General features: G+C 41.4%; 4 protein-coding genes across 25 annotated transcripts; 3 read left to right on the top strand and 1 right to left on the bottom strand.

The window, feature by feature from the left end:
* The first annotated feature begins 1,539 nt into the window (after positions 1-1,539).
* nhsa (Nance-Horan syndrome a (congenital cataracts and dental anomalies)) lies at positions 1,540-65,328 on the top strand. 9 transcript variants are annotated; one of them, XM_039811121.1, is made up of 9 exons: positions 1,540-2,010; positions 50,885-51,037; positions 52,913-53,028; positions 53,417-53,467; positions 55,743-55,935; positions 57,591-57,722; positions 58,351-61,209; positions 62,002-62,125; positions 62,204-65,328. In XM_039811121.1, the coding sequence occupies exons 1-9, from the start codon at positions 1,731-1,733 to the stop codon at positions 62,835-62,837; spliced, it is 4,542 nt and encodes a 1,513-aa protein (XP_039667055.1). In that variant the 5' UTR covers positions 1,540-1,730; the 3' UTR covers positions 62,838-65,328. The 9 variants fall into 9 exon arrangements, with proteins under 9 accessions (XP_039667055.1, XP_039667056.1, XP_039667054.1 ...); XM_039811122.1 differs by having other exon boundaries at positions 53,420-53,467; XM_039811120.1 differs by lacking the exon at positions 53,417-53,467 and adding an exon at positions 53,762-53,824.
* Positions 65,329-69,056: 3,728 nt separating this feature from the next.
* On the top strand, positions 69,057-79,396 carry LOC120566071 (retinoic acid-induced protein 2-like). Of its 3 annotated transcripts, none has more exons than XM_039812312.1 (2): positions 69,057-69,286; positions 75,899-79,396. In XM_039812312.1, exon 2 carries the CDS (start codon positions 75,965-75,967, stop codon positions 77,630-77,632), a length of 1,668 nt encoding a protein of 555 aa, XP_039668246.1. In that variant the 5' UTR covers positions 69,057-69,286; positions 75,899-75,964; the 3' UTR covers positions 77,633-79,396. The 3 variants fall into 3 exon arrangements, with proteins under 3 accessions (XP_039668246.1, XP_039668244.1, XP_039668245.1); XM_039812310.1 differs by having other exon boundaries at positions 69,057-69,208; XM_039812311.1 differs by having other exon boundaries at positions 69,057-69,204.
* A 1,033-nt stretch (positions 79,397-80,429) lies between these two features.
* On the bottom strand, positions 80,430-92,622 carry LOC120565839 (sex comb on midleg-like protein 2). Of its 3 annotated transcripts, none has more exons than XM_039811891.1 (15): positions 92,483-92,620; positions 90,791-90,881; positions 90,115-90,189; positions 89,511-89,581; positions 88,991-89,225; positions 88,294-88,382; positions 87,129-87,372; positions 84,106-84,371; positions 83,912-84,005; positions 83,606-83,809; positions 83,262-83,423; positions 82,995-83,144; positions 82,445-82,660; positions 82,191-82,354; positions 80,430-82,103 (listed from the first exon to the last, which is right to left on the bottom strand). In XM_039811891.1, the coding sequence occupies exons 2-15, from the start codon at positions 90,810-90,812 to the stop codon at positions 81,978-81,980; spliced, it is 2,118 nt and encodes a 705-aa protein (XP_039667825.1). In that variant the 5' UTR covers positions 90,813-90,881; positions 92,483-92,620; the 3' UTR covers positions 80,430-81,977. The 3 variants fall into 3 exon arrangements, with proteins under 3 accessions (XP_039667825.1, XP_039667826.1, XP_039667827.1); XM_039811892.1 differs by having other exon boundaries at positions 82,995-83,123; positions 92,483-92,618; XM_039811893.1 differs by lacking the exons at positions 82,995-83,144; positions 83,262-83,423 and having other exon boundaries at positions 92,483-92,622.
* A 5,125-nt stretch (positions 92,623-97,747) lies between these two features.
* Positions 97,748-144,113, top strand: LOC120565298 (cyclin-dependent kinase-like 5). Of its 10 annotated transcripts, none has more exons than XM_039810964.1 (19): positions 97,748-97,975; positions 101,058-101,272; positions 103,986-104,020; positions 124,373-124,418; positions 124,574-124,710; positions 124,816-124,936; positions 126,672-126,731; positions 128,868-128,958; positions 129,079-129,268; positions 130,912-130,992; positions 132,042-132,208; positions 135,205-136,288; positions 136,693-136,794; positions 137,240-137,345; positions 137,748-137,871; positions 138,100-138,235; positions 138,439-138,561; positions 140,435-140,596; positions 140,701-144,113. In XM_039810964.1, the coding sequence occupies exons 2-19, from the start codon at positions 101,209-101,211 to the stop codon at positions 141,058-141,060; spliced, it is 3,189 nt and encodes a 1,062-aa protein (XP_039666898.1). In that variant the 5' UTR covers positions 97,748-97,975; positions 101,058-101,208; the 3' UTR covers positions 141,061-144,113. The 10 variants fall into 10 exon arrangements, with proteins under 10 accessions (XP_039666898.1, XP_039666896.1, XP_039666900.1 ...); XM_039810962.1 differs by having other exon boundaries at positions 97,748-97,869; XM_039810966.1 differs by having other exon boundaries at positions 97,748-97,869; positions 138,100-138,205.
* The last annotated feature ends 66 nt before the right edge of the window (positions 144,114-144,179 follow it).

The raw sequence follows: 144,179 nt of genomic DNA on the forward strand, positions 1-144,179 counted from the left end.
TTTTGAGGAGAATTCCTAGCCAGATACCCTGCCTGCTTTTGTCTGAGCCACTTGACCTCCCCCTGCTTGGTGTTGAGGGAATGTTGTACACAAAATAATCCTTGTGTGTTTTTTCATGTGAGGCAAAAAGAGGCTGACCTGAGAAGGTGTCCACCCCCTCAATTTTTCAACTGCAATGCCCCCATAGTACAGCCGAACCATGTAAATAACAGAAGCCTGTCCAGGATGCATTACATAAGCTCTGTGTCATTATTTTACAATTTCTATAAATCTGCCCTTTTTGTTTAAAAAAAATCAATGAATTGTGTGGTCTGTAAAATGTCAGAAAATAGTTGAAATGTCCATCACACTTACCCAGAGCCTATGATTATGTTTTGAAATGTCTCGTTTTGTCTGACCAACAGTCCAAAACCCAAATACATTCAGTTCATATTAGAGAAGACTAGGAAAATCAGCAAATATTTACATTTGTCTGGCTTAATAAACTGGCTTACCAGACTGGAGGCAGTGATTTTGTGTGTTTTGCTTCAAAAATGACAAACAATTAATCAGTCTGATTGATTTACGACATGTCCAATAAGCAGTCACTACTAGGAGGGTCAGTAATGGATATCCATTATGTAAGATTAACTATTTTTGATGAATTATACTTCATACACAGACCAAGGAGTGCGTTCATAGTTAAAACGTATTTAAAAAGCAATCAAGTTTTTACACTGTGATTCTGTCGTGTTCTCCATTATGGAAAAAACAGTATAATATTTTAAGGGACCGGAACTGAACTCACTTTGTATTTTCCATTCTCCCATTATATGACTTATCCCTCGTGTTGTCTTTCCGTCGACCATGAACTTGTTGAAAATTGAACCGGAACTTTTTTTTGCTGTTTTTCTCAACATTTTTGCTGCTTTTTTTTTTGCTGCTTTTTTAAATTCATGGTCAATACACTTCATTTATATGACATCATAACACTCATTTTTGAGTTAAAAAAAGCAAAAAGTATGAATCATTCTGACTAATAGTTGAGATCAGAGGATGTTGAGCGAATCACAGACGGTATATATGTCAAAGTTTAGGCAGGATACTGTATTAAAACTGTATTCATTTTTCTCAAATGCTATCAAATTAAATAAAACACCCACAATTCAATGGAAGTAATCATTAATTTTACCTGGGAAGAATGATGCATGGGTTCCATACAACGTACATGCATGCATCCAACTTTGGATCAATTTGGTTGTAAGAAACCCATATTTCTGATATAAAAAAAAACTTTTAAAACGGGCCACATTTGACCCGAGGACAACACAAGGGTTATAACATGCCCAGAAGACATTTGTTGTGATGTGTATGCAACGTCCCTCCTGTCCTGGAGATTTTTCAGGACCATTAGCTTATCTTTGTTTTTCCTGGGGGCCGTGAAGCCAACACGGCAACTTCAACGGCGACAGCGAGGGAGTCCGGATCCAGTCCAGCCTGGCACTCCGCTCCATGTTTCACTCCCGCCATTTTTAAAAACCACCTCTACTTCGGAGCAGTGAAAAACACTCTAGCATTTAGGGGCAGCAGATGACCCGGCGCAGCAGCCAGGAGCACAACAGTCCAGGATGGGGGGCATCAGCAGCAGCTGAATTCAGAGAAACTGGACCAGGGGCCGAGGGGAGAGAACTGCTTTCTGCTCACTCTTGGGTCACTTTTGTTGGATTTATTCCTCGGTCCACCACACCAACATGCCATTTGCCAAACGAGTCGTGGAACCTCAGTTTCTGTGCAGGCATCAAACCCCAAACGATGACCCTCTGCTTTTCGAGGACCTGGTCTCCATCAGTAATGTGGCTCTATCTCGGACCTTGCGGCAGCTGTCGGACCTGGCCAAACATGCCTGCTCCATATTCCAGGAGCTGGAGAACGAGCTCTCATCCACCAGCCTGCGGGTCAGGGGGCTGCAGAGTAAGATTAACAGACTCCAGCAGACCTGCTCCGAGCTGGACCCCAAACAGGAGCCAGTGCGTGAGTACTCTCTCTTATTATCTGTTTTATATAGAAGCTACACGCGCATGTCCCGCGCGCGGTTCTGAAGGAAAACGGCACGGGGCAAACACGCACGAGGAGCGGGCATCTTTTCCACTTCTCACCGTTGACTTCGGACTACATTTCTACAAGCAAATAATGACGTAGATAAAACATGAAGTTAGCTTAGTTTACCACAAGTTGCATAATATTAATTCGCTGCAGAAATGATACCGTAGTAGCTTAAAAACTCCTTGAAAGTACGAGAAAGTCGCAGTTAAATCATTGTTGACCGGCCACCGTCACCAGCGCACGGTAAGCCAGGCACATCTGATTTCTTTACCATTTTTAGTTAGCTTCGTTGTTTTTGTAGACATTCAGTTAGCTTATTAGTTCATATTGGGAGACACGCGCTGCTGTTTTCATCTCTTCCCACGGAGAGGGGCGTGTGTCAGCCTGTCTGTACCTACCGAGCGAATGCTACCGTAGTAACGTTAGCCACTTAGCTATTACATTGCTATAGACAGGATTTCTCTCGTGGAGTATGGCTTCATATAACTAGACTTACAGTTACAGGTAACTTTGTTAATGACGCACATTGGTCCAGGTGGGAAGCAGTTAACCTGTGTGATTGCGTCACAACGTCGATATTTTTAAATTTAAAATCACCACTGAGTGTCAGTGGCAGTTGATACAGATATAAGCATGAGTTCTGCTGGCCACTGATATATGTTGAGCCAAAGTGTTTCAAGTTAATGATGCTCTGCTCCTCACAGTTGTCCTGCTTGTGTGTTGAACTTTGCTTGACCACCAGTGAGAATTCATTACCCTGATAACACAGCATGTGTCCATTGCCTGCCTCTTTTTTCTGTCTCCCCCCTGAGTGACTGGGGTATTTATGTATAAACCCACTCTCCAGGAAGCACATAGGAAACCTGTGCGCCCCTCTCTCTCCCCGTAATTGTCCAGCCTGGAACAGGTCCTCCAGCTTGGACATATCCCAGTGCATTTACACTGCTTTAGTTTAGAGTTCAGCAAGTCCTTGCATGTTCCCCAGACCCTGCTTCCTGTGGTCTGTGAATGGATTAGTTTGCCTGTGGGTATTTATCTGCTGCCTGCTAAACTCAAAACACATACATGACCCCTCTTAAACCTGATTTAAAATTGGGAGACGTCTGCAGAGATTATTTTTGCCAGCGCTTGTAGCTCCTGTTTGAGGCAACATTTGCAGGCTAGTTTTCCTGGCCCTTTGCTGTTTGGTCTTGAAGAGAGTTTGAGCCTGATCTAAAGAGGCTCCATCAGTTCATATTTGCAAGTACGCTCCTTTCTGAGCTGGGTGGAAGCACATTGTTTTAATGGAGGATTATAAGTGACACAGAATCTAGTTTATTGCGAGTTTATCATAGTTTTCTTTTGACAGCTCTCTGTATCTAACCAGACTCCATGTAAATTAATCTGGGAAGCTACTTTGATAAAGGCAACTCTGAAAATCAGTGATAAAAGAAAGTTATTACAGCAGTGTTGTAATGAGAGCAATATTTTATAAGTATCCACAGCTCAGGATGTGATTAAGATGCAGTTTAAAGATGACACCTAATGGCAACATTTAAGTCAAATGATTTACTGTGTGATTCATCCCACGTCTACAGGGTGGAGTGAACATGTTGGGATGAAATGATCAAATCCCTCCATGCTGCATGTTGTAGGGTACACAGGATCTTGCGTGCTAGGTTACCACATAACCCTCTTTTGCCTGCAAAAGCCTAATTACTCTTAATTGTGCTTTTCATATTAATGTGTGTCAGGGGCAGCCTTAAACAACAGAACCCTCCCTCATCTGAATGACAATTAATGTAAATGGAGCAGTTCAAGGCACTGGGAGCTTGGAAGAGGTGTGGGGGGGAGGGTGGTGCTTTTATGATGCGGCTTTGACTTGTCTCTGAAGGACACAGCTGCAGATTCATTGGCCATATTGGATTATGCACAATCAGATATTGACCCATTGGTAAAGGATCACAAGGGCTGTCCCTTGTGAGCAAACATGCTGTTTAGAAGAAGTTGTTTTTCTGGTGGTGCATCAGACACAAATCATTTGTGTGTAGTATTGTAGCTGTTTTCCAGTTCCCTCTGTGGTGATGTCTGAATGCAGGTATATTTTTTGCAGTGTTTTTTTTTCTTTACTTTTGTGCCATCTCATAGCCAGCTTTCAACACCAGCTGTACAAAAGCTGTACTAAGTAGCCAGCAGGTCCATATATAGTAGCTTAGGTGATGCTTCTACTGTCTGTGATTGATCACCATGGCTATTTATACAATGGAATCCAACAATATAACACCAGATATGCTTTTAGACAAACAGTACACACTTTAAATGTTTCTGTAAAAATGAAAAATAAGAAGTTGTCTCTGTTTGGTAATCTATTTATCCAAATCCATGTGAAACACTCTTTTTTTGCTTTCTCTTTCTCTGACTCTTGTCCACTGCCTCGCACACACTTCAGCAGACGTTTACGTACCAGGAGCCTGGCATGTGTCCCTCAGCCCTGTGTTTGGACAGCTCTCCTGTGACACCCCATCAATGTCTGTGTTTGACTACCATCACAGCTCCTCTGCCAGACTGGGCTCTGTAGCACTACAGAGTCCCATGTTAGAGCACTCTGCTGGGTTTTAAGTTACACTAGGCTCAATGTGGAGGGGGAGCTGTAATTCTTGTGGCGGCAAGTGGCCCTCTGTTTTTTTTGGTCCAGGAGCACATGGCTGGCAGTTTACCACATTCCTTGTACGGGCCGCCCCAGAGACTGTCTCACAACACCAAATAGAGAAAAGCATTAGTCTCACTGATCCACTCAGTAAAACTGAGAAAAAACTTTAAGCACAGCAGAACACAAGATGCCTCACATTTCTGTGTCATCGTGCTCTTTCTGCCCATTATGGATAGAAGAAGTCCATCATGCATTAGTGTTGCAAAACGGTGTAGTCTTACATGACAATCTTGTGACTTTAAAGTATTACGTTTAAAGCGATAATGTTATTGGTTGTAGAATTAGAACATAACCCTTCAGTACAACTGTAGTTCACTGGCGAAATTGCTTTGAACAAAAACAAAAGGTTTTATTTCACACATGTATAATTAGGATAGTTATGTGAATACAAATTGAATTCCAAGAAATGTTGAAAAATGTTTGGAAATGTTCCCACATAAAAAACAGCCAGGATCAATATCTTATCTTTTAGATAAGTGTTTACTGCTAGTACAAATACATTTGACCAAATGTGCAGAATTTGGAGATTTTACTCTGAAGTTATACATAATTTACTAACCAGCTGACTAATTCAGTTTGTTTTAAAACTCTAGTAGAACATTTGTAACTGTCAAGTTCATTGAGCTTAAATGTCTGAACTCAAAGAAATCAGCTTGACACATACTAGCCTACATGTTATTTATTTAACATTTAAGAAAAGACAAGGGCCTGCAGCAGGGAACATTTCTCACAACTTTGCTTTAGGTGCTTTAGGCTTTCCACTGTGCTACTTTTCCGCTTGCTAAAACCACCCCTTGAGTAAGATTGAGCACCATGTATTTATTCTCTGCAGTTGCCATCCTCTCTGTTTCTTGATTTCACTCCAGAGCTGGCCTTCCACTTCAGCACTGTGACGTTCATGCAGCTCTGTTAGAGCCTCGTTGCCTGGAATGAAAGCTTCTGTGGACGGCAGTAGCACATCATCTATGCGACTATAAACTGCACGAGAGCGGCTTAGACCCAGAAACCACATTAGCCTGCTGACAGTCCTTCTCTTCTACATGTCATTGACCCAGTCCCGCTATTACTGGGACTTTGATTTCCTAAGTGAGGCCGCAACAGCGAGTCAGTGCACACTCCATCCGAGGTCAATAGCAGTCGATGTTAGCATACTCGATAGAGCTTCAGATAACGCAGGAATGAAAATATTTCACGGTGAGTGAAATCAACATTTTTTCAGTAGTGTCCTCTTTAGTGATTCTGTTTTTTAGTTTTTTAGTAGCTAGAGTTCAATATATGTGGTGATATGGGGTGGGAACAGATGAAGAAGAATGAACTTTATGCCACCAGCCTCAATCTCTTTCCATAAAGCGAACAAAGACTTTAAATCATTCACACAAAGAGAAGAATTACATCAGCGAAACTTGGATCACACTTTAGAACGGGATCCAGAGCCTCTCCTCCGCTTTTCTCTTTCATTGTCAAAACCGTAAGCATATTTCTGCAGGTCCAGACAACCTGCCGTTGATATTGTACCCTTGCTAATTATAGAGCACATTTCAAAGACTTGCTCATTTATTCCTGCACCTTCCCCCTCTTCCCAGACAGAAACTGAGAGGGCCGAGACAGCCCTGATGCTATGCCCTGTTGTTTTAATTTAACTGTCATGTCATCCATTCTATATGCACTCTTTGTGTCTTATATTCAGCACTCTAACTTTGAATTTTTGGGACCAGAGTATGAAAAAAAAGTACCAAACTATGAACAAACCAATGGCTTTGTTCAGTATTCTACATTGTAACGTGATAATATGGTATAAGCACGTTATTGTCAGCAAATTATTTTTTACACCAGAGTGTTTGACATTGAAATGAGAAATGCGGTCTTTGTACCAAGTTGAACTGAAGGTTTCCCCTTCACTCCATTAACTGTGTGTGCGTCTCAGCACCTCGGCCCCCGGTGGATTGCTCGGCCTGTGATTGAAGTGGTTTCTGCTGAGCCATTCTGTCAAGTCAAGCATTCCAAGAAGCCAGTGACCAGGAAACCACAACGCTCGCTTGCACTTCTGGGACCTTGCACCCGACACATGCTCCCTAAATTGGCCTGGATGGCTGGTGTGATTAGGGGAGATGGGAAGAAACTGGAGTTAGGGGTTGAAGCTGTTTGCTTATGAAAGGAGACGTTTTGTTAAAATTAAGGTTTTTCATTGCTTTTCTTGAGGGAAATGTGTGAGTGATTACACTTTACATTCCTGCGGTGGGACCCTCCACGAGAGCAAGTGCTTCTTAGTGTGGCCATCTATACACTTACCTAAAATCCCTCTGCTGGTCTTCTTTATATTTTCAGGCATATAGGCATTTGTATTAAGTGTGTTTAGGGCCTCTCTGCTGGAATGTATACATTCCTGTTTTTGGAACGTCAGGTTCCTCCAGAGGAAGTTAAGCTCTAGTTTGTTGTTGGTTAGAGTGCATTGTTTTTTCTACTCAATAGGGGGCCATGATAAGTTATCTCCTTGCCCTGAGGTGCGTATGTGTCTCTCTCACACACACACACACGCACGCACGCACGCACACACACACACACACACACACACACACACACACACACACACACACACACACACACACACACACACACACACACACACACACACACTCTTATTAAATAACACTCCCCAGCAGTCATTACTCTTTATAGAGTTCTGAGTGTGGGGCTTAGGCATCAGCAGTACAATTCAAGCCTGTCCTGAAGAAGAGATGGGGGGCAAAGTCATTTACCCCCTGACCTCAAAAGCCTGCTGACCTCGAACCCTCCCCCCCCTACACACCCCTTCAAATCACAAAAGAGCAAACACAGCCGCCTCCATCTTGTTTACCACTCGGCCTCTAAAGACTTGAGCAGCCAATTAGAGGGGATTTTACGTTTGACATGATACTGAATGGCCACAGGTCAGCGGGCTGACAAAAAACAGTCCAGAGCTAGGCATGATTAACCTGTCAAAGTCAACGCAATAACTTAAACTAAGTCTTCATCCCAGGCTGTCACTCATGGCTGGAGAAGAACTGAGCCATGACCAGCTCCATGAAAAGTTTTGGATGCTCTTTATCCTTTACTTCCTCCAATGGTTTTGAACTACACATTAAGCTGCAGCAACATTTGACTTTTCAGCATTGAACAACACATAAAGTACTTTGAGTCAGGTCAGTAATAATGACCTGTGGTACCAAAAGCAATTACAAGCACTGCCTGTAATTTCAGAATAAAGATATGTCTGACCTCAGCTCTATTTATTCAGGATAGATATTTCCTCTTCTTGACTCTACGACATCTGCGTAGCCTTCTGTTTGAGCCCACATGTAGCTGTTATTCTAAATACTGTAGCTGAGACTTCAAGATTTTGCCCAAAGATCAAATAAATACACATCAGACTTCAAGTTAAACTAAGTTTACTGTAGCATGCCGTTAACAACACCTCCCCACATTCTTTTCCATGGCAACCTAGAGAAATATTGACAGCTCACAGGGCTATAAAACGTTTGTCGTCTACTCTTTGTCTTGCCGCCACTATAGCTGGAAGCATTTCAGGCCACCTGTGTGGATTTCTTCTCCCAACTCAGAATGTCTTTAAATGATATGATCTTCCGCTCCTCTACAGTCCCTCCCCCCAGGCCACCACCGTCACAAAGACAGACTTAAATATTACGCAATGGAATTATTCTTACAGAAATGTTAAGACACATCTCGGGATCTTTGCAGGAGGAGAAGATAAAAGTAAAAGTAAAATTCGTATGAGTCTCCACTCCTTACTCACTTATCTGGTGAGAGAGATTAGTAGGAAGTGAGAGATAAAGGATCAGAGATGTTGAGAGTGAATCACAGCTGTATAAAAATAACCTTATATTAACTAAATCCTCCCATGCTCTTCTGCCAATAGGACGTTTTATGTCGCAGTTAATTGTTAACCTGATGCATGTATGCTAATCTACATTTTACAATGGACACTTTCAAAAGCTATTCTCATCTAACACAAACCCAACGTGTAAAAGCGGTGGGTGGTGGGGAAAATGTGCGTTAAAACTGACTTGGTATTTTAACAGGAAGGAAACATGAAGTTGTAGTCTTTGCCATGCAGGTGTTTAGACTGGGATTTGACTGGAATGTGAACTCCCCTTCCCTCGCCGCTGTATACGAGCCAGTGGATCAGCCAGGTTGAGTCTTTAATGTTGAAAGAGCCTTTTCATCAATCATCCTACCATCAACAAGTGATGCAAAAAGGAAAGCACCTGTGGATATGAGGGTGTGTGTAAACGGTTTAGGCTAAGACTATTCTCTTCACAAGTAAAATTTCTGGTGTCAGGTTTTATTTTCAGTTCGGTGGGACAGTCGGAGTAATCTCATCCAAGCACAGAGAGATAACAGAATATTTAAAGCAAACAGTTAATTTAGTTTAGCATAAAGACTGGAAACAAGGGGAAACAGCTAGCCTGGCTCTATCCAAAGGAAGTCACTGCACCCGGCCAAGAAATAGTCCGGCACATATCCCCCCATAAATCACAACTTATCATTTTTACACATCAGTTTTTATACTAATTAAACAAAAATATACTATATAATGTGGTAATTAGTGAGATTAATAGGTCCTGGTCGGTGGATTTTCTTTTTTTAAGTTCGGACAGAATCAGGCTAGCTGCTTCCCCTATTTCCAGTCTTTATGCTAAGCTAGGCCGCTAGCTTCCCGTAGCTTCATATCTAATCTCACTCTTTGCAAGACAACATATATTTCCCAAAACTATTATTTTAAAGATTTGATTTGGATGTCATCTCTCTTCTTGCCTTTTGATTGGAATAGTAATTACATTCAACAAGAACCAGAAACTAAACTTCCCCTCGAACAGACTCTACTATCGATGAAGCTTCAGTCAGAAAGTATCTTCTGCCATTTCATATTTTCTGTCTTGTTTGTGGCTGTCTGATGTAATGAGCAATCCTCAGGCCAGACTCCCTCGTCATGGTCTTATCTGCTTCCTGCTGTCTTTGTACCGTCCTGTGGGCCCTCACTTGTCACACTGACTTACAAATTTAGTGCAAGTGGTGGAGGGCGCCCTGTAGCACGCTGATAGAGTGTTTGTGAACGAGCGTCACTGACCTGGACACAGAGGTTTTCGGTGCGCTGCTTCCCATTACTTCAACACCTTTCCACTAATGAACAGTTTTGATGCAGTTTTGTTTCTTTTTCTAACTTTTAAAGGGAAAATGCCCAATCCCACCTGATATAAATAATGTATTAGCAGATAGGGAATTCTACTTGGTCCACTCCTTCATTTTTTTCATATCAAACATATTATGTGCATCAGTTTAATGCTCTAGTCTGGATAACACTAATCGTGGGACTGAGAATGAGCAGAGGTATCCTGGACCGGTCAACGTGAGAGGACGACTCTCCTCCAATCGGCTCATTGTGCTATGAAGCACGCGCAAGTTCACCCTCCTGCACCGGCTTTTGTTCCTCCCTCCTTTATACCCTCCTCCTCCGGGATATTTCCTCGCCACCCGGATTCATCTTTTATTCTTGCCAGTGATTTCTGTGCCTGCCTGCTCCCTCAGGCATTTTGTATACTTTGTTCTTCTCTTCTGACGGCTTTCTCTGAGCTTCTGGGTCTCTCCCGCTCTCACTCGTCTCTGTATCCCACTTTCTCATTTTGAGATTCAGCCAGTCCCGCTCCCAGCAGCCCCACTGGGGAGAGACCATCCTGCTATAGCAGCAAAAAAAAAGGGCTTATGCCATGAAAATGGATGACCTGCTCTCCATTATGTTCTGCTTATTAGTTAGCGATTCTCCAAATTAAACATTTACTGACCACTAATCAATGTAGAATTGATGCCTGGTACTCTGGGTAAATTTGCATGGGTTAATATTTGAGTTTCTGAGTGCTTATATATATTATATTCACTGCACAGTAGGTTTTTGTAAATGAGAGGACTGAGCTCACTGTACTCTGGGAACTTCACTGCAGTCAAATGAGTAATCAAATGTCCCTTGGCTCAATCTGAAAGAGAAACCGGGGTCATTTGATTTCCAAGTAAATCCTTTTGGTTTTTATTATGCCCAGTGTTACTGATCTCATGACACATCCAACTTCCACACAGCTCTTACCATTAGACATTTAATTATGAGAAAACAGGAAATCCTAGCGTAGCATCAGTCTATCCCACACGTTGCCAAGGAATGGATTCTCACCCTGAATAAAGATCCAGTTACCAATCTAAAAGTTGCACTCTCAGAGCTCACTGGGGAGTTCTGACTTGGGAGGGAACTTCCACTGACATCTGAGTACTGAAAACATGTATTGAATGAGACATTGTATTGTTGCTTTGCCACAGTGAAGGTACAGAATTAAATCGTCTGACTCCACCTGTCTCTCCAAAACTGTCTGGAGCTTTCTTGCTGTGAAACAGTTGTGTCATTCTACCTTAACAACCACGTTTACTGTCCACTTGAGAAGCAGAGATAAAGTACAGTTCATCATGTGGAGAGATAACATCTGTGTCGCTTAGTGATGCTGAGTAGTCTATAGCTTTAGTGTGACCAGTATGTTTGTACTCAACACTGAACTGGTTGGGAGTTGGAGACTGGGAGAAAGAAATAAAAAATACTATTTGGGACAAACCTAGTTTTATATCCTCCATCATAGCTGCTGTTGGGCTTTTGTGATGATTTGCCCAGTCTGTCTTGGCAACCTCTTTACATCAGGGAGCGAGCCACCACAGAGCAATTTACTGTTAGAGTTTGTGTATCATTTTTAGTCACACGTTAGATGAATCAAACTAGCTTTTACTTCTGGTTTTCCGCTCTTGCTAAAAGAGCAGCAGTAATATCAAGCAAATTACTGGCATGCTTTTCAAAATGTTTTGTACTGAAGGGACTGCACTTCAGTGCAAAGTGATAAATAGAATCTGAAAACAATATGCGACAGGAAGAAAAATTGCCCAGAAAGCTTTTCCTCCTCAGTTATTTCGTTAAAGTTATGAATGCTGTGGGCGACAGGAATCAACAGCTCTGTAATTCAAAGTCTAAAAAAGCAGCTAAAAAAGAACTAAGGTGACTTCAAACAGGAAACAGTATTGAAATAATCCTTTGATGCCACCGTGCAAGGTGTGCAATAATGATGCCAAAGGTCATTACAGCTGGCAAAGCTTTGAGTTGGTTTTCATATGAAACATGACCTTGTGGAAAGCCGGTTTGCTAAATTTTCTTTAGCAGTCTAGCTTACCAACGTATGTGTCATTAGTTGGACACACATTAATACCATTTTAATTTGGTTTAAACAAGGCATACAGTTTTAGTGACTACACTTGTGGTTTTGACTTGTTTTCACTGACAGTCCCTGGAGAAATAGTTCCTGGAAATAGCTTTTGTGACGAGTCATTTATGGGAAATGCGAGGGCTGTTGGCCACTGTTGCATCACAGAACTAATGGACGGTCAGCCTGCTGTGGATTGTTCACATCAGTTTATCTGAAGAGAGTATTCCCTCCCTCAGGCTCAGACTGAAATGGTAGCTGGACATGATCATGGGGGGAAAGTACCTGAAGGTGCTGCTGTGTTGTTGCCAGCTGATAAGCCCCATCTGTTGGCCACCAGCCCGGAGCCCATAGCCCTATGGAAAGTGTCTTTCATTAGAAGCACGGACTTTCATTTAGACTCTCTCCCGGGAATACTGCTAAACTGTAACCAGACATCAGGATTTGTTTGTGTTTAACTTTTTCCTTGTGTGGGAGGCTGAGATATTTTGTGAAATGCGTTTTCTTTCCAACTCTAGGTCAAACATTCCCAAATAATTCCATACAGTGTGAGGCTTATATTTTTCAAGACTCATTTCATACACTTATCTTATAATAAAAATAATGTGGCAAATCCTGCGTACTGACTAAAAATACTGACGGGGTTTAATGAAACCCGACGTGATTCTGAGGAGCTCAGCAGTTAAAAAGTGAGCCTGATTGTCACTGGTGCTTGTAGTTTGTATATATTTTTTTGATTATAGTCCAACAACCAATTAGTCCCCGGACATGATGTATATCAGTCTCTCCGTCTGCTTAATAAAGATATGCACATTATCTAACTGGAGGGGTGGATTGGGAATATTCAATATTTTGGCTCAGGTACGAGCTTCAAAACCTTTTCTGAACTTTGGAACAGGCAAATCATGCACATCCATCTGTGTTTGACAGGTTTGTTCTGCTATTTATACACTACAGATTTGACTATATAGTCTGTCAACCGAGGCAAGGATGCATTTGCATTCAAAGTTTGTGACATAGGGTATGTGGTCAAATGCATCTCTGACTACCTCATGTGACTTGACCAGTAGCATCCCAGTGTGTCCACAGTACACTCACACTTGTGTTTAGAGCTGTCCACTTGTGATTCAAACACCCAAGGTTGGATTTAGGTCTAAGCATGAACAGGACCGGCTAAATCAAAAGCCCATCCCACTCCCAGAGTCTCCACCAGCCAGTAAATGGGAGCAAAGTGGAGGTGAGTCAGACGATTCATCTAGAAACTAACTGAGATCCAGACATAAAGGCACTCGTGTAAATAAAATGGAAAGCTGGGCTTGAATGGCTGCCATGCTGAAACAGACCGCCGTTGGAGCGAAGGCCTACCCTAGCAGATCTCTTTGTGCAGGCGAGCTGCATGCCAGCTGGCTGGCTGCTGGGAAGGTTTGTGTGACTCATTACCTCTCCATTGAGGGACACAAAGCCAGACCACGCTCGCCCGTCAGAGCTCAGAGTCTCCCAGCCTCCCGTCTTCACCTTAATGTTAGGTCAAGTTCACAGCCTCCATGCTGGGGTAGCACTCGGCAGCTTCATCCAGCAGCCAATCAGTGACAGAGATCTCAGTCACGGGACGTGTTTGAATGAGGCTCTCAGTAGGAAGTCTCTCCATTCACTTAAAGTTTGGACAGTTACCTTGGCAGCACTTTGTCTAAAGGAAGAAATGTCCTGGTTGAACCCATTTGGCAGGACACATTGATGCCCATTGATTTGAATTCTTTCACTGCATGTGTCCTTAAAGTCTCATTCCCTGTTTTATTGCCCCTCTGTTTGTTCACTCTGACACTAAATGCCACGGTGGCACCAGCTTGTGACAAAAACGCCTCATTTATCACCTTGATGATGTTTGTTCATTCCTGTCATAATGGCGTCATTTTTTTTGGTTAACCCAATGAACCTTCTTGTTAGTTTGGACGAGGTGTACTCTGAGGCGGGGAGAGCTGTGCTAAGCAGTGTTTTATTTTGAATGTGTGTTTTTAGAGGTGCAGGGTTGCAGGGAGTGCATAGAGGTGGATCAAAGACTGCTTCATTCTGACAGATGACAATAACACAATGTAATCTAAAGCATATGCAGAATGTTTTAGGAGATCCAGGTTGTAGAGCTGTGATGTAGGTGTAGATACGGTGTGAAAAATACCTGCTGTGTTATCCTGGACTTGAAAACATAATAAACTGCATACCAAGGGAGATTATAAAGACTTATCAAAAGCAGCAACAGTTTCTCCACTTTTCTTTGCTCAGTGTGTGTGTGTGTGTGTGTGTGTGTGTGTGTGTGTGTGTGTGTGTGTGTGTGTGTGTGTGTATTTTTCATCTTTGTAAACCAGCTCATATCAGGTTAACCCTCTATCTAAATGTGGGAACCTGTGTGATACATTGCCGGGGCCATCTGTGACTCTGCAGATGGCCCTGCTTGTTAAAGTGGGCCATGGAAGGACCCTGTCGTCTACCCAGGACGGGACAATGGAGATTACGAGTGTCTGATCTCTTGGTTTAAACACAGTCTGCAGGACTGCAGGACACGGGGAGGGGCACACTGCCCTGATCTTTGCATCGCACCACTGTTGTTTCATCCACATCAAGGAATGCTAAGATGCACAGGCTTTGCCAGGCCTGGGCCAAGTCATTTAGCCCGTCACTGAGAGTGACTGAGATGTATTTACAGAACACAAGTTATTAGGTTATTAGATGACGTCCTCAAATGTCTTGTTTTGTCCACAACTCAAAGATATTCAATTTATTGTCACAGAGGAGTGGAAAACTAGAAAATATTCACATTTAAGAAGCTGGAATTTGATAATTTATACTTTTTAATATACAAATGACTCAAACCGAATAATTGATTCTCAAAATAGTTGGCGATAAGTTAAATAGTTGACAATTAATCGATTCATCTTCACAGCTCTACAAGTTATCTCATGTTTATGAGGCTGGAGAGTCTCAGTTTTAGCTCTGTAGGCCTTTCTTGTATGCAGGCCATTTGTCCTTCAGTGGCACTCGTGCTGCCTTTTGTTGTGCCTTTTTATGGTGGCTTTTTGTTGTAAGTCAGGCTTAAGAAGAGGGTATTCAAAAAAGTGGAAATCATTTACAGAGGTCCAGAAATTTTGGTTCTTTTAATTTTTTCCATTTGATCAAGCACTCCATTTGTCCATATGAAGCACACGTTCCCACGCCCTATTTGGTGTTCCTTGTTTCTTGATTGTTGTTGACGTTGGCGCTCTGCCAAAAAAGATCTGTATGCTCAAACTGTAGGGCTGAAACGTAGTATTCAGGCAGCTGGGAGAGTGCGCAGAAGATACTCTATCGGCAGGGGAAGGAAGGAATTAACTTCTTGTTAACATTAATTATGTGGTTTTAGCGGCACATTCACACCTAGAACAACATATTCTGCCTTGCTCTGTGGGCTGTGCAATGAACAAGTGCATCATGAAAGAAGATATTGGGGGTGTCTTACTTTGTAAGTGGTTCAGGGATTTAAACCAAATATTTGTTTATGACATATGTGCATGTGTAGGCTGTGTTCTTACTCCCCGGGGGGTCTACAAGTTAAAGGAGCACTGATCCTGATCTTATTAAGGAAGTGTCGGCCAGCTAGTGAGAGTATAAAGTCACAGGAAGAGTGCACAGCTGATGTGCTGGGCGTCGTCTTTGGTTATTTATCAGAACGAGAAGGAAACATAAGACTGTGAGATGAATGTCTTCATCAATGTGATCATGGAGTACAGATACTGTTTTGTAAGTGTGTGTTTTAGCATTAGGTTGAATACTGAGATGTTGCACAATAATCACTTGACTGGTTCCTCTTCCCACAGCTTTTGTTTGCATGACCTCTGCCACGAGAATACTTAAGAAATCGGAGATGTTGGGAATGATCCAAGGCTAAGGTATCCAGGAGTGATTTACCTCTTTCTTTCTCATCCGTGAAACACCTTTTAATTTATGACCTTGTGTAAGGGAGTTGAACAGTCTCAGAAAATGTCTCAAGGTGACTTTTGAAGCTAAATGATAGAGGCTGCATCATAATTACAAAGCTCAAATGTAAGCCATATATTCAGTCATATATCTTATTATAGCAATTCCACTGTAATATTGTATGGACATGAATCACTGATTCATTCCATTGTCATTCCGGATTTATGTTTTTGTCTGTAGAACAAGATATTCATAATAACAGCCAATGAACTTAAGGTTTAACCGTAATATATGGTCGGATAAAATGTCTTCAAGATGTTTCGAGCTAGCCTAAACTCTCAACTTAAGCTTTCAATGCCTTTTGATAATCATATTGCACCATACGCAAAGCCAAATCCGATTTCATGCTGAACAGTTGTGACAATCAAAGACTGCTCTAACATAATTCAGAGCCATTAACATTTCAGAGTTTCATCCATTCATTCCACTTAGACCATCTCAGTGCTTCTATTATATTAAACGCTTAAGGCATCACACTCCTCTCCACAGACAACAATGTATGTCTAATAGCAGTACACAGGGATACATGGCTGTCCGATGAAGTCATGTGCCGAGCTTCTTCTTTGAAAGGCACTGGGCAGCTGCTTCCCCGTTCTCCATCTGTGAAATGTATACGTTCAACACGGGCCTTTGTTGCTCAGCGGCGATGGCACTGACCCAAGGTCAGCGGTTTGAATCCCACTGTGGCTACCCATTGTGAAAATATACACACTCATTTGATTTTGTCCCAGTTTAATTTGGACCAGGTGTCATCCCAACAGCTTTATAAAAGAAGCTGTGATGTCAAAAGTCATACAAGGGGAAATGGAGGTTGCTATGCAAAAGAAGATAAGAAAAGCATCTGCAAAATAACTGCAAAATTAAATACAGTAAATACAGGGCCAGTATCGCCAATACCGAGACGATACCGATACTTTTTTAATAATTAAAGTGGATTCATCATCAAATTGCTAAATTGAATGAATTTTCATGACTTTAAACATTTTTGTGATTTTTCCAGGACATTTTTCCAGTTAAAACCCAGGACAGAATTTTCATATGCTTACAAATTTGTTGTGTGAACACTGTATCTTACAGCCTTTTTACAAATTATACAGCTTTCCGTCGTTTCATTTTTGGCCTGAAAATCTAGCCACACGGCGCTTCTCTTCCTCTCTGCCGTTTTTCTGCTCCGTCTCTGTCCTGCTTGTGTGTGTAGTGCTGGCCGCCGCCGCGCCTGGCTGCTTGCTTGCTTGTTTGCCTGGCGCCGCTGAGTCACGTGACGGTACAACATCAAATCACAAGAGGGGGGAAGAGGAGCAAAGTGTGCCTGCTCTGTGACAGGAGCGGCACTCTAAAGCAGCGCCACTTACACAGACACAGGTCGCCTCTTTGATGAAACCGCAGCGGTGCATACTGGGGAGAAACTAAAACTAAAGTATCGATCTCATTACACTGGGATTGATCAATATCAATACCAACGTTGGTATCGATATTATCGATATTTGGATCGATCCGCCCACCACTACCATCTGTCTGTTTTGAGTGTGGGCAGAGGGAATGCAAGGCGATCTGTGTTGTCATACTGCCTAGAGGCTGATCAGCCTCTCAGTTGTGTGTGCAGCGTGTGAAGCACAGTGTTGGGAAAGTTCACTTTCTACATGAACTAGTTCAAAGTTCAGTTCACAAATTAAAATGAACTAGTTCAGTTTATAGTGGTTTATAGTTTATGGTTCAAAATTTTGAACCAAGTTCACAGTTCCAAAAATGAACTAGTTCATAGTTCTTTTTTTCCATATGTTGCTGCGAGCTATTATTTTTCAAAATTATTGCCACAGCCCATATAGAACCACAGACAGCAATTATTTTATCAGTTTTAACACTGAAACTATGCGTCAGATTTCATCTTCATCTTCATATCCAATCAGTTCAACGTGCCGTTTCAGGTTAGCTGTGGATGGGACTGAAGTGCAGATTTTCTTTTTGAAAGCCGGCGGGCAAAGTTTGCACAGAAATGTAAGATCTTTCCATCCTCACCGACCTTGTCATAAAACTCGTTTAAATAATCATACGACGCCTCCGGGCTGCTTTGTCGCCTCCACGCTGCTTTTTGTTTTGATGACCAATGCGGCGGTGCGACACTGGTGGCTGGTGTTGCCAGATTGGGTGTTTTTTCCGCTACATATGAAGGCCTGTTTACGGTGTGTTTTAGCCGTGGTTTGGGCCTGGAAGGCTCTATAGAAATCTGGCACCCTATTGGACGAAGTTAAACTGAGAGAGCGTGGCGTTCACAGACACCAGAATGAACGAGTTCACATGTTCATCAGGCAGTAATACAGTACGTTCGGTTCACGTTCGAAAATTCTAAATATGAACGAGTTCACGAAGTATCGTTCAATGAATGCGTTCAGGCACAACACTGGTGAAGCAGATTATAGGTATTTGCTTTGTAAAAGTTACTTTTGGCTCCTGCAGAAACTTTTTGCACACACCAAAGCCGGTTGAGCATGTTTCGAAAACCATTTGTAACATTCTAGTTTACAGTTGAAACAACACTTAGGTTACGAGTCATGACTGCAAAATAAAAATAAATATGCTCTACCAGTTTGTTGGTTACGAAGAAGACCACAAAAAACCACCAGGTCAAATGATTTGTAAAGATTGTAAAGGCAAAGAAAGTTGATCTCTACTCATCAGGTTGTCTTCGCAAATGTTTATGAGGTGCTTTCAAGTGCATTATTTCCTTCTACTTTCACACATGGGTTTGAAAGCAGAGGTCAGTATGACCAGAGGAGTCTTGGCTTGGTATGACTGTTACCATGGCAGCAGTAAACTCAAACTTGGATGCTTTGATTACATGGTTCCATTGATTATCCTGGCTCACACAAAATCGCCCAAGCCTTGTTTTATGGGGGGCACTGAATATATATTGCTTTCTGGCTGACTGTGTGATGGTAATGGGTTTACAGCAGGTTTTATAGCCTCATTTGCTGCATCACAATGTGGAGAAATACACCCTGTTTTTAAGATCGCATAAAAATTGGTCTGTTTGGCAGCTGCAGCATGATTCATGCAGTCAAAGTTAACTTTTGTTTTCGTTTATTGACTCACATTTGCCAATGTCTGTTGATGGCTGCGTACGTGTAGAAAACTGAACAAGACTTACAGTAATTATTAATGTTGCATTAGCTGTTGTGATTTAGTGGATTTAATTGGCAAGTGGTGACAGTCAGTGTGGATGGTTGGTGGCTGGTGTTGTAATCGTGTTGCTTATGTTGACACGGAAGGATGTCTGTGGGAGGGGCGCTGATCACTGACACAAAGAACCTTTTCATCAGACCTTCAGAAGAGACTGAATCTTTTATGATAAGATGTCAAAGAGGAGGTCAGTGCTCAGTCATTGGAATTTCACATAGAACTTAGGAAAATGTGCGGATGCTCCAATGTCTATACAGTGTGAATCCTCGTTATTTTTAACAATTTATTTTAGGTAGAGGTAGAGCTACTGGGTAACAAATGAGTCACCTCAATTAATTTGCATATTCTCCTGATCCCCTGGATTATGATGTTGTATTTAATCTGTCTTTTGTGACGCCATGGGATTCATCCAAATAAGTAGCTTGAGGTCTGTTTTATGGGTTTGTGTCAGCCTCGTCAGTGTTTTTCTTCTTCTAATCTCAATCAAAGTTGTTGTTTTTGTCGCTCAAAGGCCTACGTTGCTCCTGTCGCACCACATGGCTTGTGTTGGTCACGCTCATCACTGCAAGACTAGAAAATCTGAATGGCGAGCTGAGGGAAAGAGGAGAATAACCTTACAGTCCTGACATTCCCAAAGCCCTCAGGGTGAAGGAATATAGGGGTGGATATGTTCCTCTGAGTGACCAGATGTGACCTGTCCATCTGGACTTTTACTCTCTGCCATGCCACAGAGCTGACAGAGGAAACTGGAGGTGTGATTTTTGTCATTTTGCTCATGTTTCTTGTCAGATATCACACCACAAATACAGTGTTTTCACACCAAAGAGAGCGAAAAGCCCAAACCACAATCCACTGAGACCTCATTTCCCTCCATAAACAAACTGTAGAGGGCCTCCAGAGGGACCTGTCTAGATCGCGATTACTCATTGTGCATTACTGCACTTGAAGTTCAGCACGCAAACATACACACACACACACACACACACACACATTGAGCAACATACACACACGTACATCAGATGAGGGCTAGTTGAAGTCCTTCTGTCAGGAGTTACGCAAGGTAAACCAGTGTAGCAAACCTTACTATGACCATAGTTGTTTGGTGTACAAAATGTCAGAAATCTGAAAAATGTGGATCAGTGTTTCCCAAAGCCCAAGATGACGTCCTCAAATGTCTTTTTGTTTTGTCCACAACTCAAAGATATTCAGCTTACTGTCATAGAAGAGTGAATAAACTATTTCTTTGTATTTATTTATAAACTTCATAAAAACTTACATTAACCGATTAGGCTAATCAATTATTGAAATGTTTGACAATTTATTTAATAATTGATTAATGTCAGCAGCTCTAGAACCAATGCTACAGTAACCAAATACTGTATCTTTTCTGTGCTCTCAGACATTATCTCCACATTGTTGTCGTTTCTGATCAGGTTGGATCCTGTTATTTGGCAGTTCAGTCACACCATTGTGATTGCCTGCACCTAATGTGTTATGTAATGCTTTTTTATCAAAAGTATACCATTAGGAAAAGAAAGGTTAATGCACTATTTCACCTTTCACCACCCTTTTTTGGTTTGGAATAAACATTGAATGTGACCATTGGTGAAACAGATGAGAGCAGTAGCATACTGCATATTGGCTTGAGGCAGTGTCTTGCCAGCAACATCTGCAGCCCTACATTTAACCTCCGCCTCACAGCTGCCTGATGCTCTGTACATCACTTTCATCCATCCTGTTGCTCATTAGGATTTTGGGCTCAGGGCCAGAGGCATTTCGGCTTACAGGAGGTGTTGACCTGTGATTCAGTTGCAGTGTCTCATCACTAGTGCTCACCACTTTTTACTCTGGGATTTGTTGTCTTTAAAACGCTAGATTGTTTCAAACCTGTGCTTATAGCTCAAAACCAGTTTGGATCCTTATTGTAGCAGCTTGCAGAATAAGATTTTTGGATAGTGTGATAATAACAATTCTTTATAGATTCATGTATATGATATTCTTTTTCAATTTTATTATAGATATATATATGAAATAGTATGCAGGATACATTTTCCTGTGTATAAATTTAGAGGCACATGAAAGACAAAAAGGTTTTGAACTCTCTCCTAATTTGTGTCTTCCTTTTTTACCCTCCTGGAGTGAGACACAGTTTGTCCATCACTAAACGGCTGCAACATTTTCACATACAATAGGCTGTTTCTATGAATTTTAATAAAACAGAAACATAAGGGTATTTACCTGACCTCAGACAGATCTCTTTAATCTGGGACACTGGTTGTCCCTAATCTCTTGGTTAAAGGGGATCCCGTGTTAGGTGACACACTTCTGTGCCTGTGAAGTTTGCTGTCACTGCTGATGACCTTTATTGGGGCAAAGACAAAGCATGTGGAAAAGCCTTCTTTCTTCTCATTAATATTCAATCACAAGCTCCTCCCAAACAGGCGCGGGTGACATCTGGTGTGCTGCGGGCCCATGTAGCTGACCCAAGCCACCTTTTAATCACATGTTTTATTCAGATATCTGCCAACTTGTACTAAGACCCGGCCTGTTTGTACCTTGATTCATTTCAAATACTTATGGCTCATTTGAATACTTTATCCACCTTAAAAGTTGTGAATTCTAGTTTAATGAAAGCATGATCATCATACAGTTGAGTAGCTTTTAGCAGACTTTCAAATGAGCAGACAAGCTTAAAGGAAGTTAGATGAGAAGATTGTTACCACTCTCACGTCCGTACAGTTAATATGAAGTTACATCCCGGAGCCGGAAAGCTTAGCTTAGCAGAAAAAACTGGAAACAGAGGGAAATGTCTAGCCTGGCTCTGTCCAAATGTAACTAAATACGCCTAACAACCCTTATTGAGCTCAATTGTTAATACGTTATATCTCAGAACTTCCTGGAGTCTCTGCTGGTTGCTTGGCAACCTCACAGTGTGACTACCAAACTTCAGAAAGTTACTTTGTCCGGCCAGGACATAGTCCCACACATAAGGTAATCCCCAATAAAACCACAATGTGTTGTTTTAACACTTGGGGTTTTTGTACGAATTAAATTAATTAGATATAATGTGTTGATCAGTGATCTTAAGAGATGCTGATGGAGGACTTTTGCATTTAAACAAAGCCAGGCCAGCTGTTTCCCTCTGTTTCCAGTCTTTGTGCTAAGCTAAACTAAATGGTCTCTCGCACTATTTTTAGCATTCAGACATGACAGTGGTATCTTCTCAACTCTGAGCAAGAAAGTGAATAAGTGTATTTGCCAACTATTTAACTATTCCTTTAATATAAAAGGAGATTATTCATCAAGTGTTTGAACATACTATTTGATTTTAAACCTGACTTACTATAGGGATAACTTTAATTCTTAATAACAGGGATGCAGTCTGCAGTGATGTTATGATCTGTTAGCAGTAAGTGGGCTGCTGTTTAACGCCTTCAGCATATTTCTTCATATCTCCCAATCCTCTTGTTCATGATTAGAGGGTCTGTAGAGCTGCAGTGAAGCTTTAAACCCACAGACTGGATCGTTGGAATGAGTTTTCCATTGGGGCCCGCCAGGACGGGATAAACTTGTAGCTCGCGGTGATGTCACTCTGCGTCAGATACAAAGGTGATGTGATTACCAGCCTAGAAATCACTGTCAGACTGTGGAGACCAAATTACCATGCGTGTTCCCTCGGCTTCGCTCTCTCTCTCTCTCTCTCTCTCTCTCTTTCTCTCTCTCTCTCTCTGCGTCTTCCTCGTCTCTCTGTGAGTGTTCCTGTTGAGCCTGGTTCACCCTGCTGTGATATCATGCCCAGTGGAGCCAGACTAATCACAGTCACTTCCCAGGATCATTCCCACACTGTGTAAGCCATTCATTCTCTAGACATGGGATTGTCCCTACTGCTTAGTCAGAAAAGTAGAAAAAATACGGCATTTCTTGCTGAACGTCAAAGTTAAGTTAGGTTATTTTCCTTCAGTGCAGTCCATCTTTTCTTTTTCTGTTTTTCCTCTCACGAGGGCCGGCCTTGTGAAGTGACTGCGCCAGTTAAAGTTCCTTATCATATTGTTCCTCTTCTTCAAAGGGAGCTTTTTCTGCACACAGGGAACCACAGGAACTATACAAGTGCCTTGTGTACAAGGTTTCGGTGGCTCTAAAAGCATTGTTGGCTTTCCTCTCCACTCGCATTCTTGCAGCTCTCTTGAGCAGCCTCCTGACCACACAAGAAGGATAACGCAGAACAGTCAAGGAGAGACGGAGGAGGTTGCCAGTTATCAAATATTTACTGTTTGCACTGTAATTCTTGTGTTTGCGTGTTGGCAGTGTGTGAAGATCCGGGACATCAGGAAGCAGATTAATGAACGTCTGACAATGTTTTGGTTGTCGGAACCCGAGGAATTAGAGTTTAATTTACAGTTACTGATTAGTGAAGTTAAGAGCTCATAGATATTGTTGAAGACGAAACCAACCACACAAACAAACAAACCAATGACTCCTTTCACAAGATAAAAGCTGGTTTAATGGGAGGGGTTGGTGGTCACGCATTACTGAGTGGTGGCTGCTGAGTCTGGTGTCTTTCACATGTGTAGAAAGGACATCTTCCCCCCCAATTCCCCATCCCCACCCCCGCACACACACACTCACACTATATACACATTTCTCCCTTTACTACTTCTGAAAGAAGCCTAATGCTTGGGTTTGGTAGATCCTTTCTTAAATCTCCCTTTCCCCAGAGTCTGCAGTGTGCACTGTAGCTGCCACTGCTTTAAACCAAGACTGAAGTTACACATTGAATGGAAACGTTTAAGTCACTTGGCCTCATTCTGCACACACAAAACCATGTTGAGGCACAAAGAAAGGTGTTTTACGATACCATGATGCCCAATTTTCTTAATGAAGCACACAGTTTGAATATAAATCCTAAATTACCTAGAGAGTGTATCAACATTCACAGGAGTTTGAAGTATTAACACTATTTTACATCTCTGCAGAATAAATGGAGGAGTTGGCTCAACGATTCTTTTCTGGAATAATTCAGAATTGTCTGGACTATAAAATGACAGAAAATGGTAAAAATGTCTGTCACAGTTTACAAATCAATCATATTTCCTGGATGGATTGAGATGTCCCTGTTGCAGCTGTATCAATATGTCTTGCATTTGACAAAAACTGGTGACAAAATATGTTTCAGAGAGTACAGTTCGAATTGAAGGGCGTGGAACACTTTGCAGAGAAACGCGACAAAAGTGTAACGTGATACACCCAGATGAGTTTAAACACTAAATATTTACAGGGGATAAACGCACAATAGTAACTTAGCAGAAGTTTACAATCATATCGAGCTGGAAGGTCAGTCAAAATTACAGCTGTCCGTTAAAAACGCTCATTTTGAAAAGAAGGTGGGTGTAATTGTTCCCAGGTTGCCTTAGCTGCTACTTTACAGAACCTGCCTTTAGTCTGTAAGGTTGCTCTCTCACACAAGTTGCAGGAGGATGCAATGAGAGAGGGGAGAGAGGGGAGAGAAGGAAACTCCGGTCAGGTTCCATGTGATATGTGGACCGGAGCAAGCAAATCCTCTGAGCTGTGTTGCCAGGCAAGTTGAGCTAAAGCTGCCTGCTTGTATTTCTACTGGCCTAGTATTTGTGCTGAGAGAGGCAGATAATGATTCTGTAACTACAGATAGACTGAAACATGAACACTGATACTAGTCTTTGCAGAATGGATTGCTTTGGAATGAGAGGAAAAGGTTTACTGAGAGATATGAGCAAAATGTGCTGATTTAAGATAGCTGTGTATGTTGCTCAATGTGTGTGTGTGTGTGTGTGTGTGTGTGTGTGTGTGTGTGTGTGTGTGTGTGTGTGTGTGTGTGTGTGTGTGTGCGTGTGTGTGCATGTGTGTGTGTGTGTGTGTGTGTCCTTCAGTTTGTGCAGAAAGATGGACACAATTCAATGCAAAAAAGCAACATTTTACCAAGTATGTTCATCTAATTTCTAGTTAAAATGTCCAATAACATTTATCACCTAACAAGTGATATTTCAGTGAGATATAGGGACATGTTTTTAGACGATGCTTAAATATCTTAATTGAGAGTTTTGAAAAGATCTTTTGAGTCATATCTCAGATAACAAGATATTTTTTTGACATTGCGTAAGGTTTTTAAGATGCTGTGATATTTGTAATAGATAGATTGTCTCGTTTAAAGAGCATATCTTGTTCCATTGGCAGATTTGTTTTTAAAACTTATTTTTGAAGTGGCCTTTTTCCAGTGAAGGATTCACTTTAGTAGTGAAAGTGCTCGTGTGACGTACTACTGTAAAAGCTGTTTACTTAAGAAATTATGCCCCTAAATGGGGAAGGTGAATGAAAAGAGAAGACAATGAAATCATCGTGCTTGGTTGGCTTCAGTATTGAGGTCGGCGCTGTTCACACACACACACACACACACACACACACACACACACACACACACACACACACACACACACACACACACACACACACCCCACAGCAGAGGGACGAGGAGAACTAACACACGCACAGTAACAATGCAAAGCAACGCCATTGGCTAACAGACCACGCACTTCTGGCCAATAGCATGCGGAGATGATACTGTATTTGTACCCCACGGAGCGTGATTACCTATTCAGAGTGTTTTTATCGGAACTTGTGTAAAGCAGGAGACATTGCAGCCTTTTTTTTTTTTTTAAAGTCTATAACTTGGAACTTGTGGAGCTGCAGTTTCGGTTTTGCTGGTTTAAATATAATCAATGTGGTCCTGTAAAACAACCAATCTAGTCTTTTTGGGTTTCCCTCTCAGTAAAATGGGCTTTTAAGTGCAGGAAACCTAATCTTAGTCCAATAATCTGTTGTAGGCGATCAATCAGATGATAATGAACTGTCAGCTTGTTGTTGATAACCTGCTGACATTTCACAGTGAGATCAGAACAAGAGCTGAGTGTTGTTTGGATGTTTAAACTCCGTTGCGCATCCAGAGCTGATGTCATGTGAGTTTTACTCCGGCTTTTGGTTACATAATGTGAGCATGTCAGGCAGGGCAGGGCCTGCGATGACTTCATAGTCTCTTGGCAGAGCGTGTCCACTTCTGAGGTATTTTCTGGGAAGTTATATATGTGTATTTGAAACATGAGAGCTGCTGAGAATGGCCAGCATGAGCTTGATAAGAAAATATGTCCTAATTGATGGACATAACCCTAATCTGTTTCTTTAGTAACCTCCTGGTGTTGAATATTTCACATAATCGTTTACAACCTAGAAATAGAGCAAGGAGGTGCAGTCCATAAAAGCAGAGCAGAATTAACTTTAGCCTCAGGGGAATTCAAATGTGGGGACTTTTCAGTGTGAAGCTCCAAAGTTCAAATTTAAGTGATCAAATGCTGGCCATGGTAATGTTCTGCCCTTTTCAGAGGCAGCCAAATCAGATTTTTATCAGGCACTCAATACATTACCATTGTTTTTTGGCTGGTGAGTGAAGGAAATCTACCAGCCACTTGCTTATTTTACCAGCATTTGGCTGGTGGATGGTGCTAATTTTGAACCCTGGTTATATCAGATGGCATCAGTGTATAGTCTGGTTCACCAACAACTGTAATGTTTTCCATGTACTATATTGGGCGATCATCTGGCCTCGATGTCGGCTTAAATGCCACTCTGTAATCTGATTTGGAGATGGAGCCTCTATCTTGCATGTTTAATTAACCCACTTGCTAAACTGCCTGCATGTTTTTTGTTAAATCTTTATAGTAATAATATTCAGCACAAAACTAGACAATATTTTACCACACTGACGGACTTTAAACTGCCATTTTAGAAACCTGGAGATGAAAAGATGATCCATGATAACAGCCTATTCAGTACTGACAGCACTAATGAGGTTTGGAGAGAACATCTTCCATATGATATTCTTCAGTATGTGAACACACATTCGCACCCAGACACATAAACACACACATGCTAAAAATCCTGCAGGTATTATTCTGCGAAACCGGAGCACACTTTGGCAATAATTCCTGGATTTCAATTCCCATCATCCTACTGCACAAACCATATACATACCATTTCTATAATATGAAAATATAGTGGATTGCATCATAACGTTCTGTGTGCATAAACAGCTGGCCACAGCTTTCCTTCCCTTCCATCAATCCATAAGGACCTATTTTCATGGATCTTGTTCACTGCTTTGTGTAGCTCTTTCACCCAAATACAACTCTATTATTTTGCTCAACAAATGATTAGTACACCATGAAGGAGCTTGTACTTTAGTGAAGGAAATATTAAAGGAAGCAAGCCCTTTGGATGTTTTCAGACCATTAACAACTGTTTTCCCATGTGGTTGTCGCCAGACCTTAAACAGCTCTAATCTGTGATTCTTCAGTATTGGATATGGACGCATTGCTTATGTAATGGTGCTAGTTCAGACGATAAGAAATTCACTGTTTGAATCTTTGAATGCTGCTATGTAAGGCCGCACAGATAAAAAAAAAAATCATTAAGAAGAAGTCACTGTAAAATCATGGGGGCAGGGGGTTGTTGACATGTGGATTTGTTTTAAAAGGACATAGTGCAACAGTACACACTGATTGTGTAATTGTGTTCCTGGCCGCAGCACTGTCCCAATGTTTTCTTTGTTCCGGTAACAACTGGAATAGTCTGTGATCAAAGGGATCAATGGGCAGAGGTCAGATCTTTGTTTCCCTCGCCGGACATGGACCAGCGTGGATAAAACAAAAACCATCTGGGGAAAATCAACACAGACCCACTTGGAGGGTAAACGTTGCTCATCCCTGCCCCAGAGAGAGAGACCATTTGCGGCTTTGCGGTCTCTGGTGTTGTTTATAAAACTGCCCGTCTCTGAAGGCTTTCAGAGCTGAACATCTTGAACGATGTCGAAAGTAGAAATGGCTCAATATTGTGACATGGCTTCTAGCAGCCTTGTGGCCTCCTTTTCAGTCATATTTGCCCTTTGGCTGGGCTCGTACTGCAGAAAACTGCGGTCAGACTGCCGCTGAGCAGTGCGGGCTCTGCCCAGTCGGAAAGGAATTCATTATAACGAAAGTTTTTTCTTTTTACGAGAACTCAGCTGTTTGTCAACTAAATGCGGTATGGTCGAGAGATGTAAATTTATAGTGGCCTAAATGATAGTTTACACGCCTGGGTTGATGTGCGAACGGTACACAAAGCCACCTCGCATTCAGTCACCAAAAGTCAGAGGTCAGTCTTTCGTTGAGCACAAAGATAATTCGGAGCAGAGCTTAAGAAGTTGAAGAAAGTAATGAAGAAATTCCACTCTCCCTGCTGATCCCTCCAGTTCTCTGCCTTTTGTAGATGCCCTCCTCCTTTCAGTGGCCCCCTGTGCCTAGTTTATCCTAATGCCCGTGTTATGGGAAGGGACAGGCAGGTCTCCTGGGAGCGTCCTCCAAGCCTTGGCTCATGTGAAGGCGTGCTCTGAGTGGACCGGAGGGTTTTCTTTATAAGGTTAAAAAAAGAAAAAACCTCAGATCATAGCGTAAGAGAGGGAGCAACTGATCGGCAGATAAAAGAAAAATGAAACATAAAGACGAGTCCTGATGCCCACCTTTGATGTGCACATCCAAAGATCCTCTCTTTTCTGCGCGTGAAGGATCCTCCTCTGCTGACCTCAGGAGAGGAATCATTGTAAAACCCTTTCTCACTAAAGGCAGCTTCCATTTTTTTATGAAACCCCTTCTTATACACAGCTACGGACACCCGAGCACTCAAACATACACACATATACTTCACACACACAAAGAAACCCACACCATCTCTCTTCTTTATTGGTCCCTTTGAAATGTGGCTGTCCAATGAGATGTGGCTGAATGAGTCCACTCTAGGCATCGTCTCCATGGTGATGTGTTCACTTGTTAAGGCAAACTGACTTCAGATTAGTCACACTACAATGCTGTACAATGCTGTAGTGTGTAGTCATTAATTAACAAACTTGCTTATTTCCAGGTTTCTCTCTCTGGCTGGATAGTTAGCTTCAAATGACTGTCTGGTCTAAAGTTGCTATAATCAATATTTTTATATTAACAATGGATCACATGACCATGTGTATGTAAAATTTTACGAACCCACAAAAAAAAGTCTACGCAACTTCTCTCAGCTTTACGGAGCGTTTTAGCATCCGTCATCGGCTGCAACATTTTGGTTCACTCTCACCGCTCTCATCCGCGTAATGGCCAGACGCAGCCTGCAGCTGCCCAGCACCAAACGGCACACAGACAACGCTAGTGACTAGCTGGTGAACAGGAAGGAGCATTTAGTCATTTAGTCAAAATATTTCCCCAGGAGTTTCTGGAGATCAAAACAGAGCTAAAAGGAGAACCAGTATTGGACTTAGATTAGTGTGGCCACAAACACAACTTCAAATGCTAATGTTGCTCAGTGTCTGCTAAATGTGTAAATAGGCAACAGTTTGCTAACATGTTAGCCATGATGATAATATGTCAGCGTTTTGTTTACAGGTTGTTCTGCTGCTGTTAAGTGGCCAAAAAAGTCATTCTGTCCTTTAAATCATCTAATGGCTTTACTTGAACAGCACCTAAACACCAATCATGGTGTTAATTTGAGGGTAATGGGACGTAACGAGGACGGATAGAGTCTGTAAGTGGATGAAAGGACTTTCCACTGCAACTGAAGGATTTAGAAATTGATGCTGCCTGTCATTGAGCTTGTTTGGCCTACACTGTGATCAGTACATGGTGAAAGAAATGTCCTTCCTAATAAGTGAGGAAGGCGTGTCCATCAGACATACATTTGATTAGATGGAGCTCTGCTTGTCAGAACCGCAGAGAAAGGAACATAAACATCTAACTCCAAAGGAAACCCGACCTCTATGGGAATAAACACCTCTGGAAACGCGATATATGCTCTCGCTATAAAGTACAATGCAGCTGCTCAGATAAGGTTCACTGCTTCGGGAGGACTTGAATCTCAGGCTTCCGGGTGACCTGTGATATTTAGGTGGGTAAGGCAGAAATGCCAGGGGCCATGTTGAAAAGAAACCCAGTTGTTTGTGTGGATATTCAGTTTCTCTGTATGACAGAGGAGACTAACTGTGTCACTCTCACACACCGTAGGCCTTAACAGATCCAAAGTCGCTGCCTCAGCAGCTTGGTGGAAATGCCTATGGCTGAAACATGTAATTGCAGTATGGGTGCATAGTAACGGGAGATCCCATCTGATATGATTTGCAGATTTGATGACAGTCGAATGTGTAGCATGTATGGCTTCTGATACATATGAGAAGTATTTTCCACAGCATTGAGCTGGCAGGTGGCCCATCACATGTTCCTCAAGGGTGGACATGTATATGTCATTCACCTTTTGATTTGAGTGTAACCTTCCCATCAGCCATTAATCAATGTGACCCAAGTGGTATCCATGTTACTGAAAAACATACAATAGTTTCAGTCTTCTTTCTGATTATAACTCTCTTAATATTTGGCAGAGTGTGCATCATTAAGCTTGGCCAAAACTGTCGGTGTATTCAAAGTCTGATATATTATCTTATTCCTCTGTACCGTATTATTAAAATTAATAACTTAAAAACTATTAAAATCACACCAATGAGCCACACTGCTGCACCAGGTGACATGCTCCTCCATTAACAGCCTGAGCTCTGTAGTTTATTTTGAGTCAATCCCACATACACTATCCTGCTGCCGTAAATACTAACTACACTAAATGTGTATTAATCCACCACTCAAAATAATGCCAATGCATTGTTGCCCTTTCATGGGATATGTTGACATAAAATGTTTCTGCCAGGTTTATCGTTTAACACTAGAGTTTTCATGACTTCATAATTCAGTTTAATTCAATTTTATTTATAGTGTCAAATCACAACAGAAGTTATCTCAGGACACTTTACAGATAATGTAGGTCTAGACCACACTATAATTTCCAAAGACCCAACAATTTCCTCCAAGAGCAAGAAAATCAGTCTTCAAAATACCCAACTAGAAGGCTTACAGTTGATCATTTTCAGATAGGTTTCTTAAAAACACAATGCATGGACGCAAAAAAAGCAGGCCCCTAAAACAAAAGTTGAAAGTGAAGTATTTGAGGCCATATACAGCAAAGTATCTTAACATTATTGAGCTGATTATTGGCAACAGTTGATGTGCGCATTTTATTCTCTATCTCTAATGTGTGTGTTTGCTTGTCTGTCTCTGTGTCATATTTGTGTTATGTGTTATCAGTGGTGCTGGTGTGCTCAAGTGCAGAAGGTCAGGTTGAGGCTCCACACACACACACAAACACACACACACACACACTCATCCCTCTCTGTCAGAATACACCCTCCCAAACCACACCACTATATGCTGCAAGAGCTGTTTGTTCAGCTGGAGAGGAGATCCTCCTTTTCTTTCAGTGGAGGAGTAGAGAAGTTAAATTCCAAAGTTTTAACAGAAATCTCTCCGGGGTCTGGGGCACCAAAGGCAACAACACACAGCAAACAGATGTTGTATTTTTTCAGTCCTGATTTGCTACATAGAGTTGGGACCTCAGGAGCGATGCAGAGCAGATTTAAGGGCTTGTGTGTTTTTATTACTTGGCTGAAGCTCCCACAGGTGCTTTGGGGGAATGAGCCCAACTTGCTTGTTATTATTATGGCCCTACTCTTCCTGAAAAGGAGCCTGTTTTTTTTTTTGGGTCAAACTATGACCCTGTGTAAAATTACAGGAAATATACCGAAGGGTTTCCACTGTGAGCCCTGAGAGACTCCAGAAACAGCTCGTCCTCACTCAGGGTCATTTAGTATCTTTACTAAGCACTCCTCTTCACAGCTTGCTTTAAGTTTGAATTTCTGTGTCCTTGCTGGAAAATGTAATTGTGTAGCTCAGCATTCATGCTGACCTTGCAGAGCTGTGAGTAGATCTGAAGTAGATATGAGCTGTGTTTGTTCTCAGTCTGATTTTAGGATTTGTAAAGGCGGTTTTAGCCTCGGTCTGACTTGTCCTGTGGTCTGCTTCTGACTGCAATCTGCTGAGAAAAGCCATCTGGTGGAATTTGGACACCATTAGAAACAGCTTGACTGGATGAAGATAACTGTTCCCTTTACCACCTCTGCTGTGCGCCGGTGGTCTCATGCAGGCAGCCACCACAACTGACTGAAGAGCACACGCCCAAAACTCTGAACAGGGAAGGAAACAGTCATCAATCCACATCTTACATCGTGAATTAAGACACAACCGTTTACTCTTTGTCGAGTTAATTTATGATTATATCAGGTTTTTAAAGATTGGTTAAAACACGGTGGTAGTTCTAGCAGCAAAAAAAAATCTTTGTAAAGTGTTCAGTAGTGTAGTAAATTACAACTTCAGAGTCATTTGTCGTTGGCATGAGGGCCGGATGATTGATGTGTGCCTACATAGGATGTATTTAATTTTCTCTGGTGATGTTGTCAGGTTTTATAAAGTGCTTTTAAATTATGTTTGCCTGTTTCTTCATGTTTGCTTTGGTAAGCAGTCTGTTTTCTTATGTCACTCAAATTGACTTTTACACTGATCTGTAGGTATTTTCATTTACATCAATCATTCAGACCCAGTTAAAACACTGCTGTATATTTCCCCTGTTTGTCCACTGCCCAGTGTATGTTAAATCCTCTGATATGTGTATTTGTGGGACGGGGGGGGGCTGGGTGAGAAACATGGCTAATAAGTGCCCCAAACAGCAATTGTCCAATCATAGTTTAGCAACTGGAACTAGGCACAGCAGATTTCTCCACTTGTTGAAGTGTTGTGCATGGGGTCGTTTTAAAGAGCTCTCATTTTAAAGCAAGCCAGTGTGAAACATTAAAAAGTCAGCTGGAGACAGTGTTTTCAACCAACTCATGAAGCCAATGCTAGCTACAACTGATCAAATCTGCCAGCGACAGTTTGAGGCAGCAAAATCGACAGTCGTCAGCAGGAATGATACGCCTGTATTTTTCTACCGCTGTCTGAAATGAAGGAGCCACCGTCTCAAAAATTACCAAGAATTGGAGCCATACATCTGCCACGGTTATCATTGTAATTGGCATATGTGCCGTTTGACAATACACGACAGCTGTAGCTTTCTTCTTCTTCGTCTCCTCAAATTAAGAAGTACTTTATTCAGCACTTGTATTGACTTTCTGATTAGTAAAATACTTGTCTATAAGCATTCAGTGCACTTTGAGATATTTGGTGGGACTGTATAGTTGTTTTTTTACTCTGTCTTGTATTTGCTGGAGATGTCCTGTGTCAGACAAAGAGAGAGGAGATTGGTCTACATTCCCGTGGGCTTAGACTTGCGTAAAACTGTCACCACATACCCAACCGAGTGTGTCGTGGATGCCATGTCGTTGGCTGCACCCACTAATTTTACATCATGACATAACAACAGGACCCATCATTACCAAAATGCTGCTACTGCAATTTAGTGGTGGGTACAGTTGGGCATAAGTGGGTAAAGAGACATCAGGAAAAGACAGGAAACAGCGTAAGGGTTGATTTTAGAGGAAAAAAAAAAAGCCATAATAGCAAATCTAGAGGTCATAGCTGCTCTTTAGCTACAGCTTCATACCCACAAAGAATATTTGCTCTTTCAGCGGGACGGCGCCTGTCCCTCGTAGCGTAATAACCAGCGGCCGCCATGATTTCAGTGTTTATTGGCATCCAGTCCTCAGGCCAGCCATTCATGAAGCACTTACACTAGAGAGCCCTCCAGGGGCAGAGGGCTATTCAGGAGTCAAGCCTACTTTCTTTCCCTAGCCTTTACCCAGGACCATTTCTTTATTTTTCCCAGCGAATCTCCCTCGGCATAGAGCCGCATTCAGAGCAAGGTGCCGACACGTGAGCTGTGTCCCGTCAGAGGCCTGAGTCTCTCGTCTGTAATGTCGTGTCAATGAGAAACACTCCGGAGAACACGCATGCAGAGATTAGACTGAGGTGAAGATGTTTGGTTCCTGTTGGAGACAGTCTCACAACAACATATGGTGGATGATAACATTTTCTCTGAGGAGCAATAAAGCAAAATTGTTCCTAATGTAATGAAAAACAACCCTTCTACTTTCTAGCTAGTGTACTCTCTAGAAATTCATGTGAGCTATAAAAAAAACACAGTAATAAATTATAACAAGATGTTTTTCTGATATCCTGCCGCAATCAACTAATAATGTGTTTGCTTTCTTTCTTTTTCATGTCCCCCCTGACTCCCTGCTGATTTCTGCTGATGGTCAATAGGTAAGTACCAATTAGATTAATATTTGCAGTACATCTGGGAACAATCCATGACTGTAAAAGTGAAAAAAAACTGCTTTCTTTTATTTTTGTACATTTGGTTAGTTTTCTCAGTGTTGTTAAGACACACACCTGCAGGGGACTCATGGGTCACTGTGGGGCTGCACTTGAGTTTTCTTTCCACAGCTGAGGTATGATTAACTGTGAAAGTGCATGTCTCCATGCATATGTGCCCATTTCCATGGTTCAAAATGATACAGACAATGGCGTCCTTTTTGTCATTAGCTGGCGTGAGTTGCTATGAGGCGTCCGCATGGCGCCAACAGCCCAGCTGTGATGCGCTCGACTTATACGCTCCAGCTTATTGATGCTTTCTACACTGTTGTGCTAACGAGTAAACACACACACCTCCCTGTTTCGGACTCATTCAGTGGACTGACTCGTTCACATGCACACACTGGCAGTGACACAGCAGGTCACCACTTTAGCAGAATCATCTCCAACAGTGTATGATTGAATATTTGTATTACAGCTTTGTGCTGACTCAGAGAGGCTAACAATAGAAATGTACGTGTGGTACACTCCTGGTGTGTCCTGGAAGAAAGAGCAGCTGTTTCCTGGTTTGTTCCTGTCCCCATGGTGACATGTATGTATAGTCTTCCCACACCAATTGAATGTCATTTTCATTTGGTGATATTTTCTCGTCTCATTTGGCTGCGGTGGTGGAAACTACCAGGAACTGGTTTGGTTTGATCCTTTCCATTGTTTCCACTCAAAAGGGCTGCTGGGTTCGCTCCCTGCATATCCATCCCTCCTGCCAGCTATTGGTTTGTGTTGAAGCAGCCAGGCCTTCAGTTTATTCTCTCTCTGAGCTGAATCCCATCAGGCGGAGATGTGTGAGGGAAGGCCAAAGCTCAGCTCAGCTCAGCCCTGCCAGCTCAGCCTAATGCCACTCCCTCCTAACGACTTTCCCACAGACACACACAGGTCACCGGCCGGTGTTTGTCAGTTAAAGAGAGGTTTCCATTGCAATTGTCCGGGCACAAATTCTGCCCTCGTTGTCTCTTTCCAAAACCACACCTTCCCCCGTGTCTGCTTTCTTGGTTTCCTTTTTCCCCTCGTTGAGTTTCTCTCCCTTCACAGTCTCTGTTCTGCTTATTGTGCTCCATGTGAGCGCTGAGTGATGCCAGTAAACTGTTGAAACCAGAGTCTGAGGCTCTCACAGCCCAGTGTTTACACAGGAAACTGTGGGGAGAAAACCTTGTGCGATTAAGCTGCTCAGACACTTATATAACAGTCTGCATATTCTTGTGTACCTTGAGCCAGGTTACGGAGCCATTGTCCAAATGTGTGAGGTTCCTCCTCACTGTGTACGTACACCTGCATACCCACATTTACACACATGTATGTGCACGGGTAGTTGTGCATTGGTTCTGTTTCCACAACCTCTGTGGCTCCGTTTGTGACCCGAGACTAGAGTGCCATACAGACTTCTGCCCTCTGACCCCTCAGTCTGTCACACACTGAATTACAAGTTGATGAATGAGCAGCTGCACAAAACACTGGACGTGCTTCTATGGTGGAGTTGTTTGTGTCTAAAATCAAGGCTGTCGTCCCCAAACTAAAGCACGTTTACTGCATACATCAGGGCCCTCAGGCAGTCAGCAATGCTTTCACTGACTTTTATTGATGTCTTTTTGATTTTAGGATTTGACCCTCAGTCTGACTAGTCCTGTGGTCTGCTTCTGACCTTCTTCTGTTTAATGGTAAATTGCAGCCAGGCCGAGCTTTACCGCCACCTATTGTTGCCTGACAAAATATATACCGGCTTGTTTTTTTTACTATCTGACTACGGCATAGTGGTCCTTATCAGAAAAAAGACATGTATAAATTACATTTCTATAGTTCTGTTTTTGCCATTTCAATCGCAACCGCTGCAGCTTGCTCACCCGCCAAATTCACAAGTTTGAAAATGATGGTCCCTTAGCTTCCATTCCATAGAAAAGATGACGACCGTTGAGGGCGAGCAGTGTCCGGCGTCCCACACTTACACTCCCAACGCTTTGGCCGCATTGAGTGCAGCATCTGGGTACTCACAATAGCAAGTGTAAGTAAGGAAGTGTTCGATTTGAGACACAGAATTTGTCTTCTTGTGTGTGAATCACGTCTATTTTTATTGGATCTTTTGTAACAAGGTGCTGTAAAAACAAACTTACATTGACATACTACTTTTTATTACAAGTGATTTACCTTTCCCATTGTATTCTTAAATTTGGGGTGGCACAGTGGTGTAGGCTTTCACAGCTAGAAGGTGGTGGTTTTCTCTCACAGTCCATTTGGCGTCTATTTAGACACTATGGTTGCCTAACATTTGTCAACCCTGTGGTAGACACTTGTAGGTTGAACCTTGCTTCTTGCCCAGTGTAAGCTGGAATGGGCTCCAGCTTTAAACGCATAAATGAAAACATCTCCATGTCTTATGTTGCAGTGTCATGCACATGGTATTGTTTTGAAATGACAGAATGTCTACAGTATAGAGGCAGCAAGATGAACACTTTATTTATTATTACAAGTGGCATGTAGGAACAAAACACTGAGTGAAGTGGGTTGTTTGGCAGAGAAACAGGCTGATGAAAGATTTATCTCCATTGCTATTCTTTTCTTGTTTTTCTTGGCTTTGTACGCATGGAAAGGTAAATTCACTCCTGGGCCGCTCATCCTGTCTGGCCACAGAGAAAACACTTTTGTTTCACCTTTTTAAATGCAGCCATATTCCCGTAAGCACTCGGATTCATGTTGACAGAGCTGACCGTGCAGAGGCTACTCACATTACTCTTTCCCTTGTTCTGACTTCAATTTTTTTCATTATCCTCCACCTTGTGGTTAACACTCCCCTTTCTTCCAGTAAAGACAGGAACTCTTCTCTTCTATTTTTGTACTCCTACCAAGAGTTTCTTTCTTCTTTCTTGAGGTGCCTGTGAGACGGGAGCGCGGACTGAACAAAAGCAGGAGGTCAAAGGGCGCACATTTTCATTTGTGAGACTAATAGGCCAGGTGTACCTGGAGGGTACGGAAACCCAGAGAGTTTTTTGAGCAGGGACCAGCCCAGACACACCCCTTCCTCCTCTGCTGAGGCTGGGCGTGATGTGTGTCAGTACTTCAAAGGTCTAGCGAAAGCAGGGACCCTGGCCAAGCTCAGCAGGAGAGCCATTACAGCCCAATAGGAGTCAGCTGTGACCTCAAAGACCGTTAAATGATGTGATATGAGAGGGTGTGCTGCAGCCAGAGGCCTCCACAGCGAATCAGGAGGACAAAGCTGTAAAATGAACTGCGTGCTGATTTAAGGGGTAAAGGAATTTTAAGTGTACTTCGGAGGATAGGCCATTTCTTTTTCTTTTTTTCTTTTTACAGTTATTTGTTTTGTTTTTGCTATATATTCTGCATTAACAGCCCTAAAGAACTGCCCTCGTTAATGTCAGGAAGGACTTTCAAGGCCATAGTAGGGCTGCACGGTATGAGGAAAATATGCGATAACATAGTTGAATATAGAGATAACAATATTACTTAATAAATACAGATATTAAAATGTACTCAGTTCTGCCTCTCTGCTGCTTTCAGTATTCTTCTAAAATACAACACATTCCTTGTTGAATTTAAAACAAATAAAAGGGAATTTCTTTATGGAACAAATTGAACATTAAATTGAACACAAAAGGCACCACTAAAAAAAGAATGACAGATACATTTTAATGTGCAGTTTTCTACTGATATTTCCTCTATCGCGATATGTCGCAGCCTTTCGCAATGTGTATATTGGGCCAGTTGGTATTGCGATGACGATAAAAAAATGATTTATTGTGCAGCCCTAGTCCATAGTACATTTTCTCAAAGCAGCATTCGTTAAAAAAGCATTGTTTTTGTTTTAACTCATTATCAACAGACAGCTAGTATTGCTAAAAATCAATGTTAGAAACAAGAGGATGGGTTGATTTTATGCTTAGCATTCACCATAATAGAGAGGAAGCCAAGTGGTGTGAATGAGTGGCTAATAAGCTGGTGATTTACTCAAGTGTTTGCTGATGTAGGCTGACCTCCCAGTCTGTGTGCGGACCTAATAATGAGGTGTCTAGGGGGCAATAGGTAAAAGGTTGCTGAATGCGGGCCCTGACCCTACGCTGACCCTGCTGAGTGTGCACGTAAAGGACGGAAAAATTAATCTCTCTTAGCTTGGAGTTGCTCTCATTCACAGTTTTTGTCATGCTGTGGCTTTCCTTTTCACTACTCAGTGCTGGTAAACAAGAGGTCAGGTTGCATTGACTGGACAGGCAAAAAATATTTGCAGCATAAGCAGAGTTTATTCAGAAGTAAAGTAGGTATGAATGCCATTTTTATCTTTCCAAGATTTAAATTAGGGCCAATCTGCTTACAGTGAATTCCAGATGATTTAGTCAATGTTTTCACTTGTTTAAAGTTTAAATCAAGATTTCATTTTTAATTTTCTGTTTGAGCTGTCCAGCGTGACTTGATTAATGATTAATTACATAACTTCAAGTAAGAACCCAATTCTCCCTGACTGCGGAGAGGCGGATCCTGCCTGCTGCAGGTCTTTAACAACAGCCTGCTGTGAGAGCTCAAACCATTAATCAATTAGTTGATCGACAGATATGCCGAATGACAGAATGCCAAACAATTTATGTTTTACAGAAACCCTTTTTCATATTTCTTTGACATTTTGCACATTAAATGATTGAATGATCGATCGATCGTTTAAGAATATAATCAGCACATTTATCGATTATATGAGGGTAATGATATGATAGGTAATAATTAGTTGCAGCTCTAATTGGTGGTGTAACCTCAAACAGCTCTTTGTATAAAAGTATTATTACTGTAAAGGTTTAGCCTGGATGCCAGCCGAACTTAGCCCCGCCCACAAAATTCGAGGTCGTGAAGTTCTGACTAGAATCTGAGTAGGACCACGTCAGGCTAGTAAAAGTTAGCTTTCAGAACTGTAGTTAGCTTTGCTAACTCTAGCTCAGGGTTTTTTATTACCCACACCCAGCCGACCCGTTATGAGAGCCAATCCACACCTCCGGGCCCGCAGTCGACCTGCGCATTACTAGTCTATACACATAATATTGCAAACATTTTCTTGTAAAAACTGTCTTTGTGCAAGTGCTAAAGGTAAAAAAGTAAACACATAACATATATTATACTATTATAAAGTTGTTTTGTTAACCAAAACATTAAAGATGATTGCGAGCCATAAAAAAGCTGGAAGATGTGGGTTCATCACTACAAATGACCCCTTTTACATGATACGTAGTTATTTGATTTATCATTTTTTATAAAAATGATGATTAGTACATCAGCTTTAAATATGCTTTGGATCCGGTGCCAGTAGATTTATGTTCTTAAGCCGTTACTATCAAAATCTGCTTTCAGTTTTTGTTCCTCCAGATCAGCCTTTTTGCCCAGTCCTTTTATATTATTATGACATGTATAAACTCTTGTTCTTTGCTCAGAAACACGGCCAACTTTAATGCTTATGTCACATAAATATGTTATGACGCTCTAACAAAATTCCCTCCTCATTACTGTGCTGTAAAACACACCGCACACTCTTATGAACATTCCATGTGTTGTTAGATCTTTACAAAGGACATGTTTCCGAGCATGTCGGACATTCTAACCATCACTTAGCACATCCTTCGTCTTCCCTTAACCTCTAGCATCTGCACGCTCTCTTGTCAGAGCGAGGGATCGTCTCATTGGCATCGTGCCTACCCGGCAGTGTGTACCACTCTGGAGGTTTCAAAATGGAAAGTATTTCAAAGTCACCGCAGCCTGCTGTTGGACTTTGTAGTGGTAATTTGAAGCAGCTGAGAAAACAGGACTCGGTCGTACACCGCTCCTCTTCTACTGCTTTGGGTGATCTTCGGGAGGATTTCAGTGTCAGGAAATGTCCCGTGTGCAGCAGCATGGTTTCAGATATTAACGAACAATAATTGTTAGAGTTGTTTAGGAAATGGATAAACATTAGAAATGTTATAGCTATGTTTGGGAGTGGGTCACAAGAGGGAAGCTTTGAGGTTCAAGTCGTAAGTGATGTGGGTTTGAGTTGTTGAAATGTTTTTTTTTGTCTAGCCAAGCTATTTGTATGGAGGCCCATAACCATGTTAGGGTTCAGATACAAGTAGCCCATCTATCACATTATTTGCCATCATTTGGTAATAATCATAATAATGGAAACTGTGATATCAGATGGGGTTCCCCCACTCCTTCCTCAGTTCCACCCTTACTGTACTTCCCTGCACACAAGCAGACAGACAGATTGGCGGTCCAGGCGCTGATCCAAAATTTGAGTCTCCCAAAGCACAAGTATGATTTAATTCCACCACCAGACGGCTTCTCGTGTGTGGGCTTGCGGCACTGCCAGCGCGTGCTGGCGTTGTGACCTCAAGTCAGGAAACACGAGTAGACTTTAGAGTGCTGCAATTAAACGAGAACAATTTCACACACCTGCATTACCGCTCCTGCTGCAGTGATGTCATCTTCTCACATACATTTTACTGTATTGCCTTAAAGAATAGATTTAGATTAAGAACAGACGGAAAATGTCACACAAGACTATAAATACAATTGACTGTCATAATGGGGGGGAGGCTATTTTTCATTTCTCAACCAGGTAATTAATGAATGGTGTTGAGGAACAGTAAAGCACTTCAGGAAGCCAACCAGTGGTTTGATTACAGCTTAGCAGCCCCTTGCTTTGGTACCTGCAGGCAGCTGAGAGCATCAGGCTGCAACAATGGCTCATTTAGGCCCACCCCCCCGAGAGATCCTGGTTCCCAGCATCACATTCCAAGCAGAGGTCACAGGGCCCACCTGCTATTCCACATCAAAGCTCCAGGTGAGGTAAGGGAGAGCCCATTTCAAAAGGTGTGGTGGCATAGACAAGCAGTTTACAGGAAGAGAAAGAAGGAAAGAGTTTGAGTCTCCTGCATTAATATGAGCCTTGTCTATAATTAGCCTTTGCATGCTAAATAGTGCAGTTGTGCTAAAGGTGTCCAGTTTTAAAGTGCTCATATTATGCTTTTGGCTTTTCCCCTTTCCTTTATTGTGTTATATATATTTTTTGTGCATGTTATAGGTTTACAAAGTTAAAAAGCCCAAAGTCCCCCCCAAAGGGACTTACCAGCTCCAACAGAAAACACTGTTCACCAACTGCTCCAAACAGCTCTATTGTAGTCAAGCCTTTACTTCAGAGACAAGACACGTTATAATGCTCGCCTAGCTGCTAGCGTGGCACGCCCTCATACTCTGCTTCTGACTGGCTAGTAGTCCTTACCTAGGTACTGTCAGGGCACGCCCTCATACTCTGCTTCTGACTGGCTAGTAGTCCTTATTATATTTTTTAAAAAAAAAAAAAAAAAAATAAATTTCCTTTTTTTTTAACTAAAAAAAAGCATAGCTCAACACACAGGGTTAAAAGAGGAGCTGCAGCATGTCTGTACAACAATTAGCCTGATGCTTTACCCACTTAAGTAAACATTATACCCACATCGTGTTTAATTTGAAAAAAAAGGCCAACAGACCTGACCGCTTCCCACACACTTCATCGTGAGATCCTGGAGGGAGCCTGGGAGTATGCCCAACCGGTTGTGTTTCGTGGATCTGGAAAGGCGTATGACCGGGTCCCCCGGGAGATACTGTGGGAGGTGCTGCGGGAGTATGGGGTGGGGGGGTCTCTTCTCAGGGCCATCCAATCTCTGTATGACCAAAGTGAGAGCTGTGTCCGGGTTCTCGGCAGTAAGTCGGACTCGTTTCAGGTGAGGGTTGGCCTCCGCCAGGGCTGCGCTTTGTCACCAATCCTGTTTGTAATATTTATGGACAGGATATCAAGGCGTAGTCGGGGTGGGGAGGGGTTGCAGTTCGGTGGGCTGGGGATCTCATCGATGCTTTTTGCAGATGACGTGGTCCTGATTGCATCATCGGCCTGCGACCTTCAGCACTCACTGGATCGGTTCGCAGCCGAGTGTGAAGCAGCTGGGATGAGGATCAGCACCTCTAAATCTGAGGCCATGGTTCTCAGCAGGAAACCAATGGAATGCCTTCTCCAGGTAGGGAATGAGTCCTTACCCCAAGTGAAGGAGTTCAAGTACCTTGGGGTTTTGTTCGCGAGTGAGGGGACAATGGAGCGGGAGATTGGTCGGAGAATCGGCGCAGCGGGTGCGGTATTACATTCAATCTATCACACCGTTGTGACAAAAAGAGAGCTGAGCCAGAAGGCAATGCTCTCGATCTACCGGTCAGTTTTCATTCCTACCCTCATCTATGGTCATGGAGGCTGGGTCATGACCGAAAGAACGAGATCCAGGGTACAAGCGGCCGAAATGGGTTTCCTCAGGAGGGTGGCTGGCGTCTCCCTTAGAGATAAGGTGAGAAGCTCAGTCATCCGTGAGGAGCTCGGAGTAGAGCCGCTGCTCCTTTGCGTCGAAAGGAGCCAGTTGAGGTGGTTCGGGCATCTGGTAAGGACGGCCCCTGGGCGCCTCCCTAGGGAGGTGTTCCAGGCACGTCCAGCTGGGAGGAGGCCTCGGGGAAGACCCAGGACTAGGTGGAGGGATTATATCTCCAACCTGGCCTGGGAACGCCTCGGGATCCCCCAGTCGGAGCTGGTTAATGTGGCTCGGGAAAGGGAAGTTTGGGGTCCCCTGCTGGAGCTGCTCCCCCCGCGACCCGACACCGGATAAGCGGACGAAGATGGATGGATGGATGGACCAATAGTCAACCTTTCAATGTAGTTAGTCAAAACTATCATGATTTTCTCCTCATCGCCCAGCTCTACAATGGCGTGTCGTTCTCTACCGCGCCTGTTTGTAACATTAACCGGTAGGCTACTGACAACGTTTCAACTGATGTAGCAGTTCAGATAACACACTCGACTGTCCTGCTGTCACAGACGTGAACTAACCACAGACAGTTGCCTCGTTCATGGACTCACAGCGATGTGTCGCTGCAGAATGAAAATAGGAGAAACCTAATGGATATTTGGCAGTATTTTTGGCATTAAGAAAAATATTTCTTACTTCTTACTCGTGTTCCCGCTCATCACTGCTATAGTTATCATTTCAACAACTTACATTACAAACAAAGTTGTTGCAGTTGTTCCACTCAGAGTCTCCTTCAGTGGAGCTTTTCAGCAGGTCTGCGTGCTTTAGCCATGTCTCTTTCCTGAATGAAAACAATCTAGTGCCCCCACCTGCTGCAGCAGGTCAGCAGCAGCGACATCACCCTCATCAGCTGGGAGGATGTGGGCTCAGGGCGGATTACCGGGGAGACGGGTATTATTCTGTGCCTCCTGGCATGGGGACTCTACTCTTTCTGTTTTACTGATCAGAAGGGACTTTCACCAGCAGCTGACTGCCGACGCGCAGCAGAACAGCAGCATTGGTTTTGTGACAGCCAGCAGATTTAAATTTTTAGATTTTTGGCAACAGGGAAGACGTGGATAATTCTCTCAGCTATTTGATGATTATCTGTTTACATGTTGTTTCTTGGCCGATTCAGGTTAGTAGCATTCATTCTGTCATTTTCTTCCGTTGCACTGTAGTGTCTACAGAAATCCATCTAGATGTTAATGTGAAATGATGCTTTTACATTTATTGTGAATGTGAATGATTGAATGAGTATTTTGTTTACTAGCTCTTAGATCTTCTTCATCATACAGCACAATACTGGATTGGAGATTGATAGGTTTGGTATGTGTGCATGCAAATGTTTGAATGTATCTTATCTATTCTAAGGGGTCTCATAGTGAAGCCTAGCTTAGAATGTGTGAATCTATTATGAGTTTGGGTACAACTTTCACACAGAGGAATCGGAGCCAGGAATGTGAGAATCTATTAGGAGCATCGGCCATAAAAGGTGTAGTTTAAGAGTAAAACTTGTGCACTGAAATAGATGTCTCATGCTGTGTTAGCACAAAAAGAGTTTAAAAGGTATTCACTATGATGTACATGTGGTTCATCCTGTATGCTCATGGTTGTCCCAGTGTCATGAAAGTTTGTTCACTGTTTGAATAAAGCTGCACTTGATTTGTACTCTTCGGACTGGTCGTCATCTCTGAGGTCTCCCTACATCATTTCTGAATCATCACCCGATATCAGAGTATTTCAGGGATTTATCCAAAAATTGAATGACAATAACACACTGGTACTTGATATTTGAATACTTGAGTTATGGATTCAAGTATCGACCGTCCTTGCGCATCCTTTGGCATTCCTCTGCACCCCCCCTCCCCATGATCCTCCATTGTGGGTTAAGCAGTCAGTGTTGTTTCAGCGGTTTGGATTAACACTCCTACTCTCCTGTAGCAGACCATAAACAGATTAGTGGTAGCCCAAGTCCGGGCCTGGCCGGACCATCTGTACCCAGCACTGGGTGGGGAAGGGATATGGGGGAGGAGTGTGAGCAGACACTCCAGTGGAGCTGTAGGTCAGTGTGGTAGCAGAGCCCAGGGACTTTGCTGCAAAGACATGAGGGACACAGGGTTTCTGTTGAGGTGACTGAGGGAGATCCACTGACTGAGTTAATGTCTCACTGATGCTCAGAGATTAACACACAGCTCTGTCATGGCTCTAGGATGCTGCCTTGCTCTCGCATCCCAAGGTACTGTATAATTTGCTGGGGCTTTGATAAGGCTGCTTTTAGCCTACCTCCCATTGCTTTTTTTCTCTGCATGCACAACTTGCAACTTGGAACCACAGTGGTTAGACAAACATGTCTGCATTTTGAGCGTTGTCACAAGATGTAAGAGACGACAAGATGAAAGTGCTCGTCTCCTCAGCTAGTGTTGGTGGCATTTGCTCGGTTGTTTTGCTTGGTTAGTATAACCTGTGTGACAGAGTGTGAACGCAACCCAACTGCAAGGAAGCCCTACAGGCTGTGACACCAAATTGTTGCTGCATTGTTTGTTCAGAAGGAAAGTTCTGCGCTCACTGAAAAAGCCTTTCATGGCCAAAACCTCTGATTTTTGTGCCTTCTATCTAAAAAGAATCATATATATTTTTTTGCATTAGTGTGCGAGAAATCCCACAAGTCTTCAATTTAACATACTAACTCACATCAAGTAACAGAGCTGACTGAGCGCAGTCCACGCTCACCTTTTTCTTATCTAAGTGTGATCTCATGACTGACATCTGCGGCTGTGTTTTCCCAGGCCGCTGGCAAATTGTAGGTGTGTGAGTGTGGGTGTGAGGGGTTTGGTTTGGATCCTGTCTGGGCCAGTGCTGGGTAAATTACAAGGCAGAGGGAGTCTGAGGGTGCAGGCTTTCATCCCCCCTTCTCCTGGCCTGCAGGCCTGCTGGCAGGGCTGATAGCGCTGATGTTATTGGGGGAATGTTCCTGCTGCAGATGAAGAAGAGAGGAGAAGAGATTGATAGGCTGTGTCAGGGTGCGGATAATATAGTTCTTGATCTCATTTTCCCGGGAAGGTTCACTGGATGATTCTCAGTGAAAAAAAGTAAGGAAGATGGAGAATAAAGACTCAAAAGGGAAGTTTTATAGCATAGAGACGCAATCAAGTAAAGTGTCAAACTCGCTTTTTATCGTTAAAAGTTTTGTTTTTCTTCTCACCTGAGGCCATGTGGCTCAGTTGGCTCAGTGTGGCCATGTTGAAGATCTCTCACACTAGATGTGAAATACAGAGAAAGGTGGTGAGAGAGAGGTGAATAAAATGACTGAAGGCTGATGTGTTTTCTTTGGCCGTATTTGGGGTAACAGCTGACCACAGCTCTCCCATATTAAAGGGTTTCACCATATGGACTTGTGACTCAATGAAAACCTTTAAAGGCCATTTGTGCACTCATGCATTGCTGTATATGTACAGCCTCACTGAACTGAAAGTGGCAATTTCATTGAGCTGTGTGAAAGGAAGTATTGATGTGTTTTTAAGCCGAGGGAAGACAAAAACAGGGAAAGTGAAATGGAGTAGAGCACAGTCGGTGTCCTAGTTGTTGTTATTGTTGTCAGATGGGTTTTTAGTTGGGGGTGACACAGCAGGGCCAACAGTTCATGTCTCAGCAGGGAGGCAAGGAGGGGACAGGCTGACAAACGGTGTCCCAACACATCACTGCTAACTCACTTATCTCACCACAGGTCACAGCAGAAACGCACCGTAGTTTCAAGTTTGAAATATTCAATTGCATAGTTTATTGCCACACACATATTGTAGTCACATACAGATGGGTGACAAATCAAAGGAAACAACCAAAAGCATGAAATTAAAGACAGATGGTTGTGAACACTTTGATGTCTGGGAGCTAATTATCGTATGTAGCTAGGAGCCAGGAGATGGTTAGCTAATTTTAGCTTAGCTTATCTTATTTTAAGGAATAACAGCCATATTTCTAAACTTTGGACAGAGCCAGGCTAGCTTTATGCTAAGCTAAGTTTAGCTAACATAGCTTGGCTCTAGCTACATAATTAGCTAAGAGTGATCTCAATCTTTTCATCTAAATCTCGACAAAAAAAATCAAATAAGCATTCTTTCCAATATGTTGAACTATTCTCCCAATAAGAATGCTTTTCCTAACTCAACTCGTTTATTTAGCTGTTAATTACAATTAGCTTGTAAACAGTTAGCTTAGCTTAGCATAAATACTGGAAACCACATGAGAGTGGTATCAATCTACTTATCTAACTCTTGGCAAGAAAGCAAATAAGTGTGTTTCCCAAAATATGTAGTCCTTTATCGTTTTCCTAACTAAACAAATTTTATTAGCTTTAATTACAATTTACCTGAAATCATTTATAGCATTAACATATAACATGATAACATGATATATCACAAAATGATTTCACTGAACGTTAACAAGCATTAACATTGAATTGTTGCCCAGCGTTATTCAAGGCCCACAAGCAAAGTATAACATGGCATGTAGTAAAACTTTTTGATTATGAAGCAGCAAGTAAATCTACTTTCTGATGAGTTCACCTCCAGCATCTACAGCTGAGCAGGAGACACAGCACAGAGCCTGTTCTCAGGTCAGCCGGTCACCACAGAGGGCTTTCAAATCACTCTGGGGTGTTTCATGGAAAACGTCAAGTTGTCTCTGGGTGACAGATAAACATACTGGCTCTCCTGGGGACTGCATGCATGGCACCAGGTTTCTTTAAAACTACTTGTCATAGAACTCACAACAGTAGTAGTTTACATATGCAGCAGGCTGAGCTTCACTTAGGTCTTCCTAGGGCTGGGTATCATTCGAAAATATTTGATACCGGTAACGATACCAATGCTGTGACTTCGTTACCGGTTCCTGAATTATACTTTTTTCAATACCAAATTTATAATACAAAAATAAATTATGACATTACACATTACGGCACAAATCTTTTTATTTATTTCTCAGCTCCTACTAAGTGAGCTGTGTAACGTAGATTTTTTCCTGCCTGTCCACGTCGTACGACGTGTAGGTTAGACTGCCAATCACAAGCATTGTTAGATCTCGGTAGAAGCATGCTGCATGCTTATTGGCTCACTGACGCCGATGAGATTTACTCCTTAGGTATTGAAATTTAGTATTGAATGACAAGGCATTTTTCAATACTTGTACTTTAGAGGCAATTCGCTCGGTGCCTAAAAAGTATTTAATACGGTACCCAGCCCTAGGTTTTTCTAACCTTTAGTAGCTGCGCTCAGCAGTTGAACTGTCTTTTTTGAGTGAAACAGACTAAAGTTAGCTTCTGGCTGCACTACAAAGCAAACTTGGAGTCTGCTTTCTAGCAGACATGTGGGTCAGACAGAGTTTGTTTCAGTAAAGCTACCAGGTCAAGGACAAGCCCAGAAAAAGACTGACAGATTGTCTGCCAAAGCAAAGACATAGCCGTGTTAATCCCCTAAATTTTCCTTGGATTCTCCTACAGATGATGTGTAAGATGTTATCTCATGTCAATGCCTGACTGAGTCTTACTTTATGTGGTTATTATCTGACTATACTGTTATTTATATGCCGTCATTTCTTATTCTAAAAGCTGGTGTGTGTGTGTGTGTGTGTGTGTGTATGACAGAAAGAGAGAGTGAGAGAGAGAGAGAGAGAGAGAGAGAGAGAGAGAGAGAGACTAAAGGAAGAGAGATTTTCTTTGTTTTATGGAAGGGGGAGGTGTATAATTTCTCGACTATTGTTCATTCTTTACTCCTGCGTTTATCTTATTTGTTGCACATACATAGCAGTTACTGTATAAATCTGAAATAAAACGTATTACACGTATAAACCCTTTTAAACTGAAACGTTTCCCCGTTGTCCATGTAAGATGTGTAATTTGAGAGCAGAGCGTCTCCCTCTGTGTAAGCTGAGGAGGTGTGAAGAGGAGCAGTGAGATTAGTCCAGATACTGGTCAATGTTTGGAGGATGAAAGTCACAGTATCAGGTAGCATTAATACCTATTGTTTGGCTGCAGGTAATAGCAGTGAATTAGTAAACAGGCTATTGTGCTGCTAACATTGGGTCCGGTTATCTTGCCATCTGGTTATCTTCTCAGGCTTCGGCTCTATTATGAAACTGGTGCTTCAGATCTGCCTTATATCCAAAAACATTGTTTAACCTAGGGCTGGGCGATATGGAGAAAATCAAATATCATGATATTTTTGACCAAATACATCAATATCAATACCGCAACGATATTGTAGTGTTGACTATTGGTGCTTTCACAAAATATTTACACAATGAGATTTTAGATAAATAATCATCAGTAATGTGGATATAATGACTAAGTGGGTAAAGGCAAATAATAGAACAGTTACAACAATCTGGTAAATTCAGAAAATGACTTTAATGCAGCCTTTAAAACCAGGAAAAGACACCACTTATGCCATATTACGATATTACGATATCCAATCTAAGACGATAGCTAGTCTCATATCACGATATCGATATAATATCGATATATTGCCCAGCTCTAGTTTAACCCTCAGCTGCTCTCATGGCACCACATTATTGCTGTAATGGAAAGCTCATTGGTCATTTGTCTGAACGTTAATGATGGTAACCAGTGTATCACCACAAACATATCCGAGTGGAATGTAATAGTCTCCTCAGCAGTCCCCGTGGAGCTCAGCAGGCTGTCCCTTGTGATGGAAGCAAGTCGCTTTTCCATTCCATCTGTTGGCCTACACAGTAGTCGTACAGAGGATCCAGTAACACGTGCTGTACCTCATTTATCAAGAAAGACGTTAAAGAGTTTGTGACTATTTCCCCTTCTGAACACAAGCTGGGTGATTGCATTATGTTGGCAACAAGCTTCAAATCATCAAACATCTATCTGAGGAGGACTGTGGGTTAAATATGAAGATTTTAGTAGTTAACAGTTGTCACTGAGAACCTAGAAAATAATTAAAGCCTCCTTGTTGGTCAGGTTTTCTTATTGACCAGAAACTTGTCCATTTCAGTGTCAGTGACTTCGTTTAAATCGGTTCTTAAAACCCATTTTTATAGACTTGCTTTTATGTGATGTCGTTTTTTAACCCCATTATGTGTTTACTTCATTTTATTTATTTGTTTGTCATTTTAACTGTCCTTTAAATATGTCCCATCTTTTATTTTCAGTATTACAAAGATGTGTGTTCAAGACAATATAATAAGAAGACTAGATGTTAAATGGGAATGGCCTCAATAATTATGTCAAGAGAAAAAAAATCCTTAGATATATGAAGAAAGAAAAGGGAGACATATGCAGTGGTGTAGTCTAGGTGATACGCAGGTATACGCAGTATACCCACTAGGAAAGGTCAAGGATTCCGGTATACCAACTTACAAAAGCACTAGGATAACGTAACGGCGATTGTTTTTGTGACAGAACTTTCACACTTTTGTTCATAAATTCTCCCCGTCTGTGTTGTGAGTTGCATAGGAATGGCACAGTTGCTTGGTGGTCGTTCTCTGCACAAATTTGAAATGAACTAATGAGAATCACTAAAGGAGATACAGTATGAAACAAAAGTGAATTTAAATTACACTCTCTCAGTGTTTTGCTAAGCCCGCCCCTGAAGCTACTGCCACTTTAAAGTGACACTGCAGCAGACGTTAACGTTACAGAAACTACAGGAAATAAGCCAGATGAGGCTGATGCTTTACGTGGTAACGTAAAAAAAACCACATGGGGTTGTCGCTCTAGGACGCGTTGCTCTGGGACGGGCGAATATGAAGCTGGGATGGAAAAACCACAGTATACTCACTACAAAAAACTGAATTACACCACTGTATATATGTGTATGTATATTGATTTGAATGTGCTTTTGTTTTATAGCACTTTGTACTATAACTATTGTTTTTAAAGGTGCTATACAAATCAAAGTTTATTGATATTATATTTGCACATGCTTTAGTTGTTGTCTGACCTGGTCTGTCTCTCTTTGACAGCGGTGTCTAACCTGGATGTGGAGAGTAAGCTGACAGCACATTACCAAGCTCCCTGGCACCAGCAGAGGAACATTTTCCACCCCTCCACACGGCCAGCATGTGTTGTAGACCTCCACAGGCAAGCCAACGTCAGCCTGTGGGCCCTACACCGAGGTGAGGCCCCCCCCGACACTCCGTCTGACTACAACACACGAGCAAAGCCCAACTGCTGCTCCAAACTGCTCTCACTCTGTCCTTCCCAATTAATCCACTCTCCATTTATTATTTGACATGTCATTTAAAAACATTCTTTTTTTTCTTCTTTTTTTGTTACTTTATTTAAAAAGGGTCACCCCTGGGAAACATGCTTCCCACCATAAAGGTCTGCTTCTTGTTGTTAGTACCGTGTTATTCTGGTGTTGTTCTGCGCTCCAGTGGACATATTTTGCAACTGCATCCTGGTTGTAGGAACTGTATCAGTATGACATAATCTGAAAATGTTTTTTATCCAATACAACTGCAATCATTCATTGTTGTGAAGCTTAGAATGTTTTTATTTAAGATTCTGCATCACACAGGAGTTACTTTCTAGCCTGGATGCCAGCCGAACTTAGGCCCGCCCACAACTTTTGAGGTCGGGAAGTTCACATTCTGACTAGAGTCTGAGTATGACCATGTCAGGCTAGTTACTTTCTGTAATCTCTGGTAATTTTTTAGGTAATAGTTTGTGTGGTTGCTATTCATTGCTTTGAATTGAAATGTGGACTTTTAAAAGTTATTTTGTCAGACGAACTAAAAGGAACACTCCACTGTCACACTGCTAATCACCCACCTTTCTGACCCAATCATTATTAGCTTCACAAAGGCAGTATTTATTCAGGCCTATTGTGTGTATTGTACTGTGTCCACCCTCTTCATTTCTGCACTGGGTTGCCTTGTTTCTTCAATCCATGTTTAAAGCATAAATTCACAAATTTGTTTATGTCAATCTATAAATCCAACGATTCTCACACGCCAATATTCAAGATTCAAGGTTCAAGATTATCTTTATTGTCCCACATCGTGGGAAATTTGTCTTGGGCACTTAACTCATGCTGCAGGCATAGTAAAAACACAGACAGCATGTACAAACAACAGATACTGTACAACACCATTAGTCTGGCTATCACCAGACCTAGCTCAATCTTTTAAGATTCAACATTAGTCTGGGGAGTCTGCTTTGTATTTTCTACTGCACAAGAGACGTGATCAACGGGCATAGTTCAAATGACTGTACGCAATTGGATAGTCCTTCAACCAATCAGACCAACGATCTGGGTGACGTAGCAGCGGCATGAACGGGTTGCTGCGCTTCAGTGGCCGTCATGTTGAATGTAATCAAGAAGCTGCTTGGTCGCTTCTCTATCGCCATCGTGTTAAACCTGCCAATAGCGCGTAAGGTAGATAAGCCAGTTTGTGATTGGTCCCCGCAAAATTGTAACAGAAGCAGGATAGATAAATGTACAGGTTTCCAGCCTGAGCTGCAGGGCAAAATCAAATCGCCAGCAGATGGGGCTGGGTTTACCCAATCTACAATACCATACAACAGACCGTACTATGGTCCTGATGCTGTATAAAACCCAACATGGTGTCATGCAATGCATTAGTTAATGGGTGCATTCAAAGAGTTATTGGTCACTGTAATTGTTTCTCCTGTCCATGTGGATATTGTTTTGTGTAGACCCATTCTTTAAGTAGAGCCGGGTTCTGTATTCAATACTTTTTAGGCACAGACCAAATTGCCTGTCTAACGTTAAACGTCGTAGAGGCAGGCAGGTACATAGTAGGAGCTGAGAAATAAATAAAAAGATTTGTGCCGTAATGTGTAATGTAATGTAATTTCTTTTTGTTTTATAAAATTTTTACCGAAATCAAATATCCTTCAGGAACCGGCATCGAAGTCACAGTATTGGTATCGGTACCGGTATCGAATTCATTTGAATGATACCCAGCCCTACCTTTAAGTAGATGTTGGAAACGTTTCAAAGTTTCACACAATTGTTGTTGCAGATTACCAGAGGAGACGATCAGGCAGCAGGGAGCGGAGAGTAACCATCTCGATGCCCATGTACCCCTCCCCACACCTCGTCCAGAGGCAAGAACACAGGGGCACAAATGTGACAACGGTGAGACAACTAACAATATACTCTCTTTGGATCAGCTTTTCTTCAAAATGTTGTATGTTTTATTGTGACATTTAGGAAGTCAGGGCACCAGTCAGTACACTGAAAAGGTCGACAGCCATTTTGGTTCATCACTTACCAAATTGAATCAACAGACAGTTCATTAGTAATCTAAATGAAACCAATTTGTGACCATATTAAATTGTCCTAACATTTTACACAGTTTTCCTCCTTAGAGTATTTTTTGTTGTTGGTATGAATGCATATTTGTTTTTCAAGTGTTGATTTCCTTTCTTTGTTTGTTTTAATTTGATGAAGATGACTTGCGTAGTTGCTCTGCCCAGATTTTTGATGTTGTTTTAAAGTGAAATGCAAATTTTTTCCTTTCAAGCAGCCAGACAAACTTGTTAGAGATGCAGCAACACAGTTAGCACAAACACAGGTAATAAAGAGGGAAGTGGAATGTGTTTGTGATGTGTTTCGATGTGGTCTGTGCAGAGCATGATTGTGTACATTTCATTTGACAGCCCTGAATTTATATTTATTTTATCACCTCCAGAATAAATCATCTCATCAACCTGCCTCGATTCAAATATATTTCACAGTCCACATGTTCCTCCTCTCCAAGTTTACCCCAGTATTGTTGTATTTTTTTGCCCATGTTTATGTTGAATATCTCCATGTTCATTCTTGTCATATGGTTTTGTTGTCCTTTTGTTTTTGCCCTGTACTTCAGTTTGAGTCCACCCGCTCCTCCTCCCCTACCGAATGTTGCCGCTTCTCTCCCTGGAGCAGAAAGGTAGAGGTCCCTCCCTCCCTCCCTCCCTCCTGGCTCCTGTGTGCTCCTTTTAACACTTATATTTCACAACTCCTTGCCTGTTTGACTCCTAATTTACATAATGAGTCTTTTTTTAAATGCATGCCCACTTACTGTAATGCTGCATTCTCTCAGCAGTGGTTGGCATCCGGCACCAACCAGTTAGGAACATGAGGTTAAGGTGAAACTGAATGAGAGCCCAACTTTTTCCAAGTTTCAGCCACTCTGACACGTCACACATGTACGTACTCACACAGTTGTTGGAGTTCATGTGAAGGGCCGGGCTCTGAGCATGCAGTATGTGAGGAATGTGTGTGTGTGTGTGTGTGTGTGTGTGTGTGTGTGTGTGTGTGTGTGTGTGTGTGTGTGTGTGTGTGTGTGTGTGTGTGTGTGTGTGTGTGTGTGTGTGTGTGTGTGTGTGTGTGTGTCACAGTCATGGCCGCCCAGAAGCCACAGTTTCTCTAATGATGGGGTCGACTTCGCGAACTTGCGCCTGTGATTACCCATGATCCCTCTGTGCTGCGGTTTCCTCACTGCAGCCATCCCTGAGAGAGCTGACATCCTCATGTTTCTGTGCCGTTTTTTTCACCAAATATATCCTGCTTGATGCCCACTGTGAGAGAGAAATGAGCCAAACACTGCCACTCCTTTTTTTTCCCTGTCATCCTGTGAGTCGTGTCCACTCTCCTTCTCTTCTTTCCTTCACCGTCTCTTTCTTTTACTCTTTCATCTCACTCATCCTCTCTTAAAACCGCATTTCTGTTCTTGAAACAAATCAGCTATAAATGCTTTTTTTTCTACTAGTTGGGAGAAGTTTCCAAGGTAACGGGTTTCTTTTGTGGCTAGGGTTTTTTGTCAGGGTCTCATTGGTCTGCTGGGAACAGAGAGCACAAAGGCGTGAGAGCTGGCTTTAAATGGGGGTGGGAGGTTGTCGGGTTATGGAGGTGGGAACCAGTTCAGCCTGAGAATCACTCCCAGTTTCACATGTGCCTCTCTGTAGGAATCTCAAGGTAAGAACTTCAGAGCCTAAATTGATTTATCATGGAGGTATAGGGGACCTACAGTATTTTCGTTTGAAAGTCTGAGGAGGTCCGTGGAAAAAGGATCTGGAGTCAGAGGGGAGAACTGTGCAGTGATAGATGCTGAAGCTTCTGTTCAGAAGGAATGCTGCCGTGAAGTATTTCCTCAATATTTCCGGAGACTTGTTATTGTGCACGAGAGTCACTTCAGATGCCACAGATTGTCAAAGCATGAGCTAAGAGTTCCCAAAACCAGCATGTTGTGACTGGATCTGACTGTGTCACATTTCTGTCCTGTGCAGTAGCTGTTGAGTGAAGGAGACGCCTCTGTTTCTCAAAGCAGAATTAGTATTTATCGCGACATGTGCCCTACAGTGTGTGCCAAACTTTTTATTATTGGTCTGACATTTTTGCATACAGTCATTAACTTTTCTGCAGGTATAACAATGTTTCATGATTTTAACACGTTTGAAATTCAAACTTTTACCTTTTGTGCGCTTTATTTTTTTGCAGTAGATTCTTTGAATCTTCCTTGTGCTTTTCCATTGTCTGTCTCTCTCTAAAGCATGCTTTTTATTTCCATGACGTAACGAATCCAACATGAAACTCAGCTCCTGGAAGGGCATGTGTATTGATTTGCTCTGACAGTAAGCAGTCTTTGCAGCAGATTAATAAGACACTAATCTCTACATCTAGCCTTCAGCTCTTTCCCAGATAAACACTTTGACAATACCAGTCTAATCCCTGACTTTAATCACTGTACTCCACACATTCCCCCTTTCTGAAGCTGAGTATGTTCATTTTTCACTCTGCTGTACAATTTCTCACTTAACGCCACCTAACCTTAACAACCTAACCATGCAAATATCCATCTGTTGCAGGCTGCGCCCTTTGACCCCGACACTGACGGGGTGGCTCTAGGTCACCGGCCCAAGTTTCCCATCCCTAACACCCCCTCCACCCTGGACAAGCAGACTAACTGGTCTAAAGCCCTGCCGCTGCCCACCCCAGAGGAAAGAATGAAAAACAATTCCCAAGTCATCACCTCATTTGTCATCCCCATTAATGTGACTGGTAAATTTAAAGCATTATGTTTTATATCTGAGTGTGTTTATTGTGACAGGATTGAGTGGAGTGACGGGGGTGTAGATTTCTCAAACGTCTTTGTTAGGTAGATTGTTGTGTTGCTAGTTTCTTTTGATTTTCTTAATACTTAATACTTAATTTGCCGTCTTGCTTAGAGTTACAGTAAATGAGAAGATTAATAGCACTCTCATGTCCATCTGTTAAATGTAAGACTACAGCCAGGAGACGGTTAGCTTAGCTTAGCATTTAAAAATAAATGACATATAAGTAGTATAATTAGTGAGCTTTAGAGGTGCTGTTAGTTGCATTCGTGAAAATTTGATAGAGCCATGCTATCTTTTCCCCTGCTATCAATCTTTATGCTAAGCTAAGTCAAGCTAATCGTCTCCTTGCTATAGCTAGATATTTAACACACGCATGAGAGTGGTATAAATCTTGTCATCTAACACTTGGCAAGATATACATATACAAGATATACAAGATATGCACATATACTGTACCTATAAAATTGTGATACTGATCTCAACCATATTGCCCAGCCCTGTGACTACCACAACAGTTATAACGTGTTATTAATGAGCTTTAGAGGAGCGAGTTTTTTTTCTGAACATTTGACAGAACCAGGCTATCTGTGTCCCTCTGTTTCTCTGTTGTTGTCTTTATGCTAAGCTAAGCCAACCATCATCTGGCCATAGCTTCATACTTAGTGCACATACATGCAGGTGATATTGATCTTCTCAGCTAAGTCTGGGCAAGAAAGCGAAGAAGCATATTTCCCAAAATGTCAAACTGATCTCCTCGTTGGCTCTCCTCTTTAACATTGTACAAGTGTTGTGTCAAGTCTACTTTCTCCGACAAAAGAAATGAAATATCTGCAAGAAATTTAAATAATGATTCAACTAAGTATAAAACCTCACCATCATTATCAAAGGCATCAGTGTTGCCACAGAGAACCACTCTCGATGTGCAAGTCATGCTTTGTGCCCCTTTAACTTTCTTTCTTATGCTTTGGCGCTTTGTGCCTGTGATTGCGAGGCGAGATGCTGTGACATGAATGCCAATTAGTTCTGTCCAAATTGTTGAAAAGGCCTGGTAATTTACTCTCGCTCACATTGACTCAAAAGAAGAGTTGTACGCCAACACTGGCTGAGTCAGACACAGTTGAGGGGAAAAATGCACATTGTAAGCAAAGTCCAGCGACTGCTATGGTGCTGAAAGGCCTGACCTGCTATCACATGAGAGTCACAGCGTATGGTGAGGGAGGAAAACAAGGAGGAAACGCAACTAAACTGAAGCAGAAAGCAGGATTTGTCCTTTGGTCAGTAACCCCATCAACATGCTGACTTTGTTTTTGCATGTTTTGGCTACAGGCCCAAATACTCGTTACAATTTGTTTTTATTCCTTTACTTACATTTCAGTCTGTTTAGACATAACATCAAGAAGTAAATAACTCCACATTTGTCTTACTGTGGCTGTTCCTTTAGAACGCTGTCCTTCTCTTCTTACTGCTATTTTTGAACATCTCATTTAGCTCAGCCAAGTGTTACAGATGTATTTTTTTACGAGACAGTGAGAGTTAAAGCAGTAATCGCTGCCGTTTCCGCTAATCAAAGATTCCTCAGATGTCCCGTCTCTGTTGCAGGCGTTGGCTTTGACAGAGATGCCAGTGTGCGCTGCTCGCTCGTTCACTCGCAGTCTGTGCTTCAGAGGAGGAGGAAGCTGAGGAGACGGAGGACTGTCGCTGGCGTTCCCCGACAGGTGCAGCAAGATTTAGGTATGTACCTCCATCATCAGACTCTCCCTGTCAGGCACAAAGATTTGAAAATGAAATTGAAACTGCTGCTGTAAAGTAAAATAATAGTAATCTTTATGTTGTTTGCTGTAATGTTTTACACATAATGTCACTTAAACAAAAAAGGTTGTTCAGGGTCTAAATCACATATTTGTATTTTGTCATTGTAGAGACATGGTGCCCATAGTAATACAAAGCAGTGCATTATGTGTTATATTGTGTTCAAATCCTATCAACATCAGTACACTATAGAAGAAAAGCTTTAGAGTATGTCATCATAAATATGAAAGACATCAACTAGTCAGGCGTATTTTCACTTTGTTGTTTTTTTTTATAGATATTTTTGGCGCATTTCATGCTTTTATTAGCGAGACGACAGTAGAAAGATGACAGGAAATAAGGGGAGAGAGATGGGGAATGACATGCAACAAACGTTCCCAGCTGGACTTGAGATGGGAATGTCGTAGACACTGAAATACAGAAATATAAGTTTAAAGAACATGGTTTAAAGAGCAATAAAGTAAAACTCAGTTTTAATCTATAGCTGTATCTGAGTTTGTTAATTGCATTTTCTAATACTTATGGCCCTTGTGTTCCTTTCTTCTCCCAGACTCTGATGACTCTCCTGGTTCCAGAGAGCGGACAGTGATAGTTCATGCCAGTCCCAATATCACTCCCTCCAACGAGGAGCTGGCTAGCCATCACAGCACCAGGGACTCCGGTTGCCAGACAGAAGAGTTTTTGATCTCAGGAGCGCCGTCTCGGCGGAGGATCAGGGCCCAGAGAGGCCAGGGAGTCTCCCTCTCCCACTCAGCAGGCAACATCTTGTGCCTGTCGGACAGCGCCGACGCCATGTTCTCTGCCTCCGTGGGCGCGCGCCTGCGCTCCCGGAGTCTGCCCAGAGACTCGAGCCGGATGATAGACAACGGGCACAATGACAGCGACGATGAGGAGGAGCTTTCCCCCTTCGACACCGAGGACTTCCTGCCTGGACCGGGGGAGTTGATTCTGAAGGATGAAGAAGAGAGCATGGATGAGCAAGCCATGTCTGAACACCAGCTGGGCCTGAAGTACAAGCAGCTCTCCGAGAGACCGGAGCGCAGCTGGATGGAGAGGACCAGATCCCAACTGCCCAGGAAGGCCGACATGGGCAGCTGTGAGATCTCATCCAGTTCAGACACCTTCAGCAGCCCGGTGCATTCGGTCTCCGCTGCAGGGGTGCTGGGAGGCCAGATGGACCATAAGGACGACCACCAGTCCTCAAGTGGTAACTGGAGCGGGAGCAGCTCCACCTGCCCCTCACAGACCTCCGAAACCATCCTCCCAGCAGCCTCTCCGCCGCTGACGGGCTCCTCGCACTGTGACTCCGAGCTCTCCCTAAACACCGCCACTCACTGCAACGAAGACCACACCAGCTTCATGCTGGACCACTACCAGGGTCTCAGGACCCAGCGGGCCGGCTCCTTCTCCTCCACAGCTATGGACATATTAGAGGAAGCAGGGTCCAGCACTCCCATTGAGGGGGAGTGGAGTTACCCCAACACAGAGCCTCCGCGCTCGCAGGACTTCAGCCCCGAGCCCAGCAGAGAGGCTGAGAGCAGCCTGGGCTGCCCCAGCTTCACCAGCATGGCCACCTGCGAGAGCAGCTTCTCTGACAAACCACTGTCGGAGAAAGCCGACACCGTGTCCCACTACTCCGTAGACACTGAAGGCTACTACACCTCAATGCACTTTGACTGCGGTATCAAAGGTAGCCAAAGCTTCACTTATAACTATGCAGCCCCCGGCTCTGATTGCGGCCTGTCTGACTTCAGTGGTCACATGACTCTGGGGAGGCGCTGCCTCTCTTTAAGAAAACCAAAGGCGAAGCCTTGTCCGCCTAAGAGGAGTTCATCCTTAAGAAAAATATGCAGTGAGGGACACATCCCTGACGATAAAGAACCAAAGATTACTTGCGGGCCGCAGCTTCCGCTGTCCTCCAAGGAGAGGAAGCTGCAGCTGGCTTTGTCTGGCTCTGCTGGTCGTATAGACAACTCTTCACTTGTCAGAGAGCCCCTTGGGATCTGGGGGGTTGAGGGCTCAGCTGATCTACCTGACTTAGGTGTGTTTAGCTCCACAGATGCACATTCATTTAAGGACGAGGGGGTTGTACAGTCTGACTATGCAGATCTGTGGCTCCTGAACGATTTAAAATCCAGCGATCCTTACCGGTCTTTGTCAAACTCTAGCACAGCGACAGGTACAACTGTTATCGAATGCATCAAATCACAGGAGAGCTCTGAGTCTCACACATCCCAGTCTGGCTCCAGAGCCACCACCCCCTCACTTCCATCAGTGGAGGGAGACTTCAAGCTAACGTCTCCAGAGAAGCTGGCAGGCCTGGCCAGCCCATCCAGCGGTTACTCCAGTCAGTCAGAAACCCCCACCTCCTCTTTCCCCTCCGCCTTCTTTCCCGGACCGCTGTCACCATCCAGCGGCAAGAGGAAGCCCAAAGTCCCAGAGAGGAAGTCGTCTCTTTCGTCGCTGTCACTGCAGTCGCTCTCCTGCAGGGATGGAGCTACCTCGAAGAGAGACCTGGAGCTGCCAATAATCCCTCCATCCCACCTCGACTTAAGTGCCCTTCATAGTGTCGCCAACAAGGCTCCAGCTTACAGGACCCAGATTCAAATCCTTCAGCATAGCAAACAAAAAGCTCCAGTGTCAGCCAAACCTGTAGCGCCACCTAACACCCATCCCATGTCCATTACACCCACAGTGCTGCACTCAGTACAGCTCCGGTCCATCAGTAAGGAACATGAAGGAAGCCATGAGGACAAAACGACTTCCAGACTCAAATGTCCCACTGTGAACTTAACTGGCACACTTTCCTGTAGCAAATCTGTGGAGCTCAAGAGTCCCCTGTTATATAACCCACATCAACATCACCCACCCTCGAAGGGCTTGTGTGAATCCGTGTTTACCTCAAACGAAGAGCTTGCCGACGGAGAGGCAGCATGTCAGAGTGAGGCGAGGATCGAGCAGGACAGAGAGGCTCCATTAGAGAGTAGGACAGCATTCAGACTGCAGGCCAAGTCATCATTAGACGTCCCCGAGAGGACCACTAGTCATGAAGGAGAGACGTGCGGAGAGTCAGTAGAAACAGCCGTCTGCTCTGGAGACAGCAGCTCGCTGTCCGAGCCTTTACACCAGCAAAGAGCTGAGCCGTCTGAAGAAGAAGAACCGTGTCAGATTAAACCAGGTCCTCCTCTCCCTGTTCAGCCCAGTTCACCCGAGAGATCCAACCTTTTATCAAACGGCCTTGATAAAGGGCCCGCTACTGACGGCAAATCAAGGACATCGCAGGGGAGTTCAAACAGCGATGAAGGTAGCAAAGAAGTGGAAAATGAGTTATCGGGTGCTTTGGCAGAAAATGGCTCCCAGGACGACAGCCAGGAGTCCACAGCAGAGACCAACGATTGCTTCAGTAAAGGTAGATTGTAACTGTCTGCATGTTATGTTTGTTATGAATCTTGACATTTGTGCTCATGTTCAGCAGAGGCTATGGACCATTCAGATCACTCAGTCTCAGAGCATTTCCTAGTTTTCTTTGTTTGTTCAGTTTGTTTCATTGCCCTCTTTTTCTCTCTCTTTCTCTCTCTCACTCTCTCTCTCTTTCTCTCTCTTTGACTTATGTCTATTTATAACTCAGTATCAAGGCTTATTTGTGAGCCAACCAGCCAACCAGTCTGCAATTCAATCATCAATATAAAAATTGTTAAAGCCCCTGAAAACTTGTTCTGCGTCAATCTAAAGTATTTCTCTATAACGGTAAATGTTCATGACTAAATAAGCAGCAATCAAAATAAAAAATCTTTTGGTATTATTTATTGAGAGTTTAACACTATAAAACAGCTGATCTGCTTCGTCAGGACTACTGTATGTAGGTATGGTTTAACCAGATTTGATTGACAGTAAACAAACAACCCACCAACTGTCATGTTTCTAAATCCTGATTTATAGTGTCAAATCATAACAGAAGTTATCTCAGGACACTTTAGAGTCTCTTTAATTCACAGAGACCCAACAATTCCCCCGCAGAGCAAGCATTTATTGTGACAGTGGTGAGGAAAAACTTCCTTTTAACAGGCAGAAACCACAGACAAACCCATGATGCATGGAAGTATGTGACATCACATTTTTCCACTTCAAACTACAGAGCAACAACTGTTGTAGAATACAGTGTATGGAGTTTGTTCAAATGTTGACTGATTTCTGTTAACAGACTCTACACCCAGTGATAACCCAGTGTCCCCCCTGAGTGATGAGTCAAGGCCAGAGGACGACAGTGTGTTTCTGTCACCCACCAAGGCTCGGACCACTGAGGATCTGTTTGCTATGATACACAGGTAAGCAGTTTGGATAGCAGAGTCTTTGTCATCGCTCAAATTTTACAGAGATTCTCAATTGGATTTCTTTATTTTCAGGTCCAAAAGGAAAGTGTTGGGCAGGAAGGATTCCGCTGAGTTGAATGTGAGGAACCGCCTCGGTGCTGCATCGGGGAGCACCCCGACCGGCAGCACTGCGAGCTCCCCAGTCCCGCTGGTGTCACCCGCCCCCGCCGTGACGCCGCCGGGCCTGCACAGAGTCTCCGGGCCCATCTATAGGAACGCAAAGAGGTCCAGCACCTCCAACGAGGAGTTCAAACTGCTACTGCTCAAAAAGGGCAGTCGCTCAGAATCCAGTTACCGCATGTCAGCAGCAGAGATCCTCAAGAGCCCCGTCACTCCTAAATCTCACGGAGATTTCCTGATGGAGTCCCCCAGACAGCGCGAAGAGCCCGCCTCTCCCCTGCAGCAACAACAGCAGCATCAGTCAGGACCAGATCAGCCCTCCAGCCCTTATCCCAAAGCCAACGCAGAGGGCTTCTCCCTGAAATCCTTCCCCTCATCTGCTGCTTCCAGGCAGGGCCGCTCCAGAATCCCCCCGCCTGCCAACAGCAGCCGCTACGGCATGCGCAGCAGACTGTACCCCGTGCCCATGCAGGCCATCTCTGAGGGCGAGACGGAGAACTCAGACGGAAGTCCTCATGACGACCGCTCATCACAGGGCTCCACATAGAAAACAGAGTAACAGTGTCAGAAGGTATGAAATTATTTTGTTAGTTTACAGTAAAAACAAATGGACCAGAATGAGTTCTAATATATAAGAGGTGTAGTGAGGGCAGGAGCATTGAGGAGGTTATTGTTAATGTATACAGAACATTAGAGATAATCCACTTTTTTAAAGAAATAATCATACATTTACTGTTTGTGGCTGAGTTTTATAGATGTTTCCTTTTGGTTATTCTGTGGATACTTTAAACAAATGTACCTGTCTTCAGAAATATTATATACACACGTGATATGAACACTTAGCATTAGAAACAGGGAACCAGATCATTTAGCATCTGCAGCAAAATATGAATGATGATTGAGTAGAAATGATGAGCAAAACATTATTCTACAGAAAACAAAAAAAGGCATACATGGTTCTAAAAAACTATTATTTGGTTAGTTTATGGCCAAAGCCATGTACAACACCAATCCTTCCCTCAGCCCTACTACAGTATATTCATGTTCAATCTGTTCTGCTGTCATATTTCTCCAGAATTTAAAATGATTCTCACAGATGGAAATTTTTATCTAGTAAAAATGGGAAAATATATTGGATGAACTGTATGTATTCTGTGAATACCTATGCAAGTAGACACCATTTTTACATTTCTTCAAGCCAGTTATATAACTAATTGTGATGCTCTCCAACTGATCATCAGGACTAACCCTGTGTGAGAAACAGCAGTGTGTACAAAAATGTGAATCCTCAATGCATCTATTCCTATTGATGTGTTTGTATATTTTACTCAGTCCTTTTCAAAGCCTATTGTAAATTATGTCAAAGATAGCTCACTTTAACAATATTTTCAAATTCTCATGCAATAAGACGAGTAATTAGAGGTGACACAGGACATGTCAGAGCCAAGCACTAACTTGACAATCTTAGGAGACAAGAAGGGAGCAGGTGTTAACATGGGAGAAGAAAAAGTGATCAAAAAGTCCGAGGTGGTGAACTAGGAGAGCTGTAAAAGAATAAGGAGGTTGTGTGTTGTTGTTTTTTTAAAACATGAAAAGGGTCATTTCTGGTTTGCTGACTCAGTGTGTTTACGAATTGTTGGAAGAGGCAAATGGAAAGTGTTCAGGAGGATCAAATATGCCTTATTTTACGCTCAACAAGAGACAGTAAGTGACAGAGCAGCTTGGCCCTCAGCAAGTGGAGTGTTTTTATGAGATTTTTCGGTTTTGATGGAGGAGGTAGGGTTAAATATGGAGCCAGGTTATCATCTATCTATGATGAAAAGACGTCCTTCTGGATTTAGCGGTCTAGCATTTGCTGCTATTTTGTACCAAATGCTCGTCTATTTAATTTTCTATCAAAATATAACCTCCCGTAGTTTCATATTTTTTGTGTCACAACAATCTAAATATATTTATTTTTATAACTGGCACAGAAATTCTCCGTACGATTCCCTGATTTGATTGACACCTCTAGATAACCTAAAACTGAAATCTTTACATGTAATGAATTGCTGGTATAATTAATAACGTATTTTATTCAGATAGTTATTTTGTGTATAAGAGACAAATTTTAAATCTTATTTCAGACACTGGTTGCAGAGACAAATAGGAAAGCCACTCATTAATTAACAGTCATAAGCTACAAGTTAGGTTTTAGTTGTAACCCTGGCACTCTGAGGCTTTTTATTTGTCCCACATATTCACAATCATTTTATAAGTATATGGTGTTTAATGCAGTGATGGTCTATGTTGCCATATTGCCCTATGGAAGACTGTTCTTCCCTATAGGTACACTGTAAATATCAACTTAATTTTGGCCTTAATGATACTCCATACTAATGCAATGTCATATAACAGGGTACACAATGGGTTGTGTCTATGTACCTTCATTCCAACTTTTTTTCCTTTTTTTTTTTGCACTGATAAAGTGATGTTTGTGAAGTTTCATCTGTCTCTTGCTGTACCTGGAGATATTTATAGACCTTTACATGCAGCTGTTTGACTTTCCTTGAATAATATCCACACTCTGAGTACACTTTCAGAGTGGAGTAGATGCTTCTGCCAAAGGCTAGAACGTGCACGTTAGTGGCATCAAAAAACGTTTTTCTCTTCTCGTTTACTTGACTGAAACAAAACCGAAACTAAAGAAGAATTACAGCGTAACTTATGGTACTAGATGCATTTTGGACTTCAGATCGACCTCTGTAGGTATCAGCTTTGTATTTTTTTTGTACAAACTTGTAAATACAATAACTTTTGGAATTGTCACAAAGGTTGTTGAATTGTTTCTTATGTAAAAACAAAAATGTTTTCAAAGTTTACATTGATTTCCAACCTTTGTATATTTTTGAGCTGTGGAACACTTTGTCTTGTATTTATTTTTTAGTAAGCATTGTGGAAATCCCATAGTAAATCCTATCAAAGCCAAGTGCTAGCACCACAGGCTGCTTAGCAAATGTGTATAAGAAGACAAATAAATGTGACTGCCTTGAAAATGACTCTTTGGCTCAGGTGTGATGTTAATTGTTCTTATTTTAAAGGTGTTATACTATAATTTACATAACAGGTAAATGAGGACAATATGTCCTGATTTACTGTAACAGAAGATACTACGTTCAAGTGGTGTAATGTTACTAAGTAGATTTACTTGAGTATTTCATTTCATGCCACAAAACATATCAATACTTTATAGAATGTGATGCATTGTCATTCATTAAACTTGACCAGTTACAACAGTAAAATGCTACCTACACCCTGCTAGGGGCCATTTCTTTACATTGAGTACTATTACTTTTGGTACATTTGCAGATAATACTTGCATACTTAAGGAGAAAAAAATATTTTGTTGCTTAAATTAAATACAGCCTTCCTATGGCTTTTTGTCTTGTTACGATGTCACGTCTAGTCCTCACATCTGGTTTCAATTCTGTCACAAAAACAAACTGATGTTCTCTACTGGACTGCATTGTCAGCATTGTCTTCACAAGATGGCGCCATATCTTACAACAAAAAGAGACTATAGAAGGCTTTGGTTTCACGTGATGGTAGAATTAGAAAAAGACAATATACATTAAATCAAGTATATAAAACATTCTGTGAATGAAGAATTGGAGAATTGGTCAAATAACACTATCCCATACTGTAGATTCATATCCAGACCATATTTTTCTTTTGCATCAATCGAATGCAGAGTATTTTCACAATACATGACTTTCTTAACCAGACTGTGGCAAGATTTAAACACCTAGAGTTTTTTTTTTATTTTTTAGCAATATTCTAAATCACAAAAAAATGCCACAGTAGCCACTCATTTAGGATAAGCACTAGAGGGTGTTCGTTAGACGAATCCACAGGAGAATGCTGGGTAATTTGATGCAAATTGAGTGTAAATTAAAATGATGCCTCTTTGTGTCCCGGCCAGAGAAATAACACAGCTGAGATTTTTTTTTGTAAACATCTTAACAAGCCTGAACTGGTTCCTCTCCACATAACAGACTCAAGGCTTAGCCGTAGTTATTAACATGTCATTTGTGCATGTGTTGTGTCACTTTCATGGTCATGCTCCAGCGCCGAAGTCCGTGTGAATTCTCTTTGTTGCTCTGGCTAATGTCAAATGGACAAAAACGCCTTGTTCTAAGTTAGTGCGTGTCAACTGAGCTGAGATTGTAAGTGAAGAAAAGAAAAGGTAAACAAAGCCCTGGACTGTTTGGCATCCCAAGTTGGTACCCATCAAGGGGCAAGTCGACCGTGTACCCTGACCTCGATTAACATTGGAGACAGGATGGCTTGGCATGAGTGTAGGTGGTGCAAAAATGATTTTCGCTCTCAAGAGAAAGATATTGCATGTTTCACAATAGTAACGTGTAATGTGCCTAATGTGTAATTTTATAAAGAATAAAATGGAAATATGCCGATTTCAGGTGACATGGACGGCCCCTAACCATGAGGAATTGTCCTACAGTACGTGCTTTGATGGTGGTCGACTACAGAGATGTCTTTCTTTCAGTGTTTGTCTCTGTGTTGTACAGCAGGCTTTGTGTCATTATTTTCCCTCTGGCTCTAAAGACTACAGCAGATATCGTATAGGCCTGAAAAGCAAATGGGAGCCCAACATGACATTTATCATCGTCTGATTATGATGAACATGAACAAAGGCGAGTAAAGATCTTTAAAAGAACACACAGCTTCTCAGCGCTTACTCACTGCAGATGTTAGGGACCGTATGAAAATTCTTAGATGGGTAGGAGAGTGGGAGTCAGAAAAGAGTAGGGAGGGAGGGAAGTGTAATCTTTATTTTGCTGACGGGAGGGTCTAATGTTTTGGAGAAGAGCAGGAGAGAGTTGTTGTTTTAACTCACATAATATCCCCATGTCATAAATGTGTTTTACCATTTGCATAAGAAGCAAATCTTTATGTCAATTCTGAGCAATCTGTGTCAAATTGTGTCTTTCCATTGACTTGGTATGCAATCGCTCCACCTCTAGAATTTGCCTCTCATTTTGTGTGAACACACATTAACAGGGCTTTACCACAGCCAAGCAAGTATCTAATGTCCGTATCGAGAAACACAACACACGTGGAGCTAATTAGTGCTAACTGATCAAACCCTATCTCAAAAAGTAATTTTTCACTTGCCAAAAAATCATTCCATTATGCAGCATCATAACAGGAAGCATAACTGCTCTGAAGCTAAATGTTTTCATATAAACTTAGTTTAGGATATAATCCATGTTCAGCATCAAATTCATGTTTGTATTATTTGGAATATGGGGTGTGGTGACTTTTTATAAGTCAAGTGGAGGGTCCAAAAAATAGTGATGATGCTGGGGAGGGTCTTGCTTTTTTTATAAAATGAAATAGGAGATTCAGCCCCCGTCCCCCACCCCAGTAATTTTCATGCTGTCCCTAAATGCAAAAGCCCTGCAGAGGAATCCATTATGGATGTAGGTGCCTGCTGTGTCCAATCCATGTCAAGGAACTAGCGGGTAACATTTAGGATCATTCAGCCTCCGTTTTTGGATTTGTTATGTCTAGTTACACATTGGAACAGCACGTGTAGCATAAATGTGCCAGAAACAGTCTGGAGCTGTAAACAACATCCCAGCATACCAATATATTATCTAGATGAGAGCAACTGGAGGTGGAAAACTGTCTGATATTCATGGTTCTACCTCTGGTTAAGAAGTGGTGGTACAGCACAGTCAGCCCTGATCTGCTGTATTTCCACATGTGAGTAATACTGACTGTAGACAGGGTGGGGGGAGGAACACTGAGGAGGTAACCACACCAAAGTCCCCACCAGGCCACCAGGGTATACTGTGAGGCTCATTATAGTGCATTAAACAGCCTCCCCGCGGAACAATGAGAGGCCCCGGGGCCCAGAGGCAGAGCCCGAGGCTGGCAGGGACCGATATGGAGACCCAGGGGATTCTGCTCACCCGGGCCTGTCACTACCACACTTTCATCCACAGCTGCCAAACTCCATTCTCCTTTGCCTATGTCATCAGCCACTCACCAGGCTAACACTGCCTAACGTACTGTTTAAAATGAAAGAATGAAATACTGTGTGAAAGCCTCTCTGGCACTCAGATAAATATATACCATTCCTGTATTGCTTCTAAATTGTACCTTCAGGAACTCAGACACTGGAGATTTTTCATGACCCTACTTTTTTTTTTTTTTATCTCTGTAGATGTATACAACCTTGCCTTTAGACAAATCAATTTTCACTTTCCTAAGTTTGAAATGCCCCAAATAATCCAATAATTCACAAGGAAAAATAGAAAGATTTAAGAAAGTCTGAAAAAAATACTTTATTTCCTGCTTTCCTTTCCTGTTAATAATCTCACAATTTACACTAGACTTAACTGGCGACCCCTTGTGGATTTAATTACCGGGAAGTGTACCAATTCAATATTGTCTCTGTCACCTATAAGTACCACACTTTCTTTCAGGAAACTGCCTGGAATTGTCTGTGGAAAAAGCAGACCTGTAAAATAAAGCGACAGCTGGCCTATTTTTAGACTGACGCGACATGAGCACTATTTCTTCTCGGCAACTATATGGATATGCATTTTCTACGTTCGAGTTTGTGTATATATTTTAACCCTTTGTAACCTACATAGCCTACTGTTATTGTTAATATTCTGTATCTACTTTTTTCTTTTTGTGTGTCCCTGTCATCTGTGTGGAGAGGAGGAGGAGGGAGGACCCGCTGACGGTGCTGCGTGCGCAGCTTCAGTCTGGAGTCGAGACCGCAATGAAGAGATAAATAGAAGCCTTATCGTTTTATTTCAGAGTATTAGGGCTCCCATTCATTGCTAATTGAGAGAGGGCAGCTGACTTGGAAAGCTGCTAATGCGTCCGTCTGCTCGGTAGGTGAGTGAACGTTGGTGTTCGGTAGCGAAACTGGAATATTGTGGAAGAATGACATTAAAGGACGGGAGATGAAAGAGGGTGAGCCAAGGCTTTTCTCGGTGCTGCGTCGCGTACACACGCTCAAACGTGAATTGGTTTTAACATTAGCATGTGGGGACGGTTCAGCTAGCGGCACGGTCTCGGCTTAAAAACGTAACCTTTTAAAACCTTTTTTTTTATTATTATTATTTCAAATTTAGAGGTAATTTGCGCAGCTAGTTTGTCAACATTAACTCGTTTTTTAAATACACGCCAGTTGAACGGGAACTTTAGAAATAACGTTATGATTTAGCACGAGGACCCACCTCTATGTATATGCATATATATATATGTGTGTGTGTGTGTGTGTGTGTGTGTGTGTGTGTGTGTGTGTGTGTTGTGTGTGTGTGTGTGTGTTCTAATGGCAGCGGAGCGTCACGCGCCCCCAGCCCTTCACGTTCTAGCCGTGTGATGTGCGGAGACGTGCGCATACATGGCGCACAGCCTCCCTGCTTTTCATGGCGAACCGTCGGCTTGCTGAGGGACCACACACGTCAGTAACCAGGCTCCTAGTCCGGAGATGTGTCCGGGAGCACGGTACCGCGGTCCGTAGGGATAGAACAGATATAAGGACCATCTCCTCAGATGAACTCCGGGCCTGTTCCACCAGCCTTGGCTTCTGTAGCCTGTGTGTCTGCTTATATTGGTGTCCCAATGTGCAATGACTGAACTAGTGTAGAAATTGCGAATTTAAGCAATGGTATGAATACCCCTAAGCTTCTGCAGAAGCTATCAGATGTAACTCCGATGGGCTCATTTACATAGCAGGAAGACATAACACGCATTTTAATTTCTAATGTTTCTAATCTAATTTATAATTTGTAATGTTCAGGAGAGGGAAATTATGGACTTTTCTCTGAACATTTACTCTCAGTGTGTCTTGTCCAGCCACCTATTTGCTAATGAGTGCATTCTAGTTCATATACATAACAATACTTGACACCCAGCGGTGTAAGCCCTTACTATGAATGTTTTTTAATATGGTTTTATGGTTGAATATTCTCACCTTTACCCCATTTGAACAGGATTTCATGATGACTATTCCAATTGTATTCATTAGAAGTGTTGAATTATTCATCAGATGTGAGTATTATTGTGGCGTTTAGGAGATCAGCTGGAGGACAACTGGCTGAGTAAAAGGGTATGTGCCTGCGTGTGGGAGCAGCCTGCATCAGTCTGAGGATGTGAAGCTCACCACGAGGCTCCATGTGTCTCTCTAATGAGATGTAATTGGCTATCGGAGCGGAGGGGTGTTGAGGGCGATGACCTTTAGATCATCAGCCATGCTCCATCCATCCCATGGTGCTTTGTTCCCTCTGCTCTGAACTCCAAATCAAACCCAGAACGAGGACTCTTGCACGAGCAGAGAAACCGAGTAGTTCTTGTAATGTATTGTGGACTGCAGTGCAGTTTAATGCAATTGAAGAGTTCAGGCGTTGCTGTTTTCTCCCTGCTATTGACTTACTATGGCGTACATTCCATCAATGAGGCAAGGAAGGAGAAAAAAAGCAAATGTGGAAATCATTATGGGACAGGGGAGGGGTTTCATTTGGCTCTCTGTTAGGTCTCTTCTTGCCTATTTACTCAATTAGCTGTTAGTGGCTATAGTGAACACAAAGCTCTTACAGATGACGTGGGAGTTGTAAACAGCATCAGATGTGTTGCTGGTCCCATCAGTCTTTAAAAACAACATTGCAGGTTTGTCTGTGTTGCATGTTTCTTACAGTGGCTCATATCTACAAACTGCATCATATGGAAATGGGAAACTCTATCTCTGTTAAGATGGATTTAGGAAGATGAATACATCTAACCTTTAGGCTATGGATGGAAACAAGGTTGTGTTTAATTCTCTGACAAATCTCCGACTCTATATTCTCTATATTCTGATTTGTGCCTGAGTGCAGCTTAACAGTGGCCTCACAGGCCCGTTTAAAAGGTGTTCGATTTAGCTTGAGGTGATGGCAGCAGTTTATATTTGACCACAAGGATGTGGGTGATTGAAGTGGACTTTAACTGAGGAGGTACAGTGCAGAGGGACAGAAGTACACATGTCGATTTAGCTGACTTGTGGCACATGAGCAAGAACCAAAGAGTTGTTTGCGTATGCAACATCTTCCTCTGACCTCCCCTGTCTGTGATAACACAGAGACAAAGCAAAGTCACAGAGTCAGATAATGTAACCGGGTGGGGGGGGGGTAGCAAAGATGAACGTGGTCTCTGTGTACTTTGGCTCGCTGTAGACTTTGCTGGTTAAACTTCCTTCTTGTGCTGCTGCTCGTCTGCAGAGTTTGACATTGTGCTCACATGACTCCAGAGAGGAGAGGTTGGAGCAGTGAGCTGTGTGAACTGCTGCGGGGTGTGGGGGGGGCTACAACATGTCACCCTGGTGGTGATTACTGATTAGCATCAGGTCACCTGATCTGCAGGCTCAAAGTGACACTCACCAACACTATTTTTATTTTTTCCCATAAAACAGAAAGCTGCTGAAGCATAAAGCATTATTATTATTATATTTCACCCTGACTGCTGAGTTTAGAGCGATAAAGCGGCGTTTTAAATAAGAAAGACTTCTTTCAGGCGCCTGGGTAGCTCACCTGGTAGAGCGTGCGCCCATATACAGAGGCTCAGTCCTCGATGCAGTGGCCGCGCGTTCGGTTCTGACCTGCGGCCCTTCGCTGCATGTCATCCCCCTCTCTCTCTCCTTTCATGTCTAAGCTGTCCTATCCAATAAAGGCCTAAAATGCCACATTTTTTTTAAAAGAAAGACTTCTTTCATATTGGTCAGCGCGGCTTCATCGTGTCACAGACCACATGATTCATGATATCAGGCAGGAAATGTCTCAAACTTCCTGGAAGGCAAGCATAAAAACTGCTGGGAAAATAGAAACGATCCTAATTTCCTATTCACGTTCTTAACTAAGAGCATCAGATGTAACCTAATATTCCATATGTGTTCTTGTAGAAAGAGGAAGGAGTGAGATACTGAGGAAACTGAGAGGAGAATCTACTGGAAACGTCTTGCTCGTGCACGCAGGCAGTAAGCCTGTTTTCACTGGGTTTGTGGGAGACTTTGGTGCACGTATGTGGCGTGGGGTTTAGGGGTTCTCCCTCAAGAAAATGTTAGGCTTTTCAATAAATGTATACAAATAAATGCAATTTCACATCATTTTGGACCATTATTATTGCCATATGTGTCTAAAACGATGGGGGCGGGGGGAACTAGAGCAGATAATAAATTAATATAAAACAAAAAAAAGCTTAAAGACAAAACTTGCTAAAGAAGTCCACTGGAGACCAACTACAACCATTAGATCTGAGAAAGGCATGTGGTTAGTTGTAAGTAAGTTTATCTGATTAGGACAATGCACATTAATCAACATTCTTATAAATGCACCAATGTTAGCCAGTCAGCTAATTTTCAACAGTAGTCCTAGTATGCATGTCCTTATGGTGGGAAGAAACCCACGCAAACACGTGGAGAAGATGTAAACTCCACACAGAAAGGCCCAGAACGACCTGGACTCGAACCCAGAACCTTCTTGCTGTGAGGTGAAGAAGTGAAGTGCTAACCACTAACCAGCCACCGTGCTGCCTGCTGCATGTAGTTAGTTTTGATGCTCACACTGATTTTACGTTGATTTTGGGCTGCAACTGACGATTTCTTTCGTTGTCGATTAATCTGTTGACGATTTTCTCGATTAATCGATTAGTTGTTTGGTCTATAAAATCTAAAAAGCCCAAGATGACGTCCTCAAATGTTTCAAAGATATTCAGTTTACACAGAGGAGAGAAGAAACGATTTTTTTTTATATATAAAAAATGACTCAAACCAATTAATTGACTATCAAAATAGTTGTCAATTAATTTAATAGTTGACAACTAATCGATTAATCTCTGCAGCTCTACATTCATTCAGCTTAGGTGGTGCCCAGAACGGCTCAGGTGCTGTACCTAAGCCTTCTAAAGGTGGAGGAAAGCCTGCATGTGTGTGAGATAGATGTTGTTTGCTTGGATTTTTGTGTCAACAGTTTGTCCAAATCCTTTTTGTCTGGCCTGTGATCCCATGACTTGCAGAATGAGTCTTCCCTATGAGGACAAAGCAGCATGTGTGCTACACAAGTCTATCTATACATGCATATAGACAGCCATGCCCCGCTGACCCTTCAAGAGACCTGATGCCTTCCTCTTTGAACCCTTACGTGCTCACCATCACCAACTCTAGACTGTGTTGGGAACAAACACAGGAGCCTGAAGCTATACATGCACAAAAGCTTTTATTGGGTTCTTAAAGGGGGTGTTTAAGCGTGTGTCTGTATTCCCGAGGTGCACACACTTCCCAGACTTTTCCCATGTGTGAAACAGCAACAAGGTTATCGGCCGACCGTCTGGCTGCAGAATCCTCCGTGTAATCCATCAGAGCCATATTACAAAGTCTCATCTATGCTTCAGAACAATATACAGTACAACCAGCCCGGGGAAGGTTAGCTTTTGCTAGAAAATTGGAAGTGCATGTGTGCATTTAATTGAGTTTTTCATTTAAAAGGCACGGGATACTTTGTTGTTGCATTTTTTAGGTTGTTTAAAGGGTTCCCCTCCCCAAGACCTGAACATGTTGGTGCTCCCATCACCGTCAGTATGAATAATTGACCTGGCTGACATCGGATGCATCGTATCTCCAGGCACCCAGGGGGTGTTTGATCGCTACAGATGGATGAGGGTTGACAGCCAGTGCAGGCGGGACATGTGTTGTGTGTGGAAGTGTCATGTAGTAGAGGAAAGGCAACACACAGTGGGCTTATAAAAGCATGAGAACAACTGGGACGCTGTCCAGGGGTGATAGATAGATAGATACAGTAGATAGATACATAGATACATAGATAGATAGATAGATACATAGATACATAGATACATAGATGGATGGATCAATTATTAACTGGGTACCTTTCCCCCAGTAAAACCTTTTCTGTGTAGATATAGTATCTCGGGTGAGGGGGGTAAACACAAGCAGCATAATGGAGTAAGGAATGTGTGTGCTTGTCCACATATTATATAGTTCAAAATGTCCGTCATGTATTCCCAGAGCCCAAGGTGACGTCTTGAAATGACTCGGAGACAGAAAGCTATTCAGTGGGACAAAGAAAAGCAGCGAGTGTCTCGTCTGAGAAGCTTGAAACCCGAAAATGTGTGGCATTTTTGCCTGACAGCTTGCTTAGATAAAGGCTAAGGGGAAATTCAAGGTCCCGGTAGCTTAAAGACATCACACACAACATACATCATAAACAGGATGATAAAATAACAAATCCACATGAATAATATGGACAATAAAAGAAAAAAATACTAAATAAAAAATCCAAATGAATGTACCAAGGGATGTATAAGCATGAGAGGCGTGCAGTGACAGGGCAGGTAAGGTGCTCTATGAGAGGGGGTGTCATGGTGGTAGTGCAAATAAGTCAACGATAAAATCAACAATATTAGACGTACGCAATTCTGAGGCAATGCAAGTTTATTTCTGTAGCGCCTGAACGAGACAATTCAAAGTGCTTCACATGAGCCTAGCAAACTGTCATTATCTCCTGTTAGACTAGTCTCTGTTTACATTTGAACGTGTGATTACAGTTACAGCGAGGGGGGGGGGGAGAATCGGGCTCTGACTGGAACATACAACACACAGTCATCAGTCATGTTCCCAATCTTAATTTCCTGTGTTTTATTCCAATGGCCCTGCTCCTACTCACTTCCATGGGATGATTCATGATGATAATTGTTTATGGGATGGGTTGCCCAATTATCTTCTCAGCCTGTACACACTGGGGTATAATCTCCTCTGTGGCTCTGGTGGAGCTTTTTCAAGCCTGAGAAGATGACCTCGATGATGTCATAGTCATATCATCAGGGTTGTCTCAGATTAGGTTTGGAGAGTACACATTTTATTTAGCAGAAAGCCTGTGTTACAAACAGGAGGTGTGGAATTTGTGCAGGTGTTTTTGAGGCAGAGAGGGTTGCATTATGGGAAATGTAGGAAGCAGTGTTTTTTTTTTTTACATTTTTATTGGAATCTCAAAGCACGTCCATCCATCATTTTCCAATTTTGGATGAAAAAAATAAATAAATAAATAAACCAAAAGATAAGTAATTGAAAAAACAGGAATAAAATATGAAAATAAAAAATAAATTAGCGAATGAATAAGTAAACAGCAACTACTACTAAGAAAATAAAAACTAGATGAATTAATAAATGAAGCAGTGTTTTTTGGAGCTAAACAAAAAGACTAAAATTCAGGATAGCCTGTCTTTGCTGCTTCGAAGTGCAATACTGAACCACCGGAGAGCCCTTTTTGTATTTTATCTCAATCTAAATGTTATGGAATATGTTGCTGTGATAATTAAAAGTCATAAAAGCCATTTATAATGCTAAAAATAAAAGGGCATACCTAACAGTAGTCCTTTGTGAGCTCTAATAGACACAACATAGAGCTAGTGTCCTTCAAATAGCATTGCTCGAAGGACAAATTCCAGAGAATTCTACGGCACTGTGTACACTTCTGGGTTATTATAACAAATGTCTGAAACTACTTTGCATCATTAAACATTGCGTTTCTTGTGTTTCAGGGCATAATGGATGAGACCTGTCACTAGCACTTGATGAAGATTCCGATTGACTCCTGAAACTGAACCATGGAGGGTAGCGATGATGTGTCTGTAACCAGGACGCTGTCCCAGACGGACGTGTGCAGCGCTGACGTGGGAGGAGGAGGAGAAATCCCCAGTAAAGTGGAGGATGGAGGAAACCCGCTCAGTCCTGCTGAGTCCTGCGGTGGCGGTGGTGGTGGCAGCGGCGGCGGCGGCGGCAGTGCAACAGGACTGAGCAAAGGCGGGCTCTCTAACCGGATGGAGCCTCCTGCACCGCCAGTTGTGAGCCCCACTGCTGAATCTCCGGGAGGCGTGGCGCTTAAAGTCGCCACAACCGTGCTGCACCCGGTGTGCCTGGGAGACAGCCCGCTGATGCTGCCCATTCACCTCCAGATGGCCGGGGCAGCCGGAGCGCAGCTCGGCCAAATGGGGGCAGCACCGTACTTGATAACAAGCCAGAGCCCTGTTTCACTTCCCCTGGTCCTGGATCAGCAGGTCCTCCAGCACATGGGCCCCTCTGTGATTCCTCAGAGCACTAACTGCCCTCAGCTGCCGCTCCAGAACAACGTCCTGTGTCCCAATCTGTTTGGTTTGCCTCCAGCGGTGGAGCAGAAGTCAGCAGGACAGACGCAGGACGCTAACCTTCTCTCTCTCCTGCAGAATCCAGCTTTTGCGGCCATCCTGCAGGATCTCTTCCCGTCCCAGGCCGGTTCATCAACCTGTCAGTCACCGGGCTCCACCTTCTTCCCGCTTCCTCCACTCACAGCTCCCTACAGCTCCCCTCTGGCCCCGTTGGTCCCTCCTGCCACACTGCTAGTCCCCTACCCTGTCATCATCCCCCTGCCGGTGCCTCTGCCCGTCCCTCTTCCCATCCCCATTCCTGTCCCTCAGGCTGAGGACTCAAAGGGGAACATGCCAAAACCGGTTTGCACTGTGAGTAAAAGCACTCAAACGTCTCCAAAAGATACTACCTCTCCTTCGTTGTCTTCACGCAGATGCATGCCGTCGTTCCAGCCGCAAAATGTGTCTCCGTCCTCGCTCCCTGTAGATGAGGGACAGGCTCTGGACCTTTCTGTCAGAGCACGTCCAGTTGAACTAAAACAGGAGTACCCCAGCCCTCAGCAGGACAGCGTGCTCGACTTGTCAGTGCCCGCTGTGAGGAAAAAGTGCGTTCAGTCCGACAGGGAAGCAGCGTTGCGTTCTGGCCAAGACGCTAGTGGCACGTCTCTGTCTCTGGGTGTTGAATGCACTCCGAGTTTAGATTCCAAACTCCTGGGCAGTCTGGCTTCGCTGGAGTTCAGCCGGCAGCACAAGTGGGTGGTTGACAGCAGCGCCGGTGGGTCGAGTTCTCTGAGTCAGCAGGCGTCTCTGAGTGCAGCCGGCAACCTGGAGATAGTCAGCACCTCGCAGACGGCCAAAGTCATCGTCTCGGTGAAGGACGCCATCCCCGCCATCCTCTGCGGAAAGATCAAAGGCCTGTCGGGAGTCTCCACCAAGAACTTCTCCATCAAACGGGACGGCAGCCAGGGGCCGTCTCTGCAGCAGCTCTACGGCGTGCCGTCTGCGTCCCACGGCGAGCAGCACGACCCCAACAACCCGCATAAGAAGCTCCCTAAGAACAGAGCAATCAAACTGAAGAAGGTCAGCTCGCAAGAGATCCATTTCCTGCCCATGAAGAAGCAGAGACTTGCAGCGCTGCTCCCCAGGAAGTGAGAGCGCTCGGCCCAGGAGGATTAATACTTGGACCGCTCTCTGGTAATCCCTCCACAGCGTGTAACATAAAACACTTGTGGGGACATTTCTGTGATCAAACTCATACACTCCAAATGTTGCATAAGCTGAGACTCATGAGTGTCTGACAGCGTGACACCACACCGTAGTTACAGAAATGTGTTCCGTTCGGAGTTTTCAGACTTGTATTTTACATAATGCACTTCTCTACAGCGTTATACTCCAGCAGGAACGTTTTTGCATATGGCAGCGTAATGGGCTCTCCGTGTGGCTTTGGAGATGGTCTTTATAAATCAGAGATGTTGAGGGAACATTTTTTGACTTTATAATTACAGCAAAGACACATGGGCTCCATTTTTCCATTTGGCATCATGGTTTGTTTCCATATGTAACTTTTATTGAAGTGCACTGAAGACCTAAAACCAATCCTGATAGTTGAGGTTCTCACTGATCAGAGCAGAGCAGTATGTACTGGCAGGACGTGGCCGAGACTGTTTAAACGTGTCCCATGGTCGGAAATTCCCATAGTCATCAGTCGCTCACTGAAGCGATTCATTCTCCGATAGGGGTTTAGCATGACAGGCTAATAATGACTTGGCAAGGCCAGAGCCACGATTTCATAAAAAAAAATAGCCTACATGTTGGCAACAGCCATCAGTCGTGACTAAATACATTCTTATTTTGTTTAAGGGCAGGGAAAAAAAGGGACGTCTTAACTGTCTTCACATTTAAACAGAACTTTGTACAGGCCTGTCCAAATATAAGGAAAGTATTTCTGGAAAAGAGCTATTTTAGTTGCTGGCTGAATTAGCCGTTTTTGATTAGCTGGCAGTGCTTCAAAATACAAGCCAATGCAGAGAAAACCCCTCACAGCAAGTGCATGAAACACTAGAGCCCCCCCCCCCCCTGCTGTTTCCATTAACAGACTAATGAAGAGAATCTAGGTGGAAGTTTTAATATTATTCTCACCAGTGAAACCAACTTAGAATGTGGAGAGGAGATGAAGTTGAACAGCCAGATTAAAGAAGAAATAATGAGATTTTTGGGATCAGTGAGAGAAAATACTGTATAATTGTGAAGTGTGATATTAGTCTGTTGTTAGAATCAGTACTAGTGAGACCCCCCCCCCCCGTCCCATTGTTATGATCAGAGTTGTGAAAGTGAGAGTATTGTTGTGTGTCAGTTTATTTATCCTCTCGAGTGCACTTTGTCATAGTTTAGTTGAAGACGTTACTGGGTTTCCCACCTATTCTACTGTGCTGCCCTTTTGTGATTATAGCATTTATGGAATCTGTGAATTATAGCAGCCATATGCAGACTGTCTGGATGAACAAAGGAGGGATGGAAAATACCTAGAAGCTCTACTTTTGACCTGTTCTTTATTTATATTGATGTACTCTAGCAATCCCTGATCATCTTACTTTAACTCATGTCTGCAGTCCTTTCAACAGAGGGCTCTTTGGTTTAGTAGTTTGAACTGATCACTCTGGTTGTACAGGATTTCACCCTAATTTATTCTTTGTACAACTTTTATTTATAGTCTGTATATATGCTGGATGGTCAGTTAGGAGACAGTGTGACTGGATATAAAAAATAAACCTGCTTCCTTTGTACCTGTCAGTCTCTTGAAGCACTTGTTGCTTCTTATTTGCATTAAGATCAGTGAAGAAACACAGTTAAATGTTTGCTTACTGTACAGTATGTGTGCTTTTTATATGGAAGTGAACTAAAATCTCTGAGGTCTGACTTTGTGTCTCTGCCTTTTTTTCTTGATGACCATTTTATTTATCTCAAATATGTCCGTTTTTGTTGATGAAACTGGTTTGAAATCAGAGAATATGTTCTCATGTCAGAGTTTAGTCATTAGGAAGGGCCTTCTGATTAAAAAAAAAATCCTACATAAAAAGACAAAAATGTTTCATAACAAAACCAATCAGCCAGTTAGGCATTCTTTCCATGTGTACACCTTGTGGAATAAATTAGGGTGGTTTATCTTCTGCTTCCCTTAAACCTTGATTCCTATCAAATCACCCAACATTAACTGACCTGTCTTTAGTTTCTGAACTAAAGACAGGTCAGGGAATGAAAAGCCTCCACAGGCTGCTGAAAGGTAAACGGCTTCACTCCCTCATGTAAGCAAATGCTCTGCAGTTTAGGAGACTAAAATAGTCTTGAGTGCCATGTTAAAGTGATTTATAATAAATTCAGTGTGCACGCGCACACACACAAACTGCATGGACTGTGAATGACGTAACCATGGTAACAAGACAGGTTTTAGTGTACTGATGTGGAAATGACTTGCATGCAGTTGAGATTTTAAGATTTAAAAGCCTTTACTGTAGATACAGTCTGAGAACAAAAGTCCTTGGTACAATGTACTGTATGTTTTGAGCAGTTGTCCAACAGTTGTTGTTGAGAATCATTTTTTAGTCCCCAACATGTTTTCAAATTGTTTTGTCATACATATACATTATATATATATATACATATACATTATATATATATATATATATATATATATATATATATATATCTCATGTCCACACACACACGCTTATTTCTGACATTTGAGAGGTAACATTTCAAAACAAATGTCACAGAGACTGATGTGGGGTTTAGGATTCTGAGGATCCAGTTCTACGTCCTCTACATTGTAGTTCTTACTTTTATACAATTGAATACATTTTCTAAATCAGCCAATCCATTACATGTTTTTGTAGATTATACTGGAGAATTTAAATAATTCAGTCTTCCCCTTCATTAACAAGACACACACCTGTTGTTTTTGGTAGATTTATAAAAAGGAAATACACAACATCATAAACACATATTGTTTATCTGGTGTGACATAATGGACAAGTAACTTTTTTGCAACACATTTTTCAAGTAGTTTGAAGAAGATAAGAGAAGGAACTCAACAGCACTTCGATCCTGTGTTGAGTATCATATGGCACAAGTCTTTTTAAAATCGAGGAAGGAAATAACAGCAGAATTCTGTTAAGGATATTATAAACAGTATGCTACAAAAGCTTGTACTAACAAAGACCACATAAACCTGAGAAATGTCATAGGTAAAGCAAGGCAGAGTCTATTACAGGGAGTATTTGAACTAAAAGCGTTGTGTTAAGTATTAAAAAGCAGAATGGAATCCACTGTGAAATATTCACCACATCCCCATCCCCTTCACATTTCTAACCTATGTTTATGATTTCCTTAAAATATTACGTTTCTACAAAATGTACATTCTGTCGCTGATATTCATGGTTAAACCCATAAAACTGTACACATCTGTTTTCATTGCTAACAGTGATTGTAACGGTCAAAAGTGACAACACTGAAGCCGTAGGCGGACCGACAGGCTTACATGATTTATGACTGATAAAAAATATTACATCAAACTAAACAAAAAAAAAAAAAAGCCCTTCGAAATGTCTTAACAATCTGTCAATTGACATTAATAAACCCATAACTTCTAAGTTAGCTCAGAGCTTGGGACACAAACGGTTGGACTTTGATAAGAACTGCATGGAGACCAGTGAGAGGCGACGTAGGGCTCGCTAAGACACAATAATACATCATGCCACACAGCAGGTGATCCTGCACGACACTAGTGGAAAAGGTGAGGTTCAATCAAAACTGTCAGAATATGACACGATCCCTACACGATACCGACAATGCTCAAGCAAATGAAAACGGCCGTCTAGCATTGTGTGAACAAAATGGAATGCATTGATATTAGCATCCTCTGGGCAGGCGGATATATGTGTGAAGAGTGAGAACGGCTATACAACAGCACAGACCAGAGTGCTTTCAAATTCAAATTCAAGAGCATGGGGAAGAACATCTGATGGATTTATTTTCTGTATTTTTCCCATATACCAACCCTTCCTTATTAAGTGGAAATTCATCAAGAATAAAAACATTATATAAGAAGAAACATTCTCCATCTTTGGGGATCCAAAACCAGGATCAAAAGATTTCATCTCCGTAAAAAAGTGTCCTCGTGTGCTCATGTGCTATGCAAATGTAAACACTACAGGGATTCTTTTCCTTTGGGATTTCATTAAAAGTCAAATAGCCGTCTGTTAGACTTGAACAGCTTTTCGTTCACTGATGAGGGGATGAGGTAACGTATCAGCAATGCACGGCACACTTTCTCCACTCTGGAAGTTGGGATGAAGTTGTGTAACATCTATTCAGTCCCCTGAGGTGGAGTCGAGAGTAACATGTCGCCCCCTGCGTGCCCCATGAGTCAGTGTCCGAACGCTGGCTCCTTCAGGGCTTATTGCTCATGGGCCTGGCAGGGACAGGGCTGCCCCGGCTCCTCTTACAGTTTGCCTTGTTTCAGCCTTTCTATGTGATGGCATAACTTCAGCGCAGGCCCCAGTTTCAGACCCATGTACTTCATGATCATGTCGCTCCGTAGCAGCATCAGAGCTTTCCCATCAATCTCCTGAGGAAACAAAGGAATGGGACTCAATTTATTGTATATCCTTTTTAGCTTAACAAGAAGAGCAGCATCATGGAACTGTTAACTTACATGTTTTCTGAATAGTTCAGCATGTGGGGCTAACGCTGTGGGGTCAGCACCCCTCACAAACTGCATCACCTCTTCAATGGACCAGGAGGAGGGGTTTTTGCTGGGCAGTGGCACACTCTCCCGCTCAGACACCAGCGCCTCAGGGCCTGTGGTGGAGCTGGCTGCTACCAAAGCAGAACATACACACTGAGCGAGGGAGGCAGAAGAAAGCACGTGTACACATGCAGTGTTACTTCCACAGATTCTTACGGTACCTTCGACCCGTCTGAGAGGCTGTGCGGAGCTGAGCTCTGCGGGGTTGGAGGAGTGGCGGCGCATGGCTGTGCCCAGGTGGTACAGGCTGCTGGCCTGAGCGTGGTACTCTGAGGAGCTGCGCACCGTTTGGGGCCGAGGGGTCATGGAGTTGGAGGCTGAGTCCATGTAGCGCTGCTCCTTTATTAGGTTGTTCTCTTCATGGGGCAGGGTCTCTGCTGGAGAGAGAAAAACACAACGGACATTCAAATGTCATTCTGTCAAAGCGTCTAGAATACACTTTCATCCGCCTTTGAGACAACGGTCAAATATATACACAGTACATGTGATGTGACAGTGCTCATGAACAGAACTTTGATTTATAAACAGCATTCAAGTCAAGCAATAAAAAAAACTTCTGTTATAATGGGATTTAGTGGTGCTTTGTGCTGCTTTGCTTTCATGTGTAGGAAACATACATATAGTGTAATCGATATGGTCATGAAGGTCTGCTAGTCAACAATTTCAGTCAGTATAAAGAGTATTGCAAGTATAAAACATCTGCAGCTGTACCTTCTGAAGGGTGAGCTTCGGTACGTAAATGTTTAGGTGACAGAGGGGCTGCATATGTTGGGGAGACTCCAGAGAGACTCCGTTTAGTCCCCCGAGCCAGAGATGGAGCGTCCAACGCCTCTTCTTTCACTGAAACACAGCAACGATGGGCTGTATAACCAATGACAGTGTTACCTTCTAGTTTTTGTCTCAGGGTTAGTTTACTAGAACATGCAACAGAGGCTTTTCCCTGATGGAGCACTGGAGTTTCCTGAATGCAGGGTTTACCTGACTTGGTCCTGTCATAAGCAGCGTAGTGGCTGAACGGCTGGCTGCTGAACAGGTTGTCACATTGCAGGTGACGACACATAGTCTCCAAGAACCGCAGCACAAAGGAAGCACTGGAGGCTGATGGGAGTTTGACCATGCTAACGCCACCATCTGTTCTCACTGTGAAGGACAACATGTTTTATTGGTCTATCTGTCGCACAAAAAAAGGTCCAGCCATCTAATAAGCTCATTCTTCTTCTTCTTCTTCTTCCAATAACACAACTTATATGATAACTGGTATCGTCTGTGTGTGTGTGTGTGTGTGTGTGTGTGTGTGTGTGTGTGTGTGTGTGTGTGTCTACCTCGGACAATCTCTCCTCCTCCTGAATGAGTCTGCAGAGCATTGCGCAGGACTTTAGGCTGGTATGCGCAGTCTATACACGACTGGACCACCTGCTGGAGCACAGCGTTCACTGGCCCCGGGCCAAAGTGGTCTGGCAGATGCTGCATCTGCTTCCTGTCCAGGTGGGGACCACAGTTTCCGTGCTTATTCACATACACACACACTGGAACCACACAAGAAACACAGGGACCAAATGAGATATTCTAATGATAGCTTTAATTGAGTAATATCTAATTATAGGAAGCAGACGATCATTAATCCTTACCTGTCGAAACCACAGAGTTGAGGCTGGGGGGGCTTTCTTGTGGAACCTGGATGCTGGGCAGCTGTGCTGGGCTTTGGAGAAGCTTGGGCTTCCGCTGAAAAAGACACATTCATTTGCAGATGCAATTTAACATGAGAAATGTTCTTAAAATGTTTAAATATCTCAGAGTTTGGCTTTGTTCAGCAGGGGTTCACCTTGCTTCCAGGCTTGGGGCCTCTCTTCTTATGGGGCCGGGGTACGAGCTGTGTGTTCTCAGGTACAGTTCCGTTTTGGGCAGCGGCTGCTTCGGCCACAGCTTTGAGTAGGGCGATGGTCTCGCTCTTGGGCCGACGGCCTCTTACCCCCTTCCGGACAGGCAAAGGGGGCAGAGGGTTAGGGAGTCTGTAGGGGGACTGCATGGAACGCCTGCTGGGCTTGGAGGGTGACGCCGGGAGGATCTGCAGATTCTTTGGCAGGGTAACTGCAATAACAGCATAAAACAACACAGGGATGGAGGGAGTTGATATAAAAAATACTGAGCTACCACACTAGAAGCTCCTAAGAAAATCCAAGAAACTAAATCTCTTCATGGAACCAATGTATTCTGCTGTAGCTATAGACGGCTAATTGAGAGGCCACATGAGTAGAAACTCTAGTTCTACAGTGCTCAAGGAAACTTGGTAGAAAGAAATACAAGTAAATGAACATGATTCCTTAAATATGCAAAACCTGAATATGACAGGTTTGAGTATACTTCCAAGGATCTTTAATGGCCCCTATACAAAAACACATACATGGCTCTGTTTAGACTATGAAGGCATGCCCAAAAGAAGAATGATTTGCAACTTGCCCCCCACTGTCTCTCCTGGCTAATTAGAGAGACAAACTGCGTGTCATTATCTCTGTGCTGCTGTTGGTGGCTGGGATTAAAGTCAAAGTAAAGAGACGGTCTGGTGCCAATCTTGGTTTGGACAGGGGCATCTACTACTATTACTGGAAATAGCAGGGGAAGTGCTCCAATTTATGGCATACAGTTCCAATTACTTGTTTCCTAACTTATTCTGGCATGGCTGTGAATTCAGCTGATTATAAATAACTTCATCAGTAGTATCAAAGCCATATTACAACACTATCTTATTAACAGCAAGGCCTATTGCACAGGCTATTACACAGACAAGTTGGAAGCCTCTAAATAATAATGTCCCTAATTTGAAGAAAATGACGACAACAACAGCAGCAACACAATGCATTTTTCTGCTAGCTAATTAACGTATTCTGGAAACCTATTCTGAAACCTATTCTGAATGTTTTAGAAACTGGTGGGCCAGTGAAAAATTTATGAGCATTATAATGTTACCCATTCATGCATATAATATAATACATACATATAATTCCAAAGATAAAGGTCATAGACATCTGCAGCAAAGAAATATTAAAACTAAATATAATCATACACAATAATACCTAACTCTTGGATGCAGAGAATCCAAGCACATAGTCTATGACGTCTCTAACCTTCAAAAGGAGGAATCACCATCTTTATTATTGTAAATGTGTGTATTGTGAATGCTGGTTCTCTCTACAAATAACAAAAATGCCTATCGCCAAGACCAGAGACAGAGTAAATGTGTAACTCACATCGTGCTGAAAGGGAAAACCGATTGGTAAACATTTGCATCAACACCTACCCACATAAAGCAACCCCTATTTACTCAGCAAGTAAATATTTTTTCGCTTTCTGTATGTACTGAAGATTCCCTAACCATACCCACGCACAGAAAGACGAATAATTCATCTTCCTCCAAAATGCAAAACAAAGCCCACGTGGCCAGTGGAGTCGGAGACGACAGACTGATCAGTATTAGAGTAGAGATACAGGGGTGAAGGGAAAGAGAGTGGGTGTGCTTTTCATAATCCCTCCCAACCATACATGATCAGGTTAAAGTACATTTAAAAAGCAACAGCTGGGGCGCCTGGTTAGCTCACCTGATAGAGTGGGCGACCACACATAGAGGTTTACTCCTCGAAGCAGCGGCCACGGGTTCGACTCCGACCTGTGGCCCTTTGCTCCATGTCATTCCCCACCTCTCTTTCCCCTTTCATGTCTAAACTGTCATATATAATTGAATGCCTAAAATGCCAAAAATTCTTAAAAAATAAAAAAAGCAACAGCTGTTTTTCATGTGTTTTGTAGTTGATAATCTAATCTTCTCCATTCAGAGACTTTTACACAAACGCAGTTGAGCAAAAGTCAGAGACTGGACTGAGCCGCTTTTATGCAAACATATTTTTTCTATGTAAACAGGTTCGATGTGAAGAACATAAATCCTCCTCCTTCATCCTTCCCCTCCAACTTGTTACTCTCTGTAGTGTAGTGTCTGCAGAGTTTCACATGCAATACACACAATATGTCTCTTACAACTGTTGGCTCAGTGCTAATGGCTCTCCTGTTTTTTGATGTAGACCCAGTTTATCAAGAGGACCTTGTTTAAACCACCACGTTAAACTTGTTACTAAGCAACCAAACTTTCTTTAAAATTCAGCCACTGTCGGGACTCAGGAGCATTGTAGAGAAGTTTTACTTAACCAGGAAAATTGGTTTTTAAAGATTAAAGACAGAACGTCTGAGCTTTACTGACTTTTCCTCATTTGAAGACAATTGTTTATTTTCCATACAGTATAATTTTATAAAGTTTACTGAGAGTTTAGTGAAAACGTGAAGATGCTTTCACTTGAACAACCACTGTACCAAAACCAACAACACCAACCCAGCTGCAGAACCATCACAAACCCTTTTACAAACTCTGAAACCACAACTATAACAGCATTCATTCATTCAAACTGCATTCAGACCTCCTCTGGGATATGTGTTAATATGGTGTAATTAGATCATACATACTGTAGATCAAGAGGCACAATTCATGCTTTCTTTTACTGCGCGTCCAGCACCTGCTAAAGATTAGACTGTGTACATTTTACTCTGACAGACTAAGCATTAAAACCAGATGATTAACGATAACGGTGTTTATATTATTCTAGCTGTGGGCGCAGTTTCCCAACTGTGTATGTGTCTGTGTGTGTGTGTCTGTGTGTGTGTGTGTGTGTGTGTGTGTGTGTGTGTGTGTGTGTGGTAACCGCTACTAAATGCATATGAAGGAAACATTGATTACAAACAACATCTGCCTCATTGCTCATTGTATGCGCAGCCTTGTGCTGCCACCTGGAGGAGGACACTTACCACTGTTGCCTGGCGGCTGGAGGCTGTGCTTTGTGAGGGAGCACCAGCCCACAGGGAAGATGTCCCGGGAGTCATACTTGCACCAGTAATCAAAGGCACCGCGCCACCCATCGAACATGATAAAGACCTCATCGCCCTTCACTTCCCCAATGGTGGCAGGGCAGATGAGGTATGGGTTCTTCTTGTCCACGGCCTCCAGCTTCATGCCAGACTTGAAGTTGTTCTGGGAGGGCCTCAGAGGTTCCTGTAAATGAGTGCAATATCCTCGTTACGACTACTTTCAAATGCCAATACGATGCCGCCATACTGTTTGTATAACAGATGTTTTCTTTTCTATTTTATCTTTATTGAGGCCAACAGGTTTCAAAACAATGTAGGATTTATTTTGATTTTTTTTTACATATTTTCTCTTTTGTTATATGATTTACAGGTTCCTGGTACAAAGGATAAGAAAAAGAAAGAAAAATAAAGATAAAAAAGAAGACCACCAGGATTTTCCATCTTTGTCCATAGTCATCCTCATATCGATATCAGTTTGTTTTGTTTACATTTTTGTATATCAACAGTAGGATCAGTTAGAACTAGAGGATGGATACCCGAGGCCGGGCTCAGACAGATATTTAGAAATGATGTTCGGGTTCGGGTCGGGCTCGGTCACATCAGCGCGATAAGGCATTGAACATTTTAAATTTAAAACAGCTTAATTAGGCCTACGTAGGTGCGCGCCTGTGTTAACATGCGCTTGTTGCTGCGTGTGCGCTGATGCGCTCATCTGTTGATATTTCCGAATGCCTTCCTACAGTTGCTTAAGAAAAGCTTTCCACACAAACACACGTACATGTGTCATTAGTGTAAAAAAAATTATTTTAACTGTGTCGTGCTCGGGTCACACTCGGATATAAATATCTTAATGCCCGTCGGGCTCGAGTCGGCTTCAGTTAATGCTCTGTCAGACGCGGGCCGGGCTCGGACAGAAAAATGCGTCCCGAACCGCACTCTAGTTAGAACATAGGGGGAGTTTCACTACACTTTTCTGAAAGAAAAGAAAGAAAGAAAAAAGACATGAAAGTGATTGGCCTCATTTGTTCCACAGGCCCTGCAGCAGGCTGTGCTAGGTATTTGTGTATAACAGATGTCTTCAAAAGCTTTTTGAAGCAACACTAACCTTTTTAAAGGCGAGTGCTGGCGCCATCTCGGCTCCATTTAAGGTTCTCAACAGAAACATGGGCCATGAGGAGGCATTCATCCGAAATCCTAGGGGAGAAAATGTAATAACATTAAAACAAAAGTCAGATAAGCTAATTCAGAACACAAAAATTCAAAGTTATTGTTATTGTGTGCTTTCGTGGGTAATTTCCAATGTTCCTATCCTTTTATTTCCTTGACCCAGTGACCACTATTTTGTCATTTTTCAGATTTGTATTAACTCAACCAAAGTCAAATGGAGTGAATTTAAACTTTGGGACATATTTTCGTGTACATCTATTTAGCACATATCTATGTCTGCCACTTTATTATCTTGCCCTTCTAATCATTCAAGCTGTATTACAGCAATATAAACCAAACATTCCTCCCAACCTTCTGTTACCTTCAGGTTCTTTCAAAGAATACAAGTAAATATGATAATAATGATAATTAATGCTTGTCTGGAAACTTTCGCAACATTTTCTACAGCATGGTCCAACAACTATTTTCAGTTCAATTTTGTCTACCATTTCTTCTTTCCTTATTGCACACATTTTATAACTGGCAGTTTAGCAGACAAATGCAAATATACCAAGATTAAGATCTTTCCTTTATTGTCTTGAAATGATTCTAATTGATAACAATGTGCTTCCATCCCATCTCCCCTGATTACTTACCCAGCGGTGGCTGCAGCATGTCTCCATTCTTCTCACAGGTGCCAATAGGCTGGATATCCGAGGAGTCTACCAGTCTCCAGAAGTCATTGCTGTTGTCACTTCCATCCAGACGGAGACGCAGACGAACCCCAGTTAAACCCATCACAGTTGCGATACAAACTGAGGTGGAATTGCGCGGGTCATGGGCTTCAATCTTCATTCCCACCTTGAAGTCGTTGGAGGGCGGGACTCTAGCCTGCACATTTTAGGATAATATAAGTATCATAAGGGATACTGATGCTGTAAGCAATGCTCAAATACACAGCACACAAATCATTATTTAATCAGCCCATTGCTCCAGCCAGGTTTAGACCAACAGGGGTCCTAATCAGGGTGAGGAAACGTGTTCAGTTCAAGTTCAACTTCTGCAAATTCTTACCCAGTTCATTAAAATGTACTTACATTTAAGTCTAACACTAGGTTTATTCACATGACTGGCCCCTGGTAAATATTAAACACCTTAAAAATCAGGAGGACATACCTGACGAAAACAGCCTGGTGGAGCAGGTAAAGAAGACGTTTCTTTTAGATATTCTTCCCAGCTGAAAGCATCTATACAAAAATAAAAAAAAAGTAAATGTTTTGACTGCAACAATAGCTGTTAAATGCAACCTATTAAATATTTTGCTTATAAAAAAGGCGACACAGAATCTAGCAAATGCTTGAGCCGAATGTCACAATATCATTCGCTAACTGAAACCTAAATTTTAAAGACTATTAAGTATTGTGAGCCAAAGTCTAGTCCCTTTCCAAGTCCTTTTGTGGCCCACTATCCTTAACTAGTCAACAGATTCTCTCATAGCTTAGAATACGCACAGAAAATCTCACAATCGTGTTTGATCCTTTCAGAAAGACCGAAAATCTATGACAAAGTTTGTTGTTGTGCCAATGCTAGCAGTATGTAGAGTCTAACAATGTCATGTCATTTAAAAAGTTCACGTAACAGTGAATAACCACTATAGGGCTCTTCTGATAATACAAACGCTTAATATAGCTCTTTTTGTGTTCAACCAAAGTAATAAAATAAAAAATAAATCACAAATAAAAGGCAAACACCATCACAAAATACCAAATAAAAAGTTCACCTTTAGTTGTTGCAGGGCTTGTACCTGATAGTGGAACCATTCTTCCTGGTTTCTCTTTTTTAACATCTTTCTGATCTAAAATGATAAAGATGAAAAACAAAATGTATGCATGTATGCAAATACAGAAGTTGTTTAAACAAATCTTAAAATACAGCTTTAATGGATTTATCTGTGCAATTTCCTCTTCACAAACATTGTGTCATGTCTGGCAGGTCAAGCCCCTATTTCCAACTTTGTCCAACAACTTTTTCACACATTATAATTACCTTATAATAACGTTTCTCATTTGCATACTTTAACACGACTAAGAAATAATATTCTGAAAACTGGTAATAAATAACGATTTCTAAAGTAAGTTAGTGTCAAAACTTGAATAAAATATTGAAATTCTATGCACCCAATTTATGAAATACTGTACTAAATCCTTGAGAAAATCATTTCTTTCGATGGCACAAAAATATCACATTAACAACTCTGAAATGCTTTCAGTAAAATGCAATCATGACACAAATGAAGCTATCACACTATAAATCCCCTACAGTCCAATTGTATACCCACTTAGGTCTTTTTCATTTATTGCGCTTGATTAGAGGGCTCCTCAAGAAAAAAAAAAAAAAAAGCATTCAACTTCATGATCACAGTCTTTATCAAGCATAGTAAAATGATGTCGCCTTGCCTTTTAGCTGAGTTTTTCCCATGGTGACTGATGACCAATGGTGACACTTCTATGGAGACCAGGTCTGCTTCTATGCCGGTGTAGTTGTGTTCTAAAAAATAAGGTGAAAATATTTCAAATGAAATGCAACACACACAAAATAGTTCTAAAGAGATACATTAGTTAATTCATATAAGGCACAGTCAAAATTACAATGTGAATCATTTACAATGCAAAATACAAGGGTTTTGATGTTCAATGCATATTATTTTGGGGGAATTGAGTAGAAATGAGTAATGTTTGTATATGAATAGGTCTATAGGTTGTTAACATACAGTACATACATGCCTATAGGTAGATTAACATGCAGATAATAGCTGGTTGCTTTTTAAAATAGTTCATGTACCATTTTCGTAACCTTATGATGTCAATACTAGGGCCATAACTATTGATTTTTTTCATTATCAATTCATCTCATAGAGAGCTTTAGATGAGGTCTTAAAGTTGCTTGTTTAGTCTGACCAAAACCCAACTAAAGTGAAACTGAATGAATCTATCTACGATTTGAAGCAAAAACAGAAGTAGCACTGAAAATAACCTGCTGCAGGGAACCGCATAGAAAATGAGTGATATGGTCCTGCTGTTAGCAAGGGGAAAACAGACTCTTTTTCGTAAAATAAAATGTATCAGCTAACTTCTTTCATGCACCGAAGTGTGGTATTCCAGTTATGAACACCCCCACCGAGACAGGAAGCCTGTAACAGGGTGGGTTTTTCAGGTTTAACACTAACGACAGGCCTGGGGTGTACTGAGACACTGAATTTAACTTTGTGTAGGGAATGTGTATCAGCATTCCCAAATTCCAGTGAAACACTTATGTTATCTACGAACTTCATGACCCCTAAAGACACTAGCTAGTTCATTAGTGTTACTGAGTTAGTTACGTTAGGTAAGTAAATAAAAACCAGTCGTCCTAGCTACATGTTGAGGTGAAAAATGACGAAAACAGGACTGCGTGTCAAGTGACCCATAACAGTAAACAAAAACACTGCCTAACTCATTAAACTTAACGGTGAAATGAACGACTTTGGACTACTATGAAGCTACGGTTACCTTGAGCCAAATTAAAGTTAACATTATATTTATGGATTTTGTTATTACCTGGCGTTACAATATCGAGCTAACTTAACAGTAGACAATTATTTGCACACGTTCCCATGTTTTTCTCACCTAAGTTACTCTAGCTAGGTAACGTTAACCCTAGCTACCTATCTACGTTAACTGTTAGCTGGCTGGATATATCAACTCAGCCTTCAAATGTTAACTTAGCTGATAACAGCTAGCTAAATGCCGATATAGGTAACGTTAGCGTTATAACGCTAATTTACTTTACATAATAACACTTAAAACAGCTAATCATTTTAAATATTGCATCTTATTTCTCGGGCGCCGTGTATATGATGTGTAACAGTAACGTATAGCTACTGTTCTAGGTAATATGTCTGGGCCCAATGTTGACAACTGGGACTGCTGGATTTGCTAGCTACCACTGCTGGCTAATAACTAGGTTGGGCTAACCTTAGCGTCAGCGTTAACCCTCTGAGAGCAGTTTCTTCCATATTATCAAGGAAAATTACACATAACCAGGGTCGTGTAGCTTTATCTGACATTCTCCCGAAACTCTATATTGTTAAGTATGAAGAAAAAACTTACAAGTGTCGTGTTTTTTTCGAGTGAAGATCCTCACACTTCTCTGTAATCGCCAGCTGCCATTTTTTTCACAAATGTAGTGTATGCTTACACGCATGTAATTTATGCCAAAGATAGTATTGAACGAGGAGCACAGACAAGCGAAAACAGCGACATGGGCTCAGTGTGCATAGCAGTAGGCCAATTGATTCACATGATACTCATTCTTACAGCCAATCGGACAAAGGCTTACTTGTTTTAACCAATCAGCGTCTGTACTTGTACTTGGATTCCAGAAAGCTACACTAGTAATCCATCTTCACGTTCTCTCTTCTCTACAAGGTATTTCCGATGCGTCCCCTTCCGTGGCTCAAAACTGAAAAATTATGTTAATATAGCCACTAAAACTCTGACCACGCAGCCTGTTGTCAAGGCAAAGGCTGCTAATTTAAATAAGTAATGTGAAGGAGAAAATTAAATTAAATAAGTAAACAAATTGTATTGAACAGAATAACATTTTTTACAAGAGAAGATCGCATAATTATCGACATTTCAATTAGTCTATACAATAGAATAATACAACACAGATAATGTGGGTATTAAATACCAAAACTTTTTATTTTAATATTTTATGAATTAGGGTCTAGGGATAATTAGGGTCTAGGGATAATTAGGGTTATGAATTAGGGTCCTCCCCCACCAACAAAAAAAACCCCAATCTAAATTAAAACACAGTGAATTTCTATAAAGGTTTGTGAAAGGGGATTACAGCTCTCAGTTAAAATAACGAGAGTACGTCATCACATTAGCCATATGACTCATAGTAAACTCGTCTTTTCCCCGCCTCCAAATTTATTATATCACTAGTCTCCAGTCCCAATATTCAAGCGGGTTCAGCACTCGTGGAAACTCCCTAGCCGACAGCGCTATGCATTTAATAGAAGTGAATAAGAAAACGCGGCACTAAGCGTTGTGTTTTATTATTATTATTAATAGTGATTGCGAATACGAATACGTTATGTAGCTCTCTTTTATGGTTTCAGTCAGACTTCATCCAAATACTTTGTAAGACAGTGGTGAATAGACTATATTTATTCAAGTAGCTACTTATTGCGAATTTAAGGTACTTTTAGTCCAACACAATTCAGAAGGGAAATATTGTAGTTTTTACTTCACTATTTGCCAGAGAGCTTACTTACTTTTCAAATTAAGATTCTGATCATCTGATTATCTCATCAAAATGTGTCATTTTCATAACACTATGTAAAATAATTAAACAATATCTCCACCTGACCAACTAAAAAAGTAAAATGATAGTGATGCATTAGTCGTAATAATTCAATAATTTAATATATCATTTGATATATTGACTGGGGGCATGTTCCTGCATTTTGTACTTTTGCTTTTGATACTTTAAATACATTTAGCTTATTATAATTCATTGCTTTTAATTAACATTTTGAGTGCAGTACTTTTATTTGAAATGGAGATTTTGTTTTATATTATTGTATTGCTATTTTTGACTTAAAGGTCCCATGACATGGTGCTCTTTGGAGGCTTTTATATAGACCTTAGTGGTCCCCTAATACTGTATCTGAAGTCTCTTTTATATAGACCTTAGTGGTCCCCTAATACTGTATCTGAAGTCTCTTTTATATAGACCTTAGTGGTCCCCTAATACTGTATCTGAAGTCTCTTTTATATAGACCTTAGTGGTCCCCTAATACTGTATCTGAAGTCTCTTTTATATAGGCCTTAGTGGTCCCCTAATACTGTATCTGAAGTCTCTTTTATATAGACCTTAGTGGTCCCCTAATACTGTATCTGAAGTCTCTTTTATATAGGCCTTAGTGGTCCCATAATACTGTATCTGAAGTCTCTTTTAGATAGACCTTAGTGGTCCCCTAAAACTGTACCTGAAGTCTCTTTTATATAGACCTTAGTGGTCCCCTAATACTGTATCTGAAGTCTCTTTTATATAGACCTTAGTGGTCCCCTAATACTGTATCTGAAGTCTCTTTTATATAGGCCTTAGTGGTCCCCTAATACTGTATCTGAAGTCTCTTTTATATAGACCTTAGTGGTCCCCTAATACTGTATCTGAAGTCTCTTTTATAAAGACCTTAGTGGTCCCCTAATACTGTATCTGAAGTCTCTTTCCCGAAATTCAGCCTTGGTGCAGAATTACAGCCACTAGAGCCAGTCCTACAATGAGCTTTCCTTAGGATGTACCATTTCTGTGTCTGTAGCTATTGAGGAGGAGAGGGGGGGGGCAAGGTGGAGGGTGTGGGTGTGGCCTTGACCAACTGCCACTTTTCTCGTTTGAAAGCCATGATGTCTCTCTCTCATGGGTGGGCCAAATTATCTGGGGGGGCAAAGCAGAGAAAGGGGAGGTATCCTTGCTCCTTATGACCTCATAAGGAGAAGATTCCTGATTGGTCCATCTGAGCTTTCATTTCCTCAAAGGCAGAGCAGGATACCCAGGGCTCAGTTTACACCTATCACCATTTCTAGCCACTGGGGCACCATAGGCAGGCTGGGGGAACGCATATTAATGTTAAAAAACCTCATAAAGTGAAATTTTCATGCCATGGGACCTTTAAGTAAAGGATGTGAATACTTCCTCCAACGTGCCGAGGTTGGAGTTGTTCATCAGTGCACTGTGTATTCCTTCATTTATTCTCCAGTAGGTTACAGGAAGCCAGCTGTTGTAGCTGCCTCGCACAATGGTATATACATTTATTTAGGAATACCAGTGATTTAAAAAAATATATCATATTTCAGAATTTAGGCTGAGTGATATAGAAATGAATGATATGGAATACATTAATTAGCTGAGCAGACAATTTGGCATTCAAGCTATGTTTTGGATATACAGAAAGCTGTTGAAAAATGTAGATTTCTTTTTTATAAAAATGTATTTATTGAATTTTAACAGTTTACAAAAATACATGTTCATACATTTAACAAAGCATATAACAGTCAAACTATAAAATAATCCACTCACCCCACCCCAAAGGAAAAATAAATAGTTAAAAAAAACTGGGTTACGACATTATATAATCATACACAGCTTAGCATCACATGGTTAAGGAGGTATCGACAGTTAGGGACATATCGCCTTCAAGTTTCCAGAGTTTCCCCGACTTCACAGTTCTCCAAGAATGCAAGAAAGGGATTCCAGATCTCTTTGAATTCGGCTGATTTCTTTTTCATTGTGTATGTTAACTTTTCAAGGATAAGGCGTGCTGATAGTTCTTTCAGCCAGCGTCCAACAGAAGGGTTCTTGACATCTTTCCAACAGAGAGAAATCAAGCGTCTAGCTTGTATTAAACATAAGTCTGTAATTGCCCTCTCTTTGCTGTTTAACATACAGTCCTTTGGATACAAATTAAGAATGCAAAGTGCAGGATTGTCAGGCACTGGATTTAAGGTCATCTTAGAAATATATTTTATAACTTCATTCCAGAACTTTCGTATCTCAGGGCAGTCCCACATACAATGAAATAAGGTGCCCTTTTCGACATTACATTTAACACAGATATCAGGAATATTTGGATTCATCTTATTCAGTCTTTCCGGAGTAACAGAAGATCTCATAATCCAATTATATTGAATCAGTTTGAGATGGGTATTTATTGTTAGGAGTTGTGCTCTAGAGCACACCTCTCTCCAGTCCTCCTCTGAGATATCTGTTTGGAAGTCATTTATCCATTGAGTTTTCTTATGCTCAGTAGAGTCTTTATTGTTTTTCACCAGAATGTTATAGAGTAAGGCTATCTGACCCTTGCCAGTACAATTATTCACTGCTAGGTCTTTTAACATGGACAAGTGGGGTTGTATATAGGAATGTGTCTGTGCATAAAGGAAATTTTTTTTTATTTATATTTCTAATATACAAACCATGGGACCATGATTGTATTCATGCATGAGATAGCAACTTAGTTGAGAAAAAAAGCTTTGACCTAACCAAGCTTCTTCTGGCTTTCTTATGATGGATGTCCTGCATGCAGGTTGAGGTATGATGGAAGTGTCACCTGTTTCAGGTGTTTCTCATGTGGAAATTGATCAAAATCCTCACCATTGCTTTGTAATAAGACTGTAACATCTTCCCAGAGAGTATTTACTCTACCCCATGCTGACACACTAATGAATGTATGAACGGCAACGACTTCTCTGGGATACTTTATCTCATTCATTATCATTGTGTGAAGACATATCATTAAGGTAATGGCTCTATGATGATTGTGATCAGAGTTATTATTGTGTTAATAATATTACGATTGCTAAAAAGTGCGATGTTACATTTAGCAACACATGCCTGTATATATAAGCAATCGAGAGACACTTAATTCAATACAGAAATAAGCTTCAGTACCATTTTGGGGGTCAACTACACATCACAGACTATTTAGATAAACAAGGTTTTAGGTTGATCCTGTGGGTGGCAGCATGGTTTCATGTTTCTTGTGTAACAAGCTGTATAGATCCTACAGATTTGTCAACAGCTCAGATTCGTTAGGGTCATGGATAAAGACACACACACACACACACACACACACACACACACACACACACACACACACACACACACACACACACACACACACACACACACACACAAGCAGTTTTCTTTTTGCTTTGTTCTCCTCAAAATGTATCCAACGTGTGGTATAGGCCATAGCTTTTCATTTTTCTATCAATGTTGATTGGGAAAACATATGTTCACTATTCCCCCGAAAACATATACTATAATCACAGCCCTTTTGGCATTTAATTCGCTGAACTTTGGTGTAATTTGTGTGCCTAAAAGAAGAAAGAAGAAACAGAAAACACTTTATAGCCTATTTATGCACGTTTTCCTCAGAGAGAGTGCAAATCGCAATGTTTGCCCTAAAGAAGAGTAAGAAAATGACATAAAACCATAAACTCCTCACCCATAAACCTAAAGGCAGTGGTGAGGTGTACAACTTTTACATTTTGCGATCTGTTTATGAATTGTGTTGCTTTAAATCGTCCTTATAATGCTACATGTACTGTTATGTCATTTACATAGATGATGTTATCATACCGAAAGCAGAGTGTGATCTTGTCAATTATGTAATTGTGAAAATTAGAACAATAATATCCCACCTCATACGAAACACCCTCAGACCGCAACACAGTTTTCTCCCCCTTGTTGCCGTTTTGCTCTCTGATTGGTCCAAATGAAGGGGGCGTTGGAATAAACAAGTGTTTAAACCGTTTTCATTGGTCGTTGTCACGCCACTCAAACTGTTGCCTGGTGATTTGCTTGCAGCTTGTCAACCGCACGATCTAGTTACTGTAGCCGCCTGCTGCAATGAAAATATCTCCGTTGGTGGGTGGATATATGGGCCCAATTCCATCATTTTTTCCCAAACAGTGACTGAGTGAGTAGTTTATTTGATCTTATATAGATACGAATTGTAAGCTTCAAGTATAAAGGTATTATCTTCAGTGCAAGCTCACGAGAAAGGCATCGTTACCAAGCTTGAGGTTTGTTTTGCAGCTAATTTGCGGTTTTATATGTTTTGTGAATCAGGCAGAGCACCAAAGGCAAAACAACCTAACGTTAACGTTAGCTTATTTATCACCAAACTAAGCAGAGTCCGGGCTAGAAAGCTGTCAGTGTGACAGAATAGTACTAAGTTGGCTTGAGTGGAGCCAAATGTTTGACTTGTTGGATTTATTGCTGCTAAATCTGCATTAAAAATGTTGGAGCTACATTTATTCTGTGGGCAGTCTTAGCTAACACACACACACACACACACACACACACACACACACACACACACACACACACACACACACACACACACACACACTTGGACGTACGGTACAGCCGAGCCAGAGTCCCTGTTAAAAACAATCATTTGACAGCCACATTGTGCCTTGCTATGTGTGTTTGCTCCTGCTGTTAAGGATGTGAGAGATTTATAACGAAAAGCAACAGGACAAGCTTATGACAGATATTTACATATACAGGAATTATTAATAATGCAACAATTTACCATAGGCTAAATGTAAATGTTTGCTGTTCTAATTGTGTGTACTTCCGAAAAATGTGATGTCCAATTACCTCAAATAGCAGTGATGTTGTAAGCTGGATGCCTTGTTTTTTCTTTGCAAAATGATTAACCCCTATGTTTAATTTGAATAATCATAAACCCAAATCAGATATAGATAATAGTATGATAATAATAGTTATAATAGTGCATCGATCATATGAGGAGGTTTAAAGGTTCTGTATTCTGAATTCCACAGACTCAGTCCATTACCACGCATGAGTCATTCTGTTGATGGAGACAAAATATATGATCCACAGCAATGCCCAGTGCATTCCTGATCATATTAGTCCTCTAGGTCTGGGCCTGGAGAGTCGTTGGCTAAAATCTGCTCTGGAAAACAATAGGCTGCATGCCACTGCGTGTAGGTTGTGAAATGAGGAGAAGGACAAAGCACAGTCATTTAAAACTGCCGCAGGCATTTTCTCTGTAGCCATTATAGTGTTTATGTTTAGTCTTGTATCTTCCTCCTTTAAGTTTACCTACAGTTGCTATCGGTTTACTTGTGCTGGTGTTCCGGCTGAGTAAGATAAGGGAGTAATAGACCACACAGCGGCGTTTAGTCTTCTGGGAGACAGAGTTTATTTTGGTGCTGGGGTTTTGCATACTGATGAGCAGCTCCTGTGCCCACAGCGCCGTAGAAGACTGGCAGTGTGAGTAGGCTAAGCAAGTCCTTGAGCTTTCCAGCAAGGAGAAGATGAATTGGAGAAAGTGGTATCTAGAGTCTTATCTGATTTAATAAGAGTAAAGAGCGTGTGGACACCAGAGGAGATGCTTTGATCACATTAGGAGATTGTGTGGTACTGATTCAACCCTCCGAAAAAAAGGTAGGAATACAGCGAGGAACTTTGGAGCTTTAATAATGGTATATTTTTCCATTATTTTCATAAGGTATAGCAAATGATGTATGTATAAGGCATGAAAAATGACACCTTACTATTTACTTAATTTATATCAAAGGGGCACTCCACTGATTTTACACATAAAGGTCAGTTTACTCATCATTCAGTGAGAGTACTCAGCCTGTGAAAACAGTTGTATAATGTCTTCTGTGACTGACAAGATAACCCTGATGACATCATTGGGGTTATCTCGGGGTTATCATGAGTTTGGCTTGAGACTTCAAATATTTTACATAAAACCTGTGTTATATAGACCCAATAATAACTTCCAGGTAGAAAACTCCTGCTTCAGCTCTGAGAAAATTAGGAACAACTGGATATACTCTCATCTCATTCATCTAAAATGCATGTTTGATGCTTTCATACGCCAACTCTAAACGTAAGGTTGGAGACCTAATTTACCTGTTGGACCACAGACTAAAGAAAATGACATCACCTGAACTAGCTGTTGCTGTTCTTGACACTAGATTTGGTTTATCAAAGACGCTAGCAAAGCAACACAGGACAGACAAAAACCCACAGCAGAAACATAAAAAAGGTCAGACCACCATGTTATATATCTTTAAATGTTACAATTTCGGCTGAAAAGGACAACACAAGTAAACAAGTTTGTCGATTTCACATTTCTCCGCAACTCAAATCACCTTCCAGTTGTCTACACGGCGATTGGGTCTATACTCAGTGGAATGAAGTTTGACAGATGAGGGCATTTAACAGGCAGGGGAGGTGTGATTAAAGATGCTTTCGAATTTCATTCTGGGATCCAGTGTTTTTGAAGCATGACCCATACCAGGGGCTTAAAGTCAGGATATTTCAGCCTTTGGCAAGTCGCCAAGTAAATGGAAGTGCAATACTGAATAACTGGAGTGCCCCTTTAACTCAAGGAGGTTGAGCTGAGTGTCAGTTTTGTGTCATTGAAGCACAACTGGTCTCCTCCACAAAACAAGCTTGAAAAAGTCCCTTTCTGGAGATTTTTTGTAGCCTGGTTGACACCAGACCCTTCTCAGTTGTAACTGAGAAGGGTCTGGGGAAGGCTCATTCACAGCCCATTTCCAAAGGGGCGTCACCAACGGACGCCGCTCAAATGCCTCTGGGCGCAATTGGATAGTCCTTCAACCAATCAGACCAATGATCTGGGTGACGTAGTAGCGACGGCGATATCAACGGGTTGCTGCGCTTCAGTGGCCGTCATGTTGAATGTAAACAAAAAGCTGCTCGCCGTCGCTGCGCTATCGTCATCGTGTAAAGCCCGCCTCAACGGCTGTGATTGGTGTAAAGCCCGCCTCAACGGTTGTGATTGGTGCCTCGATTTGGAAAAATTGGAAACTTAAATGGCTTAAATGGGCTCTTGGCCAGACTGACTTGCAGTGCAAATCTCAAATTTGCCGGAAGTTCATCAGGGTTTTCCCAGGCTAGATTTTTTGAGGAATGTTTTCGAAATGTATAAACAATCACTTTGACATATTGTGAATTCATTTCACAACAAATTTCACACGTGGTTTTGGCAGTTAACCAATGCACTTGTAAAGGTAGCTAAGGAATATGTGTAAAGAAACAGTATGTGCATATATACTATGTGTGTAATTTGGTACGTTTTTGTGCATGTATTAGCAAGCCACAGAAGGAGGCATGTAGCGGATATTATGGCTCACAGCCGGCTTACGCCCCTCGGGAGCCAACAGCTGGCCACCTCATGCCATCCTGTAGCCGGACCCCCTCTGCCTGAGCTCCACGCACCTCGCGCAACATACCTTTTGACTTCATGAAGATCCCTGACACCGGTGATGTAATGAATAAATTTGAAGTCCTTGGGATTGTGGGTGAAGGTAAGAGTTCTCATTCTGATGCCACTGGAAAATGTAACAAGGTGAAATATCAAAGCATATCCTGTCAATTTTTATTCTGCGTGTGACTACTGGTCCAGTCCAGTCTTCAGCCACAGCTTTTATTTTTTTGTGATTAACAATTTTTATTTTTTTAACCACATACAAAACATACAATTCACAACATGAAGACAAATATCAAGAAAAGATGACACAGTACAATGTTCAAGACCATTCAACAAAATAGTAATAAAATAGACAATAAACCAAATAAACATACTGTATGTATAAATGACAACACCATAAGCCCATCATACAAAGCTTCTAAGGATCCCTCCAGAGAGCTCAGCTACTTTCCCCATTTTCTAGTCTAGACATCCAATCTGGCAAACCATTGATATGATATTTTTTCAAACGTCGCCACCCTAGCCATATCTCACAAGCCCACTCCTGGATAGACGGCAGCCCTTCATTCCTCCATCCTCTTAAAAGAATCTGTCTGGCTATCATTAAACTAGTCTGGACCCAGCTTCTTATGTGTTTATCCATCCCACTTAGGATGGACCCATCTCCCAGAACCAATAATCTTAGGCTGAATGGAACCTGGTCCCTGCAATCTGACATACTGTAGGTTATCATGTATCCTGGTCCTCCTGTAATGTAATTCCTGGACCTTATCACAGGACCATAGGGCATGATGAAATTGACCATCCTCTGTCTTACATTTCCAACTATTTGGTGTTTCTCTCAGACCAATTCTAAACCATCTGGAGGGAGTCCAAAAAAGCACGATGCATAATCTTGAACTGAATGAGACGCACCCTCGCATCCCGTGACATAGTTTTAACAGCCACAGCTTTTCATGTGAGGTGGTACACTTACACATTTGTTGTAGGGCTTTTCACTGAGCAAATCATTTGATTATTTTTTATTCAATTTGCCTGCAGAACAAAGCTGTTAAAAGCCCGATCTGTTGTTCATGATTGTACAACTCAATAAGGTCGAGGACAATTGTTTTTTTAGGAAGAATTTTAACATGGAAACATTGAAGCTGAATTGAAGGTACTGTGACCTGAATTCATACTGAACTGAAGAGGTGGATTGTGGGATTCTGTTTTATTGTTGTAAATATCAATGACACAGGGTGATTTGATAGTTCAATTCCCCCCCCCAAAAATGCTTCTCATGACTTTTCTTTTTCCTCAAGCCACTTGGTTGATATAAAGTGGCAGAGGCCCTGAGGTAACGCCACCCACTTGTCCCAGTTTTTACTCCCCTACTCTCACATCCTAGAAGTTTTATAATGTGTGTATAATGTGACGCTAGAAGACACAGGGACACTTTGAGCTGGATTTTGAAGGCTGACTGCCTGTCCAAAGATGAATCTGTCTGGAATGTAGTCAGCACTTTCAGTGCCAGATTAAACTGTAAAGTTGTAGAAGTTTTTCCATCCAGCTCTACTTACTGCCATTGCACTCACGGCGCAGTGCGCTCCACTTGATCCAGCATCATAGATTTGTCCTCACTGATCTTTAGGTCAGTCAATTTTGTTAATCATTTAGGACTGAGTGCAGCATGTAGGCTCACACCAGTAATTGAAATACACAGAATCTGCAATTATATCCAGTTGCTTATCTACAGGGGGAAACCAATGGGATGAATAATTATGGTGGTTTTGCTTTTTGTAGCACATAATCTACAAATTATATTATTTTTGTTTCATGTTATATCATCATCTCAAAGGACAGTTTTGAAAACAATTCCTTTTCTGGTCAGCATAAGCTGACAAATAGCATATATATTTGAGGCTGTCCAGTTTGCTTTTAGGTTTCCTTTTTCTGTTAAGTTAGCTCATGAATGGAATATTTTTCAGCAGCCAGTTCTCGATTTTCCTATGATATAGACTCCCTGAACTAGGCAGCATTTTCAAACAGTCCATGCTGTTTTCTCTCAATTTTAGTCTTTTAGGTATCAGCTTTGTTAGAAAGAATGTAAGTCTATTAGAGCAGCCTCCTGAAGAGAGTAGATGACTTCTTGTAGCACTGATGTGCTTGTAAAAGAGCACGGAGCAGTTCGTCATAAGCCTGCTCTGTCCAAGAATTCCTCATGAACCCTCAGGGTGTGTGTGTGTGTGTGTGTGTGTGTGTTGTGTGTGTGTGTGTGTGTGTGTGTGTGTGTGTGTGTGTGTGTGTGTGTGTGTGTGTGTGTGTGTGTGTGTGTGTGTGTGTGTGTGTGTGTGTGTGTGTGTGTGTGTGTGCCAGGGTCGATAACATCAGAACTACAGTAGCTTGCCAACACTTGTGTCCTACTTTCTGAGCCACCTGTCTTTTTTATAGTGGGGGATGTTTTCATTCCAATTTCAAATTCATGTGAACATATGAGAACCATTATCAAAAAAAACAAAAAAAATAGGATTTCAAATGATTGTCACTTTGTAGTGATATGCTGTAATAAAAAGGTTCTGTAGGCTCTAGACTTGTTAGCATTGTTGACCAACTCAAACTTTCTAAATCGAGCTAGTGTTTGTTTATTAATGACTTTACGTCATGCTGGAATTGTTAATCACAAATCAACATTTTAATTTGTTTTTATTATCTCATGTGGGTCTGCTTGAAAGGAAAAAGTATTGTTTGGAATAGATGAATACTTTGAATATTCATGAAAAGACGAGCTGTGGTGGAATCTCAGTTAAACATGCGGTTTGCATCTTTTTTAGGTGCCTATGGTGTTGTTTTGAAGTGCAGACACAAGGTAAGATCTTACCGATTTCCATATAATCATCGTGTTACTTATTGGTCCAATCATCAATTGTTTTTCAAAACCTTTTTCTTGTTATATTATGTATTTCATGTAATACATTTTCCACATGAAAACCGTGTTATACCAGAAAGTCAACAAAGGTTTTACAAGGATAAGTCTGGTGATGTTCTGTTTTTCTTATTCAGATACCTTGAAAAGACCAAAACTCACAGTGTGTATGTAGCCTGAAATAGCTTTTTTTTCTCTTTGCCCCAGCCCTCAATCTTTTAAAAACACATCGGTGAGCCACACCATTACACTTGGTGAGATGTTTTTTTCATTAATATGAAACATAGGCATGAGTCAACCCCACATACACCGTCTTGGTGCAGTGAATACTCACTAGAGCACCAAATATGTATTAATCCACAGCTGAAAATAGTCCCCAACAAAAGCCCTATTTACTCCTATTTGAGTAACATTTGGTAACAACTACAATGCCCAGATGTTTATGTAGCCTTTTAGTTAATTAAAGTATATATTCATGACCCATTTTGGAAGATTTACATCTTCAGTTGGAACCAGTGAGAACCAGAAACAGGCTGGGGAAGTCTGAGTCAGGCAAAGCCATTGTTGGTTTTGGTCTTTTATGGGATTTGTTGACAATAACAAATATATAGACTATCACCAGCCTTATTCTTGTCCTGTGTGTTTATTTCAAAAAGGCTCGTTGACATTAGGTTTATGCCTGTTGGAGGTAATGAAAGGTCTGCCTAGGCCAGAGAGTTTGTCGGAAGCTAGTGGTCTTCATGCACCTGGTCACATCACTTTAGTTTATTGGTCTTGTGTAGAATTACTGTGATGCCTTAAGTGGCTCCCATGGATTGCTGGATAATTAGCTATGGTCCTTTTGTCTCTGCTCGGCTTCATCAGTGAGAAAGATCTGCTTTAGCACATTTGTCAACTTAAATTCTTCCACTACTCTGCCACTTCATTTGTTTTCATTCATGTAAAAGGGACTCGGAATGGTTGTCCTGAAGCTGCTAATTTTTTAGCAAAAGAAACAGGAAACCAAAACAACAACAACAAACAGCAGGACTGTGAAAAGTTGACGACCCGCATTGCAGTAATAGCCCTGTCGTCTCAGTCCATTTAAAGAAGAGGCTGTGCCAGGAAATGACAGCAATCTAGCATGAATAAGAGAGACAAACTAACTCCTACTGACAGAGATTTGCTGAAAAAAAAAAAACACTTTCAGAGCCTTCCTCATCAAGATCCTTGATGTTTTTCTTGTTCTGCAATTGCAGCGCATCTGCCTTCATTGCAGTGTTTATTACAGTAATGACCTTACTCAGTGTATCCATTAGCCAGGTTTCTAATCTAACAGTAGTGTCTCTGTGTGTGCTTATGTGTTGCTGATGCGTTCAAATGTGTGTCTATGAACTTTTACCTGTATATACTGTGTATGATACTTGTTATGTTTTTCTCATGCCAGTTGTCATAATCTGGAATAGTGGTTGTGTCATTTTACTTGTCTATGCCTATGTATTTCTTGTTTTATGTGTATGTGTTGTTTTAAGCCATCGACCTGCTAGGGACTGCAGATGAAAATTAGCCTGTATGGCTAAATCTGGAACATTTACATGTTGGACTCTGTACTCATGTTGATTAATGTGCGTTGTCCCTTTTTAAAATAAAGAAATCTGTAGCCGGGTTAGCTCAGTTGGTAGAGCAGGCGCACATATATATATATATATATAGAGCTGTATGCCTCAACGCAGAAGGTCCAGGGTCCAGTCCGACCTGAGACGATTTCCTGCATGTCATCCCCCTCTCTCTCCCCTTTCATATCTTTCTGTTCTTTCCATTAAAAAAGAAAGAAATCTAAAAATATAGAAATCTAAATCTAATTAGAACATGTTTGCTCAAGTATGAGAACTGTAAAAGACAACCGCATCAGTCCTGATGTTGAGCCAGCACTCAGAAGTGAGGAAAAGGAGAAAGGCCTTGCTGTAAGACCGGAATCACAGCCTATAATTACTGGGCTTTATAATTCAAATTGATCCCAGGCATAGGCAGCTGCAAATGCCAATGTGTTGGTTTTATACAACAAAACTCGCACCAATAGACCTCACTCAGGTCCGCACAACAGACGCAACAGTTGCCTAGTCTGTAACACTCTCTTTATTTGTGCGAAAATACATCATCATCATCACCATAATCGCAAATATTTATCACACTTGTGTCTGAACAGATAGCATTGATCAGAACAGATAGCATTAAAGCCAGACTGATATGTCAGCTGTTCTGGTTTACATTGGAGGATAAAATAATTGATAGTGGCTGATATTAATCTGTTTTCAACACATTTGGATTTTGGAATCGGACTCAATAATCCTGTTTTGACCTAAGGCTCTGGTTTGAATACAGTTTTATTACAGAATGAACCCCATAGTCTTTACATTTCCATAGTGTAGCAACCTTTAGTATCAAAAGAGCCATTTTGAGCCATTAAAACATCTGTCTGGAGCTGCAATTGTTTTTGGTCTTATATTATAACACAGCAGCACAGTCTATGAAGTCTAAATGAGCATATCCACATTACTAATAGGTCTAAATGAGCATTCATTAATATGGTTTGATATTAGTCGTTTGACCATTTGATCAATTTGTAAAAAGTACATTTGCTCTGTTCTGTTTTCTGCAGCAGTTCTGAAATTGTTCGCTCATCCCCAGCCGGATACTTTTCAGCAAATGCAGTGTATTTGTTGTTGAAAATAAAGTTTACAGGAGAAGGCGCTGGGCCGTAGCCTACGAAGGCTATGACGCACATTTAAGTTGACTGAAATGTTATGTAGTCAAAATGGAGAATGTACAAATAACTTCAGGCTTACAACAGTATATATTAAATAAAATAAACACTAAGATGTTTAAAAATAACCGTTATTCATTTTCATATAACTTTCTGTGAAAGCCACAGGGAGCCGCTGGAGAGGAGTTAAATTTTGCATTTCATCATTTAGTCTTATGAACCCTGTTTTCAGTGAGTGCTCTGATAAAACCACTGTGCGCTCTGTCGAGCTCTAAACAGCAGCTAGCTGGTGAACAACGTGCATCATTTAACAGCTGAAGAGACAGATATTTTTAGGATTTACATGAAAGCGCATGAAACATGGCATGTAACGGGTCAACGATAACCTTTCTTGATCTCAGAAGATTGGTGGTTGACTGGGTTACTGGCTGCAACGTAGTACCATGTACTGCAGTTTAAAAACAAAACACTTAAAGAGATTATTTCCTAGCTGTGCTTTCATCACGTGATTTGACATTGGTTTATAAAGCTAATTTCGACTTAATTTGCTCATTACACTTTCATTATTTCTCTGGCATTTAACCAAGGAACAACAATCTAGAAGTATGACATTGGGCTTTCTGTGGGCCTCGGGTGTGTTGGAAATACCATAATATATGCAGGTTGTTTTTAACTTTATTTTGAAGTTTTAGGGTAAAGCACATACACTTTAAAGAAACAGAATAGATCAGATAGGTCACTGAGGGTAATAAAGTACAACAAAAATGAAAAAAACACCAACTCAATATCGAGAGTTAAACCATTAAGGTTTACTTTTAAATTATTCCTGAAAGAGTAAAGTGACCAACCAAGATTGCCCCTGCAGGACAGCACAAAACAGATAAAATCCGAAATTATTCCCGTCCATCCAGTCCACATAGAAAACCAAGATGATTCATTCTTTATGGCAAGTATCCGGGGAACATGCCTGGAAGTCCAGTGTAAACCCAAACAGACCAGTCACAGATGAAACTGGGGGAATGGAGCTCCCAATACAACATACTGTATTCCATGTGATAATGCTAGTAAACCACATTTAGTCATATACTGTACCTAATATATGCTGTTTTGATAGAATAGCTGTTGGGAACTACATTGCTTGACGTGTGAAAGCACAGGCTGAATTAAATGAGTTTTCTGGCTGCAGATCAATTTGGACCAGTGCCATCTGGAAAATATTGTATTTTTAGTGTGAATGAACAGACATGTTTTTTCAAGGGCTAACTCGCAGATCTATACTGCATAATGATGTGTGCATACACACACAGACGTGGGCACACAGAGAAACGCACACACAGACACTTACAAAGCAGAATAACACGTACGCTTTCCAAGGGTTTGATGGTGCTGTGAGTATGGGCAGGGAACTGCACTGGCCAGAGAAAATGGCTGTATTTGTGTAACAACTGCCGCTGAGTTGCAGCTGCTTGTGCTTACACAGCATACTTATTTCACCAGTGACACGCCCCTCAAATTTGGTTTATACAGTGCGTGTATTTAACAGGAATAATTAGATCCGAGAAAGATCTGGGGACAAATATAGAAAGGTTGGAAATACATATATGCATTCATCAATTTCCACATACTAATCTGAATCTATTTAAGAGGCTGCTGGATGTGCCTACCCCCACATATGCTTCACAACATCTGAACACAGCTTTAAGAGTCAGCTGGGCTTAGTGGGACATACGGATCAAGGTTTTTGATGACATTATTTGGAGATTTTAGGTGTAATCTGTTCATTGTCAATGTAGTTCCTATATGGTCTTATAAGATGAGTGCATGTAGATGATGCACTTACAAGCCCAACTATTTTTTTTAGCAAGAGTATTCTTTGACAATACAATACTTGGATGTGAATAAGGCTTTCTTGCCAATGACATCATAGTGGCACTGGCATGGCAATGGCATTTATGAGGATTGCATGTTGAAAAGAAATGTATTTGAGATCTCTTTATGGCAGGTCGTTAATGATGATTTGCTTTTAGAAGCCAGAGCGTTTTTAAGGAGCGAGTTTAAGGATCCCATATTATGCTCATTTTAAGGTTCATACTTGTATTTTGGGTTTCTACCATAACATCTTTGCATGCTTTAATGTTCAAAAAACACATTGTTTACCTCATACTGTCTGTCTGAATATACCTGTATTCCCCCTCTGTCTGAAATGCTCCCTTCAGGGCCTGTCTCTTTAAGCCCCTCTCCACAAAAAAGGAAATTGAGCGTTTTGATAAAGTATTTATATAGCACCTTGACGTGCTTTATCAAAAAAGACATGGAAATCTCACTTTTGCGATATGGGACCTTTGGTAAGTGTCCAAATACAGACTAAACGAATGTAATCAAGAAGTAGATCTTAGATATCATGCGTGATGTTGCAGCCCTGTGTTAAAATCCAGTTCTTGTTGTTACCTGGTAAAGGGACACAGATTTTGTGATTTTCCAGCTAACTAATGTTTGTCAGCTCTGTCTTACTCAGTCTCGTGCAATCAAACTTTGCCAGAGCTTTTTGATAACGAGAGCACCCAGACTAAAACTGCAACATGCTACAATGACAAAAATCGTTGAGCACACTGGGACACAGACAAGCTTTTGTCTTGTAGTTCTGGCTCATCTTTTATTAATTTCCTGTCCACGTAAATGGATCACCAAAAGAACATGTTTGGGTTTTCTAATTCTTTTTTTCTACCCACTCTTGAATGGGAATACAGCGTTTTATTGTAGTGTGATGAGAGATAATTAGGGTTAAATTAAATGCTGCAGCTACGTATGCACCTTTTGCCAGCTGAGCCACATGGATGCTCCAGGTCTTTTTCTCTTGTCTGTTGGTGCTTGATAAAACCCTATGAATTATGCTAATTTGTTGTTAACTAATTACTGTAAGAGGCTTTTGAGACTTATCTTCCTCATACTCGTGGAGCCTCAGTGAGGATATTGGTAAAGTCAATATGCAACTGTTTTTAAAATATAAAGCTAAAACAGTGCTCACAAATTCAAATCCATTGACTTTTAGCCACGCTAGGGGAGCGACTCTAGGCATGGCAATGCTGGTCTGTTGATCGGTCCATCACTTTAATCCGAACTGAAATAGCTCAACAATTGTCGGATGGACTGCCATGAAATTTGGTACACACATTCATGTCCCTCTTAGGATTAGATGTATACACTTTGTTCATGCCTTGACTGTCCATACAGCGCCAGCGTCAGGTCAAAATTTCAGTGTGTCCAATACTTTGGTCTTTGCTAACACTGATGATTTGTACAAACTTTTTTTATTTCAGTGGAATCTTACAGAGCACTCTTTCTTTGGTCACTAATAGTGCTGGTGTTTTTCATTCAGAAAATTCTAAATCATCTATGTCGCTGTTATGCTGTAAGCTGTAGGCGACGTGGTGCTAGCGTTTCCTTTGTGGAGTCATTGTGTTGACGAAACTGGGAATATCAGCACTGAGAGTGGTGCTTGCTCCAGTATGCTCTCGAGTTCATTGACGTGTTAAAAGGCATGTTTACCCATGGTAGATGACAGAGCAAGCTAACCTACAGTACATATGGCTAACCAGCGAAAGGTTTGCACACTAAAACTGGAAATGTCTGCACAGGTTCTTCACATGTTATAGTAATAGAGCAAATTGAAAGGAAACAGAGTATTATGACATAAAAGAGTATTGTATATACACGTTGTCTGAGCAGGAGTTTGTGTTTTATGAGTTTTGTGTCACAGAGCTAAACTTAGCTGAACCTTGATGATATGATATTTTATCATCTTGCCTCTTTGCTTTACACAGCAGCAAAATTCTACTGAAATGTTACCGTAGAACTCATTGAAATAGTAATTAAAAAAAACCCACTGGAAGTGGTAAATTTAGATTTACTTGAACGTGTGGCACACTATCACTAGTTTAACCAGTAGACTAGTGTTCTAAATCCTCCCACCACACTCTGGGACCTGTGGATTTACAAATGAAATACTTTGTTCCTAAATTGAAACTTTCCTCTGAAGTATGTCAAATACAAAGGCTTCTCTCTAGCAGCTAATCTAAATCCTGGATAAGTCATGCACATGGCCATCGGCAGTTGTTTAGCCTGCGGCATTATGGGAAATGTGAGTGAGAGGGTAAACATAGCTGTGGTGGGTATTTATTTAAGCGTGGAACACCTCTTAGGAATGCTCACTACACACAGCGTCACCCTCAAAGTGCTTATCATCCCATGAACTGGTTTCCCCAGCCACTCTGACTCCAGAGTGGTAAAACATTGACAGCATCAGGGCTCCGTCTCCTCAGTCGTGCCCTTAAATGATTCAGTTTGGAAGATTTGAAGTATTTAATGAATATGTTTTCATCAATCGTAAGAGATTTATAAAATTTAGCTTCTTTATGAAAAGCCCTGGCCCTGGCTGCGGAGGTGGTCTGGCTACATAATGATTGGATATCAGCCGGAGTCAGACAAGTATAAGTGAAATTGGTCTACAAGTGTAAGTAGTTTGCATCATTGAAAAAGTATATGCCCACACAGAAGAAAAGTAACAGATTGATATGTCTCCAGGATAACATGAAAGGACAATTTTTGCCCTTCTAATCACAAATAAAATCAGTGTTTCATATTAGTATGTGATGACTGCTACATGAAGATATATTGGAAGGAGATTGTAGAGCAGGTGTGTATGATCTTCTATGTCAAAAAATTGAGATGGCTCTTAGTACTGACTGTACACTAACTACTATATTGACTCAAATACAAGACAGGTTTTTTCCCCCTATAAATCTGAAAAAGTGAGGTTGTCCTATATTCAGGATGTAGACTTTTAAACACCTCATGACTGGAGGCGTCAATCAAAACTCAGGGGGCCTAAAAGATGCAGAGACATGGTGAACGGCTCAAAAGTAGGGCAAGTTAGCAAGCAAATGAGAAGAAGATTTGATGCTAACTTTAGGATGATGGTGATGAACGCAGAAGAGTTATCAAACAACTGGCGAGCAGCGAAGAAACAATGGTGTCACAGAATGTAATGTATGGAGATGTCTTAAAAATGCCGACAGCATACTGTGGTACCCAAACCGGCCACTTCTGTGAGATTGACCGGAGGGTATGTGAATATGTGGTGGAAAAAGTAATACTTTCTTTATTAAAACAAAATCTCGTCCTCATCTTGAAGGGGGGGGGGGTGTGTCCTATTATTGGGATCGTCTCATATTCAGGTCAATGTGGTACTACCATTGCCTTTGGTAAACATATAAGATATATGCACATAACATATATGTATACGCCATGTGTGTTTTTGTTGACAGTATACAGGCTTGTTACCTCCTTACCTCATCGCATGCTTGGCATACTGCACATGTAAAATTAGACCCCATTACTGTGCTGACAGAATGCTGATGATAATGCATAGAAACAGCATGGCTGTGAGCATGTTTATTATCCAGATAACATACCCTTACACATATTGCATTTCGTAAGAGCTTACATTTGCGTTTCCGTAATTTTCACAAAAGAATTTCAATATGCAAAATGCTGCATTCATTTCAATTTGTTGGCTCAAAGTCTCAAGATCATATGGAGTAATGCATCATGTATCATGCCTGTTGCACTTTCTTATATCTAGATTAAAATAGCAACTAGAAAAAGGCTTGCAGCCCACAGTACACCGAAGTATTTGAAATAATGTCGAGTTAGGATTCCCTGTGATATTTTGCAGCAAATCCTACATATTGTACATAGCAAAATTCTCATTATGAATTTGTGTTTTTACTCTAACTACGACGACTAATATGAAGGGACTGCTCTGAAAAACAGAGCATGTGATTTAAGGTTCAGCACTTCCTATGTGCTTATCATTTTGTCTTTAAAGCTAATAATTAAGCGAATTAGGAGTTTTGTACATTGAACAGCTGTATGTTTAAAAACTGAGGCAAAGCAATCGTACACATTTACTGTAATAACAACGTACAAGTTCAGCTGATTGGAACAGGAAGAGAAAGACTGCTGACTGCCAAATGTTCTAAGAACAGAAGCTAATGTGATGTAGGCATGAAACTCTAAGAGAAAGACGTCAGCTTGAGTTGGTGTAGATAAAAATACGTCTCGACAGGGATGCCCATGCATTAGTCGACATGCGAGAAGAAACAGACAGCTAAGTAAACAAGCAAATCAGTTTCCCTCACATAATAAGTCAGCGCTTGCATTAACTGCAACTTTGCGGAGAATATTTCATCCCGGTTTTAAACTTGTTAAACAAGCAATTTGGTGCGTGGAGATCAACGAACACAGCAAGTGTTCTCCTGAGCAGCAGAAAGCAGCACGGGATCACGTGAGTCATTCTGTTATTAGTGAGTGAGTAAGAACATACGTGGCACATGCCAAGAGGAGTCGACATGCTTGCTTCTTACGGTGAAGGCTTTCTGGCAGCTCCAGTATGGAATGGGGTTGAATTTTCCTGGCACGGTTTTGGTTATAAAACCCCCGGGGGCTAAAGACAGATGCCAACACAGAGCCATTCTCAGTCAACATGTTCAGCAGTGGAGCAGTATGTACTATCCAGTCAGTGGTATTTTTCTGGAATGATATGAAAACCATATATACGATAATGTCCTGTTTACCCACCAAACACCATCCTACTGGTGTTTTACAATATTTTTATAACAAGATCAACAGGCACTAATGTTGTATTGCTATTAGCCCTAGGCACATGATTTATGTGCCAGCTAGCATGGTACTCCGGGTGCTTCTGCTACTAATTAATACGATGAATAGTGCACACATATAAAATTTTAATTACATTTGTACTTCTGTGGGGTGACTATCTATCTATCTGCTCTCTGTCTTGTATTGAGAGTACGTTATTCACCAAAATAACTCCCTCTCTCTGACTTTGAACTGTCAATTAACGGTGTCCATGGAAATGGTCTTTTAATAGTGAATCCACATTTAATAATGCTTAATAGAGCAACAGAAAACTGTCTATTGTTTGGTCCATTTCTGCCTTTGCCTCTTCCGGTTGCTAATGCCAGCTGTAGGAAACACAAGTCAAGTCATGGTGTCACTACCAATGGTCACTACCCGATGCGAGTCGAGTGCAGATGTGAGTTGCGCATGCTCCGATTTAAACGGTTTACGGCATAACGCCAAGGGATCGATCTATGATTGTTTGATTGCTAACGTTAGCTCAAAACGCCATTCAAGTGACAGCCTTTGTTGTCTTTGATTGCTAACTTGTAGCTAGCATTGAAGGAACTTCTTTATGTAGGTCCATTTTTTTTATTTTATTGTAGGATCACAAACAAACATAGTAGTAGTTTGTTTGTGAGCAAAAAAAAAATCTTTAACTCTGCTCTTTGGGATTCTTGGATGAATATGAAATATAAATATACCTGTATTCATTACATTACATTACATGTCATTTAGCTGACGCTTTTATCCAAAGCAACTTACAATTGCTATATATGTAGCAGGTCGCACGCCTCTGGAGCAACTAGGGGTTAAGTGTCTTGCTCAGGGACACATTGGTTAATGCATTGCAGTGGGAATCGAACCCAGGTCTCCCGCACCAAAGGCATGTGTCATATATGTGGACATGTGTCATATCTATATCACATCTATGTCCTATCTATTCACCCTCTATCTGAAATGTTTTAGCATCTTTACCATTAAGCCCCCATCCTGAAAAAGCCCAGTCTGCTCTGATTGGTCAACGCTTTAGAGTCTTCTGCATCTCCGCTCTCGGCGTCTCTGTATCGTACCTCTGTACCTCTGCAACTAAAGAACGACTGTAACGGCACAGCGGCACTTTCTACCTATATGTAGTATAGTTGCACAGAAGTCCTGACAGCTCCTTTTAAAGGCAGTATATGGTTCTGAATATTCAGTTCTTCTCTGTGGATTTAGCGTTTTGATACTTTCACAGTATTTATATTGCACGTTGACCTGCTTTATAATAGAAAAAGTTATGGAAATCTCACAAAAAAGTGAGATCCTATGTTGCTTTTGCCTGTGACTTGGAGTTTAATGAAGATACAATACAATGATCCAAAAGGGAGCAATAAGTGTATTAACCAGATCTATTAAGCCCATCACAGTTTTAGGAGCTGCCATATAGCATCAAGTGAGTCACCACCGCTCTGCAGTCATCTGTTGTTTGTCCTATCTTGATCAGAAATGTTCCTTTTTTCATTTATCTTATCTTTTATTTCAGCTTTGCTTCAGTGTCATATTTAAGGTTGCGTAACCGATGGCGCTTTCCCCACAGATAATAGAATAGAAAGAATGCAGTCGGCTTAAATGTTATTCCTCCTAAATAAGCTGAGTGGCTGTCAGTAACGTCTAGATTTATTTAGTGAAGAAAAAAAAAAGTCTATCCGCCCCCTTTTGAAGGGAACAGTTATTTTTGCACCCAGTGAACAGAAACTGGGACAGCAGAGGAAAAAAGGACTTTCACATCTAGCATTAAATGGGTCACCTTGAGTGGAGTACTTGTCTATGTGGTCCTATCAGGAGCCAGAGAGAGAGATGTAGAGGGGACACACGTTTCCTGTCTGAATGTTAAAGTCGTCACTGTCCCCTGGTAGACGAAGGCTATTTCAAGTCTAATTTTGAAGCATTGTGGAACGCTGACTGTCAGGCCCAGCCCACCTGTTGATGTACCCTTGGTCACATCCTGGATGTGGCCTTTTTTCTGAAGTTTTTTCCGTTTACAGTTAACTACATTATAATTCTAACAATGGATATTGAGCACTGCATTATCATGCTGCATCCCAGCTTTTAATTCACTCGTATTTATTTTGTAGTTATTCATTTATTTCCAGTTTCTCTTTGGCTCTTACTTTTACCATACATACATACCATGTCATGTACAATAGTGTGAACCAGCCCACTTTATAATAATAATTTTCAGTGAATAGCTTGCTAGCTCGAAGTTTGTTGATGTTTCCCGAAACCAACTGAGTTCTGCAAGGCGAGGGACATCCGGCAGAAGATCTGGCGGCGACGGATATTCTGGCGATTATCCGCCCAATGAGTTGTCTTCGATCCAGACTACAACGCAGCTTGTGAGGGGAGAGGGAAGCAATGTAAAACAGGGTGTTTTGGTAAAAGTAAATCTTTTTTGGTAAGAGAGTTTAAAGTGAATCAACAAAAACTGTGCTGCTTTAAATAAGGAAACCCATTTAACTGAAAGAGGATTGCACTACCCGATGTGAGTCGAGTGCAGATGTGAGTCGCGCATGCTCAGATCTAAACGGTTTACAGCATAACGTGTCATACTGAAATTTGTGAAATCCATAAAATAATAAACTTTTCTCATTACAAACAATAACAGAAGATGGAAATCATTTCAAAAACATTTGGGCTATCTTTGATTGTTTGATTGCTAATGTTAGCTCAAAACGCCATTCAAGTGACAGCCTTTGTTGTCTTTGATTGCTAACTTGTAGCCAGCAGTGAAGGAACTTTGTTATGTAGCTCCATTTTTATTGTATTGACATTACAGAGGTCTCTCGTTAGCAGGTTCTTGTAGGCTGCTTGTCACAAAGTGACGCATGTGCAACTCACATCTGCACTCGACTCACATCGGGCAGTGACAAGGACCCTAAATCACTAAACCACATAAACAAACACAGAAACAAAACCTCACTAATTAGACCAACTTTTAAACCAACACGGCAGCCGTCACACCACTTTGAGCTTTCATCATCCCAGAGATCCACCAGGCTGTTATTAACATGTTTCACAGACAAGCAGTTTGTGTTTAAACTCCCCTTTTGGACAGTGTGAATAGAGACATGACATGGGATCTTGGCATTATTAATTTGATCATGTTATGCTCTGTGCAGAAGCAAGTTTTTGACACCAAACGTACGCCCTAATGCTGGGTTCGGTGTTGTAGTTAGCTGCAGAACTTTGGCAGCATGCACATCAGACCGGATGAAACATGAGAGAGTGATGCACGACGGAATGTTACACAGCGCGGGTATGACTGCATCCTCCACTGACTAATTGTGCTCTGGAAAGCACATGAGATTATGAAATGAATGAATAACTTAGTAATTAATGATGGTCTTTTATCATCTCCAGTGGGTGATATTTACGTGGTTCTAAAAGTGATGAATCAGTGTCTCCACTGTGAATTATGAGAAATCTTACAGTATAAGATTTAATCACAGCCTAATTGACATCACAGCAGATGATGTGAGCAGTGCAGCAACAGATTGCTGCCGGATAACAGTTTAAATGAGTTGGACTAGTTTGCAGCACTTACTAATTATTTTTTCACTTAATTACACGTAATAGACCACATTAGATTTTACTATATGGTCTGCATAATTCTTTTTATATCAGTTTTACTGACGCATTCTTTTGGCTGATAATACTAAGTTCTGTACCCTCATGTTCCTGTAATTCAAATTAATTCAATTTATTTAAAGTTTAAAATCATAACTATCAAAGCTATCTTAAGACACTTTACAGATAGAGTAGGTCTAGACCACACTCTATCATTTACAAAGACCCAACAATTCCAATAATTCCCCCAAGAGCGAGCATTTAGTGCAACAGTAGCAAGGAAAAACTCCCTTTTAGGCAGAAACCTCGGCAGACCCAGGCTCTGGGTGGGCAGGTGTCTGTCGGAGCCGGTTGGGTTATGATGAACAGTGGCAATTATATTAACAATAAAGATAATGGAACTATGACTAGAAATAGTAGCTGTAGTAGTTCATGGTGTAGCAGGGCACTGCATGGCGTAGCATGTATCTCAGGGTGCATGACTTTAGGAAGTATCAAATAAATGGTCTCATCGTCATTGGCTGCAAACAGGACACATTTGAAGCTGTGGTGGAGAGGAGGTCACTGAACAAACTGTTATCTATCACGGATAACCCCCCCCCCTACACACACACTGGTCCAACAGAGGAGCACCTTCTCTAAGAGGCTCCGGCAGCTTTGGTGTCACACTGACCGCTACAAGAAATCAATCCTACCGCAGGCAATACAACTTTTTAATACTTCATCACTGAGCGTTAGATAAGACTCATATACATCACTTGCACAAATATACTGTAGGTTTTCCTTACATCTTTATAAAAACTATTTAAGTAGTTGTACATTTTTATTCCCAACTTGTATATACTTTTGTACATTCTTTCCTGTAGGGAAGACATGCAGGAAAGACATGCAGGAAATCATCACAGGTCAGATTCGAACCCTGCGTCAAGGCATAAACCGCCACGTATATGTGCGCCTGCTCTACCCACTGAGCCAACCCGGCCACTTCATCTTTATTTTTTGAATATTTGTTCTTGTATTCTATCCTATTTTTTTATTTATTACCTCTTGAATATTCTGTATGTGTGCAGTGTGACTGATATTTTGCAGCTGTAGCACTGATATTTCCCAATTTGGGATCAATAAAATAAATCAATAAAAAATCAAATCTATCTATCTATTTGACCCAAGTGCTTAATCTGTGCTATTTTAGGTTTTAGGAGAGGGACAGCGTGTTTGTAGTAAATAATAATTTACCCAGCTTGGTTTCTCTCCCACACAATTGAGCCTCAGAGTCCATCGCCACATGGGAATTCCTGAAGAGCTTTAAATAACATATGTAACACAAAAAGGTTCAGAGCAGCTGGTGTACTTAACTAATCCCTCCAACATGTACGGTATAGCACACATAATAAACTGCCAAATGTAGTTGACTGTGGCTGTTAAATGAGAGATTAGTGTGAACACAAGTGTGATACTAATGGTTTTACACGGTATATTTTCGGTGTCTTTAACCCTTCCTGTTGTTTGGACTTGAAGCAGAAATAACCTGAACTGACATAAATGATTGATGTAATGTGTTGTGGATTGGAGCAAATCATTCTAACAGGTTAACTTGGGTCTGTTGTGAAATTATTAGTTGGGTAGTTTGGGGGGTTTGGAGATGTAAAAATGACAGGTTGTAGTTTTACATGGAGTTATGTGCTGGAACTATTTCTTTCTCAACCGGTGGAGACTCCAGGAAGTCACTGTGCTCAGCCATTAAAGTTGCACCAAGTCATGTGGCCGGGTTGGCTCAGTGGGTAGAGCAGGCGCACATGTACTGAGAGGTTTATGTCTCGACGCAGAGGTTCAAGGTTTCGAAGCCGACCTGTGACGATTTCCTGTGTGTCTTCTCACCTAGCTGTCCTGTCAAAATTAAAGGCAAAAAAGCCCAAAAAATAATCTTAAAAAAAAAAAATACCACCAAGTGAACGCATTCCTTTTAGGAAATGATTTAACTTTATGCTGCATTCAAGTTATGCAGTATGGAAGTTACCGTAATGACTATCTTACTACTTTTAAATTCCATTCACACCAACGTCCAAGTAGTCATTACAAATGTAGATATTTTTCTAATATATATATCTATCTATCTATATATATACAGTGCCTTGCGAAAGTATTCGGCCCCCTTGAACGTTTCGACCTTTTGCCACATTTCAGGCCTCAAACATAAAGATATAAAACTGTAATTTTTTGTGAAGAATCAACAAGTGGGACACAATCATGAAGTGGAACGAAATTTATTGGATATTTCAAACCTTTTAAACAAATAAAAAACTGAAATATTGGGCGTGCAAAATTATTCAGCCCCCTTAAGTTAATACTTTGTAGCGCCACCTTTTGCTGCGATTACAGCTGTAAGTCGCTTGGGGTATGTCTCTATCAGTTTTGCACATCGAGAGACTGACATTTTTGCCCATTCCTCCTTGCAAAACAGCTCGAGCTCAGTGAGGTTGGAAGGAGAGCGTTTGTGAACAGCAGTTTTCAGTTCTTTCCACAGATTCTAGATTGGATTCAGGTCTGGACTTTGACTTGGCCATTCTAACACCTGGATATGTTTATTTGTGAACCATTCCATTGTAGATTTTGCTTTATGTTTTGGATCATTGTCTTGTTGGAAGACAAATCTCCGTCCCAGTCTCAGGTCTTTTGCAGACTCCATCAGGTTTTCTTCCAGAATGGTCCTGTATTTGGCTCCATCCATCTTCCCATCAATTTTAACCATCTTCCCTGTCCCTGCTGAAGAAAAGCAGGCCCAAACCATGATGCTGCCACCACCATGTTTGACAGTGGGGATGGTGTGTTCAGGGTGATGAGCTGTGTTGCTTTTACGCCAAACATAACGTTTTGCATTGTTGCCAAAAGTTCGATTTTGGTTTCATCTGACCACAGCACCTTCTTCCACATGTTTGGTGTGTCTCCCAGGTGGCTTTTGGCAAACTTTAAACGACACTTTTATGGATATCTTTAAGAAATGGCTTTCTTCTTGCCACTCTTCCATAAAGGCCAGATTTGTGCAGTATACGACTGATTGTTGTCCTATGGACAGAGTCTCCCACCTCAGCTGTAGATCTCTGCAGTTCATCCAGAGTGATCATGGGCCTCTTGGCTGCATCTCTGATCAGTCTTCTTATTGTATGAGCTAAAAGTTTAGAGGGACGGCCGGGTTCGTCAGATTTGTAGTGGTCTGATACTCCTTCCATTTCAATATTATCGCTTGCCACAGTGCTCCTTGGGATGTAAATTGAAAGCTTGTAAATCTTGTATCCAAATCCGGCTTTAAACTTCTCCACAACAGTATCTCGGACCTGCCTGGTGTGTTCCTTGTTCTTCATGATGCTCTCTGCGCTTTACACGGACCTCTGAGACTATCACAGAGCAGGTGCATTTATACGGAGACTTGATTACACACAGCTGGATTCTATTTATCATCATTAGTCATTTAGGTCAACATTGGATCATTCAGAGATCCTCACTGAACTTCTGGAGAGAGTTTGCTGCACTGAAAGTAAAGGGGCTGAATAATTTTGCACGGCCACTTTTTCAGTTTTTTATTTGTTAAAAAAGTTTGAAATAGCCAATGAATTTCGTTCCACTTCATAATTGGGACCCACTTGTTGTTGATTCTTCACAAAAAATTACAGTTTTATATCTTTATGTTTGAGGCCTGAAATGTGGCAAAAGGTCGAAACGTTCAAGGGGGCCGAATACTTTCGCAAGGCACTGTATATATATAGATAGATAGATAGATAGATAGATAGATAGATAGATAGATAGATAGATAGATAGATAGATAGATAGATATATCATTCCCCTTTGGAGAGAGATTTGTCTCAATAATATTTGTGTGAACAGATTGACTATCCGTGTGTAAATGTGTAATCTGTAAATATAAAACACATTCCACAAATAGAAAAAGAAATTGTAAACTCACAAAACATTGTGCAGATATAAAACGGATCTTTAAATATAAAAAATACAAAAAAGGGTTGTACACCATAAAAAAATCATTTGCAAATATAGAAGGGCTCTGCAAATGCATTTATGCATTACATAACTTCTCAAATAAATGAAAAGCATTTGTGAACATCTTCCTAACATTTACAACTTTCAAACGGACATTTGTGAATCCAGTTTTTATCTGTGAACCGAAAAGGCATTTGTAGATCTCAATTCTGCACGTGTGGATTCGCATTTTACACACAGAGAATGAAAAGAACACAAACAAATAGAGTTATCATGAAAACAAAATGTATTACACACCTTTTTTTACCTGCACACGAACAGCTCTGCGTCTAATACAACCTTAGCTGAATTCTAGATTTGCATTCAGTGTGTAAATTGCACTCGTTATCAGCAACTTTGATGACTGCCACCTTAAGGTGTCCAATGCTGTGAATGCTTGCGCGTCATAACCACTATATATTTTAGTAGTAGTTAGTAATAGTTTATACTATAAACTACACTTTTACTTTTTTTATTGAGATATTTATATGCGGTTGCATTGATCCTTGTTCGCTCTCACATGCAGATATGACAGGTATAATCCTTTGATTTGACACACATAATAATCCTGTCAGGAGAAAGACATTACCGTGAGTATTATGTTTGCTTGGACTTACATATGTAAAGAGTTAGATGAACAGTACATACAGTTAAAGCCTACAATTCTTTAGACTTCTGATCTTGGTTAGTTGAAATGAACTGTCAGTTTGATTTCCTCTATTAGTGAACAACATTTAGACATATAACAGGTTATTTGATTTATACCCGGCAGCGCATCATCTCCCTTCACTCAGGCTACCTTGTAGGGGTGGGGGAAAAAAATTATTTACAAATGAAATAATGTCAGACTGACTGACTTAGAGAACAATTAGTTTTTAGAAATGTCTCATGATATATCGTCTCTAGACGTTTTTTTTTTCTTGAAGAAGGAAAAGAACATCGCAATACTCAATACTATCGAATCGCAATACTTCTAGAATCACAGTAAATGAAAAAAAGCAATACAAATCGAATCAGCACCCATGTATCGTGAAAGAATTGAATCGGGACAAAAGCACATGGTCCCTGCCCTACTACCTTTGCATGTGCACAGCAGCACAGTGATGCTCATGATCCTGCTGTGAATCATCTTATATTCTCCGTGCTGGGAGGAGGGCTCACTGTTCACTGTGATCCATGTTGGAGTGAGTGGTGCGATGCTGCCTTTGGCTTTCTGAGGGTGGGAGGAAACTGGAGCACAGCTCTGAGCCATAGGCAGAAATACTAGGCCTAACTAGGACATGACGAGAAACAGGGCTAGTGGCTGGGGCATCTCTCATGGAGAACTTCATGAAGGGATGATGAGAAGTGTGTCAGCAAAACAGTGACTTAGTGGTGATTAGTTCTGACTTTTATTTGCTTGCTCCATGTAGGCCTGTAACAATTATTACATAATTGTCTAATTGTCCTTTTTTTTTATAATCGCGGTTTCTTTGTTTAACCGCAATTAATTGCTAACATTAGCTAAGGTTTTAAAGGGTAACTACTGTTTTTTCAACCTTGTTTTCCTGTGACTGATGGTAACAACAATCTTTGACATTGGTCCAGTATTAAGAGAGATCGCTGCAGTTGGCAGCGGAGAAACAAGCAATTGTGCAGCTTGTATTTACCTTCACAAAAGTGCTCATTTTGCTGCTGACAGATTCAGATTAATATTCTAAGTGTCTGACAACATTATGGAAAGGATTTCTAAGGAGGTCGACCTTTCTGTTAAAGAGTAAGATCCTTTAAAACATAAAAACATCCACGAAATTGCATTTGCTAGACTCTCCAGACTCCATGTAATGTCATTTTAGCATCGTAAAATACACTTAATTTAAAGTTGACAGAAACAAAATAAAACTATGAAAAGTCGTTTTGGGTCGCCTTTCTACTTTTCCAACCATCACAACTCTAGTTTTGGTTGGAATAAACACATACAGATTTAAATGTGAAAATACGTTGGCTCTATACACGCTAAAAGTATTGCTTTTTTAAATGGAGTCTGGTGGCTTTAGCGCTAGCGACTTCAGAGCTGTTTCTGGTTAAACAGAAAGGTCTCAAAGAGGTTTTAAAGGTCTATCGCTGTAGGGATCCTTTCCATAATGTTGTAAGGTACTTAGAATATTAATCTGAGTCTGCCATTGGCAAAATTAGCACTTTTGTGAAGGTAAATACAAGCTGGACAATTGTCCTATTAACTTACATTACAGCTTGTTTCACCGCTGCCGACTGCAGCGATCTCGCTTAATACTGGACCAATGTCAAAGGTTGTTGTTCCCATCAGTCTCTTGGACACAAAAACATAGGAACATAGGGTCCAGGTTGAAATTTTGTTTTTTGTGATCAAATGTTTTTATTCAAGATATGCCAAATTTTTATAATATAAGTGATTATTGGTCGGACGATATATTTGATTATTATTTCAATTGTTAGTTGTTGGCACTTGACACGTTCATAGCAACAAAAATGACAAGGGGGGATACAGTACAGAAAATATGTTTTATGGTAATAAATAAGCGTGGTTTACTTCATAGGCTGTGTTTGTATTTGTATTATTAGATTATCTGGGTCACATGACAGTGATATAACTAAAAGATGTATCCTGGGATTCATTCAAAACTTTACAATACTGTAATAAACGTAATACATTAATAAACCTTTGGTAACACTTTACTTTAAGTTTTCTACATAAGAGTGACATGACACTGTCATGAATACATGACACTCACATGACACTGTCATGACACAGTCATGACACATGAACCCTAACCCCAAACCTAACCATAACCATAACGTGTCATGACAAAACCGAATGACACTTACTAAAAAAGAGTTATGTCATAAACGTTTATGACTTGTTTATAATGTTTTATGACACGTTCATGACATTGTCATGTCACTCTTATGTAGAAAACTTAAAGTAAAATGTAACCAAACCTTTTTCGATATGACTGAAAGAGACAATTATATTATACATCGCAATTATTTCAGAGACAATTAATTGTACAGCAAAATTTAGAATCGTTACAGCTCTAGCTCCATGCACTGTTGGTTACTTCATGTCACTCTTGCTCGTAAACAAGTGACAAAGATTGTTTTTTGCAGGATTTCTTTTTTTTATGACTTATATCTTCAGCAGCAACAAACAGGAGGATTGATTTCTCACTAGTTTCTCTGTATTTTTATTGCAGGACACCAATGAAATTGTGGCCATTAAGAAATTCAAGGACAGTGAAGGTAAGTGGACAACAAGTCCTCATCAGAGAACAGAGAGTGATTCTGTGTGCCAAACAATTCATCATGTTTATTTCTGCTGGGATGCATCCCATCCTTATCACTACATGTCAGCCCTATGTGATCCTAGTTTTCCCTTCTGTTGTACGTCCATGCAGAAAATGAGGAGGTTAAAGAAACAACGCTACGGGAGCTTAAGATGCTCCGCACCCTCAAGCAGGAGAATATTGTTGAGTTGAAAGAGGCCTTCCGCAGAAGAGGAAAGCTATATCTCGTCTTTGAGTATGTGGAGAAGGTAAGCTTCTCCTACAGACCCTTGCTCTGTGATTTTTCTATTGTTAGGGCCACTTGTGTGTGGGGGTCATTTTGATTTATTTGGTTGTGTGTGTTTCACTTTTAGAACATGCTCGAGCTGCTTGAGGAGTTACCCAATGGTGTGCCGACTGACAAAGCGCGCAGCTACATCTTCCAGTTAATCAGAGCAATTCACTGGTGCCATAAGCATGACATAGTTCATAGAGGTAAAAGCTCTCGTCTTTTATTGATTTTCATTGCACTCATAAGTAGTACATAACATTACCACTATTGTTATTCACCCCCCACCCCCGTCCCATCCCACAACAAAGTTTCTCTCTTAACCCTTGTGTTGTCTTCCTGTCGACCATGCAACTTTGTGTTTTTCTGGGTTGCAATTTCAACATTTTGTTGTTCTTTTCTACACTTTTCTCGACGTTTTGGTTGATTTTATTCAAATTCTTTTGTCACACTTTGGCGTTTTTTTATAATGTTTTTGTCGCTTTTTCCAATGTATTTTGTCACTTTTTTCTAATTTTTTTGTCACTTTTTTCCTGCGTTTTTGTAGCTTTTTCCAACATTTGTCACTTTTTTCAACGTTCTTTTGTCATAGTTCTGATATAGAAAGTTTTTGTAAACAGGTCAAATTTGACCCGAGGACAACAGGAGGGTTAACATCTGTTCTACTATAAGAGCTATAAAAGAAAAAAATTAAGCAAATTATATGACATATATGTCATATGGACAGAACAATGGTACCTTTAGCAAAGTTATGATAAGCATAAATACAAAAAAATAAGAGTTGCACCTTTCAAGACATGCCTCAGTCCTTTCCCCTTCTGGGGTTCACCACTTGTGTGAATTTTAGGTATCCTGTCCTGCATTTTCCCTCTGTAGAAGCTCCTCTGTATCTCCTTTTTGAAATAAATTGGTTAAATGGCATCCAGATTTTTTTTTTTATACACCTTTGTTTTTTAATATATATGTTAATCTCTGGACATATTGCACCATAAATACATTGCACCATATTCTTGATCCAAGCACCAATTGTAGGTGCCTCCATTTTATTCCAGTTGAGAGCTATAGTCCATTTCCCTGCAGTATAGCATAATCAATACATTTATATTCTTGGGGTTTCAGATTTAGATTATTTGGATACAAATTCATTTTAGGGTCAAGTGGAATGTTCACTGACAAGATGAACATAGTTTTTTTGATCATTACCCTCAGGAATGTTTTAATTTTGTCTCACTCCCAGACACAGTGCATAAATGTTCCTTTAGCCTCATTGCATTTAAATCAAAGGTCTAAAAGCTCTATTTTTCTTACTTTTTTCTTTACTTTATTAGGACACATAATAAAATTACCGAAAGGGAGACAGTTTTAGTGAGGCAGAGAAGAGCCGTTTGTTTGATCCAGGTCCAGAGTGCAGCATTTACGGCTGCACCATCACTGGGCACCATCTGTGCTTAAGTTTTTAAAGAAACAGCTTGAACCAATTCTGTATATCAGTGTAGTGTCTCTCATGGAACAGTGGCTTAATATGTTTTCTGATGTTGTAACCAACCACTCAATTGTTCACAAAATGCGAGCTTTTTGGTGAATCAGTGGCAGCAGAGCAGGAAACCAGATGGCCCATGTGAGCTTTTGGCGCACTGAATGCAATAGAGCAGGCATCCAAATGGCCTGTGGTATACTCAGGCACACATCTGACAGTGTTATCCAGGATTTGATGTATAAGTTATGGTTTTTACAATCTGTGAATTTTCACCGATAGAATTAGATTTCTTGAGTTCTTTGTTTTGTTTGCTGCGTTTTAAAAAGACTGAGAATTGAATATTTTCAAGGAGACAGATGAACATGTGGTGGCAGGAGTGATGATAGTGATGATGGAACGATAATGCCCCTCGCCAGCTTACTGTATGTGTTTCCTCACTCCCCATCTGTGTTCTTCCTTCTTAGACATAAAGCCAGAAAACCTTCTCATCAGCTCTGATGACGTCCTCAAGCTATGTGACTTCGGTGAGCACCTCTATCAAACACTCACACTGTAAGAGCTGTAAGAGAGGTGGCCAAGCAGTCAAAGCTGTGATGTAAAAACAGTATTTTCAACGGAGACTATATTTGGCTGGAACCAGTGCTTCAGGAGGGCAGCAGGCCGGCTTTATCCGGTTATTCTTAAGCTTTGTGTACAGCCTTCTCTCCTGGTTCTCAGGCTGCTGCTGTGCATTCTTCCCTCATCTCGATTATTGAAACGTGTTGGAAAACAAGAGGCTAATCGTGTGTTGATTCAATCTGGTAGCGCCACAACAAAACGAGGGGAAACGGAAAACATTGCATAGCCAACATCATGAAGGCAATATGGAGTGAGAGACTGAAGACCTGCTGTTTGCTCTGTGTCAGCCAAAGGCATTGAGAGAACAGACATAGGCCAAACACACTTCGCTGTGAAAGTTTACATCTTACTGCACATATATTTTCATTGTAGGCTATGTTGTTTTGTATGAAAAGATTGCATCAGTGTATTTCAGATTTTTTTTCTCTTTCTGTTAAGCATTTATAAATACTGAAATGGCAAAGTGACAGAAAATGTTTCTGAACAGGTTTAGCTTTGCCTTTTCACTCTGAGCAGATTTATCATTTATGTTACTACTAGGTTTTACTAGTGGTAGCATTTCTTTGGCATTTTGTAAAGGAAGAGTTTGAAATTTTGGAAAGTTTGCTTATTTGCTTTCTTGCTGAAAGTTACATAAGAAGAATGATACCACTCTCATGTCTGTACGCTAAATATGAAGCTACAGCGAGCCAGGAGATGGTTAGCTTAGCTAGCATATAGCAAATAAATAATGCAATGTCTAAAGTCAAGAAATACACCTACCAGCTAGCCTGACAAGCCATCAACATGTTGGGTCTGCTGGGAACTCACCATTGGCTCAATCCGAGGGGCGGGATAAACGGTTGTCTTTCAAATTCCCTCTGCACGCGATAGGATAGCGCTACAACCAGGCAGAGCCACGAAGAAGGTAGCAGAGCTAGTTGATAGATTCAACTTTTGTCGTATCCAGTCAGCAAAACTCCGAACACATCTTCCTTTTTTAAGAATGATTTCAGAGCCGTTCTTTGTTCTTTTCCCAAAGAAAAGCTGAACTCCAAGTCTTCCAGAAGACCGCTGTTCCCAGCAGCAGCAGCCATAAGCCCCGCCCACCAACTCTATACACGATGTGATTGGCCTGACCAGAGTTTGGTTTTTCCAACTGCAAGTCAACGGAGAGTTGCTAGACCCCCCTGGCTGCAAATTAAATTTGCTGCCGCTAGATTTCTAGGATACCTACCAGCACTTCTAAAGCTTAAAAAATTAACTCAAGATATAACATGTTAATTAATGAGCTTTAAATGTGCTTTTTTAACCTTTGTACAGAGCCAAGCTAGCTGTTTCCGGTTGTTTCCAGTCTTTATGCTAAGCTAAGCCAACCGTCTGCTGGCTCCAGCTTCATATTTAGCGCGTAGACATACCGTTGAATATAATAAGCAGCCAGATAGCTTAGCTTAACACAAAGACTGGAAATGGGGTAACAGCTAGATTGGCTCTGTTCAGGTTCAAATCTGTCATGTATGTTAGAGGTGCGGATAGACTTTTTTTTTTCTTTCTTTCTTTTTTTAGCTTTGGACAGAGCCAGGCTAGCTTTCTGTCTTTATGCTAGGTACGGCAAGCTAACTGGTCTCCTGGTATCGAGATTCTCAGTCATCTCTTGGCAATTAAAAAAGCAGATAAGCATGTCTCCCCAAAATTTGAACTACTTCTGTTTGTCTACTGTTTAGATTATGACAGTTTTCTGTATTTGTAAATTTATAGTCATGCTTCAGGATTATGAAAATTAATTCAGATCTTTTCCCATATTTAACAAGTTAAAATCTTTATGGCGTGTTAAACAATATCCAGCATTAATATGACTACTTTTGTGAGTACAATGTGTCACAAGAGAGCTCATCATCTCTCCTATATTAGTGGAGCTTTTCCCTAACTCAACTACTTTATAACTTCTCTGTATCATAATTAGCGTCCAGAGATATAAAATCCTTTTTAGGTGTCTCAGCATGTAGAGCATATCATAAAGCTCCTCATTATACTATATTGCTTCCTCTGTCTTCTCTTGCCAGGCTTTGCACGTAATCTCTCTGAGGGGACTGATGCCAATTACACTGAGTATGTGGCCACTAGATGGTACCGCTCTCCAGAGCTCCTACTTGGGTAGGTCCGCTATTTTTCATAGCCTTGTCCAGGATCTGAGTCCTTACACTGACATACCCTTTTAGTAGCTATTCTTATGCCTGACCTTCCATCACCAACCCCTTAAATCTGTGGTCCCAGGGCTCCTTACGGGAAAGCAGTGGACATGTGGTCAGTGGGCTGCATCTTAGGAGAGCTGAGTGACGGGCAGCCTCTGTTCCCGGGAGAGAGTGAGATTGACCAGCTCTTTACCATCCAGAAAGTGTTGGGACCCCTGCCACCAGAACAGATGAAGCTCTTCTATAACAATCCTCGCTTCCATGGGCTGCGGGTAATGCCAGGCCGCTCTTCACTCTCTTTACCCCCACCCTCACTACGGTTCACTCTGCTGACCCACCCCCTCCAAGTAGCTCCTTTTCATCCATCGCTCTCAACTTGATCTTCTCTCTGGTTTGCTGTCTCTTTCTGCCTCCGTTTTTTCTTCTTCTTTCCTTATTTATTTTCTGTCTCTGCACTCTCTGCTTGTTTTTTTTTTCTCTCCTGGCTGAGTTTGCTGTGCCGTGACTGATTGGATCACAATGACTCATCGTGTATCATGTATCCTGTATGCTCTGTGAAGGGAGGCCGTGATAAGTCTTCCGTGGCAGGCTGGTGGTACAACAGACCTGGGTCCTCCTTTCCTTTCCCTCTCTGCCCACGCCTCAGGATATAATTATTAGTTTGCAAACTGCCCCTCTGTGAATACCTGACAGTGAATACCCACTAATGAGGACCCTGCTTGATAATGCTGCATTTTTTAAATTTGGGACACTTGTGGGTGTAAAAATTGGTTAATCGGTGTTAATTTGCTGGTATGGAGCATAAATTCCAGCTCTCAAATATGTGTAAGTTGTTTTTCTACTATGAAATGCGCTCTCCAGTAAGACAGGCACATGTTGGACAGTGATGTTTGTTGACTAAACATCTAGCGCCTGCTATTGTTAGCAATCACTCAAAGAAAAGAAAAACTCTATTCTCCTCAGTATTTCTATGCCTGCTGTTATTTAAATGAGTAGAGAGCGTCACCCTGCCAGCAAGCTTCACTGATCGATGGACATTCACTTATTTAGCCTCTCTCTGACAGTCAAATTATCTTAATAACAGCAGAGAAGACCAAGAGAAAGGAGAATGAAGAACCCATACAAACTGTTGTTATTAAAATAATAATGCATCAGACCAGCAAGAAACCACACAACACTCGACATGAACACAGGACATTTTGATGTTTTTCTTATCACGTTGGCACCTACTTGCAGCTTGGAAATGTGTGATTTAAAAAAGAACAGCTTCCGGACATTTTTTGGCAAACAGGAGAGTCACAATAGTCTGAATCAAAATGAAAGGTTGACAAGATTGAATGTGGAAGAAAGCACATGCAACAGGGCTCTTCTGAGTCAGCGAACAGTGGTTGCAAAATGTAACTTCAGGAGAAGCAGCATCTGCATGGTAACATTTAAAGTGACAAAGTGGTTATAAAATATTTCACAAGAGCATCGTTATACTTACATGATGTTTCATGCTAATTTAGATAAGATTAGATACATTTTGTTATTTCCCAGAGGGGTAATTAATTTGGTTGTGCATGCACAGTGACAAAAAAATGAAAGATACAAGTCAGACAGGACCTCTGCAGTCCATTAGACATGCATACTAACAGTAGGGACACTAACATGCAAAGTATGTGGGTCATATAGAGGCATCAGTGTTAAATTGAGACTGATTGATAACCAGTTAAAAACTCCTTGTAACTGCTTTAAGTTCACTTCAATGAAAACAAGCTGGTTGCACATACTGTACTCCTCTACACACAAAGCACAGGGGGCTGATATTGCTGGTCTTTCTACAAAGTAGTGAGTAGTCCACCATTTATCACTTGGGCATTTGTTGTGGCTACATTTTTTTTGCTGTACTGATATCCACTGTTTCTTGTTTTAGTTCCCTGCTGTGAACCACCCCCAAACCTTGGAGCGCAGATACCTGGGAATCATCGGCGGAGCCCTGCTGGACCTGCTGAAGGTAGGGATCACAGTTCTGGCAAAGCTGCTCTACTGCATTGATGTTTTTATTTCTGCCTTTCAGTTTCAGTGTATTCCTACTCACATGCTATCGTTAAAATAGATTCTCTAAAAACCCACATTTTTCATCAACTACATATCTGATAATTGCATCATTATCACTGTGTTTACGTCGTGACTGCATGATGCCTCTTCACTCAGCATCTCTCAACTCATATCCTGGTTCCAGCACTGCTGATATTGCTGTGCCTGCACTGTAAACAGGGGCTCCATGGCAAGAATGTGGGCTGTGCTTGTGCTTTTGCGCTTTTCCCAGCAGATAATGACTCACTGCTAACATGTCATCTCAGGACTGACTTCAGAAAGGGCAAGCATCTCTCTCATCACTTATCGGGCTTCCTTGAGCTGAGTTTAGATATTGATTTGACAAAATATGTAAATGCTAATTTCTAATGCAAAGCTGTATGACTTACGCAGAGTAATTGTCTGTCTTTTTAGTTCTGTTGTCCTGAGAAAGAGAGAAAAGTAACTGCCACTATAAATTGTAGTTACACAAAGTCAGAGTTCATAAACTGTCTTCGGTTCACAGGTATTATTATGCCTCAACGCTGGCTGCAGCCGTGGCCGGAACCATATCGCCAATTTTTTATTTTATTTTAATAAAGTATTTGCTTCAAAGTCTTTACTACATATATTATATGAGTCTGGACAGACATGGATGTAAACTGCAACTTGACTGGTTGGCGAGGGCATACAACCACAAGGCAGTAATTCTAGTTTTGAGTGCATTTATACAGAATTCAGCTTTCATTACTCTATGGAGACGGGTTATAAAACAGATTTATTTGAGGAAGACAAAAGCAAATGTCACAAATCATATTTCCCATAATTGTTTGGCTTGTTTGGTGAATGCGAGACACAATTAAATGTAGCAGCAGCCTGATTTTTATGATAATGGCGATGACTCATGGTAGCATCACCGTTTGTGAAGTGTGGATGCTCGGGGTGTCTCCAAGACTCACGGGCTCCCTCTGTGTGTTTGTGTATTAGAACCTGCTATTGCTGAACCCGACAGAACGCTTTCTCACAGAGCAGAGCCTGAACCACCACGCCTTCCAGACCCTGCGGCTGGTGGAGCGGCCCGGCCCACCCACACCTACACCTGTACGCTCCTCCAAGAGAAAACCTCACCATGGAGACAACACCACCCCCAGCAGGTCAGCAGTGAGCACTATGGCTAGTTTAAAGGGATACTTCACCGATTTAGCATTCAGCTTTGTATCAGTAGAAACCCGATAGTATTTCTGAATGACCGTGCCTCCCTCCCTCATGTCCCCCTGAGGCGAGAGATTTCTGCATTTGGGGCCTGGAAAAAATCTTCCGATGACGTAAAATGACGATTTTTGCGTCATCGGAAGATTTTTGGGCCAGAGGCAAAGGACTACAGCCAGTAGTAGGATCTACTTCCGTATGTTTTCAACACGCCCACAGGGGGTTGGACTGCCGAGTCTGGCCGAGGGTATTCGGCGAAAACGACTGTCAGCCATCTTGAATCTTCGCTAAACAGGCCTTTCGGTTTCAGCAGAAAACATTTACAACAATTATCTGCATTCAAACTACCGGACGTGTGTACCCCCGGGGATACATCGGTACAGATCGGAGAATATGGAGGAAACGTTATTACAGACGCAATACTCGGCACACTACGCGAGCTTCGCCTGCACGGAGACCAGCGGTGTCGCTCAATGCCGCTAGCCAGCTAGGGGACATCCTCATCGGCTAGGTGGAAAGCTAACGCTAGCTGTCCACCTGTCCCATCCATCCTGCTTGCAAGTGTCCGCTCATTAAACAACAAGCTGGACTACATCCTCCTTCAACGAAAATCCCAACGTGAGTTCAGTGACTGCTGTGTTTTTGTTGTTGTGGAAACATGCCTGAACAACAGTGTACCGGAACCGGGACTATCCAGCTACCAGGCTGCTCGCGGCCCGCGGAGGTGGGCTGTGTTAAACGGACTGGTGTAGAAATAAAATCCAACTAGCTACTGCTAACTGCTGGTGGAGCTTGTGACTGTTAAATGCCGACCATTCGACATTCCACGCTAATTCACGGCTGTGTTTATACTCTGTGTTTAGCTACACCAATGCTAGTATGCGTTAGCTGAACTTTACGGATCCTGCTTGCAAGTGTCCGCTCATTTAGACCACAAACTGGACTACATCCAACTTCAACGAAACTCCCAACGTGATCTGAGAGACTGCCGTGTTTTTGTTGTTGTGGAAACATGCCTGAATAGTGTACTGGACTGTCCAGCTACCAGGCCTGCTAGCCCTCCGAGCTAGAGATGCTCTGTCGCCAGGTAAAAGAGGTGGGCTGTGTTAACACCGAGTGGCGCAGAAATGTGGTGATTTGTATCCATTTAACTGCTAACTGCTGGTGGAGTTTGTGACTGTTAAATGCCGACCATTCTACATTGCACGCTAATTCACGGCTGTGTTTATGCTCGGTGTTTACAGCCCACCAAGCGCTAATGCTAGTATGCGTTAGCTGAACTTTACGGAGCCTGTGAAGTGTGTGTACTAAATGTAGCCTGTTTCGTATGTCGTTTTTATATAATGTCGTTTTTATATATGTTAAATGTGTAACACCACTTGAGTCACGATGAAACGTTGTTTCGTGTATATGGTTGAAATGACAATAAAACACGCTTGAGTTGAGTTGAATGCCTCTGTCGGTCTGTCAAGCGGTAGGCGTGGCTTGGGAGTGGACTCAAAGCAACGAAGCAGGTGCATTCTGGGATTTGGTGTTTTTCATCCATATAAGACCAAAACACATTTTCTGGCTTTTCTCGGCCTAGAAGGCACCAATTTAAATTTTTTTTTCACATTTCTACTACATAAGTGACCCAATTTAAAGATATATTCAGCTTTCCAGCGGTGAAATATTCCTTTAAGCTTGTCAATGTCTCCCTGTTGTTCAGATGGATAAGTTAAAGCGTTTTGTCTGATGCAAATGTGACCGGTTGTTTTCAGTCAACAAACCCCTAAGGACCATTATCTGCATTATCTATAGCAGTCATGACATTTTTTCAGAATGTATTGCCCTTTGTTAGATGATTCAGACTTTTTCTGTTTGGTTCGGTGTTATTCTGCCATAAAACAACCTATGAATAACACACAGACTCAATCCAATGTGAGACACACAGAAACACAAAATGAAACAAAGTAAAACAAACTATATGAGTTTAAATATCTTATTTACATAGTGGTCCTGGCCTGCCCCATCCTGGTAACAATGACTGCTGTGTCCCTGCTACATTGATTACAGTAGATACAGTATTACTCATTATACAAATTCAAATTTTTTACTAAAATACATTCACCCATTCCTACTCTTTCCATTTCATTAAATAAAAGGTTTTGCGCCTGTTTTTAAAATTTCTAATTAGATCTCACGTCATCTGGCAGCTCCCACACATTGAAACAATTTAGATCCTAAAGAGCCATATCTATCAATTTTGACTACGCCTAGGATTACCCCTCTGCTGTTCTCTAGTGCACTCAAACACCTGTAAATAGCCTGGTGCCTGGCCACTTAGGCATTCATAAACATGACCTGCTGCTAGATACTGAATCCTGTAAGCAATGTAACCATTTCCTATACTTAATTTGGTCCTTTTATTGTAATCAATGGTACAATCCACAACATAACATTTTCTTGTTACTAACATAAAGAAAACTTTTTTTCTTTCTTTCTTTTTCTTTTTTTTTATTTAAAAAATGTAGGGATGCACTAGACTTCTTGTACTCTATTGCAGGGGGCATTAAGAAATATGGTTTGAGCAAGTTTATTATTTACTATTTGGGGCAAAAGAGTCTATTGTCCACTGGTCATGTACTTAATTTCAACGTTTCAAAGACACATTTTTAACTCACTAACAATGCAGAATCGTCACCATACAGAAAGAGCTCACAATCAACTATACATATAGTATAGTAGAGAAGTAGTAGTAGTTGTAGTAGTAGTAGTAGTGGTCCTAAGGTGTATCCCTGTGGAACACCACATGGGACTACTCCTGGATCTGATAAGGTGCCATTAATATATACTAACTGAATATGAGTACCTATCACAACAAATAGCTTCCAGTTGAATTAAATGTAACGTTTCATGAACAGTATGTTGATGTAGGTCCTTTCTCTCTGCCCTTGCTCAGGAGCCATGGGGGAAAGAGCTCAGGAAGTCACCGCTCCAGCAGCAGAGAGTGCTCTAGCTTGCCCCGGCACGAAGACCCCCACCCCAGCAACGACGGCTTTCTCAACGGCAACATGCCTGCAGCGATCAACCTCAGTCCCACCCTTCATCCCAAGAACTACCAGCCGCAGATCTTCAACCACTCTGCATCGTGCAATGTGGACCTGGCCAGCAGCAACCTGCCTCATCTGCTCAGCCCTGGCGAAGTCAAGAGCAAGGGCGACTTCGACATGAACCTGGGGTCCAAGGTGTCCGACGGCCCCGGAGCCAAGTACCTCAAATCCAACTTCCGCTCACAACAGAACCGCCATTCTTTTGTTGAGGGGAAGACCAACACGCTTCAATCAGGGGAGAAACACAGTCGTCACAGCTACATGGAGTCCCACAGCTCCACGCCCTCCTCCTCCAAGTTCGCCTACCTTAACTTGTCCAAAAGTTATGGCACACTTAGCGATGCCAAGTCAGTGGGGAACTTAAATGATGTGCATCTTTATGCCGATGAGCCTACATCTCGCTATTTTCCCACGAGCTGCCTCGACCTCACAGCCCCGAGCAGCCCAGCAGCCCGCCGAGCAGACAGACTGGGACCCGGCACTGCTGGCAGAGGAAGCATGCGCGCAGAAAGAGAGAGCAACACCCTGGACTCGTCCTGCAGGCGCTCCTCCACCCGCCACAAGGCTTCAGAGGAGGCCAAGTCGGCAGATGCCCTAGACTCTGGGGAAAGTGGTGTCGAAAGGAGCCATGGTCACTCTCTGTCCGCCCCACACGACCCTCTGCCTTACGGTCAGGGATACACCAGCCCTTTCTCCTCCCAGCAGCGGCCGCACCGCCACTCCATGTACGTACGGAGGGACCATCAGAGGACGCACGGGGCGGAGGAGGGGCTGGTGGTGGGGCAGGGCATGCCCACAAGAGCCAGCAGCCTCCAGCTACTGTCTCCGCAGCTGCAGCACCGCACGCTGCCCCGCCACTCTGGGGGCACATCCAGAGAGGAAGACATGAGCAGGGTCAGTCATCAGCCCACATCCAACCTCTCCAACCTTAAGGAAAGCCTAAGCCTACATGATCTAATCCTATCAAATGCCTACACCAGGTTGTGTTGGATAACTCTGCCTCTCAGTCTCAGTTTCTACAACAATGCAGCCAGGATTTATTCTGGTGGCGTCTGAAAATATCATGATCTGTGTTTAGGCTTTTCTGCCAGATCTTGTTAGACAGTTTCCCAGGTTTGTAGGAATGGCAGGATAAACATAACTGCAGCTTCATCCTATGGACATTGCAGGTGTTAAGAGTGTGCTTTCCTTGTTTTGATATACAGTGAATCGTGTTACCTGTATATTTATATATACTGTATATACACATATAGTATATATTGTGTGTGCAGTGTATTTGTATGTGTGCTGCTACAACGCTGAGCTCACTTCATGCTTCATCATGTCTCCATTAACAGAGCGAACAGGCACCCACTGAGGTCACCCACGGCAGACCCCCAATAAGGGACTCCACAAGGGACAACACAGCATCTTTTCACACACAGCGGCAAAAAAGCGAGGTCCGACATTCTGCCTGCACCCACCATTCCCCACCCACATCCAGTCTTCTGAGAGTACGATTGTGGGTGGATACTGCTGTCATGAACTGCTCTCTCTCTCTCTCTCTCTCTCTCTCTCTCTCTCTCTCTCTCTCTCTCTCTCTTTCTTTCTGTCTCTGCGCATCAGATGCCTCTTCATTTTCTGTGTGTGCTTTGCTTCCTTTTAATGTGACTACTTATGATTGCACAGTCAAGCTTGTCATCCAAGCCCATTTCAGTTTGATTCTGAATACATTTATAGCCTCTACAGATGTTGTTTTTTTATTCTAATGACCACTTGTAAATCAATACGCCTCCTCTTTTTTTCTGTTCTGTCAGGTAAATAAAAATATCAGCTCAGATAGAGAGGCATGCAAAGCGGTTGGCCTTTTGTTTTTATGTGACTGGATCTTCTGTTGTGACTCAGGTTGGCTTATACCATGACCAGCAAACAGAAGATGGGGGCTCTTCTAAAGAGAACCGCAACATCTACAGTGAATCCATGCCTAGGAGGGTGGGCAGCTTCTACAGAGGTTGGTTTAGTCAGTCTGGCCGTGTCTGTCTTTCACTACACTGTGGAGACCAAAATGTCAATACAGATTTAAGCATCAGACACAGTGTCTTTTTCAATACTAACACAAAGGGACACCACCATATCAAATTCTACTCAGTGGTTTTGATGAACAGGAGTCGATGCTCTATTATTGTCTATAATTTCAGTTCTTAGCTGCAGATTACTAAAAAACACCACAATCCTCCGCTACACTCACTGTCTTCTTTTATTCATGTGTTTATTTAGTGTTATTTTAATTTAAATATATACTGTGCATTATCTGCCACAGTTTGCTTTGCAATAGTTGGGATAGATTGAAAAAATAGAAACCGAATTTGTTTGTTTTACTTTGAATGAACTTTTTTTGTTGTTTGTTGAACAGTCCCTTCTCCCCGGCCAGACAACTCCTTCCACGATAGCAGGGGTCAGAGCCGGGGCTCTGGCCTGTCCGGAGACGGCAGCAATTTGACGAACCACTCCAAACGTCAGCCGGCATTTGACCCCTGGTAATGATCTCTTCTGACTACAACTACAACAGAACATAGTTTATTTTGTGTAAAAAAGAATATCTCCTTGACAGCAACACAACTTTGTTCATGCTCTGGGAAACAATTTTATGGCGGATTAAATCTCACACTGGTCACAGAAATGGCCAGTCTCATTTGGAGTTGAAACGATGGTGTTACATTTTTAGTTGGTACATCACGCTCATTGGCCTTTTGTTTTATTTTCAGGACTGGCCCAGATACTGTAGTACTGAACCCCTCTGAGCCATCCAAAGAAAAGGAGAAGCAGGGTTTCTTCAGAGCAATAAAGAAGAAAAAGAAAAAATCTCAAATGGTAACTTGTGCGTCAAGTACTTCTGCGGATGTAAGCCACATCTGGATGCACTATTCCATGCATTTGTTCTGCGATGTCAATGCCTTGTTTGTGAAGCTTTCTGTCTACATACTATAGCTCCTTCTCTGCTTTTCAAATGGTTAATGCTTTGACATTATTACAGACATATATAAGCATTTCTCCTTGTTGTCATGTGCATCATGTGCCACCAGTCATGTGCCTCTATATTACAGATGCAAGTCCCTGAGGGAAGGCCTCCTGTCATCAAGAAATGTCTTTTCCCTCTGTTTAGCCCAAAGAATAACATAAAGCATAGTTCCTCTGTGCGAGTCCTCCCTGTAGTGTCCTCTCCCATGGTACATGCTGTTTTACACTCTACTACTCACCTCATAACTCCATCTGACATTGCATGCATTAACAACAATAATCCAGACTGTTTCAGTGATTCAATTTAAGTTTATTTTCAGTGGTTTTCTTTGATCATTTTATGAGTTTATGGTGAAAATGAATTCACTAATAAGGAGTCAAACCAGTCAGATCCATCTGTGTGGGTATAGTATCAGTACAACTCCTATCAGTAATTGAAAATTAGGCAATAAAGTGCCTGTTTTGAATGTTCACATTATTGATATTTGATCATTTCGTAAAAGTGGATCTTTGTCTTGGAATTTTGAATTTAATTAAACACAAGGCTGTTCACAAGTCTTTTTTTCCCCCCCAGTTAAACGAATGGATCTGGCTGGTCGTTTTTGTGTTCAGTCCATGTGATTGTAATGAGCGGCCACTGATTTCAGACACAGCCCTAACAGCATGTCTCTGGTCATGAGCTGAGGATGATTGGGAGCACTCTGGCTTTGGTTAGGCTCATGAGATTTGAGAAGTCTGTGGTGAATCTGGTTACACTCACGTGCAGTGGTGGAATGTAACTAAGTACATTTACTCAAGTATTGTAAGTCAAGTGCGAATTTGAAGTACTTTTACTTGAGTCTTTTCCTTTCATGCCACTTTCTACTTTTCCTTCACTACATTTCAGAGAGAAATATTCTACTTTTTACTCCACTACATTCATCTGACAGCTTTACTTACTTGTTACTTTACATGTTAAGATTAAGAGTACACAAAACACATGTAGTTTATAAAATACAATATTATTTTATTATAAATTAAACTACTCAACAATATACAGGCCTACAAGTCAAGCTGAAATGATTAGACCATTAAACACTTAGTTGATTGACAGAAGTGTTTGGATCGTTTCCGGTTTCTAAAATGTGAGGATTTTTGTGTTTGTGTGAGTACTTTTACTTTTAATATGTAATACATTTTTCCTGATGACACTTTCACTTAAGTAACATTTTCAATGCAGGACTTTTACTTGTAACAAAGTTCTTACTTAGGTAAAGGATATGAATACATCTTCCACAACTGCTCACTTCTTACCAACATCACACATGCGCATTTGATCAACTTCTCTGCTTCTCTCAAAGTGAATTTTAACCAGGCCATGACTTGATTATTATTATGCAGCATAGATCAGGAGGGAGGAGGAACCAAAAGATTTGATAAATATAAAAGCTAGCACATTTTGACTTGTTAAGCTGACTGCCAGTGGCAGTAATGGTTCAGCATGAAACAGGTGTTTAATACTCTTTCTTCCCCTCACATTTCTATTTATATGTGACAGTCTGTTCAGATGCTGACAGGGGGTTAGTGCTGATGACAGAGCACAAATACATGCAATCTGGCCAGAAGGAATCAGGCAGTCAGACTCCGAGTTCGTGGAAAATAGTGTTTGCTGCATAAAGAGTAGATCATTTGAAAATACTAAGGCTTCAGGTATGATGTGGTATGGTATATGTGTAAATATCAACAATCATCCAAAAAACTCAATCATTAACAATAGGAGTCTTCTCTTCTCTTCCTCTGATCAGTGAATGCCTAGGGTTTCTGGCACCAGATGCATGTTTATTTTTATTTTTTTTATGACTTCACTACACTTGAGACCAAACAAGGCCTATTACCAAAAATAACTTCAGACTTATGTCCATGGTATATTAACACATGTAAAGGATAACATGACACACACAAATATGTTTTTCTTTGCTCATTTTTAAGGTTTTAATAGCACATTCTGTGTGTATCTTGTTGTCCTTTACATTGTGTGGACCCACCATGGTCAAATTGTTAGTTTAGCCGGATTAAATGATATTTACACCCAATGTGTCAAAGGTTCCAAGTGAAGGGGTGGATACAGTCATCCAGAAGTCCTCCAGGTCCTCCGGTCACCAGAGCAGCCGCCACAGGACCCGCGACAAGAGCAGAGACCGGGACCAAGACCGAGACAGGGATAAGGACTGGCCGCCTGAGAAACTCTCTGATTCACACTCTCCGGTAAGTCTCAAAGAAAAAAAGAAGCGTTTTCTGTTTTTGAAATGTTTTTTAGTTTTTAGTTTTAAATATGCCAGTCATGTGAAATGTTCCATGTCCCTTTTCAGAGTCAGCCACTGAAGTCTCTGCGCAAACTCCTGCACCTTTCATCCTCATCCTCCAACCAGACTGCACAGTCTGATATGCGCTACCAGCCGCTGCCTAACCCAGCCTCTGCTCAAGGTGGTTTCACAGAAAGCCGTGGTCACTCAGGGGTCAGTACGCCCCAGCTGAAGAGCCGACAGACAGCCTACCCGCTGCCCGGACAGCTGGAATCTGGCTGGCACACATCAGCCCTGGCTCGCCCGGATGGAAACCCCTACCCGGAGCAAATGAGCATCAAGGGAGGCCAGAATGGCCACGGCTTCGGACGCCCCTCCAGGTCTCGTATGCCAAACCTCAACGACCTGAAAGAGACGGCTCTGTGATCTCCCATCACCCTACAGCGCTCAGATCCACATCAGACTCCTCCGTTTCCCCTCTGTTGCTCCTACACGTCCCTTGCATAACAATTCACCTGCTGACTGCACACACACACACACACACACACACACACACACACACACACACACACACACACACACACACACACACACACACACACAAAAAAGATACCAAACCTTCAGTTTGAAACACAGCTTGTCTCCATTTTTTTTAAAGCTTCCATGTTTGATAGACTTTATATTATTACTTCTGTAATTCTGATTATAATTTGTATTATAAAGTAAATATATTACAAATAAAAAAAAAATATATATATATATATATAAATGGATAGATGAAGTGTAGATTTTAAGTGTAAGTATTTTTGTTTCTATTCAATATAGAAATATAGTACATTTTATTGCATAGTATTTCCTTAAGACTATTTAAGGCATTCTAAACAAATAAAGTTTTATCAGTTGTTACAATGGAGATTGGTAATGTCAGTAACTTTACAGTGTGTTCATCTCACCCAGGATTGTAACTCTTCTTCCAAGCCGTCTTGCTTTTGAATGTGTCTGTCATACTGGTTACAGATGCTCAAATGTGCAACTGCAAGTCAAAGCAGTCTTGACATTGAAAATATAGCTGCAATGCAATTTTTCTGAGTTGGCACTGACAATCTTTAAAGCTTAGATCTATTTGTTCTTTTATTAGGATATTTAGGTTTTTATGTCTTTTGTAAAGCAGCCATTTTAGTGGTATTTATGGTGCCATAAACTGACAAAAACCCTAACCTACATCGCCCTCTGTAGGAGATAATGAAGCACTGCATCTACTGTTTTCTGACCATGAACTAACATTTAATCATGTTAGTTCATTCATCATTTTCATATATCTTTTGAACAATATGTTATATTATAAAAACTATGGTTGCACCTAAATCATTACAAATAGAACACATAATAACTGTTCCTTGTACAGACTATACTGACGATCCTTTTGGTAGTAATGTAATCTAAAATTATTTACTGAAATGTTTATTTATGTAAAAGTGTTGAAGCACCCTTATGGATGAATTATACAGTAGTTCAAATATTGATACTTTGCCCTGCAAACTTCAAGGATCCAGTTAATGACAAAGGATGAAGTTGATACTGAAGGATGTGATTCACTCTGATAACTTCCCTCACTACCAGGATTCAAGGAAGTCCGTTTGTTGCCCATTTCTTACTTAAAGATTTTACATAAGCAACGTCCAAGTGGTTCTACTTGTTTGTTTCTATCTGTTAAATACATGTATAAATACATCCAAAATATTATATAAAGTTTAACTGCTGTGAAAAAGTGATTTATACAACATTTTTGCAAGTTTTATTCCCCTAATCATTGTTAGAAAGTAATTTTTACAGCAGCTAGAGGAACATAAAAGCCATTCTGGGTGTACAAGCGCAGTGGTTCCCAACGCCCCCACTCCTGTCAGACCAACTCAAATATACCATTAACACCACCCGTCCATCATGTTCCAAATGTGTTCCTGTATATTATTACTTTTTTCACATTTTAATTGGCAATGTTAACAGTACTGCTTCTACCTGGAGTGGCAGAAGCTGGGCGTTTCAACCAGTTATCTATTTCTTTAGTTAAGCTAACTATTTCAACTGTTCACTTTAGCTTTGCTAACTATTTTAACTGTTTATTCATTACTTTAGCTAACTATTTCAACTGTTTATCCATTACTTTTAGCTAACTATTTCAAACATCTATTACTAACTTACTAACTACAAGCTAACTGAACTGTTTATTCATTACTTCTGGCTAACTGTTTCAACTGTTTATTCAATCATCAACTGTTCATTCACTGCTATTTCAATCATTTTGCCACTACTTTTAGCCATGCTTTTAGCTAACTAGTTTAACTGTATCCATTTTTTTTATTTTGCTTTTTCACTTTACTTTTGTGCTAGCTAACTATTAACGTTACAACAGTTTGTTTTAGCTTACTAATTCAACCATCCATTACTTTTAGCAAGATAATTCAACCATTTATCTATTCCATGTAGCAATTTCAACTATTTTAACTGTTTATCCATATTTTTTTTTTAGCTTTTTCACAATTTGTTCATTACTTTTGCTCTAGCGAACTGTTTATCGATTAAGTTGAGCTAACTATTTGAACCATCTATCCATTGCTTTGAGTTAACTGTTTAGACTTTTCTGCTCGCTTGCTAACTTTTCACACACTCTCAATCACACCACCTAACCAATGATCAGGTCAAATTATTTCAGCTACTCTGAAGTCTTTCCATGTAACCCCTTACAATTGCAGAAGTACCCCCTGGGCTACATGTACCCCTGGCTGGGAATCACTGTAGTGTATTTTTATCTCCTTGCAAATATTGAGCCACTTTGGACCAGCTTATAAAAAATCTTAATACAGAACCACAGTGGGGGCAGATGCTCTGTACTGTAACATTGTTTTCTGTCTGGGATAAAGTGCCATGAAAGTAGCTTTGCAGAAATAAATCCTAAGCTTTTAAATGATGCACTTTGAAGAGACTGTATGGCTCAGCAATATTGCCCTGACTCTGTAAATTCTTCCTCACTTAATCATGTGCACAGTGTGTGAAGACTGAAACACAGAGCCTGAGGCTTACACATTAACACTCTGTCCAAACATGACCGTATCGTATTGTGTGTTGTGCATCTGTAAGGACCGTGCACACTCTGTACTTGACACAATACATTTCTCTCTTTGGATTACTGTTTTGCTGAAGAAGCACTGTGTATTATATTAATACTGATGTGTGACTACTTGTTTGGTAATATTTATAACAGGAGATGTTCATCAACTGTTTAAATGAAATCAAGTATTGCATTTGTGATTTTATTACAGACACAAATTAGTAGCATAGTCAGTGTTAATCTGCTTTTTTTAACAGAGCATTTACTGTACATGAGAGCATAAACCCACAAATGAATGCTTAAACATTTTAGAATATACATGTTTACATATGTAACAGTAAATCTCAAATAAAACAACCTAATTTGATTTGAATCTTTACCTGTAGAATATTCTTTGTAAGTGTGTGAAAGAGTGAGAAAGTTCATGAATAAGTAAACA

The sequence above is a fragment of the Perca fluviatilis genome, chromosome 9 (assembly GCF_010015445.1).
Source record: "Perca fluviatilis chromosome 9, GENO_Pfluv_1.0, whole genome shotgun sequence".
Lineage (NCBI taxonomy): Eukaryota > Metazoa > Chordata > Actinopteri > Perciformes > Percidae > Perca > Perca fluviatilis.

Excerpts from the sequence above, each read along its gene's own strand:
- nhsa (XM_039811120.1), top strand. The coding sequence starts at position 1,731 with ATGCCATTTGCCAAACGAGTCGTGGAACCTCAGTTTCTGTGCAGGCAT. Across the intron at positions 51,038-52,912 it reads CCTGTGGGCCCTACACCGAG|ATTACCAGAGGAGACGATCA; the intron begins GTGAGGCCCCCC and ends TTGTTGTTGCAG. Across the intron at positions 61,210-62,001 it reads CAACGATTGCTTCAGTAAAG|ACTCTACACCCAGTGATAAC; the intron begins GTAGATTGTAAC and ends TTCTGTTAACAG.
- LOC120566071 (XM_039812312.1), top strand. The coding sequence starts at position 75,965 with ATGGAGGGTAGCGATGATGTGTCTGTAACCAGGACGCTGTCCCAGACG.
- LOC120565839 (XM_039811891.1), bottom strand. The coding sequence starts at position 90,812 with ATGGGAAAAACTCAGCTAAAAG. Across the intron at positions 88,383-88,990 it reads CATGCTGCAGCCACCGCTGG|GATTTCGGATGAATGCCTCC; the intron begins GTAAGTAATCAG and ends TTTCTCCCCTAG. Across the intron at positions 82,104-82,190 it reads CTGAACTATTCAGAAAACAT|GAGATTGATGGGAAAGCTCT; the intron begins GTAAGTTAACAG and ends TTGTTTCCTCAG.
- LOC120565298 (XM_039810964.1), top strand. The coding sequence starts at position 101,209 with ATGAAGATCCCTGACACCGGTGATGTAATGAATAAATTTGAAGTCCTT. Across the intron at positions 101,273-103,985 it reads CCTTGGGATTGTGGGTGAAG|GTGCCTATGGTGTTGTTTTG; the intron begins GTAAGAGTTCTC and ends CATCTTTTTTAG. Across the intron at positions 132,209-135,204 it reads GACAACACCACCCCCAGCAG|GAGCCATGGGGGAAAGAGCT; the intron begins GTCAGCAGTGAG and ends GCCCTTGCTCAG.